Consider the following 144179-nt stretch of genomic DNA (forward strand, 5'->3'; position numbering starts at 1 on the left):
TGATCCGATGATGTAGCCTTTGTTTACGAGTCAATGGAGGCATTTTTAAAAATCTACTGTAACTAAAATTGGGCTGTGTTAATTTGTTGACTCTTGGTCATAAGAAAATGGAAAAGTGTTTGTTGGTTTAATTAATTTGCCACCAGAGAAATCTTCCTCTACTGGTTTTCATACTCCTCATAGGAAAGAATGACATTAGGAAAAAATATTTGTTTTGATGTCCCCTACAACCTCCCAGAGTTTGTCGGTTTAAATACTTTTCACCCTGTATAAACTTTTTTCCGAATAATTATTTCTCAGCACAACCTACCTTGTAAAATTCTTAGAAGCTTTTCAGCCTGTTTCAGACCACACCTTTGACAAAATATCGATACTTTCTCCAGAAATGTCGATATATGTCAGCTATATTTTTGTTTCCCGGATATATGGATATCGACATGGCAATATGGTGTGATGGTTTTTTATTTTATATTATATTTTTCCGCAATTTTTGGTAAACATGTGAAATTGTTCTTTTGAAATTGTAGTAGAACATAATTTTATTTTCACTGTGTGAAGAAGTCTTACTACTTTTGGGGCTCCCATCACATCCAGTCTTTCTCTTTGGCTGTGTGAAGCAAGTATAGGTGGCACAAAGAAGAAGTCCAATTGTACTGGGGAGTGGAGATTTCCGAAGTGGAGAAATAGAATACCGGTTGCATTAAAAACCAATTGTTAACGCAACTAGCGTGGTATTTCTTGACATCGGCATTCTCCAAAAACAGTAGCTGAAAAACATGACAAGATTGGATTTTGCGGTGGGAGGAGACGTGTGAGGGGATATGGTGACGTAATCGGCGCTCGGCGGTACCGACAGAAACTGCAACGTTTAACTACACCAACCAATTTTGACATAAGAACTGCTACGTCACTGGCGTTGGCAGAAATGAAAAAAAGAAAAAAAAACCAGGGAAGTTGGCATGAGGTGCTCGAGACAAAACCGCTAATGACGAAACCGAACAACGGAGCAATCGGAAACCTATTGTGCCACTTACATGCAGTTACCATTCATTGTCAGCAAAGTGGTTATCGCTAAGCGTAAAAGTGCATCGTTTTCCTTTCATTTCTTGCTGCAAAGCAGATAAGCAGGCAGTTAGGTTGTCCATGTACAGAAAACTAATAATAAATGAACACTTAAATATACAGATCTAAAAGCGGCAGTATATTTACAATGTGCAGTCAATATTTCTATAGGCCAGTATGTCGATAATCTTTCGTCATTATATCGATACCTTGTGTTTATATCAATTGCTGACGATGTTATTCTTTAAAATATCGATATATCGGACTCCAGATTTTTTTAAAAAAATATCAACAGTCCTGAGAAAGAGTGGTCCTGTCACACTTCCTTGGAACACTCCCGATGATACTTCTATCTCCAATGAACACTCGCCGTCCAGCACAATATACTGAGTTCTATTACTTAAAATATTTTAGAGGCGCCCACATATCTGGGAACCCGGTCCATAGATAATCTTTAACAGTCTATGGTAGGACATTGTGTCAAATGCTTTCCAGAAATCTGCGAATATGGAATCTTCCTGTTGCCCTTGAAGTTCGTAGGATATCGAGCGGGAAAAGAGCAAACTAAATCCATATTTATTTATGGATACTATTTTTTCTCTCTCAAGGAAACTTTTTATAACTAGACTTAAAATACTCTCAAGAATTCTGCAAAAAACCACGTTACGGATATTGGTCTGTAATTTTTCAGATTCGTTCTTTTAATTTTCTTAAATAATGGAGTCATTTGCCCTTTTTCTCCAGTCGCTTGGAGCTTTCCATTGAGCCAGAGATCATCGAAAACTGCAAGCGAAGTAGGGTGCCAATCTCGAAGAGCACACTCTATAAAACCGAACTGGGATTCCGTCTGAACTTGGCGAGATTTGTTTTCAACTTTTTCAGCTACTTTTCAACGCCAGGGGTACCTGTTTCTGTGTTCTTCGCATGGGAGCTTGTGCAGCGGTCTAACATTGTTATGTCTGTACGACCCTCCAGAGTGAATAATGTTTTAAATGCGTTATTTAAAACTTCGTCTTTCTATATGCTGTTTGCTACTGCCGCACCATACTGGTCAACGAGTGACTGAATATAAGTCTTCGACCCGCTTAGCGATTTTACAGAGTATGAGACATCTGTAAGATTCTCGGCATGATCTTTCGACAACGAATGAGAATGGAAGCTGTTTGCTTCGCTGATCAATCTTTTTATAGACTCACGATTTTCTACCAACTTTTTCTTGTCGACATCTCTGCGTTCTTTTTTTTGAACTGGGAGTGCATAAATCTCTGTTTTCCGAATTTTTATTATTAAGGCACGGTGGGTCTTTTCCCTTCCTAACCCACTAATTCGGCACATACTTCTGCAGAATCCGATGATAATCAATCTGAACTTTACCCATATTTGCGTTACATCCATTGCTTTATGTGGAACTAAATTAAGGCTGTTCATTGTTTAAGTAGGATGCTAACAACTGTTTCTCGCAAAAAAGTCTCACAGCCTTCTTGATGGATTTATCAAGAAAGTGACCACCATGGAGTGATCAATCGCAGGAGTTTTTTTGATACTCGTGTTGGAGACAGAAATGTGTAAAAGTGTTTAACGAAGACGGTTGAACAGAAGTAAATGAATTTATTTACCATGGTTATTAAAATTGGGTGAACTGATAAGGTACGGAATTAGGAGATTCTCAGCAGAGTTGGAGAAGAAATGGATAGGTGTAAAACACTAACAAGAAGAAGGGACAGCGGGATAGGACACGTGTTAAGACATCAGGGAATAACTTCCATGGTACCAGAGAGAGCTATAAACGGTAAAAACTGTAGAGGAAGACAGAGACTGGAAAACATCCAGCAAATAAATTGAAGACATGGGTTGCAAGTGCTACCCAGAGATGAAAAGCTTGGCATAGGAGAGGAATTTGTGGCGCATCGAATACCAGAGAGACCACGAAAATTTTCAATCTGCCTTTAATCTAGCCTTCACCTCTGAACCATTTGAAGAGTTACCAGTATAACGAAATATCTTGAAAAAGACGATGTCTTCTACATCCCAACAAAAACAAATTCTGGAGTAGAACAGTTGGTTAAAACCTGCATTGCTGATAAAAACGGGAAATATTTCCAGATTTGTGCTGAAGGCTCCAAAACTCCAGATAATGGCAGATGGACTGGCATCTCTATATCCAAGCACAGGTCACAAAGAATTGATTTCGTAACCCAATGAAATTTTTAATTCCTCAGCAGAAGCCACAGCTATATTCACAGCTTAAAATGATTTCCAGACCCTCACAGTGAGAACCGTTTTGATTTTAATGGATTGTGGACGCTTATTTCAAGATGTGCAGACAACTCCCATTCTCAAGAAAACTAATGTGCCAATACTGCATTACGATTTAATTTTTACTGACCAGGGGCAATATTTTCAGTACCTGCAGTTGTATTTGTTGTATACTGATAAATAAGCTTCTTATTCTTGTCTTTCCAGTGCTCTTCATTTTACTCTTCTGAGCAACTGAGAATTATGTCAGTGCTGGAGTCGTATACTGAATAATGATCTTTATTACTACTGCTGTCACAATCGCCCCAGGACTCTCAAGCACTCTAGAATTTGACCACATTGGTAATAGGTTCGCTGCCTTCCCTAGTGCTGAAACCACATGCCGCCTCTGGTCCTGCCAGTTATGTCGTGGACATGCACTGTAACCACAAGCACTGGGTGCCAACTTGCCTCGAAAGCCTGAAAATTGGGAGTTCTCTGGGATATTTGATTTTCTGGGGAAGTCAGGGGAATCTTCATATCTATCTAATACACTGTAATTCAATTACTTGTCAAAAAGAAGTGTGAATACTTTGAGAGATGGTAGTACTCACCAAAACAAGAAAAATAAGTACAATAATCTTGGATCCAGAAATGCATATTTTCTGCGATAAACACGTGTTTACAGGAGGTGTTCAACGTGGCGTCCATTCATGACAATGCACTCCTCTGCCCTCTGGTGTAAGGAATGACACACCCCTTGAAGTATACCTGGTTGTTGTTGTATCTGCTGGCAGGCATTGAAGATCTGACGCTGTAGTATTGTAAGGGGTCCGTAGGCCCTTACTATAAGTTTTGCGACAGCACAGGTCGACAGGACAAACAATCGATAGTGTGCGTCGGGTGGCGAGAGCGAGAGCGAGTGTTGAGACAGTAGTGTGTGGTACGCGCTGCGGGCCGAGCCGGGTGGAGGTCTGTTGCTGGAATGCAAGACCGTACCGACAAAGGGAGTGGCCATCGCCGTGGTTTAACCCCTTTGTGTTAGGAATATTCGGGAAAGTGAAAAGTATAATTAATAGAGTGATTCAGTGATATTTCAGTGCCGATATTTGTATTTTTGCGTCTACCGCGCCGGCATTATTTGGATTGCAATGTTGGATTGCAGTGTTGGTTTACAGTGATTAAAATTTGCGTGTGACGATAATGAATAACGAAAGGGCCTGTGCTGAGATTAGCCGTTATTAATGCTGTACGACGAAGGCAGTGGCTGTCTCCTTCCTTTTGGTGTTTTTGTGATGAATATAGTTCATTGATTAATGAAGCTGTGTTGTTGTTCTTCTTGGCACCAGTCATTCATTATTACAGCATTCGAGAAGGACAAAATGGAATGTAACAACTCCGTAGCAGTCCAATCCGATTGCCAGCCCCATTAGGTACACGGTCACATTAATTAGTATCTATTTTGGGCTGCTATCAGATCCCGATCGAGAGGGATAAGTCAGTAAGATTAAACCGGAGTGTTACACCCTTGACTTACCGTGAAAGGACAAGTACAATTTTCGGACGAATCATAAAGAACAATAGGTAATTTTATCTTATTTAACGCAAAGAAAATATTTTCCAGTGTTGAATCGGGACAGAGCATAAACTTTAAAATCGCGACAAGAAACAGTGCATTTTGAACAATACGAGGTAATAGCACCTTACGATTGTGACTAAACTTTTTTCTTGCCATATTAGATGAAAATAATAGTGTCAACAAACTGTGTTATAATGTGCAAATGCGTAAATCCGCACGAAAAACTGTGAAAAGTGAACACCAAAGAAAGACACGTGTGAACATTATCACGACAAACGGGCCAAGAATTCGTCACGAAAGCTTTACAGAAGTGTTTAATAGTAATATTGTGACAAATTGTTTTTTGAATAGTGAAAATCGGACAGCTTCTTGTGGACCCATAAACTGTTATATGGATGACAATTTGTGTAGCGACGCAATTGTTGAGTGACGTCACACAGACCCTTGTAGCAGCTGCGCCAAAGAGCTTCAATCTGCGAGGTGATTTCACACGTCATCCCAACTACCTGTGCAAAGAGTAGTTCAAGCACAGACGCACTACACCGAGCGCCGTCCCGACATCTAGCAGCCGAACTACAAACTACGCCCGCCGCAGCGCCACGGAGCGGCCGGCTGAGAACTACGACGCCCCACCACAGCGAGACCTCACGCGGTTCCGGCGGCAGTACAGCGCCACGCCCACTTCAAACGTCAAAACATCGCCACTCGTGGTAACGTCGGTTGGTGAGTGAAGACGACTGATTGACATAACATTGTATTGCAGTGTGCATTTTTGCGGTAAATAAACGATTGTAAACTGAATTGCGCGTTAGGAAAAGTGCCCAATTGCAATAATTTCCGAAAAGTTTGCGAAACATACTCTGAAATTGTCCCGGTGTCTCGGGATAACTGGTTGAATGTGCTAATGGGCTATCTAATGACACTCCATAATCACTGATTCCTGAATCATCTCTGTCTTCCTGTCCTATCCCTTTCCTTTCAACTACTGCCTCACAAACCTGCTTATCTTCAGTAGACATGTTTGTTTATTTTTAATGCACAGGTAAGTAATATAGAATAACCTCTAGTAACCCAAAACACTCCTAATTACCATGAAACTAATCAAACAGTACCTGAAGTATTTTTCAATTAATTCCTAAATTGATACAATATGCAAGAGCATCGAACATAACAACTCTCAAAACCTAATCACTTCAAATATCAATTTCCACATACATAGTGTATGTAAAATGTTTTAAATAAGATAAATCATACTATTCATAAAATCTATACACATAAAATCCCCCAAAAACAATAAGCATATCTGTATAATTATCATTTAGACAGCGCAGTATGCAGAGAAATAAGCCAGTTTCAGAGGGTGCAGATATACGGTCGATGTTGGCAGCCTTGCTAAAAGAAAATAACGCATCACTAAAGGAAGATTTACGAGAATCATTAGAGAAGGGTTTAAAAGAAACTAGAGAGAGGGAAGAAAAGTTCCGCAAATCAGTAGAGAAAAGTTTACAAGAAAACAACGCATCATTAAAGGAAGATTTACGAAAATCATTAAGGGAAGATTTACAAGAAACTATAGCACAAGAGATCAAAACATCGCAGATGAAGATGGAATGTAGTCTGAAGAAGGAAATGCAGGCGTTACAAGAGCGACTGAAGATGGACGTCGACGAGAGAGAGAGGAAGCTACAGAAGAGCATAGACCAAGTCCAGGGAGACGTGGAGAAGATGGAAGGAAAGTTAACAAAAAAGATGGAAGACGATATTGAAGAAACGAAAGCCGAATTGGGAGAAAGAATCAACGAAGTGGAAACAAATTGCAATCATCGAATCGCCGAGGTGACGCAAATGCAGAAGCAATGTAATGATGCGGTTAAGGGGATAGGAGATAGGCAAAACCAACTGGCTGTCAATCTGAGAAATGCTATAGCTGTGCAACGAGAAGAGGATAACAAGAGGGTTCCAATGGAGGTCAGGCAATTACAACAGGGAGTGCAGCAATTGGAGAGCAAGACAGAAGAAATGGATAAACGAATTAGCAATGCCACTTTAACCGTTGGGGAAGGTAGAGTAGTTACCTTGATGAGCAGTGATAATCGGTACGTCCAAAATAATACAGGGCAGAAATTTAGACCGAAAGGAGGGTTGCACCCAATGATATTTATGAAATGGTTAAAAGGAGTTTTCCCAGCACATCTTAAAGACTCAGACAAGATTCAATTTGCAATAGATAGAATGGAAGGTGAGGCCTTCACTTGGGGAGTCAGGAAAAAGGAAGGGACTACTAGTTATGATCAGTTTGAAGAGGAATTCTTGAAGAAATACTGGTCCAAAAGTCATCAGTGTGCAGCAATTGAGGACCTACTCCACCGCAAGTCACTTAATACATGGAGAGGAACGTTGAGAGAGTTTGCCGAACATTTGTGGGAATTGAACGAGACCTTGGAACAACCCCTGAGTGATGACGTAATGATATCAGCAATAAAAAGAAGAATGAGCCGGAGAATGCAGGAAACTGTATCCGGGAGCCTAATTAAAGATAGGGAGGCCTTGATGGAAATACTGGAACAGTTGGAATCTGTTCGATCACAGGAACACAATCAAGCTAATGATCAGAACCAAGATGGGCGTAATTACCATCGAATTCGTTTTAATGGCCCACCAAATTACAGAGATAGAGGTGGGGGTAATGGACGTAGGAACCATGGCAATGGTCAACAGTTTCACCACAATCAGGGGAGAGATGATGATGATGATAATGACAGGAATTATGAGAGAAGAGGTGATAGACAAAGGGATCAAGAGGTACGAATTGAAGAAAATTAGGTGTAGGGAGCTAGCAACTCTTTTGCTGGTATACCAAGTGGCGACTGGTACACTCCCAGCTGGGTGAGACTTTATTTCTAATTTCAAGTGTCACTCCTCTACCATCTTTCTCTATCCTTAGGTTAAGAAAGTTAGTGAGTAGTAGTTAGGATTGGTAGTGGTCATCCAAGTAATTCAGTCAGGAACCATGTAGTAAATTTATAGTTGACTTAAAATAAGGATAAGTAGTTACTGTTGATGTAGTGTGTGAGGTGTCAAAGAATCAATAAGTTGAAAGCTCAGTTTAGGGTGAGTACATTACAAAATGAATAGTGCCAGAAGTAATAAAATGAGAACCAGATAAGAAAGCTAATGTATACAAAATGTCATGGGAAGCTAATTGGTCAAACAAGATTTTGTGTAATCTTATAGAGTTTTATGAGACATGAAAAGGTCAACTGTGGTAAGAAAATTGAAGTAGCGTATCAGCTTGTAAGCAGATGAACATATAAAGAAACAAATACATGGGGAGATAGTTGTTCGAATAAATGATGTGAAATAATAATGTATATTGAGTATGAGATGTTTGAAGTATTGAAGTATATGGAGGATTGATATAGGTTGAAGATATATATGTATTTGCAGTTGAAGTTGGTGTTAAGTTATGTGTAATGAAGAGTATGGAGTATGAGATGTTGAAATATTGAAGTATGTCATTTAGCACATGAGCAACATCTGTTTGCAAGTTATTTGTAGGTATACATGTTTATCTGAAGTATGCTGATAAAACAAAGTGTAACTAATGAATAATTAGTAATTCATGTATCCAATTAGCTATCAGAGTCAATTATGGTTATACGTAGGTCAAGCTTTAGAAGCAGGATTCTGGCACTGAGTAATGAATGACAAATATCCATATAGTGGATTTGAATTAATGTGAATATAACAGGAAATATTGTACCTCTCATCTAAGCTTTCTTGATAACAATTCACATATGACAGTAATGCTTGGCAAAATGAAATGATCAGTAGTTTAAAATTTTTCATTGGGTGACCACATTAGTTGTAGTGTTGCAAATAATTATGAAAGACATGCTTAGCGGTACAATGTAGCATTTAAATTTATGGAATCTGTAATGAACAAGTTGTGAATTTCTTCCTTAACTTTTATGTGTGTTGGCCAAGTGAGTTATAAATTAGAGTGATAGTAGTATGGACGGCACAAACCCCGCTGAAAGGACGGCATACCAAAGGGGTAGCTGGCATTCAATGTCTAAATGTCATATTTTGTCTCAATTTCAATTTGCTTGTGTTAAAGATTTAAATAAGTTGTGATTTTTTCTTCCTTAACTTTTATATGCGTTGGGAAGGGAGTTATAAGTTAGTGTGGTAGTAGTATGGACGGCACGAACCCCGCTGAAAGGACGGCATACCAAAGGGGTAGCTGGCATTCACCTAGTTTGTTTTCTTGTCTTTGCTGTAGCAATAAGTTGTGAATTTCTTCCTTAACTTTTATAAGTGTTGGCCAAGTGAGTTATAAATTAGAGTGATAGTAGTATGGACGGCACGAACCCCGCTGAAAGGACGGCATACCAAAGGGGTAGCTGGCATTCAACTAGTTTCTTTTCTTGTCTTTGCTATAGCAAGTTATAACAGATATGTAGTTAATGACTCGTACAAACCTTTGAAAGTGAAGAGTTTTTGGAAATTTTTGGTAAGATAAGTTTATAAAAAATATTTACCATGCTATGTTAAGTAAGTAGGATTGATGCTGTGTGTTATTTGGACAATGCCATATTTTTGAGATGTAATAACTTTTTGTAGAATATTATTGTAGAGGCAACCCACTACCAGAGTCAAGGATTTTCTTGGTGATTGTAATTTCATTACTTATTTGCACTGTGTGTTTTGTTCATATGTAGTGATGTCTAATTCCCTAACCGATTCTTTTACGCCTGAGGCTTCAAAGAAGTTTTCGAGGGCGGGGATGTAAGGGGTCCGTAGGCCCTTACTATAAGTTTTGCGACAGCACAGGTCGACAGGACAAACAATCGATAGTGTGCGTCGGGTGGCGAGAGCGAGAGCGAATGTTGAGACAGAAGTGTGTGGTACGCGCTGCGGGCCGAGCTGGGTGGAGGTCTGTTGCTGGAATGCAAGACCGTACCGACAAAGGGAGTGGCCATCGCCGTGGTTTAACACCTTTTTTGTTAGGAATATTCGGGAAAGTGAAAAGTATAATTAATAGAGTGATTCAGTGATATTTCAGTGCCGATATTTGTATTTTTGCGTCTACCGCGCCGGCATTATTTGGATTGCAATGTTGGATTGCAGTGTTGGTTTACAGTGATTAAAATTTGCGTGTGACGATAATGAATAACGAAAGGGCCTGTGCTGAGATTAGCCGTTATTAATGCTGTACGACGAAGGCAGTGGCTGTCTCCTTCCTTTTGGTGTTTTTGTGATGAATATAGTTCGTTGATTAATGAAGCTGTGTTGTTGTTCTTCTTGGCACCAGTCATTCATTATTACAGCATTCGAGAAGGACAAAATGGAATGTAACAACTCCGTAGCAGTCCAATCCGATTGCCAGCCCCATTAGGTACACGGTCACATTAATTAGTATCTATTTTGGGCTGCTATCAGATCCCGATCGAGCGGGATAAGTCAGTAAGATCAAACCGGAGTATTACAGTATCCACATATTGTTGATTGGCACGTGTAAACCAATTCCTTCAAGTGTCCCCTTAACCAAAGCAGGTGTTCAACATGGCGTCCATTCATGACAATGCACCCCTCTGCTCTCTGGTGTAAGGAATGACACACCCTTTGAACTATACCTGGTTGTTGTTGTATCTGCTGGCAGGAATTGAAGATCTGATGCTGTAGTGTCTACATATTGTTGATTGGCATGCGTGAACCAATTCCTTCAAGTGTCCCCTTAACCAAAGGTTCAGGGGAGTGAGGTTTGGGGAACGAGTAGGCCAAAGTGTGTGCCCTCCCCCCCTCCCCCCTATCAATCCAGGGGTCCTGAAATGTCTTCATCAGATGTTCACACACAACATTGTGACGAAAGTGCACTGGTGCACCATGATGCATGAACCACATTTGTATTACTTGCTGCAATGGCACAGCCTCTAGCGAGGTAGGCAAGCCAGCCCAAGTGGATGAGCGGTTCTAGGCGCTACAGTCTGGAACCGCGCGACCGCTATGGTCGCAGGTTCCAATACTGCCTCGGGCATGGATGTGTGTGAAGTCCTTAGGGTAGTTAGGTTCAAGTAGTTCTAAGTTCTAGGGGACTGATGACCTCAGAAGTTAAGTCCCATAGTGCTCACAGCCATTTTTTGAGGTAGGCAATGCATTCATGAGGAAGTCCAGATAATGTGCCCCAATTTACCTTTGTGGTAGCATGTATAGCCCTTTTATCTATCGACGAGTATGTCTGCTCATACGCTGATTGAGAATCGGTGTTGATGCCCTCTTTCCTCAACTGCTGCCCATATATGATGATTATGGAAATTCACAACACCATCTCTTGTGAACCCTGCCTCATCACTTAATAAAATCTTGGATGTGAACATTGGATCTGCGGCACACTTATGCAACAGCCATTGACAGTACTGCCATCTGCCATGATGGTCCTTTGGTCTTATGGCCTGAACAGGCTGTAGATGATGTGGGTACAGCAATTGTTCACGAAGTACCTCTCAAATAAGAGAATCAGACACGCCTTCTGCTGCTACTAATCGTAGCACACTGGTCCAAGGGGCTTCTTCCATCGAACATAGCATACACTTCCTGTGCTAGGTGTGCAGACTGTGTGAAGCCTTCCACTGCCAGTTTTCCAAGGAGTAAGGGAACCCTTGTCCCTCAGGTGTTGGAAAAGTCTGCCAGACAGCTCACAGAATACACTCATCACTGTGGATATTTTTTAGTATAGAGGGCATTGGCTCGCAGGCTATGTCCATTTGCTAAACCATAGTAGAATATCATACCTGCCATTTCACTTGTTGAGTAGTAGGCCTCCGCTGATAACGAGCAGTGGAGGAGAGCAAATATATTTGCACCACACCACTTGTACGTACAGACAGTGCAATAACAGTAAAAACATGAGTGAATTCGCGTTTGGAAGAAGGTAAAATACCATGATACATACCTGGGGCTGGTGGTAAGGCACACAAGCATGATGAAAACTAACATTGCCTGCAACACGACTTGAACCACAGAACTGACTGCAGACCACCGAATGGTAGGTAGAGTATTGTGAGTAAGACATCATCATAATACCCTGCTGACAGATTTGACAATTTGAGAGAGCACCACTGCAACGACTGGGCTAATATCCGCAAACGAGCATCAGGCAGCCCTCCCCATAAACACAAGTTTATAACGGAAAGTATGCATTTCCGGACCCATGTTTACTGGACTTACTTTTCTTGTTTTGATGAGTACTACTGCCACTCAAAGAATTCGACAGTTTTTTTAATACCATATGTACAAGACTATTTTTTCCACTGTGTACAAACTCTAGGGATTGATCGACGAGAGGATACAGAACAAAAAAGGTCTAATGAACTTATGTCTGGAAATACATGGTTTCCATGCTAGAGACCATTTATTCAATCATGCTTTGTTACAGAGACTGTGATCTAATACATGCTGTAACATGCAGCTACAGTTACAGTACATGTTGGAAATGGTTTCCACGTGCCTCAATACATGCATGTACATGCCTTAGCATGCTCTGTCTCAAACGTTCACATCAACCAAGTTGCATCCAAACAGTGTCAAGCGCAGCATGAATACGCTGCTCAAGTGTCTTTACATCTGGAATGGTCTCTGCATACACAATACTTTTGAGATGGCCCCATAACCAGAAATAGCATGAGATCCGGTGAACTAGCAGACCATGTAATTGGACCCTCTTGTCAGATCAATCGGCCAGGGAAGACACGATTCAGAGGCATCTGGAGTGGGCTGGAGCATCATCTTGTAGCAGCCACATAACCGTTCACATTATCAATGGCACTTCTTCCCTCAGGGGAGGCAAAGTCACCCACAAGAAGTGCTGATAGTTCCGGCCCGTTAGGCGACGTGGAAGGAAGACTGGTCCCAAAATATGGCTGCCAATTATCTCGGTCCACACATTCTGGTTGCACCAATGCTAATGATTCATTGTCTCCATACCATGGGTGTTCTGCATATTGTCCCGCAGATGACTGTTATGAAAGTTGAAGATAAAACTCCATGTAAAGGTGGCGTCATCTGTGAGTAGGATGGATGACACAAATCATGGAGTTGTGGTTGCCTGATGAAGAAACCAGTGACAAAACTGCTCCTGATGTGGGAGGTGTGTCGCTATTAAGCCCTGCACACGCTTTAAGTGATAAGAGTAGTAACAATTGTCATGGTGAATGTTCCACACAGTCATCTGGCTTACCCTGTACTGGCAGTCAAACTGCCTGGTACTAACATGGAGGTCACTTTCCACAGTGTTAATCACATTTTCCGCAAGTCTGGTGCCTGAACATTTTGGGTACGTCCTTCATGATTTCCTGCTTTCTGAAACGACCCTGTCTCAGACAAACAGCGAAACACTGTTGCAAACATTGAATGTTATGGCTGTTGTCGGCGGGGATGGGTCTCCTGATACAACCTTACTGCCTGCCGCCCATTGCCATTTACCTTTCTATAAGTAAACATCATGTTGGTAAGCTCTCAATTCGAATACGGAACCATTGTGTACAACACTGTATCACATCCACCACAAGATGAGTCAGCAAAAGCAGTGAATCAGACATATTACCAATTGCTATGGCAGGAGAGGGTGCTAGGGCATGACGTGTGAGGAACAGTACCACCCTCTTGGAGGAAACCATGCATATTGTAACTGTGGATGCATGGTACAACATGTGTTAGACCGTTGTCTTTGTAACAAAGCATGATTGAATAAACGATCTCTAGCATGGAAACCATGTATTTCTGGACATTAGTCGTTAGACCTTTTTTGTCCTGTTTCCTCTCATAGATCATTCCGTGGAAAAAAACACCATGTGTGTCTCTCTCTCTCTCTCTCTCTCTCTCTCTCTCTCTCTCTCTCTCTCTATATATATATATATATATATATATATATATGTGTGTGTGTGTGTGTGTGTTACTATTTATTTAATCGTTAGTTGATTGATTTGTTTCATGTGATACATTTAACTGCTAGTTTTTTAATTACTTATTTACAAATAAGGAAACGTAATCTAAGTTGTGCTATTTTGTGTGTATATGTATAGTACAACACATTATAATCCTATGTCTGTATTGCCTGATGGCTTCATGTGAAAATATATTACAAGGGTAATGACTTACTATTAACATGTGGGTTATGCTACTGAACAGATCAAAAATGTACGTAAATTTGCAAATTTGATGCTTAGCCCTGCAGCTTTTCTGTAACGGGTTCCAATCTATTTGTAACAATACACTAAGGTGTTATATAAGCAAAATATTGGCATGAAGATGCGGAACAGAGCTGTCACCATTTTACTGGCAGACATTGTGTTGTGTAATAACTGCAGATGGACCTGAGGCTACAGGAAGATATTTAAAGCTTGTATTTTAACACATTCTCTCACTCGGGTGCATTTCCTCTCATACTTCATAGGTGAAAAACAGACAACAGTCTAACATGGCTTAATTTATTTTCGCACTATGCCAAACGTATTGAGACGTCTGTAACAGAAGACTCATAAGAAGCTGAAACCGGTAACTGAAATTGTTAGTCTATGTCGGATCTCCTATAATGTTATAAGACTTTATTTGCCCTTTACTGAAGTATGTATTTCCATTTATGGCTTCCTACCGTTCATAATTTCATAATGACTTGCTACTTACGACATGACGAGATACGTCTTCCCTGTCGAGTTCTCTCTCGAGAAGCACCTGACCAAAGTAATTTACGTGGAAGTGCCTTCCTCTATTGGAGCTTTGGTCTATGGCGTAAGTCACACCACTTTTTCCGTCCTGGTCTGCATCTTTCGCTTCAAAGGCTGCAATTACTTTTCCCACAGTAGCGTCTTCTGATATTGCAACCTCAATATTGCGCTGTTGAAATACTGGGAAGTTGTCGTTGATGTCCCTGAGTTTAACAGAAACCCACGAGTAGGTCGTATGGTGTTGCTGTGTAGTATCATTCTCATTCTGCAATTGAGAATAACACAATGAACATCCGTTAACTGAAAGTAAACTGAAGGGCTTTATCTATAGTAAACAGAAAAAAGCTTTGTTTGTGTATTTTAGTTGGAATTAAAACTTATTCGCCTCTGACTAACCGTAACAAAATGTTGCTGTAGATGTTAAGCACCACACACTGCTGCATGCAACTACACACGATAAAATACACATTCTTCGTTAACGCTTCCGGGGAAATACATTGTGATGCTTTTGGAGGTCAATCTTTACTAACCTTATCAGTAACTTGAATCTTGAATCTCAGTACGTTCCCGTGGACGTCTTCATAGTCCAATGGCTTAATTGTTTTCAACGATGCAGTTCCGTCACTATTCCTCTTGAGAGAAAATTTGTCTGATCCATAACCGCTGTTTCGAACCACCTGCAAATAAAAATGACGATAACCACCTTCTCCCAGCTTGCACAAAAAATGACGGAAAACAGCTTGAAATTACGAAATATGCTAGTTGCTTGAGTATGTTTTACTTTTCTTCGTTTTTATTTTTTCACTTTTCTTTAGATCTTCTTCCATAGAAAGCTATTTTGAGTTGTCTGTACCGTAGTCTATAGACCACTAGGCTATATTCGTGGCGTGCGCACTTCGAGAGGAAATTTTCTAATAACTAGTCTGCAATAATATCTTTTTGAGCAATTTTCGAATTAAAATCTTATAACATAGCAACTAATATTTATTATTTCATTGTGCAAAATTTTGCTACAATTTAGGATTTAATGTATTGATGAGATAATAAAATGAATAAGAACTCAGATCATTAAGATACTAAAACGATTTATTACAACTTTTTTACTTTAGAAGTTTCAAATGATCTTATTGAGTAACTGGGTGCACCTTCACTTTTAATGAACTACTTATAATATTTGCTCAAATTATTTGTATTGAAGTATCAATTTCAAAAAGAGCGAATCCTTAATTTACCACTAAAACGCTCGCTGTGGCCACCTGTCCTTGCTATGACATTACGAGTCAGTACGCTACCTGTCACACGCTGTAGAACTTAAAACATCTTATATTACAATCTGCAGCTGAGAAGAAGGAGTGTGGCAGGAATACGGCTGTGAGTTGGGGTAATGTGTTTTACACGGTACAGTTTTCGCTGTTCTAGAAACATATACATGAGAGCAACTACATGAAAATTGTAGCTGTGAGTTATCTGAAGAGGTACGAGCGACGTAAATACATTAAACCGCCTAACGTTTTCAGTGTACTGCTACTTCCGAAGTAAGTTGGTTGGATTCTCCATTTGTGAACATGCTATCAGTAACTGACGTATCAGCCCACTCTGTGGACACATGTAACTCACCTGTCACGACATCAAATTGACATACCACATCGAACTGTTCAATTATTCACCGATATGACAAGGGCGCTAGCCAGCCCTCCAATGTGACTACTAATATAATGCTGTCAGCAGTACGCACCACCAAAACGACGTAATGGAATCTTTGTTAAAGCATAAGAAATTCGGAGGGTTACCGTAGTTTCCAAGAAGACTACTCAATCATACCAAAGTAGCCCTCTCTTAGAAAACAGTGTATGAATGAACCGCAAAAACAGCTCAAAATTTCTTACGGTGCAAATTACGCTGATGAAATGTTAGTTACAAGGTGTTCTGTCACATTATCTTACCTCGTACTGCAACGTGCTAAACTCATCCTGATCACGTACTGTCACTGTGAGAATCGGCTTCTCCAGCACACTACCGCCGTCAGATTCATCCACTTCTACGAACCACGCATCTTTCGAAAACTCTGGCGGTGTATCGTTGACGTCCTTTACAGTAATAGATACCGTAGCTGTCCCTGTCAAAAGAGGGAAAAGAAAGTTACACACTTATTTTAGATTTAATATGATTAAATCAATAGAAAAGCCGCCCAGACAACTGTGCGAGTTAAAGCACAACTTCCGGCACATGGAGGTGCACTGACGGAATATCAGACCAGCTGTGTGGCTGGATTGAAGAGTTTTTAGCAAACAGAACACAGCATGTTGTTATCAATGGAGAGACGTCTACAGACGTTAAAGTAACATCTGGCGTGCCACAGGGGAGTGTTATGGGACCATTGCTTTTCACAATATATATAAATGACCTAGTAGATAGTGTCGGAAGTTCCATGCGGCTTTTCGCGGATGATGCTGTAATATACAGAGAAGTTGCAGCATTAGAAAATTGTAGCGAAATGCAGGAAGATCTGCAGCGGATAGGCACTTGGTGCAGGGAGTGGCAACTGACCCTTAACATAGACAAATGTAATGTATTGCGAATACATAGAAAGAAGGATCCTTTATTGTATGATTATATGATAGCGGAACAAACATTGGTAGCAGTTACTTCTGTAAAATATCTGGGAGTATGCGTGCGGAACGATTTGAAGTGGAATGATCATATAAAATTAATTGTTGGTAAGGCGGGTACCAGGTTGAGATTCATTGGGAGAGTGCTTAGAAAATGTAGTCCATCAACAAAGGAGGTGGCTTACAAAACACTCGTTCGACCTATACTTGAGTATTGCTCATCAGTGTGGGATCCGTACCAGATCGGTCTGACGGAGGAGATAGAGAAGATCCAAAGAAGAGCGGCGCGTTTCGTCACAGGGTTATTTGGTAACCGTGATAGCGTTACGGAGATGTTTAATAAACTCAAGTGGCAGACTCTGCAAGAGAGGCGCTCTGCATCGCGGTGTAGCTTGCTCGCCAGGTTTCGAGAGGGTGCGTTTCTGGATGAGGTATCGAATATATTGCTTCCCCCTACTTATACCTCCCGAGGAGATCACGAATGTAAAATTAGAGAGATTAGAGCGCGCACGGAGGCTTTCAGACAGTCGTTCTTCCCGCGAACCATACGCGACTGGAACAGGAAAGGGAGGTAATGACAGTGGCACGTAAAGTGCCCTCCGCCACACACCGTTGGGTGGCTTGCGGAGTATCAATGTAGATGTAGATGTAGATGTAGATTCCGTCTGGCACACACTGGCCCATATCGCTTCAAAACTGGACATGATAGAAAAAATTGATATAAAATCCTACAAAACTGTGTTCTTTTAGGTTATTTGGGTTGCTGATTAGGGATCCGATGCTGGAATTACACAAAAAAAAAAAAAAAAAAAAAATCAAAATGGAGGATTCCATTTGGCGGATCAAGGCTTTTTAAATTTAGTCGATTTGAGTAAAACTTCGGACAGAAATTATTGTGAAGTTCCTGGTAAGGAATTAGAAGTCGACATTGCCGTACTGAAATGCTTTATTCGATATTTTACATTTTGCAATAGAAAAAAATAATCGAATTTGTTGCCTGTACCATTATTTTTTCTAGAAGGGTAACTGTCGAGCTTGTCCACAGGGACAAGGTACGCAAAGCAGATTTTCTACGTCAGGTGGCATCTGTTTAACTTCTTCAGTTGTCATTTTCTGGACTTCAGAGATCAACGGATCTGAAGGTGTCAGAAACCGATGGTACACGATATGCATCCCTTTCTCAAGTGAATGTTTACGAGTAAAATCTTCTCGGTAATGCTGGGTGTCCTTGTCCCGAGTTTTCTGCGCATCTTCAGGCAGCCGACCAATCGGCAGTGGAGCACCTTCGATTATGGCATAGACAAGCATCAAAATTATGTAGACTGATGTTGGAATCGGGCATTATTGCAGAATATTGTGAGTCCGGTGAAATTGGCACCCGATCTTCGAGAAATACCCATTTTTTCGGAATTTTTGATAGATATGTTTTAGTTCTAGACTTCTCTGCACAAAATTTCAATAGTTCTGCATCATTTAGTGACAAAAGTATTACTCTGGGAAATTTTAATCTTGTGAAAAAAATTATTTGCCGATTTACAGAACAAAATTATGATCACCATTCCGAAAGCTCCCCAAGAATTCTACAGAAAACTCTAATGACATTTTTTGTGCAGATAATAGTTTACGGTAACTGCAGTAAAGAGGGACCCATTTTTATCGTATGGCACTGCCGCACGGTAGAAAAATGACCGTCCACTAAAAACGTGCAGATTTGTTCTCGCATTTACAAAACTGGAGCCACGCAGGGAAAATTTTGTAGCCCACGATTTCGGATAATATCAGTAGTAGTTTAGTTTTAAGTCGATATACCTGATATCGTAAACATATCTTCTAAAGCGCTCCACGTCTTATATTATACTAACAAATAGGAAGGATCGCTGTCATATTTTAAACAGGACACACAAACAATATTTGAAAAATGTGTCGTTGTCCGATTCGCTGTTTACCATCAACCGTCACGGCATGTATCATCTTGACTTGAAACTGCAATGACACAGCAGCATTAGGCAAGTACGTACCAGTGAAATCTACACAAGATTTCGCTGGGCTTAAGTCGGAAGGCGCACCTTTCTCATATTCTGTTGGTCCACTGAGCGTGTCGGTTTGTCGGCCAGGCTGGATATGTTTTTTAGGCGGTTTCCAATATCCCACTAGATGAATACCGCTTGGGTACCCAAGTCCAGTCACAGTTACACGATTCGCAAACACGATTAGAAAACTTCGCTCACTTTCAGTACTCGCAGACTGTTGGAGCACACATATCCCGACCTGGGGGTAACGGTGACGACAGGAAGGGCATACGGCCACCCGTTAAATTAGCCATGCCAAATGCGTTAGTAAACATGGCGACCCTGCGTTGACGCGAAACAGAAGCACAAACAAAAGAAGAAGAAAAGATGATTAAATCAATAGAATGGTGGAGCACCTGGACGTATCAGAAGGGGCTGGAATTCTTTATAGATGCCAAGTGGCTCAAAAATTGAACAGCGTGTAGAGCGCAATATGATTTCATACATTTATGGAACACCTACAGTAATCACACTATAATACGTGCACTATAGAGTGATATTTCAGTCGGGGTTACAGGGCATAAACCCAAAGAAGTGCAAGATGTCAGTATCCTGCACTCCGAGGAAGAAGGTCTCAGACTCGATATCCTTGAATAATTGGAAATTTTCAAACACCTCTCGCTTAACGAACAGCTAAAGTTGGACAATAAAAACTTCTTTCAAGGTTTATGGCCGTTCCTTGGGATTGCTTGATTTTCGAATTTTTCCCCGTAATAGCGTATGTAATATCGGATTTCCTTATCCAACAGACATTTTCAGTTTTTTTTTACGTTATTTAAAACTACCTGTAAAAAGCCTGGTTTATTATTTTTGTTAACTTTCTTATTGTCTATTATCTGGTACTATATGTTAGTAGTGTATACCTACAGCCATGTAATTTTGCTCTTAACTCAGATGTTTATAAGTTTGCCGTTTTGTTACTAGATGGCACTACTAATCCCCGCGTCCATCTCTCGGCAGTGTCGGCTTACATGCCGTTTAGTCTGATGCCTCTTGCGCTGTGTATGAGCCGGTCTTAGCCGTATACAGCAGTTAACATGTGCCGCCACTTGCAACCATGGTTTTATCATGCTGTGATAACTGTCTGTCTTTCTCATTATGATTTTTGTTCTTGACTCATGGAACACAAATATGTCATTTGACGAGAGCGTTGTAGACGAAATTTTAAAGTTTTTGTGTTATTTCATGTAAGTACAATTTTCTAGGTTTGGATGAGAATTTTCACGTATGTATCTTTTTTATCCCCCCCCCCCCCCCCTTCCATGATCCATGGACCTTGCCGTTGGTGGAGAGGCTTGCGTGCATCAACGATACAAATAGCCGTACCGTGGGTGCAACCACAACAGAGGGGTATCTGTTGAGAGGCCAGACAAACGTGTGGTTCCTGAAGAGGGACAGCAGCAGCCTTTTCAGTAGTTGCAGGGGCAACAGTCTGGATGATTGACTGATCTGGCCCTGTAACACTAACCAAAATGGCCTTGCTGTTCTGGTACTGCGAACGGCTGAAAGCAAGGGGAATCTACAGCCGTGATTTTTCCCGAGGGTATGCAGCTTTACTGTATGATTAAATGATGATGGCGTCCTCTTGGGTAAAAAAATTACGGAGCTAAAATAGTCCCGCATTCGTATCTCTGGGCGGAAACTACTCAAGAGGACGTCGTTAGCAGGAGAAAGAAAACTGGCGTCTACGGATCGGGGCGTAGAATGTCAGCTACCTTAATCGGGCAGGTAGGTTAGAAAATTTAAAAAGGGAAATGGATAGGTTGAAGCTACTACAAACAGCACAGTGAATGCATTATTGTGGCCAAGATAGACACGAAGCCCACGCCTACTACAGTAGTACAAGTTTATATGCCAACTAGCTCTGCAGATGATGAAGAAATTGATGAAATGTATAATGAGATAAAAGAAATTATTCGGTAGTGAAGGGAGACGAAAATTTAATAGTCATGGGTGACTGGAATTCGAGAGTAGGAAAAGGAAGAGAAGGAAACATAGTAGGTGACTATGGATTGGGGCTAAGAAATGAAAGAGGAAGCCGCCTGGTAGAATTTTGCACACAGCATAACTTAATCATAGCTAACACTTGGTTCAAGAATCATGAAAGAAGGTTGTATACATGGAAGAACCCTGGAGATACTAGAAGGTTTCAGATATATAATGGTAAGACAGAGATTTAGGAACCAGGTTTTGAATTGTAAGACATTTCCAGCGGCAGATGTGGACTCTGAACACAATCTATTGGTTATGAACTGTCGATTAAAACTGAAGAAACTGCAAAAAAGGGGGAATTTAAGGAGATGGGACCTGGATAAACTGAAAGAACCAGAGGTTGTACAGAGTTTCAGGGAGAGCATAAGGGAACAATTGACGGGAATGGGGGAAAGAAATACAGTAGAAGAAGAATCGGTAGATTTGAGGAATGAAATAGTGAAAGCAGCAGAGGATCAAGTAAGTAAAAAGACGAGGGCTAGTAGAAATCCTTGGGTAACAGAAGAGATACTGAATTGAATGGATGAAAGGAGAAAATACAAAAATGCAATAAGTGAAGCAGGCAAAAGGGAATAGAAACGTCTCAAAAATGAGATCGACAGTAAGTGCAAAATGGCTAAGCAGGGATGGCTAGAGTACAAATGTAAGGATGTAGAGGCTTATCTCACTAGGGGTAAGACAGATACTGCCTACAGGAAAATTAAAGAGACCTTTGGAGAAAAGAGAACCACTTGCATGAACATCAAGAGCTCAGATGGAAACCCAGTTCTTAACAAAGAAGGGAAAGCAGAAAGGTGGAAGGAGTATATAGAGGGTTTATACAAGGGCGATGTACTTGAGGACAATATTATAGGAATGGAAGAGGATGTAGATGAAGATGAAATGGGAGATATGATACTGCGTGAAGAGTTTGACAGAGCACTGAAAGACCTAAGTCGAAACAAGGCCCCGGGAGTAGACAACATTCCATTAGAACTACTGACAGCCTTGGGAGAGCCAGTCCTGACAAAACTCTACCGTCTGGTGAGCAAGATGTATGAGACAGGCAAAATACTCTCAGACTTCAAGAAGAATATAATAATCCCAATCCGAAAGAAAACAGGTGTTGACAGACGTGAAAATTACCGAACTATCAGTTTCATAAGTCACAGCTGCAAAATAATAACTGGTAGAAGCCGACCTCGGGGAAGATCAGTTTGGATTCCGTAGAAATGTTGGAACACGTGAGGCAATACTGACCCTACGACTTATCTTAGAAAAAAGATTAAGGAAAGGCAAACCTACGTTTCTAGCATTTGTAGACTTAGTGAAAGCTTTTGACAATGTTGATTGGAATACTCTCTTTCCAATTCGAAGGTGGCAGGGGTAAAATACATGGAGCGAAAGGCTATTTACAATTTGTACAGGAACCGCATGGCAGCTATAAGAGTCGAGGGGCATGAAAGGGAAGCAGTGGTTGGGAAGGGAGTGAGACAGGGTTGTAGCCTATCCCCGATGTTATTCAGTCTGTGTATTGAGCAAGCAGAAAAGGAAACAAAAGAAAAGTTTTTGAATAGGTATTAAAATCCAAGGAGAAGAAGTGAAAACTTTGAGGTTTGCCGATGACATTGTAATTCTATCAGAGACAGCGAAGGACTTGGAAGAGCCGTTGAACGGAATGGACTGTGTCTTGAAAGGAGGATATAAGATGAACATCAACAAAAGCAAAACGAGGATAATGGAATGTAGTCGAATTAAGTCGGGTGATGCTGAGGGAATTAGATTAGGAAATGAGACAAAGTAGTAAAGGAGTTTTGCTATTTGGGGACCAAATAACTGATGATGGTCGAAGTAGAGAGGATATAAAATGTAGACTGGCAATGGCAAGGAAAGTGTTTCTGAAGAAGAGAAATTTGTTAACATTGAGTATAGATTTAAATGTCAGGAAGTCGTTTCTGAAAGTATTTGTATGGAGTGTAGCCATGCATGGAAGTGAAACATGGACGATAAATAGTTTAGACAAGGAGAGAATAGAAGCTTTCGAAATGTGGTGCTACAGAAGAATGCTGAAGATTAGATGAGTAGATCACATAACTAATGAGGAGGTATTAAATAGAATTGGGGAGGAGTTTGTGGCACAACTTGACTAGAAGAAGGGATCGGTTGGTAGAACATGTTCTGAGGCATCAAAGGATCACCAATTTAGTACTGGAGGGCAGCGCGGAGGGTAAAAATTGTAGAGGGAGACCAAGAGATGAATACACTAAGGAGATTCAAAAGGATGTAGGCTGCAGTGGGTACTAGGAGATGAAGAAAGTTGCATAGGATAGAGTAGGATGGAGAGCTGCATCAAACCAGTCTCAGGACTGAAGACCACAACAGCAACAACAACAACAACATCTATTTTATGTATGTTGTTTATACTTTATATATTTTTCTAGGTAACTTTTACTATTCTGATGATTATAGTCTTAGAACTATCGAAACATGGTTAATGTGTTTTTTTTTTTTTTTAAATTGTCTGCCACCAGTTGGCTGACTATTACATATTATATAATTACGTACGTGGTTGCTGAGCACACAGCCACAAAATGTTTAAAATATCATTATATGTATCGCTTATTATTAAATTTAAGAAATAATGTGAATTGATAACATAAAAATGTCTATTCTCCTTATCATAGTATTTATTAAATATTTGTTGTAAAAAATTTGTTGCATGATCTTTCATTTCAGCATATATTTTTTTCTCTGAATAATTATGTATTAGATGTAAATATGTGTTTTTGAAGGCTAAATGGAGTAGTATAAACTCTGGAAGCTAAACAAAACAAAACAAGTCGGTACTGTACGGAGGATGATCGATGACAGTGAACCCATGGCGTCAGTTTATCATAGTATTTGTTAAATATTTGCTGTAGAAAATTGACTGTTTCATCTTTCAACTCAGCAAATATGAATTTTCTCCGAATAATTATGTATTCTATGTAAAACGGCCTTGCTGTGCTGGTACTGCGAACGGCTGAAAGCAAGGGGAAACTACAGCCGTAATTTTTCCGAGGACATGCAGCTTTACTGTATGATTAAATGATGATGGCGTCCTCTTGGGTAAAATATTCCGGAGGTAAAATAGTCCCCCATTCGGATCTCCGGGCGAGGACTACTCAAGAGGATGTCGTTATCAGGAGAAAGAAAACTGGCGTTCTACGGATCGGAGCGTGGAATGTCAGATCCCTTAATCGGGCAGGTAGACTAGAAAATCTAAAAAGGGAAATGGATAGGTTAAAGTTAGATATAGTGGGAATTAGTGAAGTTCGGTGGCAGGAGGAACAAGACTTTTGGTCAGGTGAATACAGGGTTATAAATACAAAATCAAATAGGGGTAATGCAGGAGTAGGTTTAATAATGAATAAAAAAGTAGGAGTGCGGGTTAGCTACTACAAACAGCATAGTGCACGCATTATTGTGGCCAAGATAAACACAAAGCCCATGTCTACTACAGTAGTACAAATTTATGCCAACTAGCTCTGCAGATGATGAAGAAATTGATGAAATGTGTGACGAGATAAAAGAAATTATTCAGGTAGTGAAGGGAGACGAAAATTTAATAGTCATGGGTGACTGGAATTCGTCAGTAGGAAAAGGGAGAGAAGGAAACATAGTAGGTGAATATGGATTGGGGGGAAGAAATGAAAGAGGAAGCCGCCTTGTAGAATTGTGCACAGAGCATAACTTAATCGTAGCTAACACTTGGTTCAAGAATCATAAAAGAAGGTTGCATACGTGGAAGAATCCTGGAGATACTAAAACGTATCAGATAGATTATATAATGGTAAGACAGAGATTTAGGAACCAGATTTTAAATTGTAAGACATTTCCAGGGGCAGATGTGGATTCTGACCACAATCTATTGGTTATGAACTGCAGATTGAAACTGAAGAAACTGCAAAAAGGTGAGAATTTAAGGAGATGGGACCTGGATAAACTGAAAGAACCAGAAGTTGTAGAGAGTTTCAGGGAGAGCATAAGGGAACAATTGACAGGAATGGGGGAAAGAAATACAGTAGAAGAAGAATGGGTAGCTCTGAGGGATGAAGTAGTGAAGGCAGCAGACGATCAAGTAGGTAAAAAGACGAGGGCTAATAGAAATCCTTGGGTAACAGAAGAAATATTGAATTTAATTGATGAAAGGAGAAAATATAAAAATGCAGTAAATGAAGCACGCAAAAAGGAATACAAACGTCTCAAAAATGAGATCTACAGGAAGTGCAAAATGGCTAAGCAGGGATGGCTAGAGGACAAATGTAAGGATGTAGAGGCCTGTCTCACTAGGGGTAAGATAGATACTGCCTACAGGAAAATTAAAGAGACCTTTGGAGAGAAGAGAACACCTTGTATGAATATCAAGAGCTTTGATGGCAACCCAGTTCTAAGCAAAGAAGGGAAGGCAGTAAGGTGGAAGGAGTATATAGAGGGTTTATACAAGGGCGATGTACTTGAGGACAATATTATGGAAATGGAAGAGGATGTAGATGAAGACGAAATGGAAGATAAGATACTGCGTGAAGAGTTTGACAGAGCACTGAAAGACCTGAGTCGAAACAAGTCCCCGGGAGTAGACAACATTCCATTAGAACTACTGACAGCCTTGGGAGAGCCAGTCATGACAAAATTCTACCATCTGGTGAGCAAGATGTATGAGACAGGCGAAATACCCTCAGACTTCAAGAAGAATATAATAATTCCAATCCCAAAGAAAGCAGGTGTTGACAGATGTGAAAATTACCGAACTATCAGTTTAATAAGTCACAGTTGCAAAAAACTAACTCGAATTCTTTACAGACGAATGGAAAAACTGGTAGAAGCGGACCTCGGGGAAGATCAGTTTGGATTCTGTAGAAATGTTGGAACACGTGAGGCAATACTAACCTTACGACTTATCTTAGAAGAAAGATTAAGAAAAGGCAAACCTACGTTTCTAGTATTTGTAGACATAGAGAAAGCTTTTGACAATGTTAACTGGAATACTCTCTTTCAAATTCTGAAGGTGGCAGGGGTAAAATACAGGGAGCGGAAGGCTATTTACAATTTGTACAGAAACCAGATGGCAGTTATAAGAGTCGAGGGGCATGAAAGGGAAGCAGTGGTTGGGAAAGGAGTGAGACAGGGTTGTAGCCTCTCCTCGATGTTATTCAAGCTGTATATTGAGCAAGCAGTAAAGGAAACAAAAGAAAAATTCGGAGTAGGTTTTAAAATTCATGGAGAAGAAGTAAAAACTTTGAGGTTTGCCGATGACATTGTAATTCTATCAGAGACAGCAAAGGACTTGGAAGAGCAGTTGAACGGAATGGACTGTGTCTTGAAAGGAGGATATAAGATGAACATCAAGAAAAGCAAAACGGGGGTAATGGAATGTAGTCAAATTAAATCTGGTGATGCTGAGGGAATTAGATTAGGAAATGAGACACTTAAAGTAGTAAAGGAGTTTTGCTATTTAGGGAGTAAAATAACTGATGATGGTCGAAGTAGAGAGGATATAAAATGTAGACTGGCAATGGCAAGGAAATCGTTTCTGAAGAAGAGAAATTTGTTAACATCGAGTATAGATTTAAGTGTCAGGAAGTCGTTTCTGAAAGTATTTGTATGGAGTGTAGCCATGTATGGAAGGGAAACATGGACGATAACTAGTTTGGACAAGAAGAGAATAGAAGCTTTCGAAATGTGGTGCTACAGAAGAATGCTGAAGATAAGGTGGGTAGATCATGTAACTAATGAGGAGGTACTGAATAGGATTGGGGAGAAGAGAAGTTTGTGGCACAACTTGACTAGAAGAAGGGATCGGTTGGTAGGACATGTTTTGAGGCATCAAGGGATCACAAATTTAGCATTGGAGGGCAGCGTGGAGGGTAAAAATCGTAGAGGGAGACCAAGAGATGAATACACTAAGCAGATTCAGAAGGATGTAGGTTGCAGTAGGTACTGGGAGATGAAGAAGCTTGCACATGATCGAGCAAGATGGAGAGCTGCATCAAACCAGTCTCAGGACTGAAGACCACAACAACAACAACATGTAAATATGTGTTTTCGAAAGCTAAATAGAGTAGTATAAGCTCTGGAGGCTAAGCAAAACAAAACTAGTGGGAACTGAATAGAGGATGATCGATGACAGTGAACCCATGGCGTCAGACTGTTACAGATGTTCAGAGCTCGTGTGTAGTCTGCGTTGTCACCCTGAAGGAGAGGGTGCCCCATGTGCGGACAAATTATCCCTATTGTAAACTCTATTACAGTACACTGTTTCTCACACATCGACATAGTTACGTTACACACCACAATATTACAAGCTATAATTTGCAGATACATAGAAATGAAGAATGACGATGTAATAACGTTTCTTTTACGGTATGTAAAAAACTTGAAGAGTTTTCATACAAGAACACGGAGGAATTACTTTTCAGCACGCCGTTGCCTATTTTGTGTCATCTGGCAAACTTGAAATAGCTTCCGATTAGAAACATACTAAAGGCAAAATACAGTTCAGGTAAACAGACCTGAAAATCGTTAAGTGGGTTTTTCTAGCAGCAGGACTTTGCGCCACAAAGTACGAAACGCTTCCGGCGTGTCGTGTCGTCCCTTCGACAGTGACAAAATCGTGAAGGTGTTTTTTGACTGAGCGCAATTTGTAATGCGTCAGCGCTTAATGTCACGCGTGACAAGCCAGCTGGTTCTGGAACAGTCTAATGCGTTACACATGGCATTATAGTGAAATAGTTTCTAGTTAGATAGAGTGGAAAATAGCTACAACGTGTGCTAAGAAAGTACAAATGCGTTTCAATGTTGAGGAAGATATATTGTTGATAGAAGAGGAAACTGACAATGAGTAAATCTAGCCTAAGGTTTGAAAAAAATGGTTCAAATGGCTCTGAGCACTATGGGACTTAACTTCTGAGGTCATCAGTTCCCTAGAACTTAGAACTACTTAAACCTGACTAACCTAAGGACATCACACACATGCATGACCGAGGGAGGATTTGAACCTGCGACCGTAGCGGTCGCGCAGTCCCAGACTGTTGCGCCTAGAACCGCTCGGCCAGCCCGGCCAGCTAAGGTTTGATCCTCTCTCCGACGTCGATTAAGTGATAGTCAACTAATACGTTCAACGCATTCTCATTCTCTCGCTTCAGAAGCATATTACAGTCCGCACAGAATACTGTGGCCCGTAGATGCGTAGATGCGCAGTCGGGAGGGCACACAGGGGGAGAGTGATAGTGGTGGGAGTTATGGGCAGGCGCTGTAGGGGAAATGCCGAGCGCTGGAGGGGAAGCGCCATTCTAAACTGAAACTTACACTCACATTTTTTGTGAATATAATGTGGAGTCCTTCCACGGCGACAGTTGCATGGTGACCATTCAAAAAGATCTGTCACCTCTGTTTTGGTTAGTGTCTAAAAAGAATTCCGCTGAAAATTCAGTGATTTATTTTCGCTTCGGTCGTTACCCATTTGTAATTTTCAGAGAAGCGTCATGAGCGGCGAATATTGAGTAAAATCTGAACATTTCTGTTATTACTATGTTAAAATTTGCTTCTTTTGCCAAAACACAGTGGGGTTTACACAGTGTCACCTCACTAACATGTTCTGTGGATTCAGTTCCGTGAGAATTCTGAAACAGTGGTTTCTTAAGTTTATTAAGTGAGGGACTGTGGAAAAGTATGCTCAGTAGGTTATGAAAAAGCTCATCCTTGGTACAAAATAAATGTGTAGTGTCTTCACTTTAGTTATTCGAAAACCCATAGCATTTCGCTTTTCACCAGCTATCGCTGGCCTATAAAATTACATTCTTTCAGCGAAAAAGTCTGTAGTTAGTAGAATCACATGGCAGATAATGAATTTTTACATAATAACCATATGGAAAAATACTCGTCTCTTTGTGTGGTATCATTTGCCAAAATCTAATTTCCATATCTCAAAACGTTGATGAAATATGGGGAATGTTGTGGATATTTCACTCTGGTTTATCGCTGGCGCTGGACGATCGCAAAATAATGAGTGTGCTACATCAGATCAATTTTTTTGAGATTGGTGAAAGATAGGGACCTCCACTCAAATCTAAAGAAAAAATCGATATGTTATCTACACCTCATATGCAGCGACATATTATGTAATATGCACTGGACGCGAAATCATAGCGACCCTTATTTTTCATTGCAAACTTTTTCGAATTTCGCGCAATGTCTTACTTCCATGTAAATAGCACAGTAACTATGACCATTAACGGAATGGTTGGCATATCATCATGAACCTGACATATAAAGCTGTAAGTAAGGCAAAGATGAATTTTTTTACCTAATAGTTTCTGTAAAGTCGTTTGAGAAAGATTGTAAGACGTTTGCCTCGATTCTGTGATCGCCGACCGGCCGAAAGGTCGCCAACGCTGTCGGCCTCCCCTTCCAAACTAACGCATGAACTCGCCCAGCACTTTGGACATAAACTGGTCACTGCACGTTGCCCACCGTATCTTGCACGGTATTGTTTTCTGCGATTCGCAGTCTGGAGCAAATAAACTTCTCCATTGCCCATTATACGTTTTGCTATCGGCAAACCCAGGAGTTTTCCTTTCGTTCCTATTACGTAATCCATCAGTACTGTACAATATATTAGCGCTTTGGTTAAGGTAACAACAGTTTGTTTGAGCACTGTTCTCAGATAGTGCATGTGTACTGAGTAGTTAAAGCGATTGCGGTTGCATTTTCTGGAAGAATACAAATGCTTGAGGTATTTAAGTTTTGCGTTGCCCCTGACCTGTTAATGCAGCGCAAAATTCCAGTTCCTAGAAAAACCTGGCTTAAACAAGGTGCGCAGTCTACTGCACTTACGTGTCAGGCTATCCCTGGAATAAGATGTGTTGTTATTGTGTGTGTGTGTGTGTGTGTGTGTGTGTGTGTGTGTGTGTGTGGGTGGGTGGGTGGGAGCACATTCCAAACTGAAGAGGCCACCAGTATAAGACAAGTTAAAGGGCAAAGTTCGTCATAGTCAAATGTGTACCAGTTTTTGAAGAAAGAAGCTGTGCTAGGTATTCTATTGAAACTAACACCCACTTTCAAACTAGTAGCCGAAACAACTGGTTTATCGTTTATCTATGTCCAGCGAATCAAGACAGAACTACAAAGACTCCAGGCAGGTGATCCCCAACATTTTCAGCACTTCGTAAGGAAAGCCCCAGAAGATCTTGGAAAGCCAGTTGAGACAATTTTAATGGGCAAGTTGTTCGCTGTGCGGTGAATAATTCCACACCACAGATAAAAAAAGAGCAACTTTAAATAAAATACATAAAAACTTACAGAGTTTAAGAAATTTTGAAGGAAGTATATACACACTTCGTAAGATTCTTCGCGTTTTACGATCCAGGTCGAAGAAGACAGCAAATAATCGAAGAGTACTCCAGGAACAAAGGTCTATCAGGGCAAAACAAAATACTAACTTAAGAATTATCCGAGGAGAAGACATGAGTGGCGTCCAGTTGTCTATGTGGACGAGACATGTTCAGACTTGTCACACAGCATCGTGCAAATGCAGTGACAGTTCAGTGCACCGTCATTTGAAACCTGTTTCTAAAGCAGACAAAAGTCTCATCATCTATGCCGGCGGGAAGGTTTAAATATTTCCAGAAAGCGGAGTGTTGTCAAAACGACCCGGACTTCTCAAGTTACGAAAAGTGCGGCAGGGACGGATTAACATCTAATCTACTACCTGATACTGTGCTTGTGAAATGTATCACCCATTATAACAACAAGTGACTGATTCGTGCTCCACGAGGAGAGAAATGGTGTCTTGGTTAACAGAAAAGGAAATGCGTTTTTATAAGAACATGCTGAGACCCCGGTTATATTCCTTGATCAAGATGGACGAATCGTGTCAGGCCACTCATAAAACAGGAAGTATTTTAATTGAAAATGGTCATACTGTACTACAACTTCCTCCATACAGACCCGAACTGAAACCTTTGGAAATGATATGGGCAATGTCAAGAGTGGTGTTTCCGAACTTAAAGTGACACTCAGAATGGAAACGTAATTATAACTTACAGATGACCAAATTGCTTCCACAACAAAAGAAGATTGAAAGAAACGTCGTGAGTACACAAAGGAAATTGGAGAGAAGTATATTTCAAGTGAAAGTTTACTGCGTTAAGCACTGGAGGATCGTAAATGTGGGGGCTGATGCAAGCAATACTGATTCCGCAAGCGAAGATGAAAGTAAATCAACCGACACTGCTGATGGAAGTGGAACAGACACGGCTACAGAGGATGAAGAAACGTAGGGAGCAGCGTTTTCTAGATGTGCTCTTATACTTGAAAATAGTGAGAGTGAATGATCCATAGCATTATGTCAAATGATGAATTGTATTATTTGTAATGTGCTGTTTGTGTCTGTAATTACTCGAAAGAAGTAAACGTCTTGTTAACAGGGAAGCTACTGTTTACGATCAAATTGCATGATTCACATGCCTGCGCTTGTAAATTAAACCTACTTACACTTCCCTATATGAGCTCGTACCCCCTCTAACGCCTTTGCAGTACAATGTACTTCCCTTCCCTTGCATTTTCTCCTCCTGTGCCTGCGATTGTCCTCCTCTGTTTGCATGAACTGTAAATATCGTAAGCTACAAGAGAATACGAAATATGTATGAAATGTTAGAGAATCAAACCCCGTCGATATCGATTCCGATGTGATTTAGGAAAGCCGGCCGGTGTGGCCGAGCGGTTCTAGGTTCTACAGTCTGGAACCGCGCGACCGCTACGGTGGCAGGTTCGAATCCTGCCTCGGGCATGGATGTGTGTGATGTCCTTGGGTTAGTTAGGTTTAAGTAGTTCTAAGTTCTAGGGGACTTATGACCTCAGATGTTAAGTCCCACAGTGCTAAGAGCCATTTGAACCATTTGATTTAGGAAAACCGAGGAAAGCTGAAATTATCACCGCTGGACGAAAATCTGAACACCGTACTTACAGTCCAGTGTCTTAATGGCATCGCCTCATACAGCAGCACCACCAGAAGAGAATTTCTGAATAATAAATAACTGGGGTTTAGCAATGATTGTAGGGAAAAAGAGGTGACAGAAAGAAACAAAAACGTTAGGAAACAAATATTTAAAAGAGATACACAGAAAGCATCGAGAAATGAATGGTTTGAGGAGAATAAATTATTGATAAACACTAAAAAATTGACATCCCTAAATTTCTGGGTAAAGAGTGACACATGCAGTACTTGTGTAGCAACCAACATCAGCAAATGACACCCTCGCTGAAATGGTTTCAAATGGTGCAGACATTTAACCAAAATAAGTCCATAATAACTATGTTTATTTTCTAATCCAACAAGTTTTAGCACTGGTCGAATTACTTACTTTGCTTAATTCCAAAGCATTTTTCAGAACTGAACTGGATACTGCTTTATCGAAAATTGACTTGGTGAGACCATGGGTGTGTAAAAAATAAATGTAAATAATGGCAATAATGTAATTTATTGAGAACAAGCAGCGTCATTACTTGTTTCTTACCGACAGGGTCATCGTCAGTTTACATTTAGCTTATGCTGTGCATGCGATGTTGGCCTTTTTCACTGTGGCAAGCTCCTTGAAGTGGTCCTCTCTTACAGCAAAAACAATGTGAGAAAAATGATTGCTTTAGAGTAATGGAATTTAATAACGAACTAATATAACGTAAACATATATTATGCTAAAAATTGTGCGAGAAAAGCTTTCATACAGGAATTTTTGATGTAAATAACCACCACAAGCTACTAAAAGTTTTTATTTTTGTTATTCTTCAACTAATTTCAACGTTGAGGTTATCATCTAGTGAAAGTTCTAAAATTTTTCAACGTTCATCCCACATGTCATTTTCAAATTGTAGACTTGTGGGATACTACGTGAAAAATTTTCGAACTTCTGCCACATGAGGTTCTCCATACTGAAACTAGATGAAGAATAATAAAAATAAATACATTCAGTGTGGGAGACAGCTGAGTCACATGTGATTGGTTTGCGTGCCTCGACGATACAGACAGCCGTACGATAGGTACAACCCGAAAGGAGGGGTATATATGGACAGGCCAGACAAACATGTGGTTCCTGAATCGTTTTCAGTAGATGGAAGGGCAACAGTCTGAATGATCGACTGATCTGGTCTTGTAACATCAGCCAAAATGTCCTTGTTGTGTCGGTACTGTGAACGGCTGAAAGTAAGGGTGAAATACTGCCGTTATTTTTCCCGAGGGTATGCAGCTCTACTGTATGGTGAAACGACGATGTCACCCTGTAGGGTAAAATAATCTGGAGGTAAAAAATCCCCTATGCCGGCAGCAATTGCTTAGGAGTGTGCTGTCATTAGGAAAAACAAAACTGGAATTCACCGGTCAGAGCGTAGGAAGTTAGGTCCCTTAATCGGGTAGATAGGTTAGAGAATTTGAAAAGGGGAATGGTTAGGTTGAAGATGCAGTGGGAATTAGTGAAGATCGATGGCAGGAGGATAGGGGCTTCTGGTCAGGTGTTGTAAATATAGAACCAAGTAGGGTAATACAGGAACAGCTCTGATAGTGAATAAGAAAATAGGCATTCAGGTAAGCTACTATGAACAGTATAGCGCACGCGTTATCGTAGCCAAGATAGACACAAAGTCAACACCCACTACGGCAGCATATATTTATATGCCATCTTGCACCGCAGACGATAAAGAGATTGAAACACTATATGATAAAATAAAATATATTATTTAAATAGTTAAGGGAGAGAAAAATTTAATTGTGATGGGGGACTGAATTTCGGTAGTTGAAAAAGGAAGAGAAGGAAAAATGGTAGGAGAATACGGACTGGGGAACAGAGATGATAAAGGAAGCCGACTGGTAGGATTTTGCGCAGAGCATAATTTAATCATCACTAACACTTGGTTTGGTTTGAGAATCATGAAAGAAGGTTGTATGCGTGAAAGAGACCCAAAGACACTGGAAGATTTCGGGTTGATTATATAAAAGTAAGACAGAGATTTCGGAACCAGATTTTCAACCGTATGACATTTCCAGGGAAGATGTGGACACTGACAACAGTATATTTCTTCTGAACTGTAGATTAGAATAGAAGAAATTGCAAAAAAAGAAGAATTGTTGTGAGTCTCAAAGGGAGCATTGCGCAACCATCAACTGAAAAGGGGGAAAATAATGCTGTAGAAGACGAATAGATAGCTTTGGGAGATGAAATAGTGAAGGCAACAGAGGACCAAATACGTAGAAGTCAATGCCTAGTAGTAATCCTTGATTATTACAGGAAATACTGATTTTAATTGATGGAAGGAAAAAATGTAAGAATGCAGCGAATGAAACTGGAAAAGTGGAATCCAGTCGTATAACAATTAGCTTGATGGAAAGTGCAAAACGGCTAAGCAGGATTGGCTAAAGGAAAGATAGAAAGCGTCTATAGGAGAAGTAAATAGGCTTTTGGGGAAAGGAGAAACAGTTAAATGAATATGAAGAGCTCAGGTCGAAAACCAGTGCTAAACGAGAAAGGGACAGCTAAAGGTGGAAGGAGTATATAGACGAGCTATTCAAGAGAGCTTGAAGGCAATATTATAAAAAGGGAAGTGGACGTAGATGAAGATGAGATGGGTGATATGATACTACGAGAAGAATTTGATAGAGCTCTGAAAGACTTAAGTCGAAACAAAGCTCCTGGAGTAAATGACATTCCCTCAGAACTATTGATATCCTTAGGAGAAACAGTCATGACGAAGCTATTCCACCTCGTGTGCAAAATGTATGGGTCAGATGGAACACTCTCAGACTTAGGGATATGGCAGCAAGAGAGGGGAAGAAAACCAATGTGCACTCCGTGTGCATACCGGGGGGAGTCATTCCAGATGTGGAAAGGGTCCTTCCGGATGCCATGAAGGGTACAGGGTGCACCCATCTGCAGGTGGTCGCTCATGTCGGCACCAATGATGTGTGTCGCTTTGAATTGGAGGAAATCCTCTCTGGCTTCCTGCGGCTATCTGATTTGGTGAAGACTGCCAGTCTCGCTAGCGGGATGAAAGCAGAGCTCACCATCTGCAGCATCGTCGACAGGACTGACTGCGGATCTTTGGTACAGAGCCGAGTGGAGGGTCTGAATCAGAGGCTGAGACGGTTCTGCGACCGTGTGGGCTGCACATTCCTCGACTTGCGCCATGGGGTGGTGGGGTTTCGGGTTCCGCTGGCTAGGTCAGGAGTCCACTACACGAAGCAAGCGGCTACTCGGGTAGCAAGGGTTGTGTGGCGTGGACTGGGCGGTTTTTTAGGTTAGATGGCCTCGGGCAAGTACAGAAAGGGAAACAGCCTCAAAGGGTGCGGGGCAAAATCAGGACATGCGGGGACCAAGCAGCAATCGGTATGGTAATTGTAAACTGTCGAAGCTGCATTGGTAAAGTACCGGAACTTCAAGCGCTGATAGAAAGCACTGAAGCTGAAATCGTTATAGGTACAGAGAGCTGGCTGAAGCCAGAGATAAATTCTGCCCAAGTTTTTACAAAGGCACAGACGGTGTTTAGAAAGGATAGATTGCATGCAACCGGTGGTGGCGTGTTTGTCGCTGTTAGTAGTAGTTTATCCTGTAGTGAAGTAGAAGTGGATAGTTCCTGTGAATTATTATGGGTGGAGGTTACACTCAACAACCGACCTAGGTTAATAATTGGCTCCTTTTACCGACCTCCCGACTCAGCAGCATTAGTGGCAAAGCAACTGAGAGAAAATTTGGAATACATTTCACATAAATTTTCTCAGCATGTTATAGTCCTAGGTGGAGATTTCAATTTACCAGATATAGACTGGCACACTCAGATGTTTAGGACGGGTGGTAGGGACAGAGCATCGGGTGACATTATACTGAGTGCACTATCCGAAAATTACCTCGAGCAATTAAACAGAGAACCGACTCGTGGAGATAACATCTTGGACCTACTGATGACAAACAGACCCGAACTTTTCGACTCTGTAAGTGTAGAACAGGGAATCAGTGATCATAAGGCCGGTGCAGCATCCCTGAATATGGAAGTTAATAGGGATATAAAAAAAGGGAGGAAGGTTTATCTGTTTAGCAAGAGTAATAGAAGGCAGATTTCAGACTACCTACCAGATCAAAACGAAAATTTCTGTTCCGACACTGAAAATGTTGAGAGTTTATTGAAAAAGTGCAAGGCAATCGTAAAATGCGTTTTAGACAGGTACGTGCCGAGTAAAACTGTGAGGGACGGGAAAAACCCACCGTGGTTCAACAACAAAGTTAGGAAACTACTGCGAAGGCAAAGAGAGCTTCACTGCAAGTTTAAACGCAGCCAAAACCTCTCAGACAAACAGAAGCTAAACGATGTCAAAGTTAGCGTGAGGAGGGCTATGCGTGAAGCGTTCAATGAATTCGAAAGTAAAATTCTATGTACCGACTTGACAGAAAATCCTAGGAAGTCCTGGTCTTACGTTAAACCAGTAAGTGGCTCGAAACAGCATATCCAGACACTCCGGGATGATGATGGCATTGAAACAGAGGATGACACGCGTAAAGCTGAAATACTAAACACCTTTTTCCAAAGCTTTTTCACAGAGGAAGACCGCACTGCAGTTCCTTCTCTAAATCCTCGCACAAACGAAAAAATGGCTGACATCGAAATAAGTGTCCAAGGAATAGAAAAGCAACTGGAATCACTCAACAGAGAAAAGTCCACTGGACACGACGGGATACCAATTCGATTCTACACAGAGTACGCGAAAGAACTTGCCCCCCTTCTAACAGCCGTGTACCGCAAGTCTCTAGAGGAACGGAAGGTTCCAAATGATTGGAAAAGAGCACAGGTTGTCCCAGTCTTCAAGAAGGGTCGTCGAGCAGATGCGCAAAACTATAGACCTATATCTCTGACGTCGATCTGTTGTAGAATTTTAGAACATGTTTTTTGCTCGAGTATCATGTAGTTTTTGGAAACCCAGAATCTACTCTGTTGGAATCAACATGGATTCCGGAAACAGCGATCGTGTGAGATCCAACTCGCTTTATTTGTTCATGAAACCCAAAAAATATTAGATACAGGCTCTCAGCTAGTTGCTATTTTCCTTGACTTCCGGAAGGCGTTCGATATAGTTCCGCACTGTCGCCTGATAAACAAAGTAAGAGCCTACGGAATATCAGACCAGCTGTGTGGCTGGATTGAAGAGTTTTTAGCAAACAGAAGACAGCATGTTGTTATCAATGGAGAGACGTTACAGACGTTAAAGTAACCTCTGGCGTGCCACAGGGGAGTGTTATGGGACCATTGCTTTTCACAATATATATAAATTACCTAGTAGATAGTGTCGGAAGTTCCATGCGGTTTTTCGCGGATGATGCTGTAGTAAACACAGAAGTTGCAGCATTAGAAAATTGTTGCGAAATGCAGGAAGATCTGCAGCGGATAGGCACTTAGTGCAGGGAGTGGCAACTGACCCTTAACATAGACAAATGTAATGTATTGCGAATACATAGAAAGGAGGATCCTTTATTGTATGATTATATGATAGCGGAACAAACACTGATAACAGTTACTTCTATAAAATATCTGGCAGTATGCGTGCGGAACGATCTGAAGTGGAATGATCATGTAAAATTAATTGTTGGTAAGGCGGGTACCAGGTTGAGATTCATTGGGAGAGTCCTTAGAAAATGTAGTCCATCAACAAAGGAGGTGGCTTACAAAACACTCGTTCGACTTATACTTGAGTATTGCTCATCAGTGTGGGATCCGTACCAGATCGGGTTGACGGAGGAGATAGAGAAGATCCAAAGAAGAGCGGCGCGTTTCGTCACAGGGTTATTTGGTAATAGTGATAGCGTTACGGAGATGTTTAGCAAACTCAAGTGGCAGACTCTGCAAGAGAGGCGCTCTGCATCGCGGTTTAGCTTGCTCGCCATGTTTCGAGAGAGTGTGTTTCTGGATGGGAGATCGAATATATTGCTTCCCCCTACTTACACCTCCCGAGGAGATCACGAATGTAAAATTAGAGAGATTGGAGCGCGCACGGAGGCTTTCAGACAGTCGTTCTTCCCGCGAACCATACGCGACTGGAACAGAAAAGTGAGGTAATGACAGTGGCACGTAAAGTGCTGTCCGCCACACACCGTTGGGTGGCTTGCGGAGTGTAAATGTAGAGGTAAATGTAGATGTAGATATAGACTTCACAAAGAATGTGATAATTGAAATTCCAAAGAAAGCAGCAGCTGACAGGTGTGAATATTACTAAATCATCAGTAAAATAAATCATGGTTGAAGATACTGACACGAATTATTTACAGGAAAATGGAAGAAGTGGTAGAAGCCTTCCTCAGGGAAGATCTGTTTGGATTCAAATGGCTCTGAGCACTACGGGACTTAACATCTGAGGTCATCAGTCCCCTAGACTTAGAACTACACTCCTGGAAATTGAAATAAGAACACCGTGAATTCATTGTCCCAGGAAGGGGAAACTTTATTGACACATTCCTGGGGTCACATACATCACATGATCACACTGACAGAACCACAGGCACATAGACACAGGCAACAGAGCATGCACAATGTCGGCACTAGTACAGTGTATATCCACCTTTCGCAGCAATGCAGGCTGCTATTCTCCCATGGAGACGATCGTAGAGATGCTGGATGTAATCCTGTGGAACGGCTTGCCATGCCATTTCCACCTGGCGCCTCAGTTGGACCAGCGTTCGTGCTGGACGTGCAGACCGCGTGAGACGACGCTTCATCCAGTCCCAAACATGCTCAATGGGGGACAGATCCGGAGATCTTGCTGGCCAGGGTAGTTGACTTACACCTTCTAGAGCACGTTGGGTGGCACGGGATACATGCGGACGTCCATTGTCCTGTTGGAACAGCAAGTTCCCTTGCCGATCTAGGAATGGTAGAACGATGGGTTCGATGACGGTTTGGATGTACCGTGCTCTATTCAGTGTCCCCTCGACGATCGCCAGTGGTGTACGGCCAGTGTAGGAGATCGCTCCCCACACCATGATGCCGGGTGTTGGCCCTGTGTGCCTCGGTCGTATGCAGTCCTGATTGTGGCGCTCACCTGCACGGCGCCAAACACGCATACGACCATCATTGGCACCAAGGCAGAAGCGACTCTCATCGCTGAAGACGACACGTCTCCATTCGTCCCTCCATTCACGCCTGTCGCGACACCACTGGAGGCGGGCTGCACGATGTTGGGGCGTGAGCGGAAGACGGCCTAACGGTGTGCGGGACCGTAGCCCAGCTTCATGGAGACGGTTGCGAATGGTCCTCGCCGATACTCCAGGAGCAACAGTGTCCCTAATTTGCTGGGAAGTGGCGGTGCGGTCCCCTACGGCACTGCGTAGGATCCTACGGTCTTGGCGTGCATCCGTGCGTCGCTGCGGTCCGGTCCCAGGTCGACGGGCACGTGCACCTTCCGCCGACCACTGGCGACAACATCGATGTACTGTGGAGACCTCACGCCCCACGTGTTGAGCAATTCGGCGGTACGTCCACCCGGCCTCCCGCATGCCCACTATACGCCCTCGCTCAAAGTCCGTCAACTGCACATACGGTTCACGTCCACGCTGTCGCGGCATGCTACCAGTGTTAAAGACTGCGATGGAGCTCCGTATGCCACGGCAAACTGGCTGACACTGACGGCGGCGGTGCACAAATGCTGCGCAGCTAGCGCCATTCGACGGCCAACACCGCGGTTCCTGGTGTGTCCGCTGTGCCGTGCGTGTGATCATTGCTTGTACAGCCCTCTCGCAGTGTCCGGAGCAAGTATGGTGGGTCTGACACACCGGTGTCAATGTGTTCTTTTTTCCATTTCCAGTAGTGTACTTTAACCTAACTAACCTAAGGACATCACACACATCTATGCCCGAGGCAGGATTCGAACCTGCGACCGTAGCGGTCGCGCGGTTCCTCTGTTTGGATTCCGGAGCGTTTGATAATATTCACTGGACTATTCTTTTTTTCTAAAGGTACCAGGAGAAAGATACGAGTAGTGAAAGGTTATTTACAACTTAACGAGGAACTAAACGACAGTTATAAGAAACGAGGAGCATGAAATGAAAGCAATGGTTGAGAAGGGAGTGAGACAGGGTTGTAACCTCTCTCCGATGTTGTTCATTGTGAGCAAACACTAAAGAAACCAAAGAAAAATTTGAAGAGTGAATTAAACTTTAGGGAGAAGAAATAAAAGCTTAAAGCTAGGATAATGACATTGTAATTCTGTCAGAGAAAATAATGACTTGGGACAGAAGTTGAGCGGAATAGACAGTATTTTGAAAGGAGAGTATAAGATGAACTTCAACAAAAGCAAAACAGGGGCAATGGAATGCACCCGAATTTAATCAGGCGACGGGCAGTGAATTACAATAGGAAATGAGATGCTAACAGTAGTAGATGAGTTTTGTTATTTGTGCAGGAAAGTAACTGATGACGGCCGAAGTAGAGATATAAAATGTAGACTGGCGTTGGCAAGAAAGGCGTTAGTGAAGAAATTTGTTAACATCGAATTTAGATCTAAGGATTAGGAAGACTTTTCTGAAAGTCTGGGTGTAGCCTCGGACGGAAATGAACGATGAGCAGTTCAGACATGAAGAGAACTGCGGTGCTACGGAAGAGTATTGAAAATTATATGGATAGATCGCGTGAATAATGATGAGGCCTAGCCGTGAATACAGGAAGCAGATTCATCCAGATGTAGGTTGCAATAGTTATGCAGACAGGAGAGGCCTGCACAAGATGAGTAGCATCAGAGCTGCATCAAATGTCTTAGGACTGAAGACCACAACAACAACAATATTTTGTTGCATTTTATGCCGTTTGCGTACCACTCAACCACCATATTATTGCACTTGGCCGTTATGAGAAGTACTCGGTTACGTTACATTAAACAAGTACAGTGGTGAATAAGAAATACTCATCGCAGTATCAACGCTTGCAGGTCAGTGGTGCATATGTCATCTTTTCTACGAATAAAGCATTATCATTGCTGATAACTGCAGTCCAACAGCTAAAGAAATTTACACGGTTTGCAAGTACACAATAGACATACAACTGTGAAAACATGTTTCGTGTGCGTTAACAAACAATTCATGAAAATACAAGAGTCCAACAAATGAAAAAATACTTACACTGTTATTAGAAGTGGAATTACATAATCACGGAAAAGGGGCTGTTTTACATCTCACGTGTTAGGTAAATGAGTTACAAACAAAACTCTTTAATTTCACAGAAAGCAGAAAACACGTTTTAATTTAACCGCGTGAATAAAAAGAACGCCTGTCGCCAGTCGCCTTGACAGGCCATGAACTAAATACGCTAAACGTTCTTTGTTTAAATATTCGCATAAAAACATGCATATATTTCAAAGGCACTGTGGGCAGCAAAAACGTATGTGCTATTGCTTTAGAAAGACCTCCCATTAAAACTGCGCCACTGCTGATAGTATGTTTCTAGAACTTCGAACTTTTAGTGAGGTATAAAACTTACTAATAAGCTCTCAATTTTTTAACAATATATAAGAGGTGACTGTATTTTTTTAAAGCTTGAGAAAATTTTGAATTTTGTTTGTTGCCGTAGCAACAACGTATATTGGTTACTTTGATACATCGCATTATTTCTGGAAAGTGCACTCTTGTGCAGAATGTAAGCTACGGTACAGTTTAAATTAATTGGTACCAAACGTTTAAGGTGCGATGTTGCGATGTTTTCGTGACAAGCACTCTGCATGCAGACACCACAGCGGTTCCCTCTCGGCGTCAATAGAAAATACCTTTGCAGTCACGCTCGGGTCCCTCGGGTTCTAGGGGGATGGTGTGGGGACCTCATGGGAAAGACGACACCCGCTCCACCCTCCAAAACAGTGTTTCAGTCGAAGCGTTTATAGCAGTTTCCGAATTTCACAGCTCACTTCAGGAGATGAAAGTATCTTGAAAACTAAAAAGTCTAAAAAATTTCAAGGAATTCTGTGCAATATAAGTTACTTTTAACAGCCGATGGGATTGCAGCCAGACCTTCAGTGAGTTGGCTAAAGTCATGTGACCACTCCTAATATCGTCTCGGATCACCTTTTTCCCGGCATAGTGCTGCAAATCGACGTGGCATTGGAAGTCCCCTGCAGGAATATTGAGTCATGGTGCCTCTACAACCATCCATAATTACGAAAGTGTTGTCGGTACAGGATTTTGTGCACGAACTGGCCTCTACATTACGTCCTCTAAACGTTCGATGGGATTCAAGTCGGGCGATGTGGGTGGTCAAAACATTCACTCGAATTGTCCAGAATATTCTTCAAACCAATCGCGGACAATTGTGGCCGGTGACATGGCGCTTGTCATCCATAAAATTTCCATCGTTGTTTGGGAGCGTGAAGTCAATACCTAGGTATTACAATTGCGAACAACTTAAATTGGAAGGAACAATAGAAAATGTTGTGGGGAAGGATAACCAAAGACTGCGTTTTATTGGCAGGACACTTAGAAAATACATCAGACCTACTAAGGAGACTGCCTACACTACGCTTGTCCGTCCTCTTTTAAAATACTGCTGCGTGTTGTGGGATCCTTAACAGATAGGACTGACGGAGTACATCGAAAAAGTTCAAAGAAAGGCAGCACGTTTTGTATTATTGCGAAATATGGGAGAGAGTGTCACAGAAATGATGCAGGATTTGGGATGGACATCATTAAAAGAAAGGCGTTTTTAGTTGCGACGGAATCTTCTCCCGAAATTCCAATCACCAACTTTCTCCTCCGAATGAGAAAATATTCTGTTGACACAGACTTACATAGGGAGGAATGACCACCAAGATAAAATAAGGGACATCAGAGCGCGCTATACGAGACTCGAATAATAGAGAATTGTGAAGGTGGTTCGATGAACCCTCTGCCAGGCACTTAAATGTGATTTGCAGAGTATCCATGTAGATGTAGAAGTAGATGAATGGCGGCAGAGGGTCAATGATCGGTACAGTTGAACGAGAGGACCCAGTCAGTTCCACGTTAACACAGCCTACACCATTACGGAGCTACCACCAGCTTGCACAGTGCCTTGTTGACAACTTGCGCCCATTGCTTTACCGGCGGCAGACTCGAACCCTACCATCAGCTCTTAACAACTAAAATGGGAACTCATTTGACCAGAATATGTTTTTCCATTAGTCTTGGGTCCGACTGATATGGTCACCAGCCCAGGAGAAGCGCTGCACGCGATATCGTGCTGTTAGTAAAGTCACGCGCGTCGGTCGTCTGCTGCCACATCCCATTAACGACAAATTTCGTCGCACTATCCTAATGGATGCGTTAGTCATATTTCCTAGGTTGACTTCTGCGGTTGTTTCACACAGTGTTGCTTGTCAGCTAGCACTGACAACTCTTCGCAGACGCCGCTTCTCTTGGTCGTTAAGTGAAGGCAGTCAGCCACTGCGTTGTCCACGGCGAGAGGTAATGCCTGAAATATGGTGGTTGACACTGTGGATCTCGGAATATTGAATTCCCTAGCGATTTACGAAACTGGAATGTCGCACGTGTTTAACTCCAAGTACCATTCCGCGTTAAAAGTCTGTTAACTCCCGTGGTGTGGCCACGATCACATCGGAAATCTGTTCGCATGAATCACCCGAGTAAAAACGATAGCTACATCAATGAACTTCTCGTTTCTATCTTGCGTACGCGATACTACCGCCATCTGTATATGTGCATATCGCTATCCCACGACTTTTTGCCACCTCATTGTATATCACTCCAGCAGTTTGAAGGCACAGAATCACAGGATGACTATACCTTGTGGGAACCAAAAATCGACACTGTTCCTGAGCGCCCAGGCAGGACCTGCAGAGCACGGGTAGTTGAGTAATGGAAGAAAATTGAGGAAGACTCCCACACTGAGAAAAAACACCAATAGAAAGGCTGACTTGCAGTATGTAGGTGGAATCGACTTAAAGAAACAGTGTTCATCTTATTTACATGTTTGCATAGCCGTGTCTTGCAGAAGTGGGTTCAGACTCGTACTGCTTAGTGGAAACTTGACAGTGGGAGTGTACACTGCGATTTTATATTGTGTAAACTGCAAACGTTGCAAGAGCTTGTTGCTATTATAGTTCTTAAATTAATTGCGCCGTACATGTGCTTATCAAATTGTTGGGAAAATGCTTTCCAAATACTGCATTTTTCTTATTACAACTTCATACTAAAGTTATGCACTATACACTGTTTGTGTTCCCTGATGGACGTAATCATATACAGTATACTACTGTTTTCGTATTGTGCCACATACGCACAAAAATACGATGTATACCTGTCCACATGTACCAGCCATGTATTAGAATGAGAAACGAAACTAGAAGCTTAAGATACGTGTTTGAAAATGTCGCACCGTTGGAATTGGCCAATTGCACGGAAAATATAAACAATCCAGCCTACTTGGACTAACTTTTATTCAAAAAGAAACACAAAGAGGCTGTGGAGCTCCTAAAAATGATATAAATAAATTATTATTTGCGTTTTCGCCGTGACTTCGCTCGCGTTTGTCTTCGACGCATATATTGAACGTACTTCCTACTCGCCATCTCTGTGTCCACCTCTCCCTCTCTCTGTCTGTCCACTTCATCCTCTGACTTCTATTTGTCTATCTCCTCCTCCCCACCCTCTCTGTCTCTTGATCTCCTCCTCCCCATCTCTTCGTCCAATTTTTCCACTTACGCTCTCTGACCATGTATTCCTGCCCCAATCCCTCTGAATATATCCTCCTCTGACTCTCTATATCCATCTGCACCTCTCCCTCCTCTTCATACACCTACCTGCTAGCCCTCTACACTGTCTACCTGCCCCTTGGATTTCTCCCTCCTCCCTTCTCTCTGTCCGTTTCCTCCTCCCCCTCACTCTATACATCCACTCCTCTACCCATCTCAGGGTATCCCCAATCAAATTCGTCGGCATGTGTAGACCCTTCAACACAATTCAATAAACCAAGTCGATACTACTCCCACGGTACATCTGTCACGAAGGCCAGGCCACACAGCAAGGGCCTCCAAATCATTCATTTGCCCCTGACGCACAGGCCGCCATGCAAAGCAGATCGATAAAACAGGCCGATACTAATCCAGCCCAACACACCTGTCATGCAGCCTATATGTCGGGGCCCAGAAAACCTCATGTCCGAAGGGACATTATATAGTATTTGGAATAATACAGGCACCGTAATATCGCATTTATGCGCCGACACTGGGCAAGCGACTTTGAAGTAAAATGTCTCCCCTTTACAGGAATATACATAATGGATGTACACGTAGACATTGTAGACCTGTAGTCGACGACATATGGCAATTTGGTCGCGAACTGTGCTCGGATAGCCAAACGGTGACCGCTCGCGATAAGGGGGAAATCTGGGTTCGAGTCCCCGTCCCGCACAAATTTTCACTGTCGTCATTGCATTAGACAACAGATGGTTGTCCATATTCGCAAATGCGAATACATTTAATGTACGAGGGCAGTTCAATAAGTAATGCAACACATTTTTTTTCTCGGCCAATTTTGGTTGAAAAAACCGGAAATTTCTTGTGGAATATTTTCAAACATTTCCGCTTCGTCTCGTATAGTTTCATTGACTCCCGACAGGTGGCAGCACTGTACGGAGCTGCTAAAATGGCGTCTGTAACGGATGTGCGTTGCAAACAACGGGCAGTGATCGAGTTTCTTTTGGCGGAAAACCAGGGCATCTCAGATATTCAGAGGCGCTTGCAGAATGTCTACGGTGATCTGGCAGTGGACAAAAGCACGGTGAGTCGTTGGGCAAAGCGTGTGTCATCATCGCCGCAAGATCAAGCAAGACTGTCTGATCTCCCGCGTGCGGGCCGGCCGTGCACAGCTGTGACTCCTGCAATGGCGGAGCGTGCGAACACACTCGTTCGAGATGATCGACGGATCACCATCAAACAACTCAGTGCTCAACTTGACATCTCTGTTGGTAGTGCTGTCACAATTGTTCACCAGTTGGGATATTCAAAGGTTTGTTCCCGCTGGGTCCCTCGTTGTCTAACCGAACACCATAAAGTGCAAAGGAGAACCATCTGTGCGGAATTGCTTGCTCGTCATGTGGCTGAGGGTGACAATTTCTTGTCAAAGATTGTTACAGACGATGAAACATGGGTTCATCACTTCGAACCTGAAACAAAACGGCAATCAATGGAGTGGCGCCACACCCACTCCCCTACCAAGAAAAAGTTTAAAGCCATACCCTCAGCCGGTAAAGTCATGGTCTTCTGGGACGCTGAAGGGGTTATTCTGTTCGATGTCCTTCCCCATGGTCAAACGATCAACTCTGAAGTGTATTGTGCTACTCTTCAGAAATTGAAGAAACGACTTCAGCATGTTCGTAGGCACAAAAATCTGAACGAACTTCTCCTTCTTCATGACAACGCAAGACCTCACACAAGTCTTCGCATCCGAGAGGAGCTCACAAAACTTCAGTGGACTGTTCTTCCTCATGCACCCTACAGCCCCGATCTCGCACCGTCGGATTTCCATATGTTTGGCCCAATGAAGGACGCAATCCGTGGGAGGCACTACGCGGATGATGAAGAAGTTATTGATGCAGTACGACGTTGGCTCCGACATGGACCAGTGGAATGGTACCGTGCAGGCATACAGGCCCTCATTTCAAGGTGGCGTAAGGCCGTAGCATTGAATGGAGATTACGTTGAAAAATAGTGTTGTGTAGCTAAAAGATTGGGGAATAACCTGGTGTATTTCAATGCTGAATAAAACAACCCCTGTTTCAGAAAAAAAATGTGTTGCATTACTTATTGAACTGCCCTCGTATTTGATGCCAGCTGTAGTCGCCGTAGTACCTGTTCCTTCGGACATGCATGCATCGTATAGTAATTCGGAATAACATTGACACTGTAAGATGGTAAATTTTGCTTGGCCTACTGCCTTCTACGAAGAGCATCATGGCTGGATGACAGGTAATACACGTTGCATACAAGCGCCGCAGAATGCCTATGTCCTGCCGCCTCTCGGGGCATCACCAGTCGTAAAGGTTAATGTTAGTAAAGGGGGCATCTGTCTGTGCTACAACTTGTCACCTTTATGCTTGTGTGAACTTCGTATTTTGAAATTGGTATCCCTTAATTTTTACTGCACATTCGTATTCTACGTCAAAAATTATGCGCGGTTTACTCAAACCGCACTTTCTATTCGTGGCGTATGGCGCTGTAATGGACAAATATCAAGTGTGCCTGTTTTTGCAGTTAAGAACACGCATTTGGTTCTATTTTCATTTACTAAATGCAAGCCTTTCTGATCCAATGGTTGACACTGATGTTCACGTTGTTACTTGAGTGTAGCAAATGCGATTGTACAGTACAAATAATACCGCTACACATTCACATTTTTGCCAAATAAGCTACTTCTGTGGTAACTTTGTTTTCTGTTCCGTACGGTGTTGATTGTTGTGAGTCCCCAAACAATCGGAATCACTGTAATAAAGTAAAATTTCCATGAAGTGACAGTGACAAGTATACCTGCCATGGAAACTCACCGAATTCAAGCACCCCAGTGGTGAGAGGCAAGGGGACGCACCGAAATCATATACTCCAATGGGAACAGAAAATTATTGCGTCCACGTTGTTGTTCCTGGATCACGTTAAACGTAGTTACTAACCAGACACTGAAACGTCTAACTATACTGCACTGTACAATCAAATTTGCAATACTATAGTAAATTTCGAACATAAATATCGACCGCTGGAATGCAAAGGTTTACGTTTATCTCATAAGCGAAATGCGGAAACAAATACGTCGGTTCTTAAATGCAAAACCAGGCAACCTTGATATTTGCCTATTACAGCGCCATCTGCCACGAATGGAAAATGGTTTGAATAAACCGTACGTATTTTATAATGCAGAATCCGAATATGCAATAGAAAAGGGAGGTTTCCATTTGAAAATACTAAGCTGACCTCACCCACGCAGAAGGGTTGGGTAGGAGGTAATGTGGTGGCACAGACAGCTGTCCCCTTTACCAATATTAAGCTTTCATCTAGAACATTTTTCTCATACTATGCGTCGTTTTCGAGATATTTAGATACCCCAAGTTGAGACAGACCCTCGTGTATATATCGGGTGCTTCACCTATGGGTCGCCAGACGCATTTTCTCTGGTGCTTCGGCAGATATTCGCGATTTAGTTTTGGTAACGCGTAGTCAGTGTCGGACCAAACAAATCCTGATCATCACATCTTCCATATGAAGCTCAGCCTCGAGGGAAAGCATCGGTTCGTCTCTCATTACTGACACTGTGATTAATAAATCGAAATTTTACATGTCCCTTAGATAGAGGGCTCCCATATTAGTATAGTGTGTTATTCATTTTATCGATATTACACTCCTGGAAATGGAAAAAAGAACACATTGACACCGGTGTGTCAGACCCACCATACTTGCTCCGGACACTGCGAGAGGGCTGTACAAGCAATGATCACACGCACGGCACAGCGGACACACCAGGAACCGCGGTGTTGGCCGTCGAATGGCGCTAGCTGCGCAGCATTTGTGCACCGCCGCCGTCAGTGTCAGCCAGTTTGCCGTGGCATACGGAGCTCCATCGCAGTCTTTAACACTGGTAGCATGCCGCGACAGCGTGGACGTGAACCGTATGTGCAGTTGACGGACTTTGAGCGAGGGCGTATAGTGGGCATGCGGGAGGCCGGGTGGACGTACCGCCGAATTGCTCAACACGTGGGGCGTGAGGTCTCCACAGTACATCGATGTTGTCGCCAGTGGTCGGCGGAAGGTGCACGTGCCCGTCGACCTGGGACCGGACCGCAGCGACGCACGGATGCACGCCAAGACCGTAGGATCCTACGCAGTGCCGTAGGGGACCGCACCGCCACTTCCCAGCAAATTAGGGACACTGTTGCTCCTGGAGTATCGGCGAGGACCATTCGCAACCGTCTCCATGAAGCTGGGCTACGGTCCCGCACACCGTTAGGCCGTCTTCCGCTCACGCCCCAACATCGTGCAGCCCGCCTCCAGTGGTGTCGCGACAGGCGTGAATGGAGGGACGAATGGAGACGTGTCGTCTTCAGCGATGAGAGTCGCTTCTGCCTTGGTGCCAATGATGGTCGTATGCGTGTTTGGCGCCGTGCAGGTGAGCGCCACAATCAGGACTGCATACGACCGAGGCACACAGGGCCAACACCCGGCATCATGGTGTGGGGAGCGATCTCCTACACTGGCCGTACACCACTGGCGATCGTCGAGGGGACACTGAATAGTGCACGGTACATCCAAACCGTCATCGAACCCATCGTTCTACCATTCCTAGACCGGCAAGGGAACTTGCTGTTCCAACAGGACAATGGACGTCCGCATGTATCCCGTGCCACCCAACGTGCTCTAGAAGGTGTAAGTCAACTACCCTGGCCAGCAAGATCTCCGGATCTGTCCCCCATTGAGCATGTTTGGGACTGGATGAAGCGTCGTCTCACGCGGTCTGCACGTCCAGCACGAACGCTGGTCCAACTGAGGCGCCAGGTGGAAATGGCATGGCAAGCCGTTCCACAGGATTACATCCAGCATCTCTACGATCGTCTCCATGGGAGAATAGCAGCCTGCATTGCTGCGAAAGGTGGATATACACTGTACTAGTGCCGACATTGTGCATGCTCTGTTGCCTGTGTCTATGTGCCTGTGGTTCTGTCAGTGTGATCATGTGATGTATGTGACCCCAGGAATGTGTCAATAAAGTTTCCCCTTCCTGGGACAATGAATTCACGGTGTTCTTATTTCAATTTCCAGGAGTGTATATTAATACGAACACTTAACCCTAAAGAATAATCAGTACCCCAGCAGCGGTTGAGCAGCGCTTCTGCACGGCGGTGGCATTCAGCGCGGGCCAGGGCTGTGCCGTCGCTGCGGGAACACTCGATATTTCTGGTGTTTTACTGTCCCTGTTAATACATATCGGTACAATTAATATGGCACTAGATTATTCTGGGGCCACTCTGTCGAATGAGCACATAAAATTCCACATCACAGATCATTTTGTCATTTTTTTGTGACGAGAAACAAGCAGACGCTTGCCAACGACGCTGGGCGTCGCATGAAAGACGTGATGAGCGACATTTGCTTGGACTGACTCCAGCTACACGTTCCAAAGACAAAATTGCAAGTATCTGGCGAAACAGCAAAGAAAGTACGCATAACGTTTCTTAAGACAGAGTCTCCAAGCACGCGGAAAATGTGTTTTGGATTTAAAACTTTGTTATGGCCAAATGGCCGTGGTCCAAGGCATATTTTTGCGCCTAACCATTCGTCTCCTACTGCTGGTAGCATCAGCAGAAACTATTAAGACTAAGATAGCAGTTTCTAGTTCATAAAACAAAATTCACGAAGGATGCAAATTCCAGCCGTGAAAGCCTGCATTGAATGAATAATAATATGGTTTCACGACTTATATCCTCGTCGTTTTTACAAATCAGAAAATTTCGATGGTCTTCTAGGATTAATGCATGGATCCTTACGACTTGTCAGCAGTGTATCTAAACAAACAAATCGTTATTAACGTCATCAAGTCACAATCAGCACTTACCTTCGAGTCCACCACCGTCCGTGGCGACTACCTGGATGGAGTAAGCGGGAGTCCGTTCGCGATCCAAGCAGCAGATAGCTGTCGATATCTCACCCGTGTCTGCGTCGATTTTAAATATGGCAGAACCCGTAGTCTCATCCACGGCATTCTTGTCGATGTAGTATCTAAGTCTGGCGTTGTTCCCCTCGTCTGGATCGTCATTGTCCTCTGCTGTCACATTCAGGATGAAAGTCCCTGGTTATTTGAAAGAAAAAAAAGCACATTTTCACTTTGGTAACACACTCGAACTCGAACAGTTACGTAACAGCACCGTGTCACAGTTATTAATTTGTTATAAACACATGTCACTAGCATAGATGAAAATATGTCAGGAAAACGGATGCCACTTTCATGTATTAATTGTAAACTACACTACTGACAATTAAAATTGCTACACCAAGAAGAAATGCAGATGATAAACGAGTATTCATTGGACAAATATATTATACTAGAGCTGACATGTGATTACAGTTTCACGCAATTTGGGTCCATATATCCTGAGAAATCAGTACCCAGAACAACCACTTCTGGCCGTAATAAAGGCCTTGATACGCCTGGGAATTGAGTCCACCAGAGCTTGGATGGCGTGTACAGGTACAGCTGGCCATGCAGCTTCAACACGATACCACAGTTCATCAAGAGTAGTGACTGGCGTATTGTGACGAGCCAGTTGCTCGGCCACCATCGACCAGACGTTTTCAATTGGTGAGAGATCAGGAGAATGTGCTGGCCGGGGCAACAGTCGAACATTTTCTGTATCCGGGAAGGCCCGTACAGGACCTGCGACATGCGGTCGTGCATCATCCTGCTGAAATGTAGGGTTTTGCAGGGATCGAATGAAGGGTAGAGCCACGGGTCGTAACACATCTGAAATGTAACGTCCACTGTTCAAAGTGCCGTCAATGCGAACAAGAGGTGACCGAGACGTGTAACTAATGGCACCCCATACCATCACGCCGGGTGATACGCCAGTATGGCGATGACGAATGTGTGTTCACCGCGGTGTCGCCAAACACGGATGCGACCATCATGATGCTGTAAGCAGAATCTGGATTAATCCGAAAAAATGACGTTTTTCCATTCGTGCACCCAGGTTCGTCGTTGAGTACACCATCGCAGGCGCTCCTGTCAAGGGTAACTGTAGCCATGGTCTCCGAGCTGATAGTCCATGCTGTTGGAAACGTCGTCGAACTGTTCGTGCAGATGATTGTTGTCTTGCAAACGTCCCCATCTGTTGACTCAATGATCGAGACGTGGCTGCACGATCCGTTACAACCATGCGAATAAGATGCCTGTCATCTCGACTGCTAGTGATACGAGGCTGTTGGGATCCAGCACGGCGTTCCGTATTAAAAGGTCGGGACACACATGTCAGGACCGTGTCCGTGCCGAGACACGTCCGAGTATCGGCCGTCACCCGGACTACGAAATACAGCCGGCCGCGGTGGTCTCGCGGTTCTAGGCGCGCAGTCCGGAACCGTGCGACTGCTACGGTCGCAGGTTCGAATCCTGCCTCGGGCATGGATGTGTGGGATGTCCTTAGGTTAGTTAGGTTTAATTAGATCTAAGTTCTAGGGGATTGATGACCACAGCTGTTAAGTCCCATAGTGCTCAGAGCCATTTGAACAATTTTTTTTTTTTTTTTTTTTTACGAAATACATCATTAAAACAAATGTAGCGGGGCCCCACTTGGCCGGACCGTGCACGGGGAACGTCAGCGGGCCGGGGCCGGGCCGGGCGGGATTCACCGTGTTTAAATTTTCACCTGACGGACACGGCCTGACGGTGGAGTTGTCTTGTGAGCTGTGCAACTGCGCAAAACTGTTCTGTGTACAAAACATGGATGTGGAACGACTAATAGAGGAAGTTCGTAAGTTTCCTGTTCTTTACGATCAGGGAAGTGAAAACTACAGGAATATCGAGTACAAAGACAGAGTTTGGAAGACAATTGCAACAGATCTACAAGCCAAAGGTAAGATAAAAACTATACAAGTTTTAATACCCGAAAGATATTTATTTACTTTTCATTTTACAAACAGATGTTTGGTTTATGTCATCGTTATATCGCCAAGGCGACATGTTCCTGCCATTCCACAGTCCCTTGTGGAGAATTCAGGAATTTTTTGAGTTGTTCTCGTACAGCAAATGCAGCATCTGTTGATCTCCCACGAATTCGAGGTAGGTTTCGAAGATTTAATGAACTTCCGGATCCCTCAGCAGCTTCCTTTTGATCCATCCTCTGTTCGGGCACCTTACAACATTCCATTTTTCGAATAAAGTTGTAGAGTACACACGCAGCCGTCACAATCATTGTAAGGTTATTAGGATCTCCCTGAAGGATTCTTCTAAATATTCGAAATTTCTGTTGCTATATACCGAATGCATTTTCGGATAATTAAATATAGCCTTGTCATTTGTTAAGTTCCTGCCAGGATATGGTCGCATCAAGTATGTTTTGAGAAGGAAAGCTTCATCGCCTACAATTACCATTGGAAGTTCAACATCAGTTCCGGGTAAAGTTTTACTCTTTGGGACGCTAAGCGTATTGTTTTCCAATGACTTTCCAAGATCTGAATTTACTAGAATGCCTCCATCAGAGTTTTTTCCGTACGCTCCCACGTCTATTGCAATAAAATTATAACATGGGTCAACCAGAGCAAGAAGCACAATGGAATATGTTTTTTTGTAATCCCAATAGCGACTTCCTGAGTTGTTTGGAGCCTGTATTGTTACGTGCTTTCCATCTAAAGATCCAATGCAGTTTGGAAACTGCCATTTTGTCCAAAACTCCTCAGCTATAGCATTCCATTTTTCTTCATTCGGCACAGGCATCACCTCTTCTAACAATAAATCGATAACTGCTCTAGAGGTGTCATGGACGATAGCTCCAACTGTAGATTTTTCCAACCTGTAGCTGAAGGAAATAGTTTTAAAGGAATCTCCTGTAACAAGGAACCTGAAAAAAATTGAACTGTATAAGATGAGAAATACTGTATAATCTATAAAATATTTGCAGTATTTTAAACATTGTAATATAAATATGCGATTTAAAATATTTTTGCTACAGGTGGAATAGAGGAATGCAAAAAAAATGGGCATCTGTTCGTGACCAACTAAGGAAGACCGTGCAGAAAAGGAAAACTGTTTCAGGACAAGCTGCTGTTCATCAACATAAATACAAGTATGAAGATCTCTTAACGTTCCTGCTACCTTACATGGTATAACGAGAAACAGTTTCCAATGTTCCTTACACGCAAGACAATAATGAGCATAAACAAGAATCAAATACAGATTCCCAAGAGGAGCAGTCTATTGTTGAAAACGAAAAAGAATCTACACAAGAAGACATTGCAGATGAAGAATGGATCATTAAAACCCAGGGTAGTGAAACAGAGAATTTGATAGAGCGCACTCGGCGTTCCCAGACGTCCTCAGCTCATTCGTCCGTCACTTCAAACAAGAACACGTTTATGAAACCACCACTGAAACGAAAATTTCAGCGTGAGGTTAAACCACAAGAATCTGCATCAAGCAAGCTCATGGCTTACATTTTGGCAGAAAAAAAAGCTGAAAAACAGAGAGATATACAAAACCCAGTTGATGCTTTTTTGGCTGGTATAGCACCAGCCCTAAAATCGTTGCATCCACTACTTTTTCATCAAGCTAAAAGTAGGATTTTTTCAATTGTACAAGACTTTGAACTGAAGCAACTCATGAATGACGTATCAGTCCATCAATTCACTCCATCATCCTCCAATTCCTCAGCAAATTCTGTTTCAACACCATATCCTTCACCTGTGGAAAACGAGTCAACAGAACCTACACAGCAGCTTTTGGATCTGCAAAGGGATTCGCACAATTCGTGTATAAATAACCATAGCCATCACCCTCCAAGTTCCCCTGCATCTTCATCAGCTTCAGAAACTAATTCACTGAATAGTCCTCATTTGTTTTTCTTAGGGTAGTAGAAATTTAACTGTATTATTTACTAACTTATGTATTTATCTTTCAATTACTTAAGTAATAAAATGAAAATGCTGTCCTTAAAACTTCTTATTTATTTGTGTTCTGTGTACTTTTCTTTAACCTACCGTAAAAAAAAGCCAGTCGTTCTTTGGGTGAAACTGATACTCTCCAGAACGTGTCGTTTTTTCTCAGCCTTGGTTCTAGTTTCTTTAAAAGTTCACAGAAGGTGTACTGCGTCATCCTAAAATATTCATAAAACTTAGTCTCATCATCTACGAGGTGAGAAAATAGTGTTCGAAACTCTCCCTGTACTGGTCTTGTTTTCCAGGCACTGTGGATCCGTAATTTTCTTCTTCTTGTTTGCCTTCGTTCTTTTTCCTCTTCGTCTAAAGCAAGTGCTATAAGTCCTAATTCACTATTACGAAAATTAGTGAACATGTTTTACAGCTTTCACAAACAGAAACACAGCTCACCGCGTCCGAGTCACTACAAGGAACAACAAAGACACGGACGTGCCCCGGTCATGTGTGGCCCCTGCAGGAACGGACCGGAGTACGGCCGTCACTCGTCCGACGCTCGGCCCTGACACGGCCCGGACGTGTGTGTCCCGACCTTTACCCTCCTGAACCCACCGATTCCATATTCTACTAACAGTCATTGGATCTCAACCAACGCGAGCAGCAATGTCGCGGTACGATAAACCGCAATCGCGATAGGCTACAATCCGTCCTTTATCAAAGTCGGAAACGTGATGGTACGCATTTCTCCTCCTTACACGAGGCATCACAACAGCGTTTCACCAGGCAACGCCGGTCAACTGCTGTTTGTGTATGAGAAATCGGCTGGAAACTTTCCTCATGTCATCACGTTATAGGTGTCGCCACCGGCGCCAACCTTGTGTGAATGCTCTGAAAAGCTAATCATTTGCGTATCACAGCATCTTCTTCCTGTCGGTTAAATTTCGCGTCTGTAGCACGTCATCTTCGTGGTGTAGCAATTTTAATGGCCAGTAGTGTAGTAAATTTACAGTAAAAACGGCCTTGCCGCAGTGGTAACACCGTTTTCCGCCAGATTACCGAAGTTAAGCGCTGTCGGGCTTGGCTAGCACTTGGATGGGTGACCGTGTGGTGTCACCGCCAGACACCACACTTGCTAGGTGGTAGCTTTAAATCGGCCGCGGTCCAGTAGTACATGTCGGACCCGCGTGTCGCCACTGTGAGATCGCAGACCGAGCGCCACCACGAGGCAGGTCTCGAGATACGGAATAGCACTCGCCCCAGTTGTACGACGACTTTGCTAGCGACTACACGGACGAAGCATCGCTCATTAGCCGAGCAGATAGTTAGAATAGCCTTCAGCTAAGTCCATGGCTACGACCTAGCATGGCGCCATTAGCCTTACATAGTTTGATAGTTATAGTATGAAATGTCTCATCAAGAACGTTGTAAACAAATGAAGGATTAAAAGTTAAGTATTATAGCAGCTACGTACTTTTCTTGCTACCATTCATTACGTATCCTGTTTCAGACCTCTATCTAGCCTAAGTGAGATTACGCGTGCCTTTCGGCTACTTCAGTGTGGCGTAGCTGTCTTGTTACGCCACAACAGACCGTCCAGGTCGACCGAGCGCTGTTGGCAAACAGGGTGCACCCAGCCCTTGTAAGGTCAATTGAAGAGCTACTTGACTGTGAAGTGGCGGTTCTGGTCGCAAAAACTGACAACGGCCAGGAGAGCGGTTTGCTGACTACGTGCCCCTCCGTATCTGCATTCAATGACGCCCTTCGCTGAGTGAGATTGCCGTCGGTCCCTTCCGACGACAGCCATCTGTCGTCACCCAGCGAGTGTCTAGTTGCGGTATTGGCATGAAAATTCCAGAGTACGTCACCGATGGACAGCAGTGAGCATGGGTGCTTGAACCAGGCGCTTGCTGTAGAAGCCCATACGCAGCAACGTTTGCTGAATGGTCATTGAGGAGACAGTGTTGGTAGCCCCTTGGTACATCTGGGCGGTCAGTTACTCAACAATTGCACGTCTCTTCACCCGTTCACATTTCCGCAGCCGTCATTCACCCCTGTCATCTATGACCTATGGTGCACTACAGTTTACTAAGCGCCGGTTTCGAATAGCGCCATTTTGCCATGCGCCTTATCCTTATACGATGGCAGCATGGTTAGAAACTTAGACATTTCGGAAATGCTTCCGCCCTTGACCCAAAAGCCAATGATGATGCCCTTTCGGACGTCAGACACAGCGTCCGTTTCTGCATTACGACAACGGTTGCTCTGTTCTCGTGTCCCCCTGACTTGCTTTACTTACAATACACTGCTAGTGCTGCTACCCGTTAATGTGAGTGGATCATGTAAGTAATAGTGCGCGGTGTCATGATATCTGATACGTGAATCAATTATGAAACAGCAAACGGTACGGGATCAATACTACACTCCTGGAAATTGAAATAAGAACACCGTGAATTCATTGTCCCACGAAGGGGAAACTTTATTGACACATTCCTGGGGTCAGATACATCACATGATCACACTGACAGAACCACAGGCACATTGACACAGGCAACAGAGCATGCACAATGTCTGCACTAGTACAGTGTATATCCACCTTTCGCAGCAATGCAGGCTGCTATTCTCCCATGGAGACGATCGTAGAGATGCTGGATGTAGTCCTGTGGAACGGCTTGCCATGCCATTTCCACCTGGCGCCTCAGTTGGACCAGCGTTCGTGCTGGACGTGCAGACCGCGTGAGACGACGCTTCATCCAGTCCCAAACATGCTCAATGGGGGCAGATCCGGAGATCTTGCTGGCCAGGGTAGTTGACTTACACCTTCTAGAGCACGTTGGGTGGCACGGGATACATGCGGACGTGCATTGTCCTGTTGGAACAGCAAGTTCCCTTGCCGGTCTAGGAATGGTAGAACGATGGGTTCGATGACGGTTTGGATGTACCGTGCACTGTTCAGTGTCCCCTCGACGATCACCAGTGGTGTACGGCCAGTGTAGGAGATCGCTCCCCACACCATGATGCCGGGTGTTGGCCCTGTGTGCCTCGGTCGTATGCAGTCCTGATTGTGGCGCTCACCTGCACGGCGCCAAACACGCATACGACCATCATTGGCACCAAGGCAGAAGCGACTCTCATCGCTGAAGACGACACGTCTCCATTCGTCCCTCCATTCACGCCTGTCGCGACACCACTGGAGGCGGGCTGCACGATGTTGGGGCGTGAGCGGAAGACGGCCTAACGGTGTGCGGGACCGTAGCCCAGCTTCATGGAGACGGTTGCGAATGGTCCTCGCCGATACCCCAGGAGCTACAGTGTCCCTAATTTGCTGGGAAGTGGCTGTGCGGTCCCCTACGGCACTGCGTAGGATCCTACGGTCTTGGCGTGCATCCGTGCGTCGCTGCGGTCCGGTCCCAGGTCGACGGGCACGTGCACCTTCCGCCGACCACTGGCGACAACATCGATGTACTGTGGAGACCTCACGCCCCACGTGTTGAGCAATTCGGCGGTACGTCCACCCAGCCTGCCGCATGCCCACTATACGCCCTCGCTCAAAGTCCGTCAACTGCACATACGGTTCACGTCCACGCTGTCGCTGCATGCTACCAGTGTTAAAGACTGCGATGGAGCTCCGTATGCCACGGCAAACTGGCTGACACTGACGGCGGCGGTGCACAAATGCTGCGCAGCTAGCGCCATTCGACGGCCAACACCGCGGTTCCTGGTGTGTCCGCTGTGCCGTGCGTGTGATCATTGCTTGTACAGCCCTCTCGCAGTGTCCGGAGCAAGTATGGTGGGTCTGACACACCGGTGTCAATGTGTTCTTTTTTCCATTTCCAGGAGTGTATAAAAACAATGTTTATTCAGCTGTTCGGCTCGGCTATAGTATAATCACTTACAGTACAAAGTAAAGTGACCTGAAAAATGTGAGATGTAGTTTGTAGTTCAGATTCACAGACGAATGATACGTATGGACGGTCTATGTTTTAGTCCTTTTGTTCGCAGGTTTATTAACTATTACGCCCAATCGTCTCAGTGAGTCCCGTGCGGCCTGGCTTACTCTTATTTTATGATTTTCTTTGTTATCATCTGACAGGAGACTACTTACAAGGGAACCTCCCCATCGCACCCCCCCTCAGATTTAGTTATAAGTTGGCACAGTGGATAGGCCTTGAAAAACTGAACACAGATCAATCAAGAAAACAGGAAGAAGTTGTGTGGAACTATGAAAAAAATAAGCAAAATATACAAACTGAGTAGTCTATGTGTAAGATAGGCAACATCAAGGACAGTATGAGAACAGGAGCGCCGTGGTCCCGTGGTTAGCGTGAGCATCGGGGAAACGAGAGGTCCTTGGTTCAAGTCTTCCCTCGAGTGAAAAGTTTAATTTCTTTATTTTCGCAGTTATGATCTGTCCGTTCATTGACGTCTCTGTTCACTGTAATAAGTTTAGTGTCTGTGTTTTGCGACCGCACCGCAAAACCGTGCGATTAGTAGACGAAAGGACGTGCCTCTCCAATGGGAACCGAAAACATTTGATCGCAAGGTCAGAGATCAACCTATTCCTCCACAGAAAAACACGTCTGATATATTCTATACGACACTGGTGGCGGCATGTGCGTCACATGACAGGAATATGTTGTCGACCCACCTAACTTGTACACTTGACGAATGGGTAAAAAAATTCTTTTACCTTGCCCGATTTAGGTTTTCTTGTGGATGTGATAATCACTTCCAAAAAAGTGATGAAAACATAAGAGTTTGTCTCATAAACTGCAACAAATGAATGCAATAGTTTCACAGTCGGACAGTTTTCCCTGTGCTCTGTCAAAACATATGTTTTTAACGTTTTCAAATTTTTCCGCGTGTAGACCGTCAAATCCTGCATATGTCCAAGCAAATCTGAACATGTCCTGGAATTGTGGAGAGCAAAGTTGATTGCGTGTGTGCCAGAACTTTCATAATTGTCTGAAAATAAAAAATTAAAATTTTCACGCGAGGAAAGACTTGAACCAAGGACTTCTCATTTAACAGCTGCTCACGCTAACCACAAGACCACAGCGGTACAAAGCCTGCACCCTCCTTAATGTTGCCTATCTTGAGCATAGACTACTCAGTTTGTATATTTTGTTTATTTTTTTCATAGTTCCACACAACTTCTTCCTGTTTTCTCGATTGATCTGTGTTCAGTTTTTCAAGGCCTATCCACTGTGCCAACTTATAACTAAATCTGAGGGGGGTGCGATGGGGAGGTTCCCTTGTTAGTTAAGAAATCACTCACCATGTATGTTGTTCATAGCACGCCAATTAAAAGAAAACGGGAAGAAGAAAGGAACATTATGGTTTTATATCCCGCCGACGATAGACGGTAGTAAAACACAAAAGAATTAAAGACATTGGCTGCCAGTGGGCACTGATTTATAACAAGGGATCAATTTTGAAAGTTTGTGCTGGACTGGGATTTGAACCCTAATCGCCTGCTTACTAGGCAAATCGCTGATCAGTGCACCATCTAGACACAATGATCAGCAGAACCGCACGGACTAACGTAGCATGCTTCCCGTCTGACTCATATTCTTAACTTACACCACACACTGCCGGTGTAGTGTCCATGCTCATTAGCCTCATTATTCGTGCCATCTCGACAATTCCCGTAAGAGTTCAACCTCGGTGTTCGTCTGCACTGAATGGGCCACTGGCTATCATCACGTTAGTTATATATGTGGTGTCATTTCAGCCATTGCGAATCAGGAAGTAAAGGCCTCGTATCACATGTCTGAAAGAACAACCACATACAGGGTGTTTCAAAAATGACCGGTATATTTGAAACGGCAATAAAAACTAAACGAGCAGCGATAGAATTACACCGTTTGTTGCAATATGCTTGGGACAACAGTACATTTTCAGGCAGACAAACTTTCGAAATTACAGTAGTTACAATTTTCAACAACAGATGGCGCTGCGGTCTGGGAAACACTATAGTACGATATTTTCCACATATCCACCATGAGTAGCAATAATATGGCGTAGTCTCTGAATGAAATTACCCGAAACCTTTGACAACGTGTCTGGCGGAATGGCTTCACATGCAGATGAGATGTACTGCTTCAGCTGTTCAATTGTTTCTGGATTCTGGCGGTACACCTGGTCTTTCAAGTGTCCCCACAGAAAGAAGTCACAGGGGTTCATGTCTGGCGAATAGGGAGGCCAATCCACGCCGCCTCCTGTATGTTTCGGATAGCCCAAAGCAATCACACGATCATCGGAATATTCATTCAGGAAATTAAAGACGTCGGCCGTGCGATGTGGCCGGGCACCATCTTGCATAAACCACGAGGTGTTCGCAGTGTCGTCTAAGGCAGTTTGTACCGCCACAAATTCACGAAGAATGTCCAGATAGCGTGATGCAGTAATCGTTTCGGATCTGAAAAATTGGCCAATGATTCCTTTGGAAGAAATGGCGGCCCAGACCAGTACTTTTTGAGGATGCAGGGACGATGGGACTGCAACATGTGGCTTTTCGGTTCCCCATATGCGCCAGTTCTGTTTATTGACGAAGCCGTCCAGGTAAAAATAAGCTTCGTCAGCAAACCAAATGCTGCCCACATGCATATCGCCGTCATCAATCCTGTGCACTATATCGTTAGCGAATGTCTCTCGTGCAGCAATGGTAGCGGTGCTGAGGGGTTGCCGCGTTTGAATTTTGTATGGATAGAGGTGTAAACTCTGGCGCATGAGACGATACGTGGACGTTGGCGTCATTTGGACCACAGCTGCAACACGGAGAACGGAAACCCGAGGCCGCTGTTGGATCACCTGCTGCACTAGCTGCGCGTTGCCCTCTGTGGTTGCCGTACGCGGTCGCCCTACCTTTCCAGCACGTTCATCCGTCACGTTCCCAGTCCGTTGAAATTTTTCAAACAGATCCTTTATTGTATCGCTTTTCGGTCCTTTGGTTACATTAAACCTCCGTTGAAAACTTCGTCTTGTTGCAACAACACTGTGTTCTAAGCGGTGGAATTCCAACACCAGAAAAATCCTCTGTTCTAAGGAATAAACCATGTTGTCTACAGCACACTTGCACGTTGTGAATAGCACACGCTTACAGCAGAAAGACGACGTACAGAATGGCGCACCCACAGACTGCGTTGTCTTCTATATCTTTCACATCACTTGCAGCGCCATCTGTTGTTGAAAATTATAACTACTGTAATTTCGAAAGTATGTCCGCCTGAAAATGTACTGTTGTCCCAAGCATATTGCAACAAACGGTGTATTTCTATCGCTGCTCGTTTAGGTTTTATTGCCGTTTCAAATATACCGGTCATTTTTGAAACACCCTGTATGTAATCAAGGCGATGACGACCAATGATTCCTTAAGTGCAGATGCACATCAGGCTCGAACTCTTACAGGATTTGGCGAGATGGCGCGAGTAATGAGGCAAACGAGCAGGTACCGTACATTAGTATAAGTTAAGAATTTGGGTCTGACGGGACTCATGCGAGGGTAGTCCATGCGGTTGTGGTGACGACTCTGTTGGGATGGCGTAGACGTCAGCGCAACTAACCAGTGAGCAGGAGACCCCGGTTCGAATCTTAATATGGTACAAATTTTCAGTCTGCCCCGTTGATATAAATCAGTTGCCACTGGCAGATAATGTCTTTAATTTCCTTGTGTCTTGAGTCATAATGGTCGCAGGATCAAAATAGTGTGTTCTTTCGGACATGGCTGAAAGAACAGACACCACCTATATAATAAAACGGCAGGGCTGTTCATCGCACCTGGTGTACAGCAACGCTGACGACGAGACTTGCATCAGTAGAATACACCACGATCTCAAGTTAGCTTGAGCCGAAACCGGTAATGTGATACGCGACACGATGAGAGCTAGGCTGAAAACTACACTACTGGCCATTAAAATTGCTACACCACGAAGATTACGTGCTACAGACGCGAAATTTAACCGACAGGAAGAAGATGCTGTGATATGCAAATGATTAGATTTTCAGAGCATTCACACAAGGTTGGCGCCGATGGCGACACCTACAACGTGGTGACATGAGGAAAGTTTCCAACCGATTTCTCATACACAAACAGCAGTTGACCAGCGTTGCCTGGTGAAACGCTGTTGTGATGCCTCGTGTAAGGAGGAGAAATGCGTACCATCACGTTTCCGACGTTGATAAAGGACGGATTGTAGTCTATCGCGATTGCGGTTTATCGTATCGCGACATTGCTGCTAGCGTTGGTCGAGATCCAATGACTGTTAGTAGAATATGGAATCGGTGGGTTCAGGAGGGTAATACGGAACGCCGTGATGGATCCCAACGGCCTCGTATCACTAGCAGTCGAGATGACAGGCATCTTATCCGCATGGTTGTAACGGATCGTGCAGTCACGTCTCGATCCCTGAGTCAACAGATGGGGACGTTTGCAAGACAACAACCATCTGCACGAACAATTCGACGACGTTTCCAACAGCATGGACTATCAGCTCGGAGACCATGGCTACAGTTACCCTTGACAGGAGCGCCTGCGATAGTGTACTCAACGACGAACGTGGGTGCACGAATGGCAAAACGTCATTTTTTCGGATGAATCCAGGTTCTGTTTACAGAATCATGATGGTCGCATCCGTGCTTGCCGACATCACGGTGAACGCACATTGAAAGCGTGTATTCGTCATCGCCATACTGGTATGGGGTGCCATTGGTTACACGTCTCTGTCACCTCTTGTTCGCATTGACGACAATTTGAACGGTGGACGTTACATTTCAGATGTGTTGCGACCCGTGGCTCCACCCTTCATTCGACCCCTGCGGAACCCTACATTTCAGCAGGATAATGCACGGCCGCATGTTACAGGTCCTGTACGGACCTTTCCGGATACAGAAAATGTTCGACTGCTGACCTGGACAGCACATTCTCCAGATCTCTCACCAATTGAAAACGTCTGCTCAATGGTGGCCGAGCAACTGGCTCGTCACAATACGCCAGTCATTACTCTTGATGAACTGTGGTATCGTGTTGAAGCTGCATGGGCAGCTGTACCTGTACACCATCCAAGCTCTGGTTGACTCAATGCCCAGGCGTATCAAGGCCGTTATTACGGCCAGAGGTGGTTGTTCTGAGTACTGATTTCTCAGGATCTATGCACCCAAATTGCGTGAAAATGTAATCGCATGTCAGTTCTAGTATAATATATTTGTCCTATGAATACCCGTTTATCAACTGCATTTCTTCTTGGTGTAGCAATTTTAATGACGAGTAGTGTATAGGCCTGTTAAAAATGTTCGTCGACTCGACTTCAGTTAATAATAAAAGATGCGTAAATGACGTTAGAAAAAACGTGAAAGCATCACGGATGCATAATACTGGGGACCACGGTGAAGTAACATGGATATGAGGGCTGAATGAAAAGCAATGGCTCCAGTAGCGTTTCGATGATAATAGTTCAATAAATGAAATGCAAAAGTAACACTCAATATACAACTGTTGAATACTGATATTCAATTTTGCATAGAACAGTCGGAAAATTCGACGTAATTCTGCCAACGGTGAAGTTCTCTGAAGCTGTCACGGAATAAAATTGTCACACTGTTTCTGCAGCCAGCCTTTCAAAGCTCTCTAACTTTTTCATCAGACGCATTATGATTACCCCGTAGATCTCCTTTCAATATGAGGAACACATGGCGCCGGCCTTTGTGACCGAGCGATTCTAGGCGCTTCAGTCCGGAACCGCGCTGCTGCTACGGTCGCAGGTTCGAATCCTGCCTCGGGCATGGATGTGTGTGATGTAATTAGGTTAGATAGGTTTAAGTAGTTCTAAGTCTCGGTGACTGATGACCTCAAATGTTCAGTCCCATAGTGCTTAGAACCACTTTTTTGAGGAGCACATGGAAGACAGACAGAGTCAAATAATGAGTGTATTTAAGATGCTGTTTGGTTGTGAACTTCCGTTTCTGACGTTTTATAGTGGCAGCATGCGAAATGCGTGGTTTGCCATTGTCTTGCTGCAAGAAAACATTTGCCTTTTCCTGTCAGACCCTTGCTGGTCACCGTGTCGAAGTTCACAGCATTGTGAAGTAATTGATTATAGTTCCATGTTCAAGGAAATCAGTAGGGATAACACCATTTGCGCCCAAAAGCACTGGTTTTTCCACATGAGGACCGAATTTTGAATTTATCTTTGACTTTCCTTCGGTTCGTAGTGGTGTACCTATGTTTCGTCTCCTGTCATAACTGACCACAGAAAGGCGTCACTTCCATTCCCTTAATGTGAGCAGAGACCTACCACATTTCACGTCTGGGTAATTTCATTTCAGCTGCCCGACGTAGCCATCATGTGCAGATTTTTCGATGACCAAGTAAGGCAGCAATGTGACCTGCACGTTCTTGTGAATTGCCGATTGTGGCCCAGTGTGTCTCTAACAATCATCTCGAATTATTCAACGTCTCGAATGTTGAAAGCAGTGGCTGCTGACACGCAAGATGTACAACTCTCTCTTTTTCACAGGCATTGGACGTTCCCGCTTCATAATATTTAAACTTACTGAATCAACCGCGCACAGTGTCCACATCAACAGGAATCACCATAAAGGACTTGGATTGTTTGATGTATTTCATTTTGGGATGACGTCCTAATACAATTTCTGTTTACCCATACACCTGGAGCCGATTTTAATATCTTTTGCTGAGAGGATAACACTCAAGGCACATGGCGCAAGCGTTGAATACTCTCTGATGGCCTGCACTATTAGACAAAAAGTATGCATTCGGGAGGGCGACGGTTCAATCCCGCGTCCGGCCATCCTGATTTAGGTTTTCTGTGATTTCCCTAAATCGCTCCAGGCAAATGTCGGGATGGTTCCTTTGAAAGGGCACGGCCGACTTCCTTCCTCATCCTTCCCTAATCCGATGAGACTGATGACCTCGCAGTTTGGTCTCTTCCCCCAAACAACCCAACCCAACAAAAAGTATCTGGACAACTGTTAATATGGGATTTGTCCACGATTGCTTTTATGATGGCTCGAGCTCTGGCGGGGGCACTTTCAGTGAGGTGTCTGAATGTCTGTGGAGGAAAGGCAATCCACTCTCGTCATCAAGAGCGGAAACGAGAGAACATAGGGCTGTTGGACCCGACGTTCTAACTCATTCAAATGTGTTCCAGAGGGTTCAGGGTGGGACTCAGGGCAGACCCGTCGACTTGAGGGAAGTTACTGTCGACAGACCGTTGCTTCAGACATGCATCTTTATGAAAGGGTGGATTTTCATGCAGATACAAACAGATGTCGTCCCTGAACTTTTCCTCTGTTGTACACAGTACACAATGAAGCAAAATGTATTCATATCCTTTTACACTTGGTGCTTTCTCAAGCCCAATCAAGGGATCACACCCTTGCCACAATAAATATCTCCATATGATAACACTTCTCATCCATACTTTGCTGATGACACTACATGTGATGGCAAAAACTTTCCACGGGCACTCACCAAATCCAAACCCTTTCACAGGTTTGCCACAGGGTATAGATCCAGGAAGCTGTGGTCTCTACACATGCAGGATGTTGAGCTTGGAGTGCAGGAGTGTCGTCCAGTGAAACGGCCAAGGGCGTCAGTGATACAGTAATAGCTGTAAATACATTTATTTTCAGGACTCATACAACGAAAATAGCTTCTCGGTGGCGTTGTATGACAGCAGAGCGGCGCATGCAGCTGAGAGTTGCTGAGTCGTCCAGGCCAGGGGTGTCTGTATTGCATATTGGAGGTCGGAAACTGCACCTTCAGCAGGGCAAGCTTCATGCAGGATGCCGAGGTCTTCAGGGATGTCTGCCCAGTTAGGAAGCCAGCGTCATGACGAGCTGCTTTACTGAGACTCTCTCGAAGACATCAGACATTTGGGCTCGCCGCCAAGTCAGTTGGCAATAGCTCTGAGTGGGATTAAGGTAGCCTCCCAACAAGAGATGGTCAAGACTCTGGTGGTTGCTCACCTGTAAAGTCTGTGAACACCACTTTACAGGATACTGTAATGTACCAGCTTTCAGTTCTTCAGGTTGTAGCTCTCTGCCATGTCAACGGTCTGAAAGTCGTTCTGTATATGATTTATGTGTTGTTACGGTGCCTTGCAGTGCTATCAGAATGATGTTATGATTCAGTCATTCTGCTGCGGTCGCACTCTGTGCTCTCTGCTCGAGTGTGGTGTGGCAATGATCCAGTGGTGAGCCTCGCTGTCTGCTACTCTGGCTTTCCTCCCTGTTAAGATTCTGAGTGTGACGCTACGCTTGGGACTTTCTTGGCTGGGCTCTGTGCTGGCCTGAAAAAAAAAAACTTCGAAAATTTTATGTTCACACAGAACTGCTTTCTGCGAAGCAACAGCGTAATTCGTCTCTCCAAATCACTCTCTTCCCATCATCCCCTATCCAATGGCATCGCTCTTTACACCACCTCAAGCGTCACTTAGCACTGACTACAGAAATTTGTAGTTCATGAGAAGCTGGTCGACCATCGTATCCCATTCTTTTTAACTCGCTACGCACATTCATTGTGCAAGTTTGACTTCTGGTAGCACTTTGGAACCAACGAGTGATTCCTTCGACTTATTTCATGAAACTCTCCGCAGTGCTAGACGGAGCCCTCTGTCAGTACATGAGATCGGTCCAGTCTTGATTGAGCTGTGGTAGTTACTTCTTCCTTCGAATGCCCACTTCGCTACAACGTCACCACCGGTTCTTCGGAAGCTTTAGATGAGTTGACGTGTTCTAAAAAGTGACTGTGCGTGGAGTTGACCAGATCAAGAGGAGGGAAAATTCTGGGTCTGTGCGCAGTCGGGATCACCTGCTCTCAACATCAAATTTCATCGCAACTGCCGCTCTAGAGTCCAATTTTTTAAGTTAGCAAATGCAATTAATGTAAATCAGCTTCTCAAGCTGGTAGCTCAAGATGGTGCAAGGGTCAACCAGAAATTAAATTTCCCTCATTTTTTAAAAGAAACGTATTTTACCGGAAATATAGCGCATGTGCGGCAGAGGTGTGTTGGAATAATCATATAATGGCCTGATGAGTCTCGACTCTTGCCAGATACACTGCAGCAGTGGCTGAAAATGGACGTCTCATACCTTGCCGACTGCGACTAGTCCTCATAAAATTTCTTAATGCACAGAACATGTTGCGGGTAGAAATACATCGTCAGCTATGTCAGGCTTAAGGCCATGAACAAACAGATGGTGCGTCGCTGATGTTGGAAATTTTCCGAAGGTCATCAAAGTACCCATATTGAAGAGGGCCATGGGCGACCGTCTCTTATCAATGAGGACCTTGCGGAGCCGATGCGGCAGCTCATTATGGATCTCAGCAGACATTTTCCACAGATATTTCGCCTATGAAACTACGTGTTAACCCTCTGAGTCCCAACAATATAAAAAGAACTTAATTTAAAAATGTTTCACAAAACATAGCTTCATACTCGTAAAGAATGAATATAAGAAAAAAAAGGCTAAAACTAAACTATCAATTATTTTAAGGATGTGCTTTCAATTAGGAATACAATTTTAAAATCTTTCATAAAATTGACCTTTATTATCAAAGTAGGCAACGAATGCAAGAAGAAATTGGCAAAAAGTAAACAATCAATTCTTCTAACGTTATGGTTTCATTTTGAAAACGCTGGGACATACAGTTTTCAACCACCCATCATTTCATGAGATTTATTTGAAAGAAATTTCCCGTTTTTCATCAACACAATCCCAAATATCGAACCTTCCATGAACTCATAATCTCTAAAGCAAATTATATTCCTAAATAATAAGTAAAACTGGGCCTAAAATATAATAAATGTGTAAAAAGTGCATAATGCTCCAGTGATTTCATTTTCGAAACCATTCATTACAGAATTAGTGTAAATTTCAATTACGTTACAATAATTTCATATGTACTTACTTTTACTGTAAATGATCTCAATTTAATCACTATAAAAAAAACACATGTTAAAATCTCCTACTATCAAGTAACACAATCGCCGCTCCGGCTGTTGCTTTCAACGCTTTAAGTGTCCGCTAGAATGCACTATACGTGTACCTCGGTGTGCTCCTAGATGTCTCTGTCTTGTTAAAGCATTGGTGGTTTCATGCGGAAGGAATTAGTACTTAAAAAATAAATTTGTGATTCCAGCCTAAAACCACTGGTATTCAAAGGGTCAAAGAAATGCGTGCCAGATGAGTGGACAACCGGACACTAAATGAATCGTTTAGCAGCAGCATTGACATTTCTGCAGTAGTACTATGATGAAGGCAACGAGTTCCTCGACAGGATCGTCGTGGGCGAAGAAACGTGGTTTGCTCACATTTCCCCGGAAACCGAGCAGCAGTCGATACATTGGAGTTACTGTGGATCGCTGGTCAAGATAAAATTCAAACATACTGTGTCGGAGCGGAGAGTGATGCACACCGTTTCCTGGGACAGAAAGGGCATTCTAGTTATCGACTTCCTGTCCAGAGATGAAATAGCGAACCCTGACCAGTGAAATAATCCGAGATCTGCGGCGGGCCATTCCAAATAAGAGGTCTGGAATTCCCGGTGCAGAAGTTGTGCTGACCTACGACAATGCTCGCCCACGTACGTCCCGGCACACAATAACTGTTCTGAAGGAGCTCGGCGGGAAGCTGTTTGATTACCTACCGTACAGACGTGATCTTGCTTGCAACGATTTCTTTATGTTCTTGCAGGTCAAGAAATTCCTGTTCTCTAGTCAGCATTTTCATAACGACGAAGAACTGAAGACGTCTATCACACGCTGGTTGGATTCCCAGGCGGCAGATTTCTACGACACATGAATAGAAAAGCTAATCGCACAATTTGACAAACGTCTCAGTTCTAGTAATGATAGTGTTGGAAAGTAGCTCCGACATTTTTATATGTGTTGGCAACAAAGTTGTTCACGGAACTAGGGAAAATTAATTTCCGGGTAATCCTCGTACAATAAATTCATCGCGACATACAGGGGTTGGACAAAAATATGGAAAAACTGCGACGAATGCGCGCTTGAACATAAATACAAATGCTAGGCAAGCCTGCAGGTTACGCTGTTGTATTTGACTAAGAACGGAACCTCAGTACGTTTCAAATGTCAGCTGTGGTCAGGGTAGTATTCGTGTGGTTCTGAGCGCATTATGTCGGAAATAAATGAATTCAGACATGGGTAAATTGTTGGGGCTCGTCTGGTGAGTGCTCCCATAACCAAGAGAGACCAAATTTTGGTGTTTTAAGGGGGGGGGGGGGGGGGGGGGCAGGACGTCAAACGGGCCGACTTGGAGTGCAGGGGAGACACCACAGGACATTTTAATTTCCACTGTCTATACTTTTAGAAATAAATTCATAAAACTTTGTCAGCATGACCAGGAAGGATTTAGTGTCAACGGAAGTTCAAAAACGTAAAAAAGTAAAGTTTTTCATTTTTTAAATCATTTTTTCACTTACTATTGGCTGCATTTGTTGCTATAGGTACACTTTTCTTCGTAAGTAAGAGAGAGTCTTCGATGAATTTTGCATTGCTTATTAACCATAAACTCCTTAATGCAAAACTCTAGAATTTTCCAGATCAATTAAAAACTTCGGTAAAATTGAGATAATTAACTATAAAATATGAGGTTTTACTAAACATAATGAAGTTTAAAAAGTAACAGCTCATTTATTTTTTCAGGAATTAAATTCTAGAGTTTCATGCACCTGTAAGTATGGTTTGTATGCTGTGCAAGATTCATCGCAGAATCTCTCTTACTTACGAAAAAAGTGTACGTATAGCAACAAATGCAGCCAAAAGTGTGAAAAAACGATGGAATTTCACATATAACTCCCCGCCCCCCCCCCCCCCCCCCCCCGCTCTTAAGAGGCACCGTATCGAAGATCGAAGATTTATGCAGCAAACAAGGAAAGAGGAAGAACATTGTTCTCTAAGTCACAACGTGGACGATGGTACGTGCTGAGTGATCATGACAGACCGTCATTGAGAATTATGACGATAAATAAGAGGGTGACAGCTGCAAAACCCACTTCAGAACGGAATGTCAGCACCAAAGCGACAGGAACGGATCCCCATAAACAAGGAAGTGCAGAGGTAGCTATAATTCCAAAACCACTCATCAATGATGGAAATGTCTGCGACTGGAAAACGCAATACTGAAGCCATAAAATCAGGACTATGGGGCAGTGGAAGGAAGTCATTTGGTCGGGACAGTCTTGTTTCATACCATTTCTAACTTCTGCCCGAGTTAACGTCCCAAGAGTGAACCAAGACGCGGATTCGATGTCGATTGGGATAACCATATCGTGGGTACTACGTGGGCTACACAGTTACTGTGTGAGATGGCGTAATTGCCAAGGATTATGCGACCATTTTAGCTCACCAGGTCCATCGTAAAGTACATAGTTTGTTCCATAATGATGATGCTGTGTTCCAAGATGAGAGGGCCCCTGTTCACACAAGTCGGATCGTCCAGGACTGGTTTTCCGGGCGCAAGTATGGTTACATCTCCCTGGCTACCACAGTCCCCGCCAAGGCCTTGCCGCAGTGGCAACACCGGTTCCCGTCAGATCATCGAAGTTCGGCGCTGTGAGAAGTAGCGGCTCCGGTCTCATAAACTGACATACGGCCGGGAGAGTGGTGTGCTGACCAGATGCCCCTCCATCTCCGCATATGGTGACGCCTGCGGGCTGAGGATGACACGGCGGCCGGTCGGTACCTTTGAGCCCTCGTGACCTATTCGGGGGGAGATAACGTTTTACCACAATCACCAGAACTCAGTTTCATTGAGCTTTTGTGGCCAGCTTTGGGGAGAAGAGTACGTGGTTGCTATCCACTACTACTTTGCAGGAAGCGTGGTATCAGATTCCCATGGAAACCGTACAGGATCTGTATTTATCCATTCTGAGACTACTGGAATCTGATTTGAGAGCCAACGGTTTTCCTCCAGCGTATTACGCATAGTAATACACCACGAAGATGACGTGCTACACACGCGAAAGTTAGCCGACAGGAAGAGGATGCTGTGATATGCAAATGATTGGCTTTTCAGAGCATTCACACAAGATTGGCGCCGGTGGCGACACCTACAACGTGCTGACATGAGGAAAGTTTCCAACCGATTTCTCATACACAAACAGCGGTTGACCGGCGTTGCTAGGTGAAACGTTGTTGTGATGCTTCGTGTAAGGAGGAGAAATGCGTACCATCACGTTTCCGACTTTGATAAAAGTCGGATTGTAGCCTATCGTGATTGCAGTTTATCGTATCGCGACATTGCTGCTCGCGTTGGTGGAGATCCAATAACTGTTAGCAGAATATGGAATCGGTGGGTTCAGGAGAGTAATACGGAACGCCGTGCTGGATCCCAACGGCCTCGTATCACTAGCAGTCGAGATGACAGACATGTTATCCGCATGGCTGTAACGGATCGTGCAGCCACTTCTCGATCCCTGAGTCAACAGATGGGGACGTTTGCAAGACAACAACCATCTGCACGAACAGTTCGACGACCTTTGCAGCAGAATGAACTATCTGCTCGGAGATCATGGCTGCAGTTACCCTCGACGCTGCATCACAGACAGGAGCGCCTGCGATGGTGTACTCAACGATGAACCTGGGTGCATGAATGGCAAAACGTCATTTTTTCGGATGAATCCAGGTTCTGTATGCAGCATCATGATAGTCGCATCCGAATTTGGCGATGTCACGGTGAATGCACATTGGAAGTGTGTATTCATCATCGCCATACTGGCGTATAACCCAGCGTGATGGTGTGGGGTGCCATTGGTTACACGTCTCGGTCACCTCTTGTTCGCATTGACGGCACTTTGAACAGTGGACGTTACATTTCAGATGTGTTACGACCCGTGGCCCTACCCTTCATTCGATCCCTGCGAAACCCTACATTTCAGCAGGATAATGCACGACCGCATGTTGTAGGTCCTGTATGGGCCTTTCTGAATACAGAAAATGTTCGACTGCTGCCCTGGTCAGCACATTCTCCAGATCACTCACCAATTGAAAACGTCTGGTCAATGGTGGCCGAGCAACTGGGTCGTCACAATTCGCCAGTCACTACTCTTGATGAACTGTGGTATTGTGTTGAAGCTGCATGGTCAGCTGTACGTGTACACGCCATCCAAGGTCTGTTTGACTCAATGCCCAGGCGTATCAAGGCCGTTATTACGGCGAGAGGTCGTTGTTCTGGGTACTGATTTCTCATGATCTATGCTCCCAAATTGCGTGAAAATATAATCACATGTCAGTTCTAGTATAATATATTTGTCCAATGAATACCCGTTTATCATCTGCATTTCTTCTTAGTGTAGCAATTGTAATGGCCAGTAGTGTATGTTGTGTTTTTAGTGTTTCCGCTTTTTTGTCCATCCCTGTAAATAAGCTGACGTAAGAGGGCTTAACAAAGATCACTATATTAATACAGCTGGCGCTAGCAGTCGTGCCTCACCTGCCGGAGCGTTTTCGATGACCTGTCCGTGGTAGAGCTGATGCGGGAAAGCGGGCGCGTTGTCGTTGACGTCGGCGAGTGACACCTGCACGTCTGCGTAGCCCACCAATCCGGCGCCGCCCTCGTCCTGCGCGAACGCCGTGAACCGCCACAGGGGACGGCCGTCCGGGGGGTCGCGGTCCAGCGGCTGCAGCAGCACCACAACACTTGCAGAAGAAGCACAGCAGCTGGTCGCACACTGTGTGACCGTTTATAGCTACACTAAGGTGACAAAAGTAATGCGATTACGATACGAACATATATAGATGGTGGTAGTACCGCGTACACAAGGTATAAAAGGGCAGTGCATTGGGCAACCTCCCAGCGGTTCTCAAGAAGATCGCGACCATGGTGCGCAAGCGGAAGGGAAACGGAAGCCACCACTTACACACCGGCCGTTCGAGCTTCGTGTCGGATATCGGGCAATTATGCTCGAATTCGTCACGAAGAACGACCTCCACACCATAAACTCCAACCCGATTTTCACCGCGCGGGACTGGGGCTTCATCTTGGAGGATGCGGTCGCGCGGCTGAAGAAAGGAGTTAGAGATGGAGAGAGGAAGCTTTCACCCGAGCTGGAGTCCGCGCTGAACAACATAGCGCGAGATGGGAAGAACAACTAGTAACACAGGAACATCCAACGTCACCGCCAGCATGCATGCATGCTGGCAACCGGGATTTACGACCAGGCAACACGCAAGGACCATCCAGAACGAGAGGCAACACCATCTCAGCCCATGAGGATCTTGGAGGAACAGCTATACTAAGCTTAGACTCCATACCTCGGGCCAAGGATCAGGCCCGTATGTTTAGCGTCAGCGTTTAGCGTCAGCAGCTGTCATTTCATCTCAGGTCATTCGCATGGTGCACAGCTCGTGGTTTCGCGGTCGCGCTCTCGCTTCCCGAGCACGGGGTCCTGGGTTGGATTCCCGGCGGGGTCAGGGATTTTTACCTGCCTCGAGATGACTGGGTGTTTGTGTTGTCCTCATCATTTCATCATCATTCATGAAAGTGGCGAGTCGGAGCGAGTAAAGATTGGGAATTTGTATGGGAGCAGTTCAGCGCCCCACAATCCGAAACATCATCATCATCATCATTCGTATGAAAAGATTTCCGACGTGATTATGGCCACACGACTGGTTTGAACACGGGAAGGTAGTTGCAGGGAGACGAATGGGATATTCCATTTCGGAAATCGTTAGGGAATTCAATATTAAGAGATCCACAGAGGCAAGAGTGTGACAAAAATACCAAATTTCAGGCATTACCTCGCTTCAGGGATAACGAAGTGACCGACGACCTTCACTTAACGACCGATAGCAGCGACGTTTTCGTAGAGTTGTCAGTGCTCACAGAAAAGCAACACTGCGTCAAATAAACGCAGAAATCAATGTGGGACGTGCAACGTACCGATTCGTTAATGTGATGAAATTTGAAGACTGACGCGAGTGCCTTTGCTAACAGCACGACATTGCCTGCAGCGCCTCTTCTGGGCTTGTGACCATACCGGTTGGACCCTAGACGACTGGAGTACCGTGGCCTGGTCGGATGAATCCTGGTTTGAGTTGGTAAGGGCTGATGGTAGGGTTCGAGTGTGACACAAACCCCAAGAAGCCACGGACTCAAATAATCAACATGACACTGCAAGCTGGTGCTGCCTCCAGAATGGTGTGGGCTGTGTTTTCATGGAACGGACTGGGTCCTTTAGACCAACTAAATCAATCAATGGCTGAAAATAGTTATGTTCCGCTACCTGGATACCACTTGCATCTGTTCGTGAGCTTTATGTTCCCAAAAAACGATGGAGTTTTTATGGATGGCAATGCGCCATGTCCCCGGGACACAGTTGTTCGGGACTGGTTTGAAGAACATTCTGGACAGTTCGAGCGAATTACTTGGCCACCCACATCGCCTGATTTGAATCCCGTGGAACATTTACTGACACAATCGAGAAAGAGGTTGTCGCCCCAAATCCTGCAACGGCAATGCTTTCGCAATTATAGACGGCTATTGAGGGGCAGCATGGCTAAGTACTCCTGCAGGCGACATTCAACGGCTTGTTCAGTCCACGCCACGGCCAAGTACTGCACTACGCCGGGCAAAAGGAGATACGTTATGATATTAGAAGATATCTCACGACTCTTGTCACCTCAGTGTAATGTATCGATGTCGTCCTGGAAGAACTTGCTTAAAAAGTTCTTTATTTTTGAATTCCTTATTCGAAAATAGTAACGATGTGTGACTTCCCCAAATTTGTATGACCCGTGTTTACAAATGGTAATACAACTAAACGCCGCTAGAAGCAGCGTAAAACATGTTTCGTAAGTTACTATGCACAGCGGATTCGATGTAAGTGGAAGCCTTTATTGTTAGCGGGCAGTTTTCCATTCTAATATTTGGTTGTGTTTGACATTTTGGAATGACCGGTCTGAGAAAACCACATTGCTGTATCACGTTCTCTTTTAAACTTGGTAAAGCAACCGATGAAACTTACAAAATGTTAGTGCAAGCATTCGGCCATGCCACGAATGCATGTCTGGTTTAAGCGTTTAAAAATATCTTGGCATCTGTTGATGATGATGAACTTTTGGGACGACCATTTACCGGCATTATATCCGAAAATGTCCGTGCTGTTTGGAATGCGATGGTGAAAGATCGTAGGCAGACCATCCAGGACATCTATAACATCGTGCGATTATCATGCGCCACATGCCAAGAAAACTGAACATGAGGAGGATTGCTACAGAGTTCGTGTCACGACTGCTGAGTGACGATCAGAAAGAGTATTACACGAATGTCTGCAGGGAACCGAATGAACTGCTTCGAACTGTTTCAGGGTTTCTTTCTTAAGGTCGTTGGAGGTTATGAAAGTCTGGATTATGGGTATGACCCTGAAACTAAACAGCAATCATCCCAGTGCAAGAGATCATCTTCACTTGGGCCAAAGGAAGCCCGTTAAGTTCAGATTAACATCAAATCCTTATTGATCTGTTGTTTCGATATTGATGGGATGATCCACAAGGAGGTCGGACCTCGTAGTTAGACGATTAATGGATAATTACAAATGTCGTGACGTTCTAACGCGGCTAAGAAAGGATGTGAGAAGGAACTGTCCAGAGAAATGGTGCAGGAATGTTTGGGTCCTTCATAACGACAATGCGAGCCCACATGCAACTTTGATCGCGCCGCAGTTTTTGGCACAAACCAACACGTCGGTTATTCCTCATCCACAGTTATTCATCCGATTTGGCTCTGTGCTATTTCTCTCTTTTTCCCAAGTTGAAAATGAAGTTGAAAGGACGAAGACTTGATACTATAGGGGAGATTCAAGTGGAATCGTATGTGGTGGTGAACACACCGACTAAAAAACACTTTCGGGATGCATTTCTTTCATTGCCGAAGCGCTGTGAGTTGTGTCTGTACTCTCGAGGGGCCACTTCGAAGGTGACGTTGGCGAATAAAAATGATGTGTGATGTGACTGTATTTATTGTTAGATGTCGAGAACTTTCGAGTAGCACCTCGTATGTTCTGTGTTTACGTTTTCCGTCCTGTAAGTACATGACATACAACACTACCAGTCTCGAAAAAGTACTCAAAAATTATTAACTCTTTAAGTAAGTTCTTCTGAGTACTCCTCAGATGTCATGCTGTCAAACCACAGAAAGACATAAATGCTACCAGATATCTACAAATCCAGTTTTGCAATTAATGTAATTTTAGATCAGGAGTTATAAACAAAATAAATAATACACATGTTAGAGTTTTTAGGCTTAAAGTAGAACAATAATCATGAACTTCATATAATATTCTTATAGAAATAAACTGAAAGCCACAGAATCGGTGTAGGCACATATTTGGGTAAATAGGAAAAAAGAAATACGTTCTGTTTTGCAGAAGGAAGATTTTAAAAACCCAAATTTAACTTTCTGCATTTTTTCCTGTGCAGATTTAGAAAATTGTGTAATATTGCAACTAGGTGTAATAAAATTGAAACATTACTGAGTAAAAGTTACTTAAATGAAAATATTGTAATAAGGATAGAAGCTGAAGTAACGAATTAAAATTTGTGCCAAAGCCAGGAGTTGAACCTGTGTCTCTTACTTTTTTTTCTATTTTGTTTGGTATTGTTTGTTGCGTTTGGTCTGGGCGGACGTCACAGGACATCCGTTCAAGTTGATCGTTGATTCCTTGACTCAGTATTTTTATTACAAAGGGCGAGCGCCCTCTGACCGAACACGCTGAGCTACCGTGCTAGCTTATTTAGTGGGAAGATGTGCCAACCACTACACAACGCCGGCAGTAAGGCTGACAGAGCTTCACAGACTTTCCTAATCCAGTGCCCTCCCTATTCACACTTCAGCTCATCTTGATTTTTCCCACTTAAATCGTCAGCATTAGACTGGGGAAATGAAGATGGGCTGAAGTGTGAGCTGAAGTTTGTGATAGGGAGGGCACTGGAATAGGGTAGACCGTGTCGTTGTGTCAGTCACAATGTCAAGGTGGTATAATGGATAGCACATCGGTCTAGTAAACAGGACACCCAGGTTCAAGTACTGCCTTGGCTCAAATTCTAATTCATTACTTCAGATTTTGTCCTTATCGAAGATAAAGTTGAGACACAATATGCCTCTAGGAAAATTTAATTCTATCAGATCTAAACTGTAATATTTCAGCGCCAGATACTGAGAACATGTGGGGACGCTTAAGCTGCACCTGGTAGCTGAGACATTCCAAGCCAGACAGGCTTGGCTTAACTGAAGTGTTTGCTTCACTCAGAATGGGTTGCCCCGTTTACAGTCTGACAGACAAAAAGAGGGAAACCGCAGAGTCACAAGCACCTGGCGACACTTGAACTAAGCATAGGCATTCTCATTACAAACAAGCGGGTTTGCTGTTGGGTGGCTGCCTCTTGTCCACTCAGGGACGCACAAAAACTTTTGAAGTAATGCCTAGTAATGTAAAATTTGCTGTGGAGACAGCAGCAGTTCTGGGCACTGCCACGACGAGGAACAGCGTGGGAACGAGGCATTCCATCCGGCACAAGAGTGGAAATTTTCGTCCTGCATTTGTACGAAGGCTGGGGTGTGGTAATGCAGTGTCGTTCATTCACTGAGGTGACACTTTTGCCCGACGTACATCTACATCTACATACATACTCCGCAATCCACCATACGGTGCGTGGCGGAGGGTACCTCGTACCACAACTAGCATCTTCTCTCCATGTTCCACTCCCAAACATACCGAGGGAAAAATGACTGCCTATATGCCTCTGTACGAGCCCTAATCTCTCTTATCTTATCTTTGTGGTCTTTCCGCGAAATGTAAGTTGACGGCAGTAAAATTGTACTGCAGTCAGCCTCAAATGCTGGTTCTCTAAATTTTCTCAGTAGCGATTCACGAAAAGAACGCCTCCTATCCTTTAGAGACTCCCACCCGAGTTCCTGAAGCATTTTCGTAACACTCTCGTGATGATCAAACCTACCAGTAACAAATCTAGCAGCCCGTCTCTGAATTGCTTCTATGTCCTCCCTCAATCCGACCTGATAGGGATCCCAAACGCTCGAGCAGTACTCAAGAATAAGTCGTATTAGTGTTTTATAAGCGGTCTCCTTTACAGATGAACCACATCTTCCCAAAATTCTACCAATGAACCGAAGACGTCTATCCGCCTTCCCCACAACTGCTATTACATGATTGTCCCACTTCATATCGCTCTGCAATGTTACGTACAAATATTTAATCGACGTGACTGTGTCAAGCACTACACTACTAATGGAGTATTCCAACATTACAGTATGCTTTTTCCTATTCATCTGCATTAATTTACGTTTATCTATATTTAGAGTTAGCTGCCATTCTTTACACCAATCACAAATCCTGTCCAAATCATCTTGTATCCTCCTACAGTCACTCAACGACGACACCTTCCCGTACACCACAGCAAACAGCCGCACATTGCTATCCACCCTATCCAAAAGATCATTTATGTAGACAGAAAACAACAGCGGACCTACCACACTTCCCTGGGGCACCCCAGATGATACCCTCGCCTCCTATGAACACTCACCGTCGAGGACAACGTACTGGGTTCTATTACTTAAGAAGTCTTCGAGCCACTCACATACTTGGGAACCAATCTCATATGCTCGTACCTTAGTTAGGAGTCTGCAGTGGGGCATCGAGTCAAACGCTTTCCGGAAGTCAAGGAATATGGCATTCGTCTGATACCCTTCATCCAGCAACTCAACATCAACAAGTCAAATGTTGAAATGCGTGTGAAATCTTATAGGACTTAACTGCTAAGGTCACTATTCCTAAGCTTACACACTACTTAACCTAAATTATCCTAAGGACAAACACACACACCCTTGCCCGAGGGAGGACTTGAACCTCCGCCGGGACCAGCAACACAGTCCATGACTGCAGCGCCTCAGATCCCTCGGCTAATCCCACGCGGCATCAACAAGTCGTTGGAGTCCCCTGCAGAAATACTGAGTCATGATTCCTCTATAGGTGTCCATAATTACGAAAGTGCAGTGCAGGATTTTGTGTACGACCCGTCCTGTCGATTATGTCCCATAAATTTTCGATGTGATTTATGTCGGGCGATCTGGGTGACCAAATCATTCGTTCGAATTGTCCAGAACGTCCTGACACGGCGCATTATTACCCATAAAAATTGCGTCGTTATTTTGGAACTTAAAGTCCATAAATGGCTGAAAATCGTCTCGAAGTAGACGAACAGAACCACTTCCAGTCAATGACCGGTTAAGTTGGGCCAGAGAACCAAGTCCATTCCTTGTAAATGCAGCAGCCACACCATTATGGAGCCACCACCAGCTTGCACAGTGCCTTGTCGATAACTTGGCTCCATGGCTTCATGGGATCTGTGCCAGACTCGAACCCTACCATCAGCTGTTACCATCTGAAATCTCGATTTATCTGACCAGGCCACGGTTTCCCAGTCATCTGCAGTCCAACCGAAATGGTCACGAGCCCAGGAGATCTGCAGCCGATAGGCACTTGGTGCAGGGCGTGGCAACTGACCCTTAACATAGACAAATGTAATGTATTGCGAATACATAGAAATAAGGATCCTTTATTGTATGATTATATGATAGTAGAAAAAACACTGGTAGCAGTTACTTCTGTAAAATATCTGGGAGTATGCGTACGGAACGATTTGAAGTGGGATGATCATATAAAATTAATTCTTGGTAAGGCGGGTGACAGGTTGAGATTCGTTGGGAGAGTCCTTAGAAAATGTAGTCCATCAACAAAGGAGGTGACTACAAAACACTCATTCGACCTATACTTGAGTATTGCTTATCAGTGTGGGATCCGTACCAGGTCGGGTTGACAGAGGAGATAGAGAAGATCCAAAGAAGAGCGACGCGTTTCGTCACAGGGTTATTTGGTAAACGTGATAGCTTTACGGAGATGTTTAGGAGACTCAAGTGGCAGACTCTGCAAGAGAGGCGCTCTGCATCGCGGTGTAGCTTGCTGTCCAGATTTCGAGAGGGTGCGTTCCTGGATGAGGTATTGAATATATTGCTTCCCCCTACTTATACCTCCCGAGGAGATCACGAATGTAACATTAGAGAGATTCGAGCGTGCACGGAGGCTTTCAGACAGTCGTTCTTCCCGCGAACCATACGCGACTGGAACAGGAAAGGGAGGCAATGACAGTGGCACGTAAAGTGCCCTCCGCCATACACCGTTGGGTGGCTTGCGGAGTATAAATGTAGATGTAGATGAAGAGGCTCTGTACGCGATGTCGTGCTGTTACAGAGGCACTCGTGTTTGGTCGTCTGCTGCCATAGCCCATTAAGGCCAAATTTAGCTGCTCTTTTCTAACGGATACGTTCGCCGTATATCATACATTTAATTTCTGTTGTCATTTCACTCACTGTTGCTTGTCTGTAAGCGCTGACGGCTCTACGCAAACGCCGCTGCTCTCGGTCGTTAAGTAAAGGCCTTCGGCCATTCCGTTGACCTTGGTGACAGACAATGCCCGAAATCTGGTATTCTCGGCACACTCTTGACACTGTGGATGTCGGGATATTGAATTTCCTAACGATTTCCGAAATGTCCCATACGTCTCGCTACATCTACAATTCCGCGTTCAAAGTCTGTTTATTCCAGTCGTGCAAGCATAATCGCGTCGGAAACATTTTCACATGAATCACCTGAGTACAAATGACAGCTCCGCTGATGTGCTGCACTCTTACATCTTGTGTACAGGATATTACCGCCATCTGTGTATGTACATCTCGCTGTGCTATGAATTTGGCCATCTCAGCGTACGTTGGGAGGGTAAATTGAGCCAAGTGCCAAGCAGAGACAAACAGTGTTCCAGCTCTGCAGAGAACTGACGCCTGTTGCAGGAATTGGCAGCTGATCCGCAACACAAAAAAAAGTTAGGAGAAGAAGGAGTGTACAATGGATATGAGACATGCATTGGGATGGTAAAATAAAGGCGTTTTTCGTTGCGGCACAATCTTCTCATGAAATTTCAAACAGGAGCTTTCTCCTCAGAGGGTGAAAATACTTTGCTGGCGTCCATCTACATAGGAAACGACCATCATCAGAAAATAAGTGAAATCGGAGCTCGCACGGAAAGATTTAAGTGTTCGTTTTTTTCGTGCGCTGTTCGAGAGTGAAACGGTAGAGAAGTAGCTTGAAGGTGGTTCAATGTATCCTCTGCTCGGCACTTAACTGCAAACTGCAGAGTAATGATGTAGCTGTAAATGTAAAAATGTAACGTACTGCGCAGAAATCGGCGGAAACACAAAATATTTTATGTTTACAGGACTGCTAATCACTGGAAGAAGCTACATTCATGTGTTCGGAGCAATTCGTAGTGGAAAGATCACATAAAACTCATCGTAGGAAAGACAGCTGCCAGACTGATCAATTAGAAGAACCCTCAGGACGCTCTGTCAACCAACGAAGGATCCAGCTTACGAAACTTTAGTTCAACCGATACTTCAGTATTGCTCGCCAGTCTACCGCAGAGCCGGCCTACCACAAAGTTTGAGATATGAAATAGATAAAATCCGATGAAAAGTAGCGCGTTTCATCACACGTTCATTTACTAAGCGCGAAAGCGTCGCAGAGATGCTCAGCCAACTAAAGAGGCGGAAGCTTCGAAAAACGCGTTATGCATCACGTTGCGGTTTATTGTTAAAAATTCAGGAGTGTACGTTCCTAGGAGAGTCAATCAGTATATTGCTTCCGCCTACTAAACTTCGTAAGAGGACCATGAAGACAAGATTAAGAGATTCGAGCTCGCACAGAGGATTACCAACAGTCATTCTGACCATGGATCAGTCGCGAATGGGACAGGAAAGGAGTGAGGAGACAGTGGTGTACACATAAACACGATTTGCGGAGTATTGATGCAGATGTAGAATTGGGAAGGATGGGAAAGGAAATCGGCGGTACCATTTCATTCGCCGCGAACTACGCTGCTGGAAAATTTTGATCCGACGACTGCATACGCCACTTGGGGTGTAGTCGATGTGCTGGTAATGATATCGTCATCGCCCGGCAACAGATAGCGAAGTGGCATAGCTACCAGAGCGTCATCTGTGTCTATCATTTAATAGGGCATGTTCACAGCCAAAAGGACCAATGTGGTGCATACGCGTGAAGCAAGGAGCAACCATGTCACAGAAACGCACTCGTGCTTCCTGCAGCCAAATGAGCCAGTCTGAAATGTGTCAAATTGTGACCTACCGAGTGACTGGATGGTCCCTTCGGAGAAATGCCACCCAAGTGGGACGTGCTACGTCAGTTGTGTAGCGATGCTGGTATCACTGCTTACGTGAACATAGTCACACCCATAGATGAGGTTCCAGACGTCCACGCAGCACAGACGCCCGCTAGGATCGTCGTACTGTAAGGACAGCAGTGGCAAATCGCACAGCTAACCAAAACGCAGATACACTACTGGTCGGTAAAATTTCTACACCAAGAAGAAATGCAGATGATAAACAGGTATTCATTGGACAAAAATATATTAGAACTGGAGATGTGATTACATTTTCACGCAATTTGGGTGCATAGATCCTGAGAAATCAGTAGCCAAAACAGCCACCTCTGGCCTTGATATGCCTGGGCATTGAGTCAAACAGAGCTTGGTTGGCGTGTACAGGTACAGCTGCCTATGCAGCTTCTACACGATACCACAGTTCATCAAAAGTAGTGACTGGCGTATTGTGACGAGCCAGTTGCTTGGCCACCATTGACTAGACATTTTCAATTGGTGAGAGATCTGGAGAATGTGCTCGACAGGGCAGCAGAAAGACCCGTACAAGATCTGCAACATGTGGCCGTGCATTATCCTGCTGAAATGTAGTGTTTCGCAGGGATCGAATGAAGGGTAGAGCCACAGGTCGTAACACATCTGAAACGTAACGTACACTGATCTAAGTGCCGTTAGTGCGAAGAAGAGGTGACCGAGAGGTGTAGCCAATGGCACCCCATACCATCACGCCGGTTGATACGCCATTATGGCGATGACGAATACACACTTCCAAAGTGCGTTCATCGTGATGTCGCCAAACACGGATGCGACCATCATGATGCTGTAAACAGAACCTGGATTCATCCCAAAAAATAACATTTTGTTATTCGTGCACCCAGGTTCGTCGTTGAGTACACCATCGCAGGCAGTCCTGTCTGTGATGTAGCGTCAAGAGCAGCTGCAGCCATGGTCTCCGAGCTGATAGTCCATGCTGCTGCAAACGTCGTCGAACTGTTGGTGTAGATGGTTGTTGTCTTGCAAACGATCCCATCTCTTGACTCAGGTATCGAGACGTGGCTGCACGATCCGTTACAGCCATGCGGATAAGATGCCTGTCATCTTAGCTGCTAGTGATACGGGGCCATTGGGATCCAGCACGGCGTTCCGTATTACCCTCCTCAACCCACCGATTCCATATTCTCATAACAGTCATTGGAACTCGACCAACGCGAGCAGCAATGTCGCGATACGATAAACCGCAATCGCGATAGCCCACAATCCGACCTTTATCAAAATCGGAAACGTGATGGTACGCATTTCTCCTCCTTACACGAGGCATCACAACAACGTTTCACCAGGCAACGCCGGTCAGCTGCTGTTTCTGTATGAGAAATCGGTTGGAAACTTTCCTCATGTCAGCACGTTGTAGGTGTCGCCACCAGCGCCAACATTGTGTGAATGCTCTGAAAAGCTAATCATTTGCATATCACAGCATCTTCTTCCTGTCGGTTAAATTTAGCGTCTGTAGCACGTCATCTTCGTCGTGTAGCAATTTTAATGATCAGTAGTATAACAGGGCTTGTGAGCCCAGACGTGTCAACACGAAATGTTGCGAACCTGTTCACTATTGGATATATAGGCACACACGCTTCTACCCCGTCTTGCACTCACGCCGCAGCATCGACATACGCAGCTTCAGGATGTAAGCAGATTCTGCCTGCACAGCAGTGGTGGTACGAGGGGTGTCCAGAAAGTAAGTTCCGATCGGTCACGAAATGGAAACGACTGTAATAATCCGATAAAGCTTTGCACAGATGTGTTTGGCAGGGTCTCTAATATGACCCTAGATAGCATCGCGTCGCTGTTCTCATTTCTGAGCTCACAGTGAGCGCGTAAAGATGTCTAGAAAATAGTGTCTCCCGCCAAGTACGAGGAGCTGGTGATAAATTTCGCCTGAAGCTATGCAGCCAACATAACACAACTGTCGTGCGGTTTTTCTTCAAGACAATTCTCAGCCGCATTCTGCAGGGCAATGAAAATGCTCGTGCATCGTTATCGGTTTGAAATGTCTGTTTACCCACAATACACCCTGTAATTGACTCCCTCTGAGTTTCATCTCTGCTCACATAACCGTTAGCTATGAAGACAACATTTTGGCACAGAAAACGAGCTGTAGGCCAGCGTAGAGAATTGTCGGAAAGCACTGGCGGCTGTCTTCTACACTACTGGCCATTAAAATTGCTACACCACGAAGATGACGTGCTACAGACGCAAAATTTAACCGACAGGAAGAAGATGCTGTGATATGCAAATGATGAGCTTTTCAGAGCATTCACACAAGGTTGGCGCTGGTGGCGACACCTACAACGTGTTGACATGAGGAAAGTTTCCAACCGATTTCTCATACACAAACAGCAGTTGACCGGCGTTCCCTGGAGAAACGTTGTTGTGATGCCTCGTGTGAGGAGGAGAAATGCGTACCATCACGTTTCCGACTTTGATAAAGGTCGGATTGTAGCCTATCGCGATTGCGGTTTATCGTATCGCGTCATTGCTGCTCGCGTTGGTCGAGATCAAAGGACTGTTAGCAGAATATGGAATCGGCGGGCTCAGGAGGGTAATACGGGACGCCGTGCTGGATCCCAACGGCCTCGTATCACTAGCAGTCGACACGACAGAAATCTTATCCCCGTGGCTGTAACGGATCGTGCAGGGTCAACAGATGGGGACGTTTGCAAGACAACAACCATCTCTACGAACAGTTCGACGACGTTTGCTGCCGCATGGACTATCAGCTCGGAGACCATGGCTGCGGTTACCCTTGACGCTGCATCACAGACAGGAGCGCCTACGATGGTGTACTCAACGACGAACCTGTGTGCACGAATGGCAAACCGTTATTTTTTCGGATGAATCCAGGTTCTGTTTACAGCATCACGATGGCCGCATCCGTGCTTGGAGACATCGCGGTGAACGCACATTGGAAGCGTATATTCGTCATCGCCATACTGGCGTATCACCCGGCGTGATGGTATGGGGTGCCATTGGTTACACGTCTCGGTCACCTCTTGTTTGCATGGACGGCACTTTGTACAGTGGACGTTACATTTCAGATACGTTACGACCCGTGGCTCTACCCTTCGTTCGATCCCTGCGAAACCCTACATTTGAGCAAGATAATGCACGACCGCATGTTGCAGATCCTATACGGGCCTTTCTGGATACAGAAAATGTTCGACTGCTGCCCTGGCCAGCACATTCTCCAGATCGCTCACCATTTGAAAACGTCTGGTCAATGGGGGCCAAGGAACTAGCTCGTCACAATGCGCCAGTCACTACTCTTGATGAACTGTGGTATCGTGTTGAAGCTGCATGGGCAGCTGTCCCTGTACACGCCATCCAAGCTGTGTTTGACTCAATGCCCAGGCGTATCAAGGCCGTTATTACGGCCAGTGGTCGTTGTTCTGGGTACTGATTTCTCAGAATCTATGCACCCAAATTGCGTGAAAATGTAATCACATGTCAGTTCTAGTATAATATATTTGTCCAATGAATACCCGTTTATCATCTGCATTTCTTCTTAGTGTAGCAATTTTAATGGCCAGTAGTGTATGATGAGTGTACTGGAAAGTTAGTACAGCGCTACGACAGATATCTAATTCAGAACGACGACTACGTAGAGAAGTAGCTGGAAGGTGTAGCTGTTACACATACAACGTTTCTGATTATCACTGCGGTTTCCATTTCGCGATCAATCGGAACCTACTTTTCTGGACATCCCTCGTACTTTCCGCTTACGACATAGACCTGTCATGTAGAGTGCATGCATCTAAGACACGCTGGCTCTGCACCAGTCCTTGTGGTCTGGGGTGCGATAAGCTACAACTCTCGTTCACCTTTGCTGTTTCTGGAGGGGACGCTAAACAGCGTTCGGTACGTGCAGAATGTTGTTAGACCTGTTCTTTTGCCGTTCTTGTAACAGGCAGGTGATGTGTTTTTCCAAAAAAATAACGCTCACTCTCACACTGGCCGTGGAACTCTACATGCTCTGCAAGACGTGGGGCAACTTCCCTGGCCAGCACATTCTCCAGACTTGTTTCTGATCGAGCACGTGTGGGATATGATGGGATGAGAAGTGACTCGTGCGCTCGTCCATCAACAACTCTTTCAGAAGTACGTGAACAGGTCGAGCACGATTGACTGAATACCACAGTCAGCACCTCACCACATGCTAATATGGGTGTTTCAGCCTGGGTTGATACCTCATAACCGCTTGTGCTATTGACCTGTAAATGTAATCATTGAATGTACTCATTGTGCACTATTGCAACAATAAATCTTGCGTGAATTGGAAACACCTAAAAGAGTGTACTACTTTATTTTCTGGCAGTGTATTTGGGGATACCACGGACTGTTTGTGAGTGTTGTGAGTGGATCGGGGAAAGCCTCATTTCATATTGAGAGCTCTGCAGAGAGAAGTCACCTTGTGCACGAACACGTCCCCAGTGTTCGCATCCACACTGAAGAACCCCTCGTCGGTGCCAGCAACGACGACGCCTGGCCCTGAGATGGAGTACACCACATCCTGTGGCCGCCCCGTATCGCCGTCCACAGCTTTGACCTGTAACACCATGTTAATGTCATTCGTTAATCGTAGCAATTCGCAGAGTAAGTGGCAAAACCACGGTAAATGTTTCTAGAATTAAATTTTCACTCTACAGCGGAGTGTGCGCTGATATGAAACTTCCTGGCGGATTAAAACTGTGTGCCGGGCCGAGACTCGAACTCGGGACCTTTACTTTTCGCGGGCAAGTGCTCTACCAACTGAGCTACCCAAGCACGACTCACGTCCCGTCCTCACACCTTTAATTCCTCGGCTCCTGATAGAGCTCTTGCCCGCGAAAGGGAAAGGTCCCGAGTTCGAGTCTCGGTCCGGTACACAGTTTTAATCTGACGGTATATGGCTCTGAGCACTATGGGACTTAACTTCTGTGGTCATCAGTCCCCTAGAACTTAGAACTACTTAAACCTAACTAATCTAAGGACATTACACACATCCATGCCCGAGGCAGGATTCGAACCTGCGACCGTAGCAGTCGCGCGGTTCCGGACTGATCGCCTTAACCGCGAGACCACCGCGGCCGGCAATCTGACGGTATATGTTCTCACTGATGCTCATTTCTGCATTACTAATATTTATATGTTTACATGTGTGATACGTCTCATGGTTAGGTGACTTGGCTGTCGTTTGGATGTCATATGGAACACACTGATGGGTCAAAACATTATGACCACTGCCGGTTGAAACGAATCTGTATCTTTGTGATGCTTGTTCAGTAGCAGATGACGACACGCGTCAAACGAACCGTTCGATACCATTATCATTCTGACGATGTTTCTTTGAAATTTGCATACGTTTTGTTCTAAAAGGGCGCTTTCGGGATTATTGTTCTGTCTGGTCATTTTTATTTGATATTTCACTCACCTTTTTATATGTTCTGTTATTTTTTGGGATCACCCGGTACTTTTGACAATACACAAATTACTAAAAATCTATTATACAAATAATGTTTAAGATTACGAAATGATTTACTCCCCACAAATACGTTTGTGTTCCGAATAGCATCCACACATATTGTGAAAACGGATGTACGTACATGTTATGTTTGTTCTACATCTCCTCCTAAACGAGTGGGTCGGTCTCAACCAAACTTGGTATGCATCAGTTACTTCTAGAAATGATGGCTGTGGATGCAAGAACGACCTATCAAAGGGGTGGGGGAGGGGTTGAAAAAGCCGTTTAACACACGACGGACGAATACCCGTACTCTAGTCATTCAGTATTTGAGTATGAGGGCCTTTAGTGACTTGGAATAAACTTTACACACAATTTCAAATCATAAGGAAGCTTTTTCTCGCTGACAGTCATTACAAATTGATTGATGAGAGGAAAGAAGTTTATTGTTTATTACATTTTCGCTGTTCATGCAGTAAAACTGCCGCAAGAGGCAGGACGTTTTAATTTATTACTTCTTTATATAACACAGAATATACGACACGTAGTTCGTTGCTACTAACTCTGTTCACAACACATTTTTCAGACAATATGTACCAGCAAAATTATATCAGTGTACAGCACATAGCTCAGGAGATACAACGTCATAAATATTAAGTTGCGTGAAAATGAAACTGCAGGACGATATTCGCTGGAGATACCGGTGAAATATAAGTGCACAATTACGTGTGAAATATGTTAAACATATGAGAAATATATTTGACGATTCCCGGCGGGGTCAGGGATTTTCTCTGCATCGTGATGACTGGGTGTTGTGTGATGTCCTTTGGTTAGTTAGGTTTAAGTAGTTCTAAGTTCTAGGGGACTGATGACCATAGATGTTAAGTCCCATAGTGCTCAGAGCCATATATTTGACGTGTGCGTACGTGGACAAAACCACGGGGAAAAAGCTCATCCTTAGCTCCTGTAACGATTTCACGGAATTTGTAATACATATGTGCATTCCCTTCACGTGTTTAAGCCAAGTATTATGCATATCGGGAATGCTCAGTAGCAGCCAGGCTACATGTACATTTAATAATTAAGCATCAGCAAGGAGCATTAGAGATGAAATTATAGGAGGCAATGTTGTGCAACCTTAGTAGGGACAAGATCCGACTATCGGGAGTAGGATCATACAATCTGAGACAGTGTTCCGAGACAAACTTCCGTCACAATGTTGGCAAACATGACGTCAGATCCGCCTAGCAACAAGGATTTGAACGCCCACTGGCTGAAAGTTTGGATATATATATATATATATATATATATATATATATGCACACACACACACACACACACACACACACACACACACACACACACATATATATATATATATATATATGTATATGTATATATATATATATATATATATATATATATATATATATATATATATATATGTGTGTGTGTGTGTGTGTGTGTGTAGGAAACGAGAGGAGTGTCCTTATTGTCTGAGAGAGAAAGGTGGGGAGGTCTCTCTTGTCCTTCAGGAAGACAGGGCGAGGTAGTCGCGAGGAGCCACTCAAAACGCACGGTCGAGTAACCGGGGCGGCTCTAAAATAACGGTCGCGAGTACATATTTCAGCTGTTAAAAAAGATATAAAGTGAAGTTATTAGTTATCAGAACGCCACGTGTCGTGTGCAGTGTCTATCATTATGTCAAGCCAGAAAACTGTTAATGTGGTAAAGGGTCGAATATAACGGCGTTGCCCAGAGCCGCCATATTGCAAATTCTGATTCTGTGACGTGTGTGACAAAGCAATTTCTGTATTAAAACAAGTGTAGTACAAACCTTGTTGACAATTAACAACTGGCATCCCTAAACATTCCACTTCAGCAGGATCACCACCTACATGGAACCTGGCGACTGAGCGCTACTACTGTGCGACGAGGGACTTGCCGAAGCAGCAAGACACCAGGTTAGTGATACCGCTCAGACAAGTACTTCCTTCTCGCTACAATGCCACTGAGGGTGTAAAATCTAGTACACATATTAATTACGAGGGGCGTTCAGAAAGTAAGCTCCGATCGGTCGCGAAATGGAAACGACTATGAAAATCCGATAAAGCTTTGCACAGATGTGTTGGGTAGTATCTCTAGTATAACCCCAGTTAGCATCACGTCGCTCTTCTCATTTCTGAGCTCGCAGTGAGTGCGTAAAGATGTCTAGAAAATAGTGTCTGCCGCCAAGTACGAGGGCCTGGTGAGAAATTTCGCCTGAAGCTATGCAGCTAACATTACATAACTGTCGTGCTGTTTCTTCTTCAAGACAATTCTCAGCCGCATTCTGCAGGGGCAATGAAGATGCTCCTGCATCGTTTTCAAATGGAAATGTGAGATTACCCACAATACAGTCCGCAATTGTCTCCCCCTGAGTTTCATCTCTGGTCACATGAACCGCTGTCTTTGAAGACAACATTTTGACACAGACAACGAGGTGTAGGCCAGCGTGGAGAATTGGCGGAAAGCACTGGCGGCTGCCTTCTATGATGAGGCTATTGAAAAGTTGGTACAACGCTATGACAAAAGTCTAAGTCAGAACGGCGACTACGTAGAGAAGTAGCTGAAAGGTGTAGCTAATTGTTACAAGTAAAACATTTCTGATGTTCACTGTGGTTTCAATTTGGCAATCAATCGGAGCTTACTTTCTGAACAGGCCTCGTATATAAGGGTAGACGTACTGTAGGAGTAAGAACCACCTGCGTTCTATTGGGATGAATATGATAATGTGGAGAAAGAAGGGGGAGGCAGATATGGACAGGCAGTAATGAGAGAAGGAGATGGACACAGATAGGGGGAGGAGGAAGTGGACAGAGAGAGGGGGGGGGGGCGAGGAGATGGGTCGAAACAGGAGGAGGAAGAGAGCGGCGGAGTGAAAGCAGAAAGTTACATATTTAGCGTCTTCTGTGTTTTCTTAGTAGAATATTTCTTAAATTTCGTGTGCGTTTATTTCTGTTTAAGAGGTGTAGTCTCGCGTTTTTGTAACTGTAAAGTGTTTACAGGCAATCGGCATTACCCTGTCGGTCTTTCCCAGCTCTAGTTGTGAGCCTTGGAAGTTAAACAATAAAATCTTGCACCTCTCACTTGTATAACCCCGCAGTGGCCGCGCTACATACCAGTCTGCCCCTGACGTAAGAGGCAAACATCACAGTTCACAGCCGAATTCAACAACATCAATTAACATTAATTATATTTTAAAATATTACCGTCTCTCTAAGTATTTTTGTTTCTTACTAAGCAAGGAAAATGCGTTCTTAAGATACTCTTAACGTCAGTTGACGTTTTTGGATTCTGCTGCTCGCAGCGTATCATTATAAAATACGGCTTAGAACCGCGGTTGGGACGAACACATGTTTGACGGCCACCGGGTTAAAGTCACAGTTCCGGTCTGGGTTACTGCCGCCCTGATTTGCGTCGTCCGTCATGCAGGCGGAAATAGTGCGACGCTCGGTATCATTTCGCCCGTCGGTTATTTGTGTTTCTTGTCATTGTAATGCCTCACTTTTTACGCATATTGTATAGTACTCATGTAACAGTGGTGTACCCGTTGTATGATGTAACTACTACTGTCCGGTGTTATGGTTCTGAGGATGGCAATATATATTTTCGAAACTAATAATCCAGTAATTGTGTTAACATAGCAATTTGGGCAAATAAACTGGTTTTCAAGAGGAGACTACAATAAAATTAACACTGATTAATCAAAATATCACAGAATCAACCTATATTAAGTTTATGTGGCTCACGAATAGCGATCAATTAAGTTTTTACACAAGACAAATCAAAATTACGTAAGGCTTCATTTTCCAGACACTTATGTGTTCCAAAGTTTGTACTTTTTCTGATGCTGTCAGATTTGTAATGTAAATAACTCGAACAAAATTTACACTTCCTGCAATGACTACCATGTACTTCGTAAGAGGATTACTAGTTTCTTTAATAACGGGAGGTGTTATTAGAAATCAAGTGTATTATCCGTAAGAACAGGCTTAAAGGACAATGAAAAAGTACAGTTTTGTAAAGTTATTCATTAAAGCAGTGGCTTACCTTGATATACACTAGCTGACACAAAAAGAGAAGCACTCAGAAGAGGAGGGGGAAACGAAATGGAACTTCGTGGCTTGAGAGGGTATGTAATGTTACTTCAGTGAATACAAAATTGACCTAATTTACAAAAAATTAGCACTAAGAGCACACTAATCAATATGACGTGGCACCCTTTCTGGCCTGGAACCGTGTGCCGTTGTATCCTTTGTTCCGTTGTATCCATTCCTGAGGTAATCTAGCACACAACTTTGTAACTGGTTCTTAATATCTTGGATACTGGCGCTGGGACAACTTGGGCGTCCGAGATCCCACACATGTTATATCGGGGACAGATATGGGGGTTTTCCTGGCCACAGGCGTATTCAACATCACGCAGAGATGTCGTAGAGACACGTGACCTGTGTGCACGTGCATTGTTGTGTTGAAAAGTAGAACCACGATACTGTGTCATGAGAGATAAGACATGATGACGCAGGATCTCTGTGACGTAATGTACCGTGAGGGTTCCCTCAGTCACTACCAGCCATAGTCTGAAGTCACAGCGGATAGTATCCCAAACCTGAACGCCGACCGAGGTGGCCGAGCGGTTCTTGGCGCTACAGTCTGGAACCATGCGACCACTACGGTCGCAGGTTCGAATCCTGCCTCGGGCATGGATGTGTGCTGTGTCCTTAGGTTAATTAGGTTTAAGTAGTTCTAAGTTCTAGGGGACTGATTACCTTAGAAGTTAAGTCCCATAGTGCTCAGAGCCATTTGAACCAAACCTAGACGCCAGTAGTAATACCATTGCGCCTCTCCAAAACTTGGAAGAATGGGGCTTCTCTCGACGTCGCTGCCATACTCGCTGTGATGGACATCCAGGATTGTGCAGGACCCTGATTTATTCGTAATTCAGTGGGACGCTATTTATCAGCAGTCGGTGCTTCCTGTTGGCGGCACCTCTCTGAACGCAACCGCTTGTGCTGTGATGTTATTAGCAGCCTGCGCATGGGACAGTAATTCCCCAGTCTGGTTGCTGGTGGTGTCCGATCAATGGTGCGGGATGAGACAGGATGCTGCAGGGAGTCCAATACTTGTTCTCGGGTGACAGGCGCAGGTCTCAAGTGGCTACGATGTGCTTGGTGAAAACACGGCAGTCCTCCGTTGTGGTCGACCGGAACCGGCTTTCACGATGAGTGTGCCTGTCCTCATGTTTCTGTGCAGTTCATCATTGGGACACTATCACATCCGAATGCCCCACAAGTCTGGATATTGCACGATTCGACAAGTGGGCCAAATGGGGACTTACAATGAGACCCTTTTCAAACTCTGTCAGTTGCTGATAAGGCTGCCTTACACCAGTACGAGGCATCTCCATGTCCTTCAGAATGACCGCTCAATATATAGCACTTTTCACGCTCCTTTACACTCAATCAGGCCTGCTAACAATACCGAATACGAACTTTGGTGACCGTTCTACTTGTCAAACACACCGATTGTGTGTATGTGTACGAAAATACACTGTCATCTGACCATGTCTTTCGGATTTTTCACCTTTTTTGTGACGCACTGTAGTGATCGTTGCTAAGATGAGTAATTCAACAGAAGATGGCGTGTCTAATGTTCCGATGAAAAGTAATGGGGAGTTAACTCTTTTGTCGCCAATTATTATACGAATTCAAGCCCCCACAGCATACTACCACTACGTCGTACGGTGCCTACTAAAAGCAGATATCTATATCGACGATGAGTGTTTGAATAAATCCAAGTACGTTTCGGTAGACACTAATACATGTATTGTCCAACGGCACAAATTATCGGTATTTCAGAGGTGTTGTGGTGAGGCTCGGTTTCTAAACAGCCTCTCTAGCTACTAACGGTCAGTATCTGTTCTTGGATTTGAAAATAAAAGAAAATAAAACAGAGATAAAATTATTCATACCGCACATGACTCACAACGCGGAACCATCTGAAAACAATAAGATATGAAGCCGAGAGGGAAGCTTTGTCGTTTGTAAGCATCACTTACCATACTTTTGTAAAGTGACCGTAAGATATAACTGTGATTCCTCGCAGACATCTTACTGAGGCAGTGAAAGGTAATAATCCACACTAAAATCGATCACAAAATACTTAAAACTTCCTGGCAGATTAAAACTGTGTGCCGGACCGAGACTCGAACTCGGGACCTTTGCCTTTCGCGGGCAAGTGCTCTACCAGCTGAGCTACCCAAGCAAGACTCACGCCCCGTCCTCACAGCTTTACTTCTGCCAGTACCTCAAGTAAAGCTGTGAGGACGGGGCGTGAGTCGTGCTTGGGTAGCTCAGTTGATAGAGCACTTGCCCGCGAAAGGCAAAGGTCCCGAGTTCGAGTCTCGGTCCGGCACACAGTTTTAATCTGCCAGGAAGTTTCATATCAGCGCACACTCCGCCGCAGAGTGAAAATATCATTCTGGCACAAAATACTTGTTGACTTTTTCTTTACAAAAAGCTTCAGATGGGAGCATTAGTCTGAGCAAGTCAAAGAAATTACAAAATTAAAATGAATTCTGGTTTATTAGGGAGATTATTACAACAAACACTGGCATACATTAATGCGATACGTACCAACTGCTACACTTAATACACTTACACTTGGCTCGATTCTTGAATCGACAGTATTAAAAAAAATACAGAAATATTTCCCATCTGTACGCTGGATGAAAATAGTGATTTACCAACTCACGATCGCACTTTGAATATTGGACATGGAAGTCATTGAATATTGAGCTCAGCTTAATTGTCACTCTCCTACGTATTTCATCAGGAAACCTAGTCAGTCACACTGCCATTAGATACACATCACGCCGTAAGAAAACGAGAGCAATAACATTTTACCTCGGGTCGCTGAGCAGAATGAAGAGAGAAGAGCAACATGAGCTTGTCGAAATTAGTTCAAAAAACACAGCTTGCTCTCTCAAAACTAATATTGCGGCCACTCTCAATACCATTATCATGCAACCCTTCTCTTCAAGTGACAAGGGAACATTCCCAAGTGTCAATAAAAGATCTTGATGAAACGCAATACGTACTTTATTTTTGTTTGTGTCCAATTTTACTTTTAAGGGCTAAAATACACCTCCAAAGGTAATTTGGCACGTTAGGTTTGGAGGAAATATCTTAGAAACTATGATACATAAAAAATGTTTCCCATATGTAAGTTGATATGTAATTAACATTCTTGAAAATTGTATAATAATAATAATAATAATAATTTGAAAGTTTGCAAAATACCCCATCACCATTAATTAACTTTTAAAAATGAAAACATTTGTTGCAAAATAAATTATAAAAGCTTTCGAGCTACATACATCCATGTGTAATAAAGCTTGTTTCTGAAATATCATTTTTGAAAAATAAGCTGTCCACAATTCGGCATCGGAATATTTTCAACATACCTAATTAAAACATCTACTCATCCATTATTACTCTAGTTTTTTACTTTACTTATATTTTTTCATGTTTTAAATTGTTATTTTACGTTTTACATGCATTCTTGTTTTCCGTTTCATAGTTTACCGTAACACATACGTGTATTTGTTAATAGAAAATAATAAGTAATTCATTATTATGATACGAAATAATTACAGAAATGTCAATCTTTAAATAAATGCTTAAAACATAACGTTTTCTTACACGATGCACATAAAATGAACGAAATTTCTTAATTTAGTATTACGACAGAGAACATAATATAAAACAAAATTCACCAGGATTTCAAATTTTCGCGGGTGACACTCCAAATATCCTGATTTGTATAACGCGTATTCCAGTACATCTTAGAAACTATGATACATAAAAAATGTTTCCCATATGTAAGTTAATATGTAATTAACATTCTTGAAAATTGTATAATAATAATAATAATTTGAAAGTTTGCAAAATACCCCATCACCATTAATTAACTTTTAAAAATGAAAACATTTGTTGCAAAAGAAATTATAAAAGCTTTCGAGCTACATACATCCATGTGTAATAAAGCTTGTTTCTGAAATATCATTTTTGAAAAATAAGCTGTCCACAATTCGGCATCGGAATATTTTCAACATACCTAATTAAAACATCTACTCATTCATTATTACTCTAGTTTTTTACTTTACTGATATTTTTTCATGTTTTAAATTGTTATTTTACGTTTTACATGCATTCTTGTTTTCTGTTTCACAGTTTACCGTAATACATAGGTGTATTTTGTTAATAGAAAATAATAAGTAATTCATTATTATGATACGAAATAATTACAGAAATGTCAATCTTTAAATAAATGCTTAAAACATAACGTTTTCTTACACGATGCACATAAAATGAACGAAATTTCTTAATTTAGTATTACGACAGAGAACATAATATAAAACAAAATTCACCAGGATTTCAAATTTTCGCGGGTGACACTCCAAATATCCTGATTTGTATAACACGTATTCCAGTATACAGGTAAGCCTTGGCGAGGAGAACAGATTATGCGATAGGGACTCAAGTGGAGACTGACATCATAAACATTCAGCAGAACTAGATCTGAAAATCTTCTCACAACATTCTACTAAAATTAAAAAACGCATACATCTCATTACTATAACTGTGCCATGGAACACTTTGTGGTCACCAGATGAACGAGTACTTTGTCCTCCGACACGATGGTCAAAACGGTTTCTTCGCACTGAAAACACCAGCCTTTTCATTAGTATTAAAAGAAACTAGGCGTGAGTTTGAGCCGAGCAATCGAGGATCTCTTTTTGAAACCCTGAATGTCCTTGTGACACTATCAAAATCTGGCAAACAAACGTCTAACTAGTTGAAAACATATTTGAAAGATGTTTTCTTTCGCAGTAAAAGAGAAAAATCTTCATTATTGGTTAGTTTCCTGGGTCTGTTAATGTGAAAGTACCGTATAGAGAGTAGTGCCTGAGGACCAGGACCCTGTTGATTTGGTGATACCAAAGGGCTCGACAGCAAGTTACAACCGTGAGACGTGCACGGTTTTGGATGCTCGAAGAACCTTGTGAGAATATTTTCAGATCTAGTTCTGTTGAATGATTTTGATTTCAATCTCCACTTGAAAAACAACGTAACCAAGCTACAATCACTATACAGAATCAATTATCTTCTCGAAGCCATATCGATGTACTGAAATATTATTCTTTTAAAACTAATGAAAAGCAATATTAGTTTTGGGAGAGCAGGCTGTGTTTTTTGAACTGATTTCGACAAGCTCATGTTGCTCCTCTCTATGCATTCTGCTAAGTATGTGAAACAGTAAACCAAAAATGAAGAGTGAATGTGAAACGGAAAATAACCATTTAAGACGTAAAACAAATGTAAGAAAAAAACAAGACTGATAATGAATGTATGGATATTATAATTAGGCATGTTGAAAATACTCTGATAGCACATTGTGTACAGCTTATTTTTCAAAAATGATATTTCAGAAACCAGCTTCATTGCACAGAAGCTTGAAAGATTCTGTAATTTATGATGCAGCAAAAGTCTTCATTTTTCAGAATTAATTAATGGTAGTGTGGTATTTTGCAAAATTTCAATTTATTATTATTATTATACAGTTTTCAAGAACGTTAATTACATATCAACTCTTATATGGGAAACATGTTTCTATATCATCGTTTCGAAGATATTTCCTCCAAACCTATTTGTCAAATTACCTTTCGGGGTGTGTTTTAGACCTTAATAGTGAAAGTGGGCATAAAAAAATACATATTGCATTATTTTGCGCCCTCAGCACACCCGCCAAGTTTCATGAAGATCGTTGATTTACTGTTGGGAATGTTCCCTTGTGAGTGGCAACAGAATTAGCAGACCACAGCTTGTCTGGTACAAACAACTTCGGACCGGCCTCTTTTCGTTGAGCTCTGGCTGTTCACATCAACTCACAAAAACATGTAGCTGACATGCAAAACTGCTCTACCTCATGATGACGTCGACTTCACTACACGGCGAACACACATTGGACTGTATACATTTGACGACAACAGGGTTACTAACTCAGTAGAACTGCTATCTTAGAACCGACTCTTTACAACTGCCACTTTGCAATTGCCTTCGGCCGGCCGGAGTGGCCGTGCGGTTCTAGGCGCTACAGTCTGGAACCGCGAGACCGCTACGGTCGCAGGTTCGAATCCTGCCTCGGGCATGGAGGTGTGTGATGTCCTTAGGTTAGTTAGGTTAAAGTAGTTCTAAGTTCTAGGGGACTGATGACCTCAGCAGTTAAGTCCCATAGTGCTCAGAGCCATTTGGACCATTTTGCAACTGCTCTCTTTCCTTCTTCAAATACAACTCGCTTACGTGGCATCTCCACTTCATACGTGTTCATTGTCATAGATACTCACCGCAAAAATCGTTAGTGAAACCTAAAAACTTCCCACGTAACAGAGGAGTATCTAAACCGACCAGCGAGCTGTCGGAAAATATACCAAAGAACTCTCCCGTAATCGATATGCAAAAATACGTAATCTAAATAAAGGGTGGCTGAATCAACATGTATCTTTCAATACCAGGGGGAATGTCATATAAGTACTTCAGGTAATATGCCCTTGGTTCCCTGCCACGCCACTTGGAGCGTTACAGGTTTATCAGTCCATCATCTCGTTTTCTTATTGGCTGCTTTTCAGTCTTTCGTGTTTGTTTTCGTTTCATATTTAACAGAAACTGGTTCCATTACAATATTATTCTGATTATGTCTTCCCATGTGTATTGTACTCTTTGAATTGAATTGTAAATATGCTACTCCTATTCTGATTGCGTTCTTCTCCCATTCGTATTATTGGGTAGGTCAAATGAGCCAACAATTTTCGTTTCATATTAAACAGAAGCTGCTTTCGTTGCATAATGATTTGCAGATTTATCTGCATCTTTTATTGCTTACGAATCTGAATGTAAACTGTTCGATTTAAATGCGTTAGGCGTTGTAAGTATATTGCTCGCATTCTACGTTATTTTTGTTTGCGTCCGTTTTCCGCACTTTCTCGCATTTAATGGAGAGCTCTATGATAGCAAGTTTTGACACTATAGGTATTCAGCTTTATTATATCTTGCCACGGAATGAATGTGTAATTCTGCTTTGAATGGTGTTGTTTCTCGCCAATGAGTGCTATGCGTTTCACAGTGTTTTGGGGACTACGGATCTACATCCGTGTAAGTTCTAAGCTTTGTAGTATTGGTGATCAGAGCATTCTTCGTTGCAAATGTTAAAAATACTACGTTAGCTACGCAAATGTTTCCTCATGTTATTAACAGGTACTACAAACAGTATATTTTAGCAGAAATCAATGAAAATTTCGTGGTCTCCATTAAATACGATAGTAAAAAAAACGAATGGTTAGAAAAGTAACGTAGAATACGAGCAGTATACATACAGTGCACTTACATCGGGCAGTTTACACATGAATACGTAAGCAGTAGAGTTTCTGTTTTATATGAAACAAAAAAAAAATGGAATCATTAACCCCACTCAAAATAATAGATGAGAGTAAAAATTAAGCAGAATACGAACAAGATATTTTCGGTGAAATTCAGACAATGCAATACGCGCAAGATGGTCGTAATAAAGAACATAGTCTCCACTTGATAACAGCCACAGGGTCGAAATTCCAATACAGAGTTTTAGAAATAAATACACTTTACCACCAGACTATGAGAAATATTATCATCTAGTTTTAGAATTTCGAAAAGCAATAATACTGATTTCCGCGCCATATTTCTCATATTTATAGTTCACTACCGCGTCACTTGGAGCGTTGCTGTCGTTCTCTGTTTCATTTCCGCTCCATTTTTTTCGTATTCAGAGTTCACTGCCACGCCACTTGGAGTGTTGCTGTCGTTCTCTGTTTCCGTGTCATACCACGGGCCTTGCACTTCTGATATTTTGGCGTCCTGTGCCTTTCAATGTGCTACCGTTACTCGAAATTACTAGGGTACTGATAGAGTTGTACATGGCGTTACCTGATGTAGTTACTTTACTACTACTGTTTATGATGAAAGTGAAGATACGTAGTTACCGTGAGGATGGTCCTAGGCAGGTGAGCAGGGTCCTCCTCCTCCTGCAGCTCTGCGCGGTACACGGCCTGCTGGAACACTGGCGGCTCGTCGTTGACGTCCAGCACCGTCACCAGAAGCTCTGCCCGACCCACCGCTGAAGGCCCTTGTCCTCGCATCGCCGCTAGACGCAGCTCGTACTGCAAGACATCCGTCAATATCACTGTCAGAGCGCGGTCGCTTAGTCCTTTGTATACCTCATCTCTGGCCGTCACCCCTATGTTTCATATTTATACAAGCTGTTTCACTAATATAGGCAAAAACGTAAGGGGCGAGCAGGGGATAGTGACACAAGCAAATCAGGGGCTGAGACTACAAGTGATACAAGTGCATGCTGAAGCAAATTGAGCAAATAACTGCCAATGTTAGAAAGCTGTTTATAACTTATGTGATTTACTATCGAAACAGTTGCTATTTCCTAATGGTCAGACTGTGTATAGTTGTAGGTATGGTTAGAGACTGTCATGTCCCTGCTTCACTTTTTATAATATGATACAAATAGTTATACTCCTACCGTCTCAAAGGTTTTTGGAGTAAACAGGTACTAGTGCAGAAACATTTTATTTACTGTGGTGTATTTTGAAGATTTTTTTTCGCACAACACTCATGATACAATAGTACAATATATGTTCATTATAAAACAAGGTTATGTGAGAATTAAAGCTAAATTAATATAAGAAACTAAAAAACAATACGTAAATAGCAAATAAAGTTGAAATATCAAAACGAAAGTTCATTGGTCTGGTTCTAATACATACGGGAGATTATTCATAGTCACTTTATATAATACTCTCACAGTCGGTGTCTGTATAGTCATAATCATTTGCTTCTTCTGTATATCTTGTAGAACATCCTTTCTGGGTACCATTGTGTTATGAATTCTGGAATCTTCCTTGTTCTCTTCTTTGGGATGTGTTGCTACTGAGCTCATGATAAAGTGGAGGGAAGTAGTCCTCCATGTCCTGAAGATTTTTCCATTTCTCAAATTTTATTTCAAACTCATCTTGTGGCAGGGACTGCAGAAGAGGTATTGATGGGGGACCAATATTTGGCCTCCTAAAATCCGTTTCTGTAAACGTTGTCCTGAATACTTGAACTGCATTGTTAGAGGATTTCTTTGCTGATTCAGATTCACCTGGTAATGCTCCATTGTATTTTGTTTCCTCCTGTGCCTTTAGCATTATACTAAACGCTACATATGTGTTATCTGACCAACTTCGACGTACGAAATGCTGCAACAGTGAGGCGTTTGAAGCATTGCAGCATCTTGCCAAAGAAAATGCTGGCATCCATTACAGCAAGGCCTGCTGGTAATGTCTGTGATAGGTGCGAATTTAAGAGTGGGTGCAGCTCAGTGGAATAGGTAGCTGCACGGCATACCCCTGAAAGAGCTGAAGAAGCACTTTACGAAATCTGTTCTGCTCTCACACAAAATCTATGAAACCGAATATCCCTGGCAGGGCGAGGGCAACCATAAGGAAACAGAGAAGATTCTGATATCGTGGTCTTACCAGCCGACAAGGGCAAAGCAACTGTTGCCTATGTCACCAAAAAGAGAATGCAGGACCTGTCTTCTAGACCTTGCACACCGGAAGGTCGACATTGATACTATCAAAAGAGTGGAGACGAAGACCATAGCATTCTCAAAGAATCCAGACGAGGTTGTTAAGAAGCTAAGGCAGATAACGTCATTTTCTCCAAGACTTTACGCACTGCCGAATGTTGACAAGGATGGGGTTCCTTTACGACCCATTATTAGCAACATTGGCGCACTGGTGCTCCGACATACTTACTCGCTAATTACCTAAAGGATTTGTTTAGCCCTTACGCCTGGAAGTGCTCACATCACATTCACAACTCTGAGGATTTTGTGAGATGCCTTAATAACTTTAGGCTTAATAACACGCACATTCTTGTGAGTTTCGACGTTGTCTCTCTTTTTACCATTATACCTTTACAAGAATACTTAGAACTTATTGTCCAGAAATCTGACGCAGGGACGTCGACATTCTTTTGGACGGTGGCTACTAAGAACAGACGAAAGGAGTAGCCACGGGGAGCCCACTGTCACCAGTTGTCGCCAATATGTTTACGGAATATTTCGAGGAGGAGGTCCTGGAATCAGCCCAATGGAAACCTATCCGCTTCTTCCGGTAGATCTCACCTTCGTCATATGGCCTCAAGGAAGAGACAATCTGAATGACTTCCTTATACACTTCATTCCTTACACCAGAAGATCAATTTTACCTTGGAAGTTGAAGTGGGTGAAGTGTTCCCCTTTCCGGATGTCCAGGGGAAAAGAAAAGAGAACGGCATTTTGGGTCTAGCGTGTAGAGCGTCATTGCGAAAGTAATGCCTCCTATTTCTCTGTGGTGAATTTGGATGTCCGCGTCAGATGCAGTTGGTGTAGTGCTAATGCCTGAACCTTCCTCTATTATTTGCAGGTGGTTCACTTGTTCTGTGGTATTTGGCGCCAGCACAGGAATGTTCCAAAATAGTCTGATATGAAGGTGCGTATAAAACAGCGATGTGTCATTGAATTTCTCACTCTAAAGAAATTGTGGTGATTGAAATCCATCGACGCTTGCTAGAGGTATATGGAGACGATACAATAGACGTGAGCAATGTGAGGTGATGGGTACGGCATTTTCAAGGTGGTGGAAAAGGTTGTGCATGACAGGCCACGGTCCGGTCGGCCCTGCACAGCTGTCATACCTCGCAACGAAGAACTTCTTGGTCAACTCTTCCTTGTTGATCGGGCGATAACGACCAGAGAATTGCGTGCAAAGCTGGATGTCGGCTATAATGCCTTGGAAACAATGTTGGAACACCTTGGTTACTCGCAAAGTCTGTGCGAGATGGGTCCCGAAGATGCTTACAGAAGGAAAGAAACTCATCGGATGCAAATTTGTCGTGACCTGCTGAACGAATATAAAGCTGAATGTGACAATTTTCTGAATAACATCGTCACCGGGGACAGGACTCGGTGTCACCACTACGAGCCGGAATCCAAAAGACAGTCCATGGAATGAATACCCAAAAAACATTGAAACATGTAGTTTTTAAATTTATAATCGAGAAATCAACACAAATTTTGAGAAATTTAGGTTCAAAGATGCTTCCGTAATGAAACATTTTGTTAAAAGTTTTCATCCCCTTGGAGTCCGAATTTTCATAAATACTGAAACACGTAGTTCCGCTTACTAACCGAGAAAGCAAATATACATTTTCAGAGATTTAGCTTTAAAAATGCTTTCACAATGAAATATTTTCATAAGAATTTTCATCCTCTGTTGCATCCCACTTAGGGATTGAACTTCCAAAAAAACTGACACTCATCTTTTTAATTTCTAACCGAGAAGCCAAATATCAACTTTCATAGATGTAGCTTTAAAAATGCTTTATGAGTTCATTAATAACGATTTATTTTAAGGAAAGTCACCCACTTTATTATCTTCTTAGTGCTTTAATTTCCAAAAATACTGAAGCAGGTTTCTTTATCTCTAACCGAGAACCTAAATACCAATTTTCGTAGTTCTAGCTACAAAACTGCCTTAATAGCGATATATTTTCAAAAAACATTTCATCCCTTACTTCATCCCTTTAAGAATGGGATTTCGAACAGCCCCTTACTAAACGATACCTACAGTGTAAACTCAACATCCTCTCCAAATTTCAAGTTTATATCCTTACCGGTTTGGGCTGGGCAGTGATAGTCAGTGAATCAGTCAGGCCCTATTTCACCCTCATGGGGTTGTAATTCCAAAAGCACTGGAACATTTAATTTTCTATTTCTAACCCAGAAGCCAGTTACAAATTGTTAATTTAGCTTTAAAACACTTCAGTAGTTCTTTATTAAAGATCTATTTTTTTAAAACAACTTTCACCCACTATTTCATCCTCTTGGGGATTGGATTTCCCTTAAACACTGAAACATATACTTCTTTATTTCTAACCGTGAAGCCGAATACCAGTTTTTATAGATGTATCTTTAAAATGCTTTAATAGTTTTATTAATAATGATTCATTTAAAAAAGACCTCTCACGTACTGTTTCATTCCTATAGGAGTTAAATTTCCAAAAATACCGAAAAACATTTTTCTTTATTTCTGACCGAGAAACCAAATATCAAATTTCGTAGTTCTAGCTTCAAAACTGCCTTAATAGCGACACATTTTTCAAAAAAATATTTCAACCCCTATTTCACTCCCTTAGTGATACAATGTCGGAAAATATCTTCTTAAACCATGGCTACAGTGTAAGACCAACCATCGCACCAAATTTCAAGTGTCTGTCGTTAGCGGTTTGGGATGGGCTATGATGAGTCAGTCAGGAAATTTACTTTTATACAAAGAAGTTAAAAATATGCATAATCCAGTAGTGTATGAGTACGTCTACCTGTTGCAACTACAAATAACTTTTAAATAGGTGCCCTAACCTGCAATTACCACCATTAAGTAATCTTTGCTATTCACCTCATCTGACCTGTTTCTACACATGGGTGGTCCCATACATACAAAGCAATCATTTTCCTGTCGATGCACGACTCCACTCTTAATAGCTATAAGCGCCTCAGTTCAACCACTGGAAATTCGATACATCCGTCCCTTTATGCTTCTGCTACATATTCTCAGAATCACTCCTATTTCGTCTTCAATTTCATTCCATTATTTGATTATATTCCAACTTCACCGTGTGCAGCATATCCAATGTTATTGTACGCAACCCTTGTAAGTATAGACAGCCCTCGTAAGTTCGTAAGTATATTGCCTCTTCTTTCGGAATGCTCATTCAACAGTTACAACCTATACACACCCCACATCTGCTTCCTAGCTGCCACTCCCCATCTATTGATCCATTCCATCCCAGAGGTTGTCATCAAGACCCAAACATCGCGTCCGTGCTGGCCAAGAAAATCGTTCGACATTATTATTCAGTATAACATTAACAGCACCACGTTAATCTTCGAAATACGGGTAATCAGTACCCGCCGTGATTAGCCGAACGAAATAAAGAAAAAAAAGAAACTTCACGTCAGTCAGTTACCTCTTGTTCATGGCCGAAGTGTACTTAGTCAAGAGCCAATATAAATTTAAGCATTTTGATACGGCTGGAAGGTTCAGATTTTGTTAATTTATGTCGCTACATGTTTTAAAAAATAATTTTCCTCACGTATATATGTACTACACTCTCTATAAATCACCAAAGCAATTTCAACTGAACTTTGTGCACTATATGGAAAGAAGTATTATAGGGGTACGAACCACCTACTTCCCAGAGGGACGGTGGTGGAGGTGAAACTAGGATGACATAGAAGCATGTCTGGAAAGAGCAAATCCAACCAAATTTTGTGCATACGGGACTCATTATTGGTCTTATTTGCATATATAATTATTTGCATAAAAACATTATGAGTGTCATATACTCCTAGCAACTGTAAGAGTGGGGAGTGGCTTTGAGGAGACCAGTATTGGAATCGAATCTATAGTTTTCGGGAATGCTAGCTCATAATGGCGTTTTACCCCTACCAGGAGGGGGATAGGGGTGCAAAGACAGTGGTGAAGCAACATGTCGTCTACCAACTGAACAATCTTAACCAAACTTTGTAGTCGTATCATTTGTTGCCTGGAAAAAAAATTATATTTTATTTTTGTGGGCTTACACATCCTCAACGCATTTTGAAAATGGTATCGTGCTCCAGGTAGGATGTATTCTTTTTATTATCTACGCGACTAGCCAATTACAACGTTTGGTCATTTTCAAACCGGAATCTTAAGTTTCCAGCTCCATTTTACATTATAATACATCGCTTTGACACGTGTTCGGGAATACATCTCACCTGACAGTAAGGCACCCATAGCACCCATAGCACCCATACAGCCTGAGGGGCGGAGAGAGAGAGAGAGAGAGAGAGAGAGAGAGAGAGAGAGAGAGAGAGAGAGAGAGAGAGCGAGAGAGAGAGAGAGAGAGATATATATATATATAAAAGCATAATACAGGAACACCTGGAGTAATTTCAACCAAATTTGGTGTATACATGGCAATACTTAAATAAGAACTAACTGAGTAGGCGGTGTCCACGGGCATGTATTTATTCCAGTTCCATTAGCCCATTTCTCCCTTCCCCCTCCTCTCTATCCACCTCCTTCTCCCCCTATCTCTGTGGACCTCCTTCACCTCCACTGTCCACCTCCTGTACCTATTTCTGCCCATCTGCTTCCCCTCCTCCGCTCTCTTTCCACCTCCTTCTCTTTCCTTCCTTTGCCCATCTGCTCCTAGCCCTCTCTCTCCACGTTATCACCCCCACCCCTACAGGAGGTTGCAGGTTCTTACCCCCACTGTATTTCTTTCCAGATTGTAGTAGATGTACCGCGTTTGGTGGAAGTCTGCGCAGAGGCTTAGGAGGAGGTGTGGTGGTGGTGGTTAGTGTTTAACGTCCCGTCGACAACGAGGTCATTAGAGACGGAGCACAAGCTCGGGTTAGCGAAGGATTGGGAAGGAAATCGGCCGTGCCCTTTTAAAGGAACCATCCCGGCATTTGCCTGAAACGATTTAGGGAAATCACGGAAAACCTAAATCAGGATGGCCGGAGACGGGATTGAACCGTCGTCCTCCCGGCTTAGGAGGAGCTTTTTAGGTTACCAGAGTACACACATGTCACATATACTTGACAAATATGTAACATATTTCACACATATTTGTACACACAATTCACCTGTATCTGTAGCGAATTTCATCCTGTAGTTTCGATTTCACACAGCTGAATTCTGTGACGTCATATCTCCTGAACAGTGTGCCTTAGGATGATGTAATTTTGTGGACGTCACTACTTCTTCATCCCCACCCCCATCCCTTTCATAGATAGGTGGTTCTTATACCCACAGCAGTATCTTTCAGAGAGCACCGATATGTGTACCAACTTTGGGTGATATTGGTCCAGTGTTTTAGGAGAAGATGTGGAACATACATATACACATATACGCATATGGGCGTACATCCATTATTGTAATATGTATGGATACTATGGGAGTAAAAAGATGCTCTTATTTCCCCTAGGGACGGGGTGAGGATGAAAGGGGTTTCATGAAAAATGTTCGAAAACGACCTCCTGGTATTTCTCTCCTGCATTTATCAGACTTTTAATAATACTTCAAAAATATGAAGCACAATTTCCTGCATTTAGTTGACTTTAAATACGTTAAAAATATGAAGCGCAATTTCTCTCTTATTTTCGCTGTCCATTGTGACAACTAGGTCGCGAGAATAATTAATATGGCTAGTCAATAATTTTGTGAGCGTATTTCAGGACCAAAGCTCTTGCTTTACGACTGAACATCAATCATAAATTTGTTTTTTGAATACTGAAGAGCGAAAGGAATGTTTCAAAATCCATCAACATTTAAATTCAGACTCTTGCGATAGAGAAAAATTAAGAAAAAGAAGCAGTGTGAGTAAATATGAAGAAATGAGATGAAATATCTATTTCGTTACCAGTGTAAAAACTGTATTTACAGTCTCTCACCTCGATATTAGAACCATTGTCCAAGACATTTTGAGTACTTTTTACTCAGAGAGAATTAAAAGTTTCAGCAGGGATCGGATGAAACATTAGGACGAAACTCGCCAAAGGTTCAGATACAATGAATATGTTTTGAAGTGAAGTGTGTTAAATATGACACACACACACACACACACACACACACACACACACACACACACATATATATATATATATATATATATATATATATATATATATATATATATATGTGTGTGTGTGTGTGTGTGTGTGTGTGTGTGTGTGTGTATGAGCGCGCGCGTGTGTGAAATATATGTGAGTATACAGGGTGTTTAAAAAATGACCGGTATATTTGAATCGGCAATAAAAACTAAACGAGCAGCGATAGAAATACACCGTTTGTTGCAATATGCTTGGGACAACAGTACATTTTTAGGCGGACAAACTTTCGAAATTACGGTAGTTACAATTTTCAACAACAGATGGCGCTGCAAGTGATGTGAAAGATATAGAAGACAACGCAGTCTCTGGGTGCGCCATTCTGTACGTCGTCTTTCTGCTGTAAGCGTGTGCTGTTCACAACGTGCAAGTGTGCTGTAGACAACATGGTTTATTCCTTAGAACAGAGGATTTTTCTGGTGTTGGAATTCCACCGCCTAGAACACAGTGTTGTTGCAACAAGACGAAGTTTTCAACGGAGCTTGAATGTAACCAAAGGACCGAAAAGCGATACAATAAAGGATCTGTTTGAAAAATTTCAACGGACTGGGAACGTGACGGATGAACGTGCTGGAAAGGTAGGGCGACCGCGTACGGCAACCACAGAGGGCAATGCGCAGCTAGTGCAGCAAGTGATCCAACAGCGGCCTCGGGTTTCCGTTCGCCGTGTTGCAGCTCCGGTCCAAATGACGCCAACTTCCACGTATCGTCTCATGCGCCGGAGTTTACACCTCTATCCATACAAAATTCAAACGTGGCAACCCCTCAGCGCCGCTACCATTGCTGCACGAGAGACATTCGCTAATGATATAGTGCACAGGATTGATGACGGCGATATGCATGTGGGCAGCATTTGGTTTACTGACGAAGCTTATTTTTACCTGGACGGCTTCGTCAATAAAGAGAACTGGCGCATATGGGGAACCGAAAAGCCCCATGTTGCAGTCCCATCGTCCCTGCATCCTCAAAAAGTACTGGTCTGGGCCACCATTTCTTCCAAAGGAATCATTGGCCCATTTTTCAGATCCGAAACGATTACTGCATCACGCTATCTGGACATTCTTCGTGAATTTGTGGCGGTACAAACTGCCTTAGACGACACTGCGAACACCTCGTGGTTTATGCAAGATGGTTCCCGGCCACATCGCACGGCCGACGTCTTTAATTTCCTGAATGAATATTTCGATGATCGTGTGATTGCTTTGGGCTATCCGAAACATACAGGAGGCGGCGTGGATTGGCCTCCCTATTCGCCACACATGAACCCCTGTGACTTCTTTCTGTGGGGACACTTGAAAGACGAGGTGTACCGCCAGAATCCAGAAACAATTGAACAGCTGAAGCAGTACATCTCATCTGCATGTGAAGCCATTCCGCCAGACACGTTGTCAAAGGTTTCGGGTAATTTCATTCAGAGACTACGTCATATTATTGCTACGCATGGTGGATATGTGGAAAATATCGTACTATAGAGTTTCCCTGACCACAGCGCCATCTGTTGTTGAAAATTGTAACTACTGTAATTTCGAAAGTTTGTCTGCCTGAAAAGGTACTGTTGTCCCAAGCATATTGCAACAAACGGTGTATTTCTATCGCTGCTCGTTTAGTTTTTATTGCCGTGTCAAATATACCGGTCATTTTTGAAACACCCTGTATGTGACACATGCATATGTTGGCGAAGTCACGGGCAAACAGCTTGTGTTTTCATATCAAGTTAATAATTATTTTCGATAAATGTGTCGGCTTTTCTTCGAATAGAGGCGTTCTTCGTGGCCAAGAGGTATGTTTTGTTTTCGCACAGAGCAATCTGTGAGGGGTCTATATCTTCCTCTCAATTAATAATTTTCGACCATATCATATTGACTACATTGCAGGCGCTAGTAAAACTAGAGGATTCCAATCTGTTATGCGCCATTAGACTGAAGTCTCGTCGGGTATGAAGTGGTACTCACCATTTTGCGATTCTCGAAATCGAGCTGCCCCGCCACAGTGACACTTCCTGTGTCGCCGTCTATGGAGAAGGCTCCGTCTTCGTTTCCCGCCTCGATCTGGTAGCTGATGTCCAGATCTGCAATAAAAGAAGTCACGTACTGAGCCAGTGGCCGACGCAGGACTACCGCAACATCAGTTTCTTCTGTTACGGTCACAGTTTAGGAATCTGGTACTGAGTTTTGCGCATGCTGCCAAGATCAAACCGAAACAGTCATTCGTACTGGTTTGATGCTGTTGTTTACAGTTCGCACTGTTACCGAAGCTTTACTATTTTGTAATAATATTGTACTGTATTCAAGTATTTGTTTATAAGTGAAAGTAATGGTGCTGAGTTGTTGCGATTGTAAATGCAAATCGAAATTCATCAAAGGACGAAAAGTCATTTTTCATATGGGACTTAGTTATTATACTAATAACAGGTGCGTTATCTGTAGATTAATATCAAGGCACAATATGTGCCGCTTCATGCCGTGTTATAATTCCTGCCCGCATAGCAGTCTGGTACGCTAGAAGGCTCGCGTATCTGCTTCTAGGAGTGGGTAGCACCAAGCAGGTGCAGCTTGGTGGCAGAGCAAAAGTTAGTCTGAAGACTGGAGCGGAACTGGCCACGCAGCAGCTTTTGGAAGCATCGCCTGGGGGCCGTGGTGTGCTCCAGACGGAGATCGGTGCAGCGCCATGGTCCCGGCATGCTGTGCAGACCTAGGCTGCTTCAATCGGCGTCGCCAGTCCAGGGAGCTGCCAGAATGGGCGTAGTTCCTTGTAGTTGGAGGACTAGCGGCCACCATCGCCATCAGCGAAAAGGTGAGGTGGGGCGCGTTGGCAGTGAATTGGTATCCGTTGGCGACAGCAAACTGATCTGGACTGTAACATGAAGCATCGTCTGGCTGTTGCTACGAGGATCACCTCTGCATGTGCATAAGATGCGGCAGTTGGGGACCAGGAAGCGGTTTCAAATGAAAGCATCGTTTATGGCGATTGGGAAGCGGGCCGTAAGAGTCGCTCGTGTTGTTCAGTTGTGCTGATCATTGAATTTGTGCTGGCAATTGTGAGTCTGGATTGATGGTCCGGTATCGTTGATAATCGTCCGTGAGAAATCAACAGTCGATCACCGCAGAGATGCTGTACACCCAAGCAGCTTCACTGGGTGCTAATGAGGAAGAAGTAGTAAACCACGTCTCCAGTAGTCGAGACGCACCGCCGCTGCGCCACGCTCTTCAAATACCGCCGCAAAGCCCAATGGCGGCCTGTTCTGCCCTGTTCTATCTTCGAATCACACCTGTTCTCGAGTGCAGTCACGCGTCAATGTTTTACTTCTGCCTTCAGAGGACAGCGTCGTCTTATCGTCGATCGAGCCTAGTTCAGTCTTAAATGTACAGTGTGCTGAGTGCCATCGATGGACATGGTTTCATCGAAGCAGCAGTAAACATTCAGTGTTCATTATCTGCATGAACTTAAACACAACTCAGTGTCTACAGCTGACTCTCGGGTACCTGAACAGTAAATCATATGCCTGCGAAATTAATTACATGCATGTTCACACAGCCACAGTTGTGGAAAACTAAAGATAAATGTATTTTATGCTTCAATAAAGTGTTACTTTATTAGGCTGTTCATTTGACTGTTTTATTTCTTCATTTCGGTGTGTTTAAAGCAGAACACATAGAGTCTTGTGTAACTGTACTTACCTGATTTAGCATGGCGAGGCTGTGGTGTGGTCTGATTGCATCCTAGTGACAAACTTTGTGTGATTCAAATGTCAGTATATGTACCTTTACAGCCCTTTCTACGTTTGTTTGTTGTGTCCGTGAAGATAGGGTACGTTAGTATGCTTTCTATGTCCAGCTGTGATTAGGGGCCGGCCTTTGTGTCCGAGCGGTTCTAGGCGCTTCAGTCCGGAACCGCGCTGCTGCGGTCGCAGGTTGGAATCCTGCCTCGGGCATAGATGTGTGTGATGTCCTTAGGTTAGTCAGGTTTAAGTAGTTCTAAGTCTCAGGGACTGATGACCTCAGATGTTAAGTCCCATAGTGCTTAGAGCCATTTCAACCATTTGAACCAAAGAGTACGTAATTTTCCCTAAGTCGTGTAATATTTTTAAAATCGGATAAATTTTAGTGTTCGATTCCAATCTTCGGCTTTGAGCAATGACGCCATACCAAAGGCAAAGATACTACGTATAGGCAATCTATGAAAGCAGAGGATCGTCTCGTAAACAAACGAATGTAGCACACAATAAATTTACAATCACATTCACCCAGTTATTGCGAAGTCATTAATTATATCGAAACGAGCTGAATATAACGAAAATAATTAAGAAAAAGAATTAAAAACAAATTTTCATGTCTGAAAGAAGTATTCTCGTACTTTATGCAATCAGAAAAGCACAGAGAACCTTTAAATTGGATTACAGTAAAGCGCATGGAGAAGTCATCGGTTAGAAAATAGCGTTAATGTTACTGTTAATTATTGAATCTAACGGGAGAAGCGCAGGAAAGTTGGGGTTTTGGGCGAGCAGGAACTAAAATGTAACAGAAAAAAAGGAAAATGAAATGAATAACAACAAACACGAAACAATAGCATGAAATGTGGAAAAACCGACACAAAACATTGTAGAAGAAATTCCGTACATGAATAACGGAAGTTACAAAAAATAAAGAATATTGTAATCGATAACTAGAATTAACCTATGTAGGTAAATTCCAGTTATAGATTCCAACCGTTCCATGATTCATATTTAAATTATCTTTGCAGTTGTATGCACTGAAGCGTAATAGCATTTCTACATTTGTAATTGTTCTCTAAAACTACTGCGGTGTATAACAAAAACTGGAATCGATAACTAGAACTGACCTATATAGGTAACTAGAACTGACCTATATAGGTCAATTCTAGTTGCCGATCCCAATGTGAGTAGGTTTTCTGCAGTAGCTCACAGACCACTTACAAGTGCAGAAATCCTATTAACCTACATTTTAGTACACATACTTGCTTAATAAATGACCTAAGTAGTTAACCATAAATAGCTGGAATCGGTAACTAGAACTGACGAGGTCAATGTAGAAATCTTGTAAGACTTCAGTGCACACACTTGTTGTCAAAACGGTCTAAATAATGAACAGTGGAATGGCTAGAATCGGTAACTAGAATTAACCTATATAGGTCAATTCCAGTTACCGATTCCAATATTTTTTAGACCCTAGTTTTTGTCAATTTTCGTTACTTGTGTAGATTTAACAGTTAGTATTAAAAGTTAATGCTATTCCACAATATTATGACTTCATCATGCGCTATACTGTACTGTATTTAAAGGTTCCCTGTACTTACCATTCTCGCATAAAATACAATAGTAATTTATTTTAGAATTGTATAATTCTGCTTTTCTGTTCTTATTTATTTTCATTACCTTTAATTCTTGTCGGTATAATTTGTGGCTAAGTAATTAATCATGTGATCTATGTTTGTAATTTTATCGTATGCTACACTCGTTTGTTTAACGAATTTGATCAGCTGCTTTCAGAGATTGCCTCTATGTAGCGTCTCCGTCTTAGGTATGACGTCATTGCTCAAAGCCGACGAGTGGAATCGGACACTGGAACTGACCCTTAAAATCAATAAGTGTCTTGTACTACGCACTTTCTAAAGCAGCCTATGTTCTTCTTCAGGACTGAAACTATCTCTATAACAAACTTCATCGAAATTAGTTCAGTGTGTTAGTCGTGAAAACGTAACGGACAGAGTTACTTTCCCATTTTCAATATTAGTATGGAGAAAACTTGCAATAACTATCTTTTCCGTGATCCTATTTTGATGAAATAAAGTCTTTAAGGTGACCCATGCTATGCTCGAGTTACCTGTGGAAACCCCATGAAAATTAAATTCGTCTAGTAGTTTTGAAGAAACGTGTTCAAACAGGCAAACATACGGACTCGGCAGTTTTACAGATTTTTTATTGGTGTAGAAGATTAGTCGCAATAGGTAACTGAAGAACTAGTATCTGTGACAGTATTATGAGTATGTCAGTATATGAGATTAATATTTTGTTTCTCTAAGGATAAAAGAAGATTAAATATATGGTACCAGAATGTAAGAACAAAAAAAAATCGTTCCAAAAAATATTTCTTGGGATGGTAATTCGCTAATTTACTGCTTATCATAGCTGAAAACTCGATTTTTTTCACTTTGACGTGTTAAGAAGTCATTTCGTAGTGCCACCGAAACATAATTTATCAAAACAGAGACTGAGCAAACTTCTTATCATATATTTTATCTTCCAGTCTTCATGCTACTCTTCTTCCCTTAGTTTTTCAAATCGAAATTTATAAGAGGCGATCGGAAAGTTTCCGTCTGAGAGCGTTGCTGTAGTGCATACGCAACGTAGCGCGACTCCGATGCGGGTACATAAGCAGCATCATCTACGTGTGCTGTTAGTGTGGCATTCGTACATGTACTATGTGCGTGCGGTAAATGTGGAAACGTGAAGAATGGCGATATTATTACTAAATTCCTCCTAACAGGACCAATGTGCTGTTACTACTTTCTTGATTGTCAAAGGCCGAACACCAGTAGACATCCATCGGACTGAAAATCTTGTGTGGGCAGCATACCAGTCTGGAACCATCGTTGTGGAATGCTGCGCCAAGTTTCGTGGTGTTGACGACTCGACACAAAATGCCGGTCGATCTGCGAGGCTACCCGCATACATTACGGAAAACCACAAGCGGGCGGTTGGCTGGGATGGACAGTTGCATGACTAGTCGTGCCCTAGCAAAGGATCGCGACATTAGCTTCGGTAGCGTGCAACACATTATTCGGCAGCAGTTAGGCTACCATAAGGTTTTCAGCCCATGGATACCGAGGATAGAATGCCGAACAAAAAGCAAACCGGGTGGCTGTTGGCCTGAAGCAACTGATGCGACCGAATGTTGAAAGCAACACATTCTCCGAGAGCATTGCGTCAGGAGGCAAAAGCTGGTGCCACCACTAACAATCAGGGTCGAAAGCGTTGACGATACGGTGTTGTCATCCATCGTCCCTTCATCCCAAGAAGTTCAAGAGCCAGACATCTGTTCAACCTGTTATTTGATTACCAGACGCCATAGATTATTGATTTTAAGGAACATGGTGTCTCTTTCACTACATAACGGTACTGCGCAACGCTGGAGAAATTACGCCGTATAAGTAAGGCGAAACGTCCGGAAAAACTGCTACATGGGGTGCTGCTGCTTCATGGTAAGGCACGTCGCACATAGAAAATGCTGTGACGTAGAATTCACGTCAACTCAAGCGGGAGACATTCGAGCGCCTGACCTATAGAGCTGATATCGTCCCACGCGATTACCACGCCATCGCTCTCTTAAAATAAGACCTTGAGAAGTAAACGATTACTGTCGGACGAGGATGTGTAGCAGGTAGTCGTGGACTTTTTCAAACAGTAGAACACGTTGTTTTACCTGTTATCCTCAAACTGGTGCGTCGATGGGATGATTTCCTCAATGGTCACGGTGATTTTTCCTGATCGGCATATCGATTCTGGACTCTACGGCCTTTGAGCAGAAACTTATTGACCGTCCTTCATAAAATTAGATAACTGACTTGCATGAGTGATTCAACTGAAGTTGACATTTTACATGACCACGATCTTATTTTTTAGTTACTGCCATCTTCTTAGTGTTCATTTGTATAGGTAATCCATTCCAAAAGCTCACATTTCCTTCAACACAAAGTTTCCACAGCTCACATTACGCACACCACTAGGAAGAAGAAAAAGCAACAGACTGAATTATTACTTTGTTCTATGACAAATATTGCAGTGAACAGCTTTCATCTAGACTTGTGTGAGGCTTTAGTGTTGACTAATGTGCCCTGGAACGTGCTAAAGCACACCACATTTTAAGAACTTTCTGCATTGTACCAGGAAAGTCGAGACTGCAATAATTATTTGAAACAGATGTATGAAAAGGTTTTTGCTGGCATTAAAATAGACATTTGTGACCACTGCATTTGGCTTTCAGTCAACGAGTCTACTGACGTCTATGGCTTAGTCTGCAAAAATGTACAGGACACAGCTTAGAAATGTGGTTCACTGTGTAATGCAATTCCAAAATGTAATATGATTGTAGCGTTAAGTCTCAGACTGGCCATACTCAAGAATGCATAGCAAGTGTGTGTTTTTTTGTGAGTCACAGATGAAAGGCATTTTTCCGTAGAAGATTTTCCATTACAGTATTACGAAAGCAGAAAATGGTTGTAGCACCGGCAAATATCTCGACTGTTTATGAATTTTTTCGAGTTTCGATACAGAAAATAATTAGTTGCTCATTTTTCACAAATAACTAGAATGACAATGTTAAAAATACAATAAAAATTTACTATGTTGATACTGGAGTTAATTATATTTTAATTAGATGACTTCAAAAAGCCAAAAATATTTTCCAAGAAGATGGAGTGCTGAAATCAGTTTCACAAAAACCTAATAATCCGGGCGCTAGTCATTAGCAATATTCGCTGCTTAGCATCGGTCCCAGGCCAGGCTCAAACAATGAAAATATCGCGCGAAGTGACGCTGCCGTTGCTTAGCAATTGTCTGCTTTGAGAGGTGAAGTTATCGGGACGTGTATTGGTGTTGTTTGAGAAGAATATAGTGATTAAAAAGTTTGCCGCAAATCTTCGCAAACAGAGGTTAATTAAGAGTTTGGAAGAAGGTTAACTGTTGAAGAAAAGCAGACTTGCGAGGTAGAAGAATGGAGGTAAGTGACCAATCCATATCCAGCCATCATAACACGTCCACGCTGAAATTTTATGCTGTAGGCAAAAACTTGAAAAGCTTCTAGTACTGAATGCTAAATGTTCTAATCAGAATAAGATACAGCGTGAATCCGAGCAACGCCAAAAATAATACGGAGGATTTTTTACGACTATTTTCTGAGTATTTTGGCTTGGGAGGCTCGTGTGAATCGTGCATCACTCTACTTCGACAGCTATGATCCGCATGCCACTTTGCGTTGTAAGGTGGAGAGTGCTTCAGCATTTTGCACATGGTATGGGGGAGGGTCTCATGTAAACAAACCATCGTAAAGACTCCAATTACTCTGATTTCCGAATCTCTGTTATTTCATGGGACCTGTATGGGAGGAAGTAACATGCTACTCAACTCCTTTCGATACTTACGCTCTTAGAATTTCTACAGTAACCTCTTCGTGAGGCACAACGGCCACTTGTGCCGTATGCGACTTGCGTATGTAGGTTGAGCATATCCGTAACGTTCTAGCGCCTAGTCAACGATCTTTTGACGAAATGCGCCAACCTTCATCGAACCTTCTCAATCTCGTCAATTTCTCGAACCAGACAAACGGCCGAGACTGATCAGTAATCCATAATAATCGGTCTAACAAGATTTTTTTAACCCACTATTTTCGTGGATGAGTTACATTTTCCTAAGTCTCTTCCACTGAACGCCAGCCTGGAATCTGCTTTTCCTGGAATTAGTTTTATGTGGTCATTTCACCTTAGATTGCTTCGGACAGTTAATCCCAGATATTTTATCTAAGTTTCTGTTTCCAGGGATTTATCGCTAATGGCGTAATCGAACAGTAACGCATTTCTTCTCCTATTTATACGCAGTGTGTTATAAATCACTTAGTTCTTAGGGCACTGCCAGTCTCTGTACTACTAATTGACTCTCCTCCGATATTTCCGCATTTCGCTCACAATCTTCTGACGTTGTGGCCTTCCTATAGCCAACAGACTCGTCTGCATGTAGCCTCAGTGAGCTTCTGACGCTATCCACCGAGTCGTTCAAGATCCCTGTTTGCAGAAGACTCTTATACAGATTTCCTTTCGCAGAAAGGTCGTAATGCTTGAGTATAAACCATGTTCCACAATTCTATAACATGCTGACATGACGTCTACCCGACGACCCCTCTTGAGTAAGGGAATGGCTTGCGCTTGTTTCCCAAGCGTTTGGTACCCTCAGTAGTTCCACAGACCTATGATGAACTGGTACTTTAAGGGGTGCGAGTAATCTGTGTAGAACGTCGCACTATCTCATGTGGCCCTACTGTGTTTCCTCTGATGAGAGATTTAAGTTAATTTCCTATTTCGTGACCACTTGTTTCAAAACTAGCTCTTCGGGATTTGTGCGATGATTGTAAGGAGCAATGGTTATACCATCTTTAGTGCTGAAACTTTTCCTGAAATTCAAATACAGCGATACGGCCCTCTCTTTATTGTCTTCTATTTCTGGACCAGTATGGCTAAAGCAGCGACTGATTAGAAGACTTTTTTTTAGGGGAACTTGCGATGAACTCACACTTCTCTAGTGGAGTAACTTTTACTGTGGTCTTAGCGTGAACCTATTGAGTTTCACGAAACTGACAAAGCGAGCAACGGATACTTCTTCGCTAAATCACGTGAAACTAGTTTCGTCTGTCCACAGCGTAGATGCAGTAATCGAAAATGCACGCTGCTAAATTTTAACTCCATCCCAGGCCTGTGGATGTTCCTCCAAACAGCTGTAAATATGCTTCCGAAGGAAATAGGTCTGTTAAATGGTTCATCTGTAACCCTCCGACCTCCGACATCGTAGATAAGTCCTTCGTCATATATGCTACGCAACCAGATCGCCTTATATTCATTGTCAACAATATTAATTTGTTTTTGAGAATCAGGACAGTTCAATTGCGAGCTGTTTTGTGTTCGAAGTGTACATGTGGAACTAAAGTAGTAAAACAAGCATCCCAATTAAATAACGAATTTCTTCAGTTCGTGTGATCCTGTTTGTCAGATTACGATTAAGTCTCTTTTTTTGCTCAGAACACAAGAAGATGGAAGTGAACTAAAATACGTTGTTAGATGAATCTTAAAGGAATTCTAGGAATAAATATTTAAAAAATAATCCCAGTTATTGAATCATTCTCGCTATTGCCTCAGATTACCAGAATTTACTGTTCTACTACTTATAACCATAGATTATGGGGGACAGAACTGAAGTATTTCGTAGTGACAGCCTTCATACTGAATGTCATTATCAGATTAGCATTAACATTATCTCTGAAGTTTTTCGAAACTTTTTACAAAGGTTTACATGTTCAATAAAGTATGTAACGTAACTGTTTTTAGGCGTTAGAAGGTCAAGACACTGCATCATGCGTGTCCGAACAATGTCGCCAGCGGATGTGCGTAATAATCTTGCTCCTTTCCGCAGCATTTTGTAACTAAGTGAGAGATATAAGACCATAATTTACATTTTAGAAACTTATTTGCATGTGCTTGAAACCACCTTCTTCAGTGTTCTTATTCGGACACAACGATATATCAGTCACAAGAAAGGTGCAACATGAATATAATTAATTAAATGTTCTTATGTCTGACGTGCATATACATTTTTAGATGTACGCTGCATGGTTACCGAATTTCCTGATGCTGCTGCGGCTGCACATTGACCTCTGTTGTAACATTGATAACCTTTTACAGTAAGCGAAACTAGCAGATATTTTGCAAATCTCAAGTGTCTGATCATGAGATATTTACTATTGGATTATTTACTGAAATTCATGAATAATGCAGTGAAGGAAACTGTTTAGCGTTGTTGATCATGGGAAACATTCATTAGTTGATGGAGACAACCTAAACCCAGAGAAGACGGCTGGGTATGGATGCTAACTGTGGCCAATTTAGTCTATGGCGCATTTCTAATACTATTTACTCTTCATCTCTAAAAAAAAATGACCGATTTTAGTAAGCATCAAGAAGGAAGGTAGATGGTGTAAACTTTATTATTTGGACGAAAACTACCTATTAAGGATCCAAAAATTTACCACCTGATTTCTAGAGCTATGTTGGAGCTTGGCCTATACTGTAAAGCTTTAGATAGCAGCCGAGGAAACTTGATTTCGCCGTCTCATCGTCTTTTGCATTGGGAAAAGATGAACCATTAAATGGTTTTTTTTAAGTGGCTAAAGGAAATGAATTTAATTTCAAGTGAGATCGCTGAATGACGGTGGGAGTAGCTTGAGATGTATAAAACTCCAGTGCGTTAACCACTCCTACAACACATCTTGCTCTTCCTTCTCGTGCATAGCACTAAACATATGTCGTTACTCGTCAAGAAAACCGTTCTGGCATGCCGTGTATTAGATACATTTGCACACCTGTCCCCTTTTTCTTTTGAGGTCGTTAATCTGATGAAAATGCTGGTTGTGCTCTTACGCCAGGTGATTCAAAAAGAAAGAATAGATTTCCGTTGTTTACTACACATTGCGTGTGTCACTGGATAGAGGAAGTTTCCAAGTTTTGAGCAACATGGCTACAGCAACACAAGAGAAATCGTTTGTGTGTTGGAATTTGGGTGAAATCAGCCCATTGTTCACGTCCAACGTGCATTTCGCCGCCGATACAGCAAGAAGCCACCTCTGCATATGCAGATTTATGACTGGCGTACAAAATCCTTGGAAGTTGGTTGCATACGCACAGGGAAGAGCACTGGTCGGCTATCCGCGTGTGATGGAAAGGTCGAGCGTATCCGAGATACGTTCACAGAGAGGTCCCCCAAGTCCACAACACGGGTAGGACAGGAATTTAAAGTTCCTCAAAAAACGGTATGGCGTGTTCTGAAACAACGTCTGGAATGAAGCCTTACAAGTTGCAGTTGCTTCAGCAATTGTGTCCCGGCGACCATAACAGAAGGTACGAATTTTACATTTCATTTCTCTAGAATATGGCAGAGGACACTTTTCCCGAACGACTCAACTTTTCAGACGAATCGATGTTTCATCTATCTGGTAAAGCAAATCGCCATAATGTAACAGTTTGGGGATCGCTAAATCCTAACGTCCTCTTCGAACACCGGCAGTGAACGTGTTTTGTTCCGTTTCTGTTCGGAATGTTTATCACCCTTCTCTTAATGCGGAGGAAACTGTGACAGGAATGTCATAGCTGAACATGATACAAAATTGGTTGTTTCCTCAACTTCACGAAGATTCGAATGACCATATTTACACTCCTGGAAATTGAAATAAGAACACCGTGAATTCATTGTCCCAGGAAGGGGAAACTTTATTGACACATTCCTGGGGTCAGATACATCACATGATCACATTGACAGAACCACAGGCACATAGACACAGGCAACAGAGCATGCACAATGTCGGCACCAGTACAGTGTATATCCACCTTTCGCAGCAATGCAGGCTGCTATTCTCCCATGGAGACGATCGTAGAGATGCTGGATGTAGTCCTGTGGAACGGCTTGCCATGCCATTTCCACCTGGCGCCTCAGTTGGACCAGCGTGCGTGCTGGACGTGCAGACCGCGTGAGACGACGCTTCATCCAGTCCCAAACATGCTCAATGGGGGACCGATCCGGAGATCTTGCTGGCCAGGGTAGTTGACATACACCTTCTAGAGCACGTTGGGTGGCACGGGATACATGCGGACGTGCATTGTCCTGTTGGAACAGCAAGTTCCCTTGTCGGTCTAGGAATGGTAGAACGATGGGTTCGATGACGGTTTGGATGTACCGTGCACTATTCAGTGTCCCCTCGACGATCACCAGTGGTGTACGACCAGTGTAGGAGATCGCTCCCCACACCATGATGCCGGGTGTTGGCCCTGTGTGTCTCGGTCGTATGCAGTCCTGATTGTGGCGCTCACCTGCACGGCACCAAACACGCATACGACCATCATTGGCACCAAGGCAGAAGCGACTCTCATCGCTGAAGACGACACGTCTCCATTCGTCCCTCCATTCACGCCTGTCGCGACGCCACTGGAGGCGGGCTGCACGATGTTGGGGCGTGAGCGGAAGACGGCCTAACGGTGTGCGGGACCGTAGCCCAGCTTCATGGAGACGGTTGCGAATGGTCCTCGCCGATACCCCAGGAGCAACAGTGTCCCTAATTTGCTGGGAAGCGGCGGTGCGGTCCCCTACGGCACTGCGTAGGATCCTACGGTCTTGGCGTGCATCCGTGCGTCGCTGCGGTCCGGTCCCAGGTCGACGGGCACGTGCACCTTCCGCCGACCACTGGCGACAACATCGATGTACTGTGGAGACCTCACGCCCCACGTGTTGAGCAATTCGGCGGTACGTCCACCCGGCCTCCCGCATGCCCACTATACGCCCTCGCTCAAAGTCCGTCAACTGCACATACGGTTCACGTCCACGCTGTCGCGGCATGCTACCAGTGTTAAAGACTGCGATGGAGCTCCGTATGCCACGGCAAACTGGCTGACACTGACGGCGGCGGTGCACAAATGCTGCGCAGCCAGCGCCATTCGACGGCCAACACCGCGGTTCCTGGTGTGTCCGCTGTGCCGTGCGTGTGATCATTGCTTGTACAGCCCTCTCGCAGTGTCCGGAGCAAGTATGGTGGGTCTGACACACCGGTGTCAATGAGTTCTTTTTTCCATTTCCAGGAGTGTATATACATGACAGTGCCCGCCAAGATGCAGCGTTTTTTTAAGAACGCCATCCTACAACGCTGGACAGGAAGAGTTGAACAACAAGATCTTGTTCATTTCTTTTGGCCTCCCAGGTCACCTGACTTCACACCTTGAGAATTATTTCTCTGGAGAGTTTTCTCCCCAGCTATGACAGTTACTCGTCAACAACTGATAAATTGTTGATTCTGGCGCTTCAGTAAATAGTGACTTGTTGATTCGAGTGTGGAACGAAATGGACTACCGTTTCGCTGTTTCTCGAGCAACGCATGGCGCTCATGTTGAGTGTATGGCATAGCGTCTGTGTGAACATTAAACTTTCATCCCTCCTCTAACCAGTGACGTGCATAAAGTGTTCATTCCTTCATAGTTTGTCTGTAATAAACAACTCAAATCTGTTGCTCCTTTATGATTCAACCTGTACGTTAAGCTTTCAAATCGGCTTTAATCAGTGCAGAGTAGGCAAAGTGTAATATGAAGAAGGCGTTAGCAGGACAGGCAACACTCAATTGGGCCTTCATTTTGTGGCAGTTTTATTGTAATTGTTATTATTATTATTATTACCTTTCCTTTCTCAGACGTTATGTCTGGTTAAAAATGGAAAGTGACGCGGACCTTGATCAAGCGTGACTTCCTTTTAACTGTACGGTATATGTTACATTGCATTTAGGAACTTTCGGGTAATTGAACATGTATTAATAATTACAGATTTCTGTAGCTGTATATATACGTTTGACTGTAGCTGTATTGCGTTGATGTACTGGTGGATATTGCGTGGTATGACTCCTGTAGTTGATATTACAATTGGTATAATGTCAACTTTATCCTGATGCCACATGTCCTTGACTTCCTCTGCCAGTTGGATGTATTTTTCAATGTTTTCTCCTGTTTTCTTCTGTATGTTTGTTGTATTGGGTATGGATATTTCGATTAGTTGTGTTAATTTCTTCTTTTTATTGGTGAGTATGATGTCAGGTTTGTTATGTGGTGTTGTTTTATCTGTTATAATGGTTCTGTTCCAGTATAATATGTATTCATCATTCTCCAGTACATTTTGTGGCGCATACTTGTGTGTGGGAACGTGTTGTTTTATTAGTTTATGTTGTATGGCAAGTCGTTGATGTATTATTTTTGCTACATTGTCATGTCTTCTGGTGTATTCTGTATTTGCTAGTATTGTACATCCGCTTGTGATGTGATCTACTGTTTCTATTTGTTGTTTGCAAAGTCTGCATTTATCTGTTGTGGTATTGGGATCTTTAATAATATGCTTGCTGTAATACCTGGTGGTTATTGTTTGATCCTGTATTGCAATCATGAATCCTTCCGTCTCACTGTATATATTGCCTTTTCTTAGCCATGTGTTGGATGCGTCTTGATCGATGTGTGGCTGCCTTAGATGATATGCTTGCCATGTAGTGTTTTCTTTTTCCAATTTACTTTAGTATCTGTTGATGTTATGTGATCTAAAGGGTTGTAGAAGTAGTTATGAAATTGGAATGGTGTAGCCGATGCATTTATATGAGTGATTGCTTTGTGTATTTTGCTAGTTTCTGCTCGCACTCTTATTATTATTATTATTTGGCTTGTGGTTACTTAGCCATAATGCAAACAGCTTGGTTCACATACACCGAAGCGCCAAAGAAACTGGTATAGGCATGCGTATTCAAATACAAAGACACGTAAACGGGCAGAATACGGCGCTGGGGTTGCAACGCCTATATAAGACAAGAAGTGTCTGGCGCAGTTGTTAGATCGGTTACTGCTGCTACAATGGCAGTTTATCAAGATTTAAGTGAGTTTGAACGTGGTGTCATAGTCGGCGCACGAGCGATGGGACACAGCATCTCCGAGGAAGTGATGAAGTGGGGATTTTCCCGTACGACCATTTCACGGGTGTAACCTGAATATCAGGAAATCGGTAAAACACCAAATCTGCGACATCGCTACTATCGGAAAAAGATCTTGCAAGAACGGGACCATCAACGACTGAAAAGGATCGTTCAATGTGGCAGAAGTGCAACCCTTCCACAAATTGCTGCAGATTTCAATGCTGGATCATCAACAATTTCACCGTAGGAACCATCCATCGATACATCTTCGATATGGGCTATCGGAGCCGAAGGCCCACGCGCGTACCCTTGATGGCTGCACGTCACGAAGCTTTACGCCTTGCCTGGGCCCGTCAACACCGACATTCGACTTTTGATGACTAGAAACATGTTGTCTGGTCGGACGAGTCTCGTTTCAAATTTTATTGAGCGGAATGGAGATAACGTCATGAATCCATGGACTTTGTATGTCAGGAGGCCGGCCGCGGTGGTCTCGCGGTTCTAGGCGCGCAGTCCGGAACCGCGCGACTGCTACGGTCGCAGGTTCGAATCCTGCTTCGGGCATGGATGTGTGTGATGTCCTTAGGTTAGTTAGGTTTAAGCAGTTCTAAGTTCTAGGGGACTGATGACCACAGCTGTTAAGTCCCATAGTGCTCAGAGACATTTGAACCATTATGTCAGGAGGGGGACTGTTCAAGCTGGTGGCGGCTCTGTAATGGTGTGAGGGGTGTGCAGTTAGAGTGATGTGTGACCCCTGATACGTCTAGATACGACTCTGACGGGTTACACTTACGTAAGCGTCCTGTCTGATCACCTGCATCCATTCATGTCCATTGTGCATTCCGATGTACTTGGGCAATTCCAGCAAGACAATGCGACGCCCCACATGCCCAGAATTGCTACAGAGTGACTCTAGGAACAGTCTTCTGAGTTTAAACACTTCCGCTGGCCACAAACTTCCCAGAAATGAATATTATTGAGAATATCTGGTTTCCCTTGCAACGTGTTTTTCAGAAGAGACCTCCACCCTCTCGCACTCTTACCGGTTTATGGACAATCCTGCAGGATTCACGGTGTCGATTCCCTCCAGCACTACTTCAGACATTAGTCAATTCCATGCCAGGTCGTGTTGCGGCACTTATGCGTGCTCGCGGGAGGCGTACACGATGTTAGGCCGGTTTCTTTCGCTCTTCAATGTATAAACTCATACATGCAAAGAAAGCAGAGTATAAATAATGTGTACAATGGCTATTTCCCATAGGTTCAATACATATAGACAAGGAATCTTCACATATCAACCATAGACAGAATACAGCTTCGTTAATCTTCCTCGGTCCTGAGCTTAGAGTTTGTGAAAGAAAATCATGGTGATCAATGATTTGTTCTGGTTCCAAACAAGACCGCAACAACAAATTGAAAAAAAAAAACCACTCTTGTGAGTCTACTTGGTGCCTTTTATTGGGGCGTGTAGCACATAGTTTACATCATAAATCAACCTCCTTTCTCATCCTAGTAATGACGTTCTCACGGGTTACTTCGATGGATTTTATTTGTAAACTGACATCTGAAATATATGAATGTATTAATGTAAGTACAGCAAAATGTTATTATATCTAAAAATACTGTGAGAAAGCTGTTCATTCCAGGGACTTCAAAAAGTAAGTAACACATTATTATGGCAGGCCAAATGACGTTTAATAAGTACTGCACTACACTTCGAACTGACACAAACACTTGATGCTATTTTCCAATATAGTCATCAGAACTCTCTAAACAACCCTCGGGACGTTTCACTAGTCTTTCAGTCGCTCGACTATAGAAATCAGATCCTCGGTGGTGGAGCCATTCCGGAACCGCTCTGTAAATTTCTACGTCGTCGCAAAATCTGTGATTGATACGAAGCAGTTCGTCGATACCTTCGCGTTGTCGTCTACAGTAGACGTCGAGGTCGGTGGCCCTCCATCCCGATCCGCATCACCCACGTCTGTGTTACCTTCGTTAAATTGTTGGAACGACTTCACTGTGCCTGGATGCGACATTGCATTTGGTCCATATACTGCCAGAGTTCATGGTTAATCTGTGTGCAATTTAGACGTTTTGCCCACTACTGTCGTATTGTGCTGCGTAATTGAGCTTTGGAGTTCGTTTCCAGTTGCTGTGTCATTTCACTCTCACATTGTGAGTCACCTGTTATCCGTAAAACAGCTGAACTGTGTCTGCATGACACCCGGAGCACGTACTGTCCTCTGACAACGCGTAACTCTTGTTGCGCAATCGTCTCAGGGTGAGGCGATACGTGGCACTTACTCTTTAAAGTCACTACGTGTATGCGCCTGTCTGCTGTTACTTAAGTAATTGCAAAAACAGTTCATTTTTCCTCTGTAACAAAAACATGTCTTGTGTTGAGGGCACTACACAAATGTGTGATCCTTAAACTCAGGCAACGCACATCAGAATCAAGTTTTATGGGTTTTATTCAAGATTTCAGGTAGACACATGGCATGGAACATCGTTGCTGTTGTTATTGGGACAGGCTTTGGTGTTCTGAAGCTCACTGGAAATGCATCTCCTTTGACATCATTTTCCATATCTTCTTCTTCGCTACCTTCCACGTCTTGTACTCTACACTGGGAATGTGAAAATACAAGTCGTATTGATGAAAGGTATCGCCGTAATGTTATAGGAAAACAAATAATTTTTTCTCTAAATAGTGTATGGTTTATTAGCATTTTAAAATGTATTCTAAAGACACTCCAGCTAAAATTATTAAAAACAATCAGAAATTACTTCAATTTCTCTAAACCGTGATAACACACATGTTAGTAGCTTGCAGAAACGAAAGCACGCGTTGAACAGGCTGCACGTGACGTGAGGTGCAAGCTACAACCAAGGACAGCGAGAGTTGTTAATTTTCTAAGTAGAAAAAATAAATTTTTTTGATGTAGTATACATGCTTCATGAGCACTGAGGAAGATATTTGAGGACTCGAATGGCGAAATAGAAGCACTTGTTCCAATGGTAATTTTAAGTTTCACAAGGTTTTGCAGTAAAGAGTTTTTCTGTGTTTCGAAGTAATAGTTCGCAAACAGCAAATTACTTATATCTCCTTCTTATATTTCCTAATGGTTACGCTTGATACCTACCACAAATAAGTTGGCAGGATAAACTATGATTGATACGGATTAGTACCAAGGTTGGTATCAGCTTACTGCTCACCTGAAATTCTCGAAGTAAGGGGGACTTAATTATTGGCTGGATCGCAGTGTCGCAATGGCTTTAAGGTCGGTTTCCATACCCTCAACTTGAAATCGGGGGATCGTAGACTGACGTTGATTGCTCAGCCAGAACCACTGGCATTCTTCGCCAGCTGTTTAACTTTGTCTTGTAAGCCAATCATATGTGAGCTGGGGCTCACAAAAGGGAGATTCTCATACATCTTCGCCTATACTGCAATGTTTCTCGTGAAGTTTCTAGTATTTGAATATTCAGTTCACTGTTCCATTTTCGATTTTGCTTAAATTTTAATAAGCTTTTTGAGTCGGACACGGCAGGAGGTTCTGGAGCCGCGGATGAACATCAAATATAAAAACCTCTCGAATCGCTATCGCTTCCGCGGTAAAAACTGAATAACACGGGGCGGGTGAAGTTGCTTAGAATATTTCACCTTCGGGACAACAACTACTCCTTCTACTGCAGAAGTCTCTTGAAATAGAAAGCTGTCAGTATAAAAGTGAACAACGTTCGTCAGTAAAGATTAATGTAAGTACTGAAACATGAACTTATTGTGCTTTCCTAAAACTGTAATGGTAAATATGAAGGTTTAGAAGTGATATCGAAATGAAGTTTCAAATGGCCCTACGGAGGTAACTGTTTGAACTGAGCGGTAGATTGAATTGAGCGGTAGATGTTGTACACTGAGACTAATGCTTCCACCAGCAGATGGTAATGGCTCCTCATTTCCGATGTAGAAATTACGTGTGGAAGTCGATCGTTTTCGCAGGAGGGTGATCAATCTACTCTTAGACTGCTGTCTCTCTTGGTAAATAAATAAAGGGGACGAAGAGAATGTTCGGGTCTGCAACCCACAAAGTTCCAACTACAGGTCTCGTTCTGTTAACACTTTTTTTTCCAGAGATATGTTACCAGTGTCTGTTGAGAGTTTATTTCGATATGTAGAAAATAAGGTGTAAATCTCTGCATACCGCAGAGTTTCAACCTCTAATGTAATAATGTTGTCCGTATCACGTGCGCATCTTAAAAACAGAAGACGACTAGGAGTTGAGCATTGAGGCAGTCCTCTTGAAGATCTATGAATAATTTGTTATGGAATATTATACAAATGATTAAGTGCTTTAGAAAAGTTAGAATGCCAAACACAAAATCTTGCTGCCTGTTGTTGAATGAAAGAAAAATTTCAGAGTGCTGAATAGGAGTACTGTCTAGTGTTCCTCAACCTTACAGAAATCCAGACTTGGTTTCTGAAAGTAAATTCTCGAATTCCAAGCACCACTTCAAATGGGGCACTTCTGATACACGCCGACAACGGGAAGGACCTGTAGGTCGTTAGACTTCCAGGCATTACTTTAGGTTAGGGCGCTGAAACCATTCTTTGAATTGTTCAGTAAAGAAGCAGACTGTAATCCAGGTGTCGATAAATGTTCGTGGAAATGTCGTCAAAGCACGACTTGGTAGAACAAAGAGTGTAAGAAAAGGAATATACTCCAATCCAAGGACTGAGTTCGTAGAGGACTTCAGTACTTACTTTAGCTCTCTCAGCTAAGATGGTGATATTGGGAAATGGTCAGATACTGTGACTAATGGGGGAATAGCGCGACCCACGGCGCAAGAGAAAGCCTAGTTATCAAGCACAACTTCTGACGCACTATCATCCGTTTCTGCCTGCTCCGGTTTCGAGTTACGACTTCTGACCTTCCTTGTTCTTCTCCACAAGTCAGACATCCAGATATCTCTTTTCATCTATTCACAAAAGTATGTCCATCAAGATGTTTTTACTTTTTCAAAAACCTCTTGATTTTAGCATCTGTCTATTAGTAGTACAGGAAATCTTTCCAGGATGAGGAGATCTTAATACTGCTGAAGCGCTAGTCAAAGTTCGGCAGTCATTCGTGAACTCTCCGTATTCCGCCATACCACGGAGTTTCCAACCTGTAACGCAGTCTCATGTCGTTTTTGGGAAACAAAAGCCTGTTAATACTTTGACGAATGTGTAGCAGAATACGTGCGTTGGGTCCAATTCTGCTACTACGGCAACCGTATCTTCGATTATTTTTTTTGAAGAGTGACAGTTAGCTTTGCTGTTGTTCGAAGGGTTGTTAGGAAAGAATTTAACATCTCTTGCCGTCACATCTACTGTCAAAATAATAGGAAAATGACATGATCCTAATACGTCATCAGTATCGACAGAGTAGAAACATTTGCAGTTGGCGGCGAGTGTTACACAAGTTCCTCAACAGAGCCGCTTTTTTGGGGAAGAGACGTCAGGATAGGACAGCCGTCGTTGAGGACTGTGAATTGACTATCTTCCATTACACTATGTGAGCTTTGTCCTGGGTCTCCGTACACGAATTTCCCTAAATAGCGCTGTGAGCCCTGAAATTCCCACAGACCACAAGAGGCGTCTCGAATTGGAGCAACAGTTCTTTCCACTGTACTTCACCTATCTCGGTTCGCTGGGAGGAGTAACCGAATAACAGGGTGAATAATGCAGACCATAATTTAATTCGCGCAACAGAAATCTGCAGTCCTGCTGTCGAAGAACTATTGCGTCCTTCCGAAAAGGAACTTGTTTCTGCAGCAGGACAGCGCCACCACCTTTACTATATGGACCTTGGCTATGACTTCGGCTCTCTTCTATACGACGACACGGAGAGTCTTAGATGGTAACATTCCCCTAATTTCGTCAGTATGGTTGGTTTGGTGATCTAATATTTCATCTTTCAGAAACCTTTCAGAATTTACTACAGATTTTTATGCACCTTTTTTGAATTAGATCAGATATCTTTTAAGATCCACCGTCAATGTTCCTTTAAAGTACTCTGTCTGTATTTTCGTACAGATAAGGCATAAATGATTATGGTATTTTGTGATCTTACATCCAAATGAACTAATTTTTATGGATCTGTATGTTCTGTTTGACCTTGCCACATTGGCATGGCTTCCGTACCAAAGCAGTACCATAGGTGCTAACACGTTGGAGGAGTTTGTGGATAGGGTGGATTAATATGTAGGGTGCCACCTAGAATAGCTCCGAAAGTATGATAGTAGATGAAAAGTTTGTGGGACAAAAGTTGCATTGGACAAATGGGGCCATAATATGACGCTGGTTTTTTGTTGCTACGTGGGGTCGCTTCAGAGAGATGAGGGTCTACTTTGTTTTTTTTAAATGGCATGCTATAGTTTGGAAACTATTTTCTGATAGCGGCTACCGAGATGAATCCAATGATGTGTGACAGTAAAGTCTTTGAGGATCAACGAGGGTCACCAATGTGGTATGAACGTCCATTTACAGAAGGTGTTCGAAGTGATGACCATTGGTATCAATGCAGGGCTGCAATCTTTTTATCGTGGATTGAGTGCTATTTCTTATCACATCGGCACCTATCGAAGCACATGCTGTGACAATTCTCTCTAGCATATCTTCAGGTGCAGTTAGATCGTGTTTGTAAAAAATGTCTTCTATGAATCCCCACGAGAAAAAGTCCAGGGGCGTCAAGTCTGGCGAACGAGCTGGCCACGACACATCTCCTCCGCGTCCAATCAAAAGATTTGGGAATTGTCTCTGAAACTCATTTCTAGCCGTCAGCGAAAAATGTGACAGATATCCATCGTGTTGATATCACATTATGTTCCTTATTTCTAAACGTATTTCTTCCAAAAACAGACCTAATGTTTCTTGCAGGAATGTGGTGTACCTCCCACCATTAAGATTTCCTTCGATGAAATAGGGACCTATAATTCTGTCCTCAAGAACTCCCCACACCATACATTCACCGGCCACAGTTTTTTGTGTGCAACGTGCCGTAGCCAGCATGGATTTTCTGTAGCCCAATAATGCATGTTATGCAAATTAACATTTCCATGGTTCGTGAATGTAGCCTCGTCAGTAAATAAAATCAAATTGATAAATGTCTCATACCTCTGAATCTGAAGTTGAGCTCTTCGGCAGAATTCAATGCGACGCACACAATTTGTATCAGTTAATTCTTCGTGGAGACTGATGTTGTAAGGATGATATTTACGGCGATACAGAACACAAACGACACTACTCTGGCTCATGCCAGATTCCCTTGTGATTTCACGCGAAGTAATACAGGGATCTCGAACCACAGTGGCAAGAGTACCAATTTCCGTTTCCTCGTTACTAACTTTCCTTTACGGGATATGTTTCCGATGCGTTAAAGATCCAGTTGTTTTCAATTTATCATACACATATTTAGATGTCCGACGTATAGGATGAGTACGTTGAGGATATCTTTCAGCGTACAAGTCTCTAGCTCTCACTGAATTTCGTTGTCATTCTCGGTAAATGAGAAGCATATCGACTTGTTCTTCGAAGGAATACATCATTCACATTCGCCTGATTCGACGATACTAGTCTTACCGTTTCTATTAGTGTAGTATTGCGAAACCGTGGAATGGTGTTTACGTGTGAATGGCATGTTAGATGGATACGGCGTATTCGGCGACTATTTATTTTTTGCGCGACGTACGAGAGAGAACTGTCAGAGCATGTGCTTCGATAGGTAACCCGCCAGGTTAGCCGAGCGCGCTAACGCGCTGCTTCCTGGACTCGGGTAGGCGCTCCGGCCCCGGATCGAATCCGCCCGGCGGGTTAAGGGCCGGTGTGCCGGCCAGCTTGGATGTGGTTTTTAGGCGGTTTTCCACGTCCCCCTAGGGGATTAGCTGGATGGTCTCCACGTCCCGCCTCAGTTACACGGCTCGCAGACATCTGCACACTTTCGCAGTATTCCATGTATTATACTAGTCGCAGTCCATTGGGGTACACTAATTCCTTCGCGGGGGGTACGGGGTGGCGGCACGAAGGGCATCCGGCCACCCCTTCCACTAACATTGGTACATCCGATTAACCCTGCGTATCCGCGGGAAAAACGACACAAGCAAAAGAAAAAAGAAAGAAAGAATGTGCTTCGATAGGTGCCGAAGTGATAAGGAATACCACTCAATCCATGATAAGAAGACTGCAATACTGCACTGATACCAATGGTCATCACTTCGTACACCTTCTGTAAATGGACGTTCATGCCACTTTTTTGACGTTCGTTGACTTTCAAAGACCTTACTGTTAACACATCATTGGACTCGTCTCGATAACCGCTGTTAGAAAATAAGTATCGAACTATAGCATCCAATTTAAAAAACAAAGTTGACCTTCATATCTCTGACGCGACCCCACCTAGGAACAAAAAACCAACGTCATATTATGGCCCCCGTTGTCCAACGCAACATTCGTCCCGCAATATTTTGAGCTACTATCATACTTTCTGAGCTATTCTTGGTGGCAACAGTTAGTGACTCATCCTGTATAGTTATTGCAGAGGTGTAATAGCATTTTGACTACTTTCAGAGGTTAACTGGCGTTTTATCATTAATAAAGGTAGTCTTTCTGTATTGTTACTGTGAGCCTCTGAAAGCGAAGATGGATTTCTCGGTAGTCGGGCTAATTACACATAAGAAAACAGGAATCGTGTTGAACAGCATAGTGAAAGTATTATCGTAGTGAAATAAAGACAAACTCAGTTCCATATTTTTAGTATAAATGCAGTAGACTACTAATTCCAGATTTAATTAAGCAATGAGATCTTCCATTAAACTCGGTGAGCTTTGCTTCCTCTTCTGTACACAAATTTCTCCAACTTGCACCTACTTGCCTGTCTAGTCTTAAATCCCCACAGAGCACCACGCGTGGGTCAAGTTGGAGCAACAGTCCGTTCCACTCAGCTTTGCGTACCTCACCTGTGAGGAAGCAATATCCCGCCAACAGCGTGGAAGATACAAAACGTCATTTAATTTGTTCTGCCGTCATCTGCAGTCCTCGGTAAGGGAGCTGATGTGTGCACCCGAAACATTCACTTCTTTCCGCAGCAGGACAGCGACACCTCCTTTACAGTTGGGTCTGTCCTCACATTTGATATGCCTGCCTAGTCTGAACTACTTTTCGGAAATAAGCTTATGATATTTCTTGAAGTTGGCTAACCCAACGTTCCACTGAAGGTTCCTGAAAACATTGATAGGAAATAATACTTTGTTGTGGTCTTGAGTCCTGAGACTGGTTTGCATCTCCCAGTACATACTGCAGCCTACATCCTTCTGAATCTACTTAGTGTATTCATCTCTTGGTCTCCCTTTACGATTTTTACCCTCCACGCTGCCCACCAATACTAAATTGGTGATCCCTTTATGCCTCAGAATACGCCCTACCAACCGATCCCTTCTTCTAGTCAAGTTATGCCACAAACTCCTCTTCTCTCCAATTCTATTCAATACCTCCTCATTAGTTATGAGGAGGCAAAACTCCTTTATTACTTTAAGTGTCTCAATTCCTAATTTAATTCCCTCAGCATCACCCGACTTAATTCGACTACATTCCATTATCCTCGTTTTGCTTTTGTTGATGTTCGTCTTATATACTCCTCTCAAGACACTGTCCATTCCGTTCAACTGCTCTTCCAAGTCCTTTGCTGTCTCTGACAGAATTACAATGTCATCGGCGAACCTCAAAGTTTTTATTTCTTCTCCATGGATTTTAATACCTACTCCGAACTTTTCTTTTGTTTCCTTTACTGCTTGCTCAATATACAGATTGAATAGCATCGGGGAGAGGCTACAACTCTGTCTCGCTCCCTTCCCAACCACTGCTTCCCTTTCATGTCCCTCGACTCTTGTAACTGCCATCTGCTTTCTGTACAAATTGTAAATAACCTTTCGCTCCATGTATTTTACCCCTGCCACCTTCAGATTTTGAAAGAGAGTATTCCAGTCAACATTGTCAAAAGCTTTCTCTAAATCTACAAATGCTAGAAACGTAGGTTTGCCTTTCCTTAATCTTTCTTCTAAGATAAGTCGTAGGGTCAGTATTGCCTCACGTGTTCCAACATTTCTACGGAATCCAAACTGATCTTCCCCGAAGTCGGCTTCTACCAGTTTTTCCATTCGTCTGTAAATAATTCGCGTTAGCGTTTTGCAGCTGTGACTTATTAAACTGATAGTTCGGTAATTTTCACATCTGTCAACACCTGCTTTCTTTGGGATTGGAATTATTATATTCTTTTTGAAGTCTGAGGGAATTTCGCCTGTCTCATACATCTTGCTCACCATATAGTAGAGTTTTGTCAGGACTGGTTCTCCCAAAGCTGTCAGTAGTTCTAATGAAATGTTGTCTCTTCCCGTGGCCTTGTTTCGACTTGGGTCTTTCAGTGCTCTGTCAAACTCTTCACGCAGTATTATATCTCCCATTTCATCTTCATCTACATCCTTTTCCATTTCCATAATATTGTCCTCAAGAACATCACCCCTGTATAGACCCTCTATATACTCCTTCCACCTTTCTGCTTTCCCTTCTTTGCTTAGAACTGGGTTTCCATCTGAGATCCTGATATTCATGCAAGTGGTTCTCTTTTCTCCAAAGGTCTCTTTAATTTTCCTGTAGGCAGCATCTATCTTACCCCTAGTGAGATAAGCCTCTACATCCTTACATTTGTCCTCTAGCCATCTTTGCTTAGCCATTTTGCACTTCCTGTCGATCTCATTTTTGAGACGTTTGTATTCCTTTTTGTCTGCTTCATTTACTGCATTTTTATATTTTCTCCTTTCATCATACAAATTCATATCCCTTCTGTTACCCAAGGATTTCTAGTAGTCCTCGTCTTTTTACCTACTTGATCCTCTACTGCCTTCACTATTTCATCCCTCAAAGCTACCCATTCTTCTTCTACTGTATTTCTTTCCCCCATTCCTGTCAATTGTTCCCTTATGCTCTCCCTGAAACTCTGTACAACCTCTGGTTCTTTCAGTTTAGCCAGGTCCCATCTTCTTAAATTCCCTCCTTTTTGCAGTTTCTTCAGTTTTAATCTACAGTTCATAACCAATAGATTGTGGTCAGAGTCCACATCTGCCCCTGGAAATGTCTTACAATTTAAAACCTGGTTCCTAAACCTCTGTTTTACCGTTATATAATCTATCTGAAACCTTCTAGTATCTCCAGGGTTCTTTCATGTATACAACCTACTTTCATGATTCTTGAACCAAGTGTTAGCTATGACTAAGTTATGCTCTGTGCAAAATTCTGCCTGGCGGTTTCCTCTTTCATTTCTTAGCCCCAATCCATGTTCACCTACTACGTTTCGTTCTCTTCCTTTTCCTAATGTTAAATTCCAGTCACCCATGACTATTAAATTTTCGTCTCCCTTCAGTACCTGAATAATTTCCTTTATCTCATCATACATTTCATCAATTTCTTCATCATCTGCAGAGCTAGTTGGCATATAAACTTGTACTACTGTAGTAGGCACGGGCTTCGTGGCTATCTTGGCCACAATAATGCGTTCACTATGCTGTTTGTAGTAGCTTACCCGCACTCCTATTTTTTTTATTCATTATTAAACCTACTCCTGCATTACCCCTATTTGATTTTGTATTTGTAACCCTATATTCACCTGGCCTAAAGTCTTGTTCCTCCTGCCACCGAACTTCACTAATTCCCACTATATCTAACTTTAACCTACCCATTTCCCTTTTTAAATTTTCTAACCTGCCTGCCCGATTAAGGGATCTGACATTCCACGCTCCGATCCGTAGAACGCCAGTTTTCTTTCTCCTGATGTCGACGTCCTCTTGAGTAATCCCCGCCCGGAGATCCGAATGGGGAACTATTTTACCTCCGGAATATTTTACCCAAGTGGACGTCATCATCATTTAACCATGCAGTAAAGCTGCATGCCCTCGGTAAAAATTACCGCTGTAGTTTCCCCTTGCTTTCAGCCGTTCGCAGTACCACAACAGCAAGGCCGTTTTGGTTAGCGTTACAAGGCCAGATCCGTCAATCATCCAGACTGTTGCCCCTGTAACTAATGAAAAGGCTGCTGCCCCTCTTCAGGAACCACGCGTTTGTCTGGTCTCTCAACAGATACCCCTCCGTTGTGGTTGCAGCTACGGTACGGTTATCCGTATCGTTGAGGCACGCATGCCCCCACCACCAACGGCAAGGTCCATGGTTCATGGAGCGAAAATAATACTTACAACATCCATTTCTTAGGTCTCCCTTTTCCAACTCTACTTTGAAGGGGACTGTACCTCAGTTGTTAATACGAGACAGCGGATATTATCTATGAGTTGATTGAAGCTGCCAACCGTCGTGAACGTCCTGGATACTAAAGATGTGACATCTTTTCTGCCTCTGTCTTACGACATGGCAAGATAGTCACCTGTTTCGCCTGGGATAAATGAAGTGGGAGGATAGTGGGCTAGCCTCCATTGTATCTGATAACTCCTCATGGGATGGAACACAAAACTAATTCGAAAACATCTGCATTCCCGCACTGTACGATACTGCGCTTCACCATAGTCCTACAGAACATAAAGAATTCGACATTTATAATGCATTATTTGCTTTACGTTTGGAAAAAATACATCTGTTGACACAGATTTTACAGTTTCAAGAGATTTTTCCAACAAACTGAGGCATCGGTCAAGACCTTGTCAGAGCCAGCCCACAAAAAATCTCAACATTCTGAGTGCTATGTAGTCCACGTTTGGGGGCGGCTCCATCGCTGGCTGGATGTACAGCCTCTGGATCACGCGTATCGTGATTCTGTTTTGCCTTTGTAGGTGCTACGCTGCATCTTGTGCTGTTGGTGTCTTCCCTGCAGGAAGAAAACGAAGAAGACAAAGAAACCGACACCTTATGTGGAGCGCTACACAAGTAGAAAAGAGTGGAAGAAAGACCTTGATGCTGGAATAATGGATCTGAACATAGTGAGCACCTTCAAGATGTATAAAAAACTCCACCGTGATGTTAAAGCATTACCGAAATTAGTAACAATGATTAATGTAGTAGCATAATTTGTTCTTTTAACTTCCCGGAGTTTTTCAGTATCCGAACTATTTGTTTAAGTTTTCTGGTTTGTATTAAATCTTAAATTTGACTTTACGAACACACACACATTTTATATGTCTACGTCTAACTCTGGTGAACTGTTGCTAGACTTTATTTGATGTCTATATGCTCTCAACACTAATAAAAAATCGATAAGATAGCTGTTATTATCACACTGAAATTTCCAGATATAGTTCCTTGTTTTATGCGCTTCAAATATTGTGTTTATTGTGTAATGTCATGTTCATCTGAACACTCATGTAGACGTTCTCCGTTATTGTTGCTGATTCACTGTCTAAATCTCTCAGCTCTACTCCATCCACAATCACTTCCCACTAAGAGGTTCCGATCTCACATTACGATTATATTACGTCGTTAGAAAGAAACTACATTTTCATCGCTAATGAACCTATATTTAAAGGAGGAGCGTCGTATTATCTAGTAGAAAGATTTGTCTTATAACAGGACAAATACTAACAATTAAAGAAGTCTGTATAAATAAAATACGAGGTGTATTATTAATAATTGCAAATGATATAATGTCTGTTCATTTTTATTATTAATTTCCGTGGCAATATTATCATAAATATAGGTTTTCAATGGATATCGTGTTGAACATATTTGGCTTCAGTTGCCCATGAACTTTGCTGTATACAGGCTTTACGTATACACTGATCAGCCAGAACATATGACACCTACCTAATAGCCGGTATGTCTCCCTTCGGCATGGATAGCAACACTGACGGATCGTGGCAAGGGAGACATAACACCTTGGTAGGTTACTGGAGGGAGTTGTCACAACATCTGCACACGTAAGTCACCTAACTCCCCTAAATTCTGGGGAGGGGGGCAATGAACTCTGTCGTCGCGGTTAATCACATCCCAGCTGTGTTCGAAAGGGTTCAGATCTGGAGGGTTGGGTTGCCACACATCAATTGGAACTTACCACTGTGTTCGACAGATCACTCCGTCACACTCCTGGTCTTGTGACATGGCGTATTACCTTGCTGAAAAATCCCACAGCTGTCGGGAAACGTGATGGTCATGGAGGGATGTACGTGGTCTGCAACCAGTGTACGATTCTCCTGACCGTCTTGGCGAATGTCACGAGCTCCACTGAACCCACGGATGCGTTCGTAAATGTTACCCAGAGCATAATGGAGTCGCCACCAACTTATCTCCTTCCTGCAGTTCAGGTGTCTAGGAGTTCTTAACCTGGAGGACGATGAACTGGCATCCTGCCATCGGCATGATGAAGAATGTGGTAGGATTCATCGGTCCGTGAAATGCTGTACCACTATGCCAACGTCCAGTGTCGATGGTAACATTCCCACGACGGGTGCTAACTTCAGCACAGCATGTATTTAGTTAACAAAACATCCTCATAGACGTTGTACACACCCTGGGCCACTGATAATGCATTACGCTTTTAGAACATGAGTCTCTTGACTGGTTTCATTCTTCTTCATGGGCTAATTTTTTATGTCGTATGTTTATCACACTGCATCGGCAATAATCTGCTTCACATATTCTAACCTTTGCATTTACACAAAAGTTTTGCTTTCAAGTGGCCGTTAACTAGTTTAGGATTTCTTAGCAGCAGTCCCATTAACCTGCGTCCAGTCCTGTTGAACATGTTCCATTAAAGGCGTAACTCACCTATTCACTCTTCTACCTCTCATTTCTCTACTTTATTTGATTTCTTAATTTTTATAACGGGCACCTATAGCACCATGTAACAAATTCTTTAAACTTTACGCTTATGGACTATCTACGTGATATAAAATCTGCTCAAGTGTAGTAAGTCGAATCTCTAGAATATTCCTATTTGTTAGCTATATGCCATGCTATGTGAGTCGGTAATGGTAAAAACAAACCATCCACAGTTTATGGAGTACGGACGCTTCAGAGAGAGGAGGGAGCCAGAATATCCATCCATCTTCGAGATCTTTCCTTGTCAACCGACTCCAGGTCCTTCCTCTCACATCAAGAAAGAAGAGAGTAATATGGACGATACTCGGAAGGACGGCCGTGCAGAGGTGAGCCAACATCAGTACTACCATGTATGCATCGCAGAATCAGTCATTCTCCCAGATAAATCTCTCATTTTTATACGTAGGATTAAGTAAGGAACTCACTTTTATTTTAATCCATTAATACGAAACAACACTGGTTACAATATTCTAAAATAAATGTAGCATACAACGGAGTGAAAATAAGCTTCCGTTGTAAAGTTACCAAGGATTCGGAATATACCACCCCTTTGAAACATAAGCTAAAGACGCACGTTAACAGTTGATTCAGTCTTCCATGATTTCCCGTGTGCCTTCGACATATTATCTGAAGTGTCCAGTACACGATGTATGACCATACGGAGTGTTAATTGAATACCTGGGCATAAAACTAAGCGCTGCTATAAACTGAAATGGGTATATGCTGTCAGTAATAAGGAGCCGAGAGCAGACATCGATTTCTGTTCAGTAGTTTGAGTAAAAATACACACGATACCAACGCGACGTTATGTGGATTACTGTTGCAGTGCTTGTGGCCCCTTATCAATGCGGCATGCAGAATAAGGTTTAGAAACATGAAGAGTAGTTGATAAGAGAATATTTAACCAAACCAAACCACACGAAGTTATGAGTTGAATGTGAGGGCTCTTAAACAAAAGCTGACGATATTGTCGTAGTGTCTTCCAGAATCAGAATCCGTGGTAGATTGGACGGCGTCATACAGCTTTATACGTACGTTCATGTGACGATGAGAGGATCGGGTGAGAGAAATTAGGGTGGTAACAGAGAGTATTATAAATATAAATGTAGGTTCTCATTAGCAAATTTTCTTGTTTACAATTGCGTGCGTATTTTACTATGACCTTGCTGTACTTTTACTCCTGCTGTGCTGTCGCAATTAGTAAACATAGGAGCATCACAAACGCTATATACAAATCGGATCACAGACAATGCCAGGTGTTTTTCGAATCATATGTCTATTGACTTGTTTCATCTTTCTTCTTGTGTTAATTATTTTATATCTTCCTGTGTACTAAACAGTGCGTGGGCAACAATCTGCTTGTTGTATACTTAAATTTGCATATCTTCACATTTTTCCCCTTTCAAATGCGTGGTTTATTATTACTGGATGCCTTATTAGTCGTTTCGGCCAGCCCTGATTCTGTTGAGCGTGTACCATTAAAACATTCTGTCACCTTTTCTTTTGTGTGCCTTTCAGTTGTCTGTCTGACATAATTTTTGACAAATGTCTATAGCATCACATTTCACATTGGTTATTAGCCACAATTATGGTCTGCTTAATTAATATACCATCTGTTTATCGAAGCTAAGGCAGTTGCCTAAAGTTTTCTTCTATTAGACATGCGGCATCCTACCTGAATAAGCGATAGTAAAATCAAACCATTTGCAGGGCCACGCTGTTGGGCGCGTCAAGAAGAGGAAGGCTGCCGAAGAAATACCACCGTCTGATGACCGCAAGCGCAAACACACAGAACAGCGTCGCCGCCGCCGCAAGAGACGTGAGAATAAACTGGTCGCCGCGCCGCAGGAGTGCCCTACTGGGGTAAGTCAGCTTCATTACTGCCACGAAGGACAAGCAGGGAGAGACGGACAGAGAGGATGAAAGATAAGAAACAACAGCTACTTCTTAAACTGCACGCACTGCAGAATCAGCCACATGCCCCCTCGACTATAAATTCAGGAAGGACAGTTTAAGGGATAAACTTTATTACAATCAAATAATAGATTGGTTACAAGATGATGAGGTAAATCTCGGGTCGCACGGATAGTGTGGGATATCTAGGTTCGATATACAATATCCACGGCTTCGGAATATAACACTCGTGTGAAACACAGCAGCTTCAAACAGCTTCATATGCACGAATTGTAGATCTGTAGCTGTGCGAGTCACAACTGACCATTGAGCACTGCCAGTCGGAGACACATCCGTCCATCAGTACTGCAGGTTCGAGGTAATGGTGTAATACTATCAGACGACTTTCAGTTTCGACGAATACACAACAGATGTAGCGCGTGTTCGAAGTGTGGAATGATGGGTAATGAAACCGTTTGACTCGTTGTAAACGCAAGTATGCCGATAACGGTTTTATATAATTTATGCAAACACGGAGAACCGCAATCCGATTGGCGGACGTGAATTTAACTGAGCACATTCTGATTTCGAGTATGTGCCTTAACCAACTATCCTCTCCATCTGCGTAAATTTTATGGTGGAAATACTATCTTTGTTCAGCCTGTCTATTACAGCCACATGAAATGTTGCCTATGTATTAGACCTGAGAGTTGAACTGTTCCATTGGTTGGCTCAGCAAAGGGCGAGCTTAAGTACCTCTAGCTCCAAGCTGATTGCTTCCTTAGCTATTTGCTAGCAAAGAAAGAGGAAGTTAGCTACACAGTAACCATAGACCGTGGTGTTATATAGTCGTCCAGTCAGTCCGAAACTGAGCAGAAATACAAGGGCGAGGACCTATCACATGAAAGAGAAAACTGCCTTGTACGTAAATAAGTGATATTAGCCCAAACTATTAGCGGAACTCAACACTTGAGTAGGGTACACAGGTACGAAACCCCAAGCTGGAAGTCAATGACGCCCCAAATACCATCAATGACACTTATGAGGAAGTAAGGAACTAATAAAGCACTCGGAAACTGTAACAACAATTCAGCGATTTATGCCTGCAAGAAAGTAATGACTCATCTAACGTACATGTTAGAAACGAAATAACTACCATAACATAGCAGAAGACTTGGTAAGAACTGGTCAAAGTTAGACTTCATGTATATTCCAACTGTATTAATGAAATCCCCTGTGGCTGACACAAATGGCACAATGAGAACAACTTCAAGTTTTTTAAAACAGATCTGACACATGAAGAGAATCAGTTATACTTTCGTGCGGTCTTTTCTGGTTTCTTACAACTCAATCAACAATTCTTCACGTGATGAGATAAGCATGACTTCGCAACTACATAACTTATCCAGAGTATTTGTGTGAAATAGTAGTAGGATCAGAAGGTAGAACACACGCGGTATCAATGGCACAAATCTTGAAAAAAAGTGTTACTGCCTCTCACTGGAGAGAATCAGGGATGGATCAGGAGTGTTGGTGCAGGTTCTGATAGGGTTGCTGCGAGGACCAAACTGGATGCCATCCCATCTGTATGTCCACTTCACCCGCGATCAGCGTAAATACTGAAGAGCTACCACCTAAAAATACTAGATAAGAGCAAGAGCTCTAATATAATAAGTGTGAATTGACAAAATTGTGCTGCGTTAATAGCCTTAGAGGTGTTATAGGGGCTCTGATACTACAAATGAACAGCGTGTCACTAAATACTTCCAATATAAGGAGTAATGTATTATCAGGGAAACTGACATATAGATAGTTAACAACTTCACATGATTCACTTTTAATTGAAAGTAATACTTAACTTTGGTGGCACAAGATTCTGCGTAATAATGTAAAAATAAATTACGTTTTCGTTAGGAAACTCCCTTTGTGAGGTTACGACGAAGTCATCGACATACTTCTGTTGAAGTCAGAAGTATCTGCGCCGAGTGAACTTACTGATAAAAAAATCGCTTCCCATAGGATCATATGAGTTTAATTACAGGTATTGGGCAAAGAAAAAATTAATAAATTGAATTTATTTAAAAGATTTTGGTCCTAACGGTGTTATAAGACGATAAATTGGAAGTTTATGATACTACTGAATGAGACAATGATCACTATAGGACTCTATGTATTACACTTGGTTACAGATATCATGTTAAACACAAGCGCACAAGGACAGGAAACTATTATGTTCATTAAGTATAAAATTAGGTCATAGTATAATTAAAATTCCCATTCTTTGGCAAAGATAGGATAGTGACATTGGGGAAACTACCAAGTTCGCAAAAATTGCGCAGTGGTTCCCGAATATTAACCAGAGATGAGAGAAAGAAGTACAGAAGTACTTGTGCTTGCACCCACTGTCTTGACTGAATAAATGTTGTGTTCGAAATTGCCAGTAAACTCAATTGAGCTGAAAAGATGGAAGTCATAACGCCAGTCAGAAATCTTTACGTACGTCCTGTAACTAGTGAACGCCGCTGTTGCTCACCATACTTAGCATTACCTGTGGCCACGGGCGGCTGCCGTAGTGGCTGCAGCACTCTGTCGTCTGAC

The 144179-nt window shown here is 43.0% G+C and overlaps 1 protein-coding gene across 1 annotated transcript; it reads right to left on the reverse strand.

Annotated features, from left to right (window-relative positions):
* Positions 1-14539: 14539 nt before the first annotated feature.
* On the reverse strand, positions 14540-111267 carry LOC126416954 (putative neural-cadherin 2). The gene is made up of 8 exons (XM_050084835.1): positions 111126-111267; positions 110540-110655; positions 100813-100989; positions 87663-87800; positions 73389-73575; positions 50887-51120; positions 16545-16717; positions 14540-14866 (listed from the first exon to the last, which is right to left on the reverse strand). The coding sequence occupies exons 1-8, from the start codon at positions 111265-111267 to the stop codon at positions 14540-14542; spliced, it is 1494 nt and encodes a 497-aa protein (XP_049940792.1).
* Positions 111268-144179: the final 32912 nt, after the last annotated feature.

Source organism: Schistocerca serialis, chromosome 8 (assembly GCF_023864345.2).
Source record: "Schistocerca serialis cubense isolate TAMUIC-IGC-003099 chromosome 8, iqSchSeri2.2, whole genome shotgun sequence".
In the NCBI taxonomy this organism is placed as follows: Eukaryota; Metazoa; Arthropoda; class Insecta; order Orthoptera; family Acrididae; genus Schistocerca; species Schistocerca serialis.

Coding starts and splice junctions, on each gene's coding strand:
- LOC126416954 (XM_050084835.1), bottom strand. CDS start 111,267: ATGCCGGGACCATGGCGCTGCACCGATCTCCGTCTGGAGCACACCACG. Junction 16,718..50,886: donor GGACGGTGGTGGACTCGAAG/GTAAGTGCTGAT, acceptor CTCTTTTGACAG/GGACAGCTACGGTATCTATT. Junction 14,867..16,544: donor TTAGCACGTTGCAGTACGAG/GTAAGATAATGT, acceptor TCTCAATTGCAG/AATGAGAATGATACTACACA.